We start from the raw sequence: 119,113 nt of genomic DNA on the forward strand, positions 1-119,113 counted from the left end.
CATCAGCTTAGGGACGTTTCGGGCTCGTGTGCCCATGTCGACGATGCCGATACACCGTCGCTGGGTTCCTAGGTACGGAATACATTTGTCACATATTTTAGTTGTTTCCTTAACCGTTTGTTCTAACTTGATTTTCATTGTCGCGATGCAGGTTACGCGATTGCGCGACTTGTGGAAGGAGATATGGCCGACCCTGCACGTCGACCTAGGGACAGGGCTCCACGGTTCCAGTTCGACATGTCCCTCCTCACGGCACTTCTTGACCGTTGGCGTCCGGAGACGCACACGTTTCACCTCCCGGTTGGTGAGATGACCCCTAATCTTCAGGACGTGGCGATGCTTCTAGGCTTGCCGTGTGCTGGACGAGCTGTGGGTGCAGAGGATGTGGGACTCTCGTGGCGCGACGACCTTTTGGCTCGGTTCGCTGGGGTTCAGCGCAACGAGCTAGCGTTGCCGTACCGGCCCTTGCCTGCGAACCACGCACACGGACCGACAAAGAGGTCTCAGCAGAGGAGCCCATTTTTGTTGGGTGTGCTCTACTGTTACAGCTCTGGTCTTACGAGCGCTTTCCCGTCGGTAGGCCAGAGATGAAATTCGAGCCGTACGTCCAGCTGTCCGCAGACCACGACGACGTCGACAGACCTACGATGGGTTCGTTGTGGTGCCTCAGGAGGGTACGTAACATCGTTTGTTTTACTTATTGTTACATGCTTGCACAAATGTACGATTTATTGGTTAACTTTTTTTTCATTGTGCAGCCTTCTTGGGTCGGCGTGCAGACGAGGAAGTCGTACCTCAACTTCGTTGGTCAGTTTGACGCTCTTGTGGACACGGATGTGAGGTGGACTCCGTACACTGCAGCCGACATTTACGCCCGGGCACCGAGCGGTCTTTCGTCCTTATGCTTGCGAGATCACGAGTACTGGATGACGAGGAAGCCGATCCTTTACGACATCCACGTCGAGGAGTACCACGTTGATCGGGTTATGAGGCAGTTCGGTCTCTACCAGCAGACCCCGGTCCCGATTGTGCACTCAGTGGAGGCCCATGTCCACAGGTACCGAATAAATAGTTTTGTTAATAATTATTCATTTTTAACCTACCATTTAGCATTGAATCGCTCAAACTTTCTATTATAGGTGGACACGGCAGGGTCAGCCACCAGGCTCGCGGTGGGCCTACAAGGTCCGTCCTTACGTCGACTCTTGGGCCGCGGCCCTCGACGACGTCGTTTTCGAGGATCGGCCGCACAGCGACGAGGCGTTCACGGACTACCTACGGTGGTACCTGCCGAGGACGCGCACACGTGTCGTGCACGTTCCACCAGAGGCTCCGATCGAGGCCGCAAGGGTGTCGGAGACGTACCCCGTAATTCGAGATCAGAACTTCGCCATAGCGGTACGTTTCTCTGATTGAATTTGCAGTAAAAAAACTGGTTGCATATGATGTTACTACTTTCTTGGTACAGTACGATGTCATACGAGCGATTGAGTCCGAGGCTTCGTCGAGTATGGGCCAGTACCATGACATGACGCCCGCCCAGCACCAGAGCACACTGCAGAAGATCGTCGATATGTGCAAGCGATTCCGACGAGCCGTGACCTGTCGTGACGACGACACCTTCCTCCCACCTCGCAGTTCGGGGCCGGTTCCTGTGACCGGTCCATCGTCACGACGGTCTGCACCCGCGGCACAGTCAGGTCCACCGCCACCGCCACCGCCACGTGAAACGATGACGACACCTTCGGGTTCTGCAGTTCGGCCCACGTACGTGCCGCGACCGGCACATTTGTACTCGGCAGGTAAATCGTACTCCAACCTCGTGTCACTTACAATACCGTATCATGTAAAACTTTATTTATTAATTTGTACTTCTTATTCGTGTAGCGCCCGGCTCGTCGCTGTTTCCGTCGATGGATCCCTACGGCGCTGGATCTTCGTCTCTTCGTCGTCCAATACACGATTTAGGTACGTCTAAGACCAGTTGTTAATAGGCGGTAACAAGTGCATTTTTAATTGAATATTGATGGATTGAAGTTTGTGAATCAGAGTACCGGCAGGTGGGAGGGACATACGACGATGAGGAGATTCAGGAGGTAGACGACCTCTCGCAGATGGAGTGGGTGAACACGTTCTTCTCTTCTGCACCGACGCAGGAGGTCGTCGGCACTTCACAGCTGGGGGGTGCCCCACTCGCGACGCAGGACTACAGTCAGGTGGAACAGACGCCTGTTCCTGAGCAGGGTCGTCGGTCCACTCGCCAGACCATCCCGCCGGAGCCACTGACGTACTCACAGCACCACACTAGGGCGGGCCAGGCTGCAGAGCGACGTGGCAGGAGGAGAGGGGGCAAGCACGGACGCATCTAGTTTACAGGTTGTAGCTTGTTAATTAATATGTTCCGACATACTATCTTATGTATGCATGTGCAGACTATGATTCGATGTGTCCATTGCGTACCATTATGATGAGTAGGCCGGTGCAATGATTCGGGCGATGGTATATGTCCGTGGAGTGAAATTATAACGATTAGGCCGGTGCCGTGCAGTGTTTCGGGCGATTGGAAATGTCGGGGCAGTGCAATAATCACGAGTGAGCGCTGTGGAACGTGAAAGTGCTGAAGTCATGAGCAGTGAGACGTCGTGTCGTTGTTTAAAGTGGGAGCAGTGAGCGGTGTTGAGCGTGCGAGGGTACAAATCAAGAGCAACGGGAGGTCGTGTCCGTGTTTAAAGTGGTACGAGTGAGCGCTGTGGAGCGTGCGAATACAGTAGGCTTTTCATGTGCATTTACACTCCACACTCCGGGTATCAGACCTTTTTGCGCCTATAAATACTCACAAGGTTGTGAGCTCCCAGCAGCACTCAAACACCAAAGCTCATTGTACACCCGATGTCTGGAGGTGGGTCTAGCGGGAAGAATTACTACGGTTTTGGCAAAGGAAAAGGGGGAAGAAAGGGAGACCCCATAATATGGGAGGGGCCTCTTGGACCCGATTCCTTTCCAGAACCAGTGTTTGAGTTTCCGCCACAACAGAAGAGTGAATTTACCAATAAAACTCCTCTTCGACAATACGATAACCGTAGAGAAACGTGGCCAAAATGCAGACATGGTGAGGACTGCTTAGTGCATATGTGCACCGACGGGATGGATGGCGGTCGGCGTTTCTTCAAATGCCCTCACGCATGGGTAATGCTCGGTTGTTTTATTTCTTTATTCATTGAGACATCTTACATGAAATTTGTTTTGCAGTCTTCAGATGCTCCAGAAAACTGTGGGTTTACCAGGTGGGTCGATCCTGCACCAATTGATTCTGTTCAGGAGTTCATCGAGTACCTGCAGATTAAGATATTTGATCTGGAGTGCAAGGTGAACCATTACGAGGAAGTAAGCGAGGGTAACAAAGACGGCGAAGATGATGATAACAGCAATGCTGCCGCTTCACAAGATGAACCATGCACTAATCCTTACTGCAACTGCCCTTGTCACAAGAACAAGGGCCCTGGCCCTCCGGCACCACCGCCTGCGCAACCTGCAATGGGTGGATACTGCGGAGAAGGCTCAACGCAGTTTGCTACGTGGGGGTACGGCTATTAGGACTACCTAGTCCAAGTGACATGTTGCATCGTTGTATTTGTTGTGTTTTTTTAAATTACCTAAGGCATGTTAGCTTAGATCAAAATCTGTTTACCGTAGTTGCAACGGGTTCTGCCATGCCACTGCATTTCTGCTGTGTGTTTCATTAACGTTGTATTATGATGTAATTCCTATGGTTAACATTGTGACGATTACGCCGGTACCATGTAGTGTTCCGGGCGATGGGATGTGTCAGGGCAGTGCAATAATCACGAGTAGGTCGATGCAGTGACAGTACGACGAGTTTAAAGTGGGCGATGCGATGAGTAGGTCGATGCAATAATCCGTGTTTAAAGCGGTAGCAGTGAACGCTGTGGAGCGTGCGAGTGCTGATGGTACGAGCAGTGAGAGGTCCTGTTGTTGTTTTTAGTGGAATGAGTGCGCACTGTGGAGCGTGCGAGTGCAGAACCATGGACGACTATGGAGCAGTGAGAGATAATATCTGTGTTCAAAGTGCTTGGACATGTAAGCAACCCTGCGTCTATAAAAGAGCACCTTGTGGTTCCTGAGAGCACAGACTTGCAATTCAGTTCCCACTTTTTTTAATTAGCCCAACCAAACAGCTATGAGCTCCTCATTCTCCCGGGCAGCTTTCCGTCGGGAAATGGAGGCTAATTTAGGACCCTCTCCTAACGATCCCAATAGATGTATTACAGATTGCAAGGTATGGCCGAAAGGTGTAGAGCCACCAGATTGCTATTGCCAAATGCGTTGTGTTCCGAACATATCTCGTGATTACGAGACTTTTGGCCAGAGATATTGGTGTTGCAAGAATATCGAGGAAGTCCAAAAAAGAGGTGCAACATCACATGTATAGATTAATTTGTAAATATGCTTTTATTATTTTTATTAATTTTGAATCGTTTCTTGTTTGCAAAAGTACGCTGGTGAAGACACGCATACTCATTGGTGTCATTTCCATGAGTGGATTGACACGTGGATCACCCATCGTGATCAGCGATATATGGAGTGGTTAAAGAAGGTGAATGAAGATTTACACAAAGGTGAGCGTGCAAAACCAGACATCGCGGGACGTGATAAGGGTACTGCCCGTGAATGATTGATGTTGTACTGCTACGTCTGAATAAATAATGTAACGTCTGTTCGAATTACCTAAGGCATGTTAGGTTTAGTATTGGACCTCGTTACCGTAGTTTGCAACAGGTCCGGACATGCCATGTCATGTGTTCTGTGCGTTGAATTGTGTGGACCACTATTTAATTTGTGTTCAATGTTTGAACGGTGATTGTTTTTATTGTCTGTACTGGCCGATATATGCCAACGGAGTTGTTATCGCGTCGGTCTGAAAAGTTTATTTGTAGGGCAATGCTTCTGAATAATTTAGTTGCAACTAGTACAAATTACACAATGCCGATTAATTTGAGATTGAAATTACAATAACAATTGCACTGGCATGTACATGGAACACGGTAACGTCGTGTTCCATCTAGACCTAACATGCCTTAGGGAATATGAAATTCGAACATTACATGATAGTCATCTACTGAGTGCACCGAGGATACTTCCCCTTCCTAATAGCCTCGGGTCCCGCCTCCTTCGCACGGCGGGCCCTCTCTCGCTTCCTCTCCCTATCAGCTTCACGCTCCTCCGCCTGCCGACGTTCAACTTCTGTGAACCTATTTTCGATCTCTTCTTTATCTTTCTTGCGCTTCTCCTCCATTTTTTCCTCTTGCAGCATTCGCTGCCACCTTTCCGCAGCCCACCTTGCTTGGCGCTCAACGTGTTCCTTAGCTTCGGTCGATTGCTCCGTGTCCAGCCACTATATGAAATCACAAAGAGGTGGTGGACTCTATTTCGAAGCCGAGTTAGAATTAACATACTTAACTCCGAAGGCGCAAACTAGATAGTGCGAGGTGATACATTCGCTTTGTCCTTGCCGTAGCGCTTTGGCGGATCGAACTCGTAGTTCTCACACATGAAGAACCTCCTGCCGAAGTCATCGCCCAAAACTTTGGACTCCATCAGCTTGCACAACGAACCGCAGAAGCACATTGGAACCTGCACTCCTTCAGGCACAGGTTCTCTAATTTTGTTCCACGGAATGTAGGTAGAACCAGAGGAAGACATGGTGGCCGTGCGTGGATGGCTAAAGACTCCGTATGAGATGGCTACTGACTTCATATGAGATGGGGCGATGTTTTATTTATAGATGGAGCTATTTGGTCTATAGGCATGATTCACGCATGTCTATCGCCGTTTGAAACGGCGGTAAGTACTCCCATATTTTTAATTATAGTGGGGGTGCAGAAGAATCTGATGCAAGATGACAAGACATCGAAATAGTAATTGAAACTCATGAATATCTCATGAAAATATATTTTCACAGATTATTAGAGTTAAATCTAATTTGTATAAATTTTTAAAAAATATTTCCCTAACCTCCGCTATCTCTATTATTTTCTGAAATATCTATAAATGTAAAGATAATAATTACAGTTCAGATAGTTTTTAAAATAATTATACAAATATTTAAAAATAAAAAAAAATATGGGACACATACCGCCGTTTCAAACGGCGGTAGGGCGCTGCCAGCTACAGCCGGCTGTAGCAGCCGGGCTACAGCGCGGCGGTAGTACTTACCGCCGGATCAATTGGCGGTAAGGAGCTACCGCCGTTTGATCCGGCGGTATCTTCCACGGCCCATAGAAGATACCGCCGGATCAAACGGCGGTAGCTCCTTACCGCCAATTGATCCGGCGGCAGGGTGACATTTTTGAAAAAAATTTATACCCACATATATTTTTGATAAATCGACGAAAAAAATATAAAAATAAAAAAACTCCAGATTCTCCACTGGGCGGTGTGCCTATTTCCGCTCTGCTGGTGGGCTCTGCCCTACCTATTGGCTATTATTGCCGCCGCCCCCGTGGGCTGTGGGCTGCGGCATGAGATGATACGTTGGCACCCACACGGCTCACCAGGTCGCCAGCCGGAGCCGCACGAAACCACGTGTGCTCGCGCGCGCGCAGGTGTGCTTGGCTTTTTTTTGTCAGCAACATTCTCTGCCATCCAGGGTTCACCATTTCGTTTTCCGGTGAAATCCCGGTGATCGGCGGAAACGGAATTCCGTTCCGGAATTTTGGTGAATTTCGGACGAAATTTGTTGAATTTTGAATTTTGAAACGAAATATATCGAAAAATACCGAAATTTCGGATCCCGGTAACTAGTGGAAACGAAAAAAAAATCGAAATTTCGGCGAAATTTCACCGAAAAGTTAAACCCTGCTGCCATCCCAACTCCCAAGCCCGACCTCCTCAAAAAAAAAAAAAACTCCCAAGCCCGACGACGGCGCGGCGAGCCACCAGCCAGCCGTGCGCGTGCCGATCCCGTGCCCGAACATTTCGCGCAAAATAAAATATAAAATATACTTACAGTACTGAAATAAAAAGTCGTCTCCCTTCGCGTTCCCGTCTGACTCGTGGGGCCAGGCTACTACCTCTGCTGGTGCGGTGCTGCCTTCTTCTCCCCGGCTCCGCCTCCGCCTCCGCCACCACCTCGCCGCCCTCTCTCTCTTCCAGACCCCAGCGCTCCGCGTCCGTCCAGGGAGGAGGGGGAGGCGCGGTCTCGCGCTCGCGCCATCGGCGAGGAGTGGCGAGGCGGGCGGGGATCCGCTCTCCGAGCATGCAGGCCGCCGCCCGGCGCTAGATGGTGAGCATGTCCGAACTCGTGAGCGACCCCTCTCTCCGTCCGATTCCGCTGCAGCCTTCTTCTCCTGCGTGGTTGTTACCTGCTGAAATAAATCCCCGCCCCCAATTCCTAGTGGCTCCAGGCTCCCGCCCCAGATCGTGCTTCCTCGAGTCCAATACTCTCGGATCCCAGCGCCTCCCTCCCCGGTCGATCCACAGCGCCTACCTCCCCGGTCGACCCCAGCGCCGCCAGCCCCGGCCGCCGGCGCCGCTCCCCTGATCCAGTGCCGTTTTGGCTTCCGTTTTCCTTGCAGCCGCTTCTTTCCTTCCGCGCAAAGTCGGGTCGGAAGATGCAGCGGTGCTTCTTCTTGCTTCAATACGTACTTCGCTTTTGTGAATAGAAGCGAGCGCCTTCTGGATTCCGGCTTGGCGTTGGGGAGGAAGCGGTTGCAGTTCCACGCTTCTAAACCCCCACGCTTGCCGCAAAGTCAAACAGTCTTCATCCCAGCTAAATTAAACCTTCTGCGCCAAGTATGGTCGGATGTGTTTCTTCGCATCCTCTCAGTTTGCGAAGCTGTGTGGCACGTTGTAGTGAGTTGTAGGCACGGTAAATTCTCTTCTGTCACGCGGAAATTATGAAGTAAAGCTTGGCATTCATTGCTGTACTTGTATTGTAGTAGAGATTCTTGGTTTCTCTCACTCTTAGTTTCTATTATAGTGTTTTGATGTGACCCTTAGGCCAATCCTATCAGGAGGTTTCGTATTTGTGTTTCCAAGAGTGCCACACAGGCATACATGCATTTGGCTGATTGTTGAAATTGTTCACTAGAATGCATTGTTTCATGGATAACACTTGGAAGATGGTAAATGTTGTTGCAAATAATGCCCATGTGGCTTCATCTAGATGAAACCCATCTCTTCTCCCTCTCTCTGCATTATCTCTTTGTCATATCATCACAAATGCTAACGTGGCACTATAAACAATGCGAATGAAACTCCCATACACAGTAGCTTTAATTTATGTGTGCAGGAAATTCTGTTTATATCCCAGAAATTTTACACATCAAGCGCCTTTTATTTCCAGTTATGGAACCCATAACAGAATCACGGGCTAATTTCTTGAGTGCGTGGCTGCGTGCACATTGTTTCAACTGACCTTTGGCCTTCAGGACATATCAAATTTGCTAGGATCCTTCGCCTCAACTATGCAACAGTGAGTCTAATATGATTGACACGATTTAATAATATCTCGACCAAGCCTGTTAATACTAGGCCAAATGAACCTCTTTACTTCGTAGAAATTCAAAAATAATATTTGTTTTTTGTGATCATTATTTCACTTAGATGTTTATTAGCAATGTTTATCTTTGATGGAATGTTGTGAGTGAGCATATTTTTCTGCAGTGTCCAAAATGGTATTTTGATTTTCTTAGGACTTACAGTCTGACTAGTACTAGACTACTAGTGCCCTGTTGTTCCCAGTGAACATACCATAAAAGCCTGATATTTCTGAGTATTGTATAATGTATAAATAAGAAAGTACTCGCATGGCGAATACAGAAATGAAATGCATCAATTTTTTCCATATATCATTACTTATGTTCATCATGTGCATCTTGCATGTTGGAACAAGCAACAACTTTATGCCTTGCATATTACTGATTGTCTGGCTTTCCGATTGCAGAAATTGAGGAACACAGCAATAACACGTGCAAATTCAGCCTGTCTTCCAATGGGGGATCATCTTGATTTCAAGTACAACAGTGTCAATGAAGGCGATGAACGCAAGGGAGGCCATGGCATTCCCAAGGTTTCCATGGTTCCCCTCATCTTCCTCATATTCTATGAGGTTTCAGGGGGGCCCTTTGGGATTGAGGATAGTGTCAAGGCTGCTGGGCCACTGCTAGCAATTGTGGGCTTTCTTGTGTTTGCGCTCATATGGAGCATTCCAGAAGCTCTAATCACTGCAGAGATGGGTACCATGTTCCCAGAGAATGGCGGCTATGTTGTCTGGGTCTCTTCTGCTCTTGGGCCCTTTTGGGGTTTTCAGCAAGGCTGGGCGAAGTGGCTCAGTGGTGTCATAGACAATGCTCTATACCCAGTCCTCTTTCTTGACTATGTTAAGTCCAGTGTTCCAGCTCTTGGAGGTGGGTTCCCAAGGACCTTGGCGGTGCTCATCCTCACAGTTGCACTTACATACATGAACTACAGAGGTCTGACCATAGTTGGCTGGGTGGCAGTCTTTCTTGGGGTGTTCTCTCTCCTTCCATTCTTTGTGATGGGAGTGATAGCTATTCCCCGGATTGAACCATCAAGGTGGCTTGAAATGGACTTGGGGAGTGTGAATTGGGGATTGTATCTGAACACACTGTTTTGGAACCTCAACTACTGGGATTCGATCAGTACATTGGCGGGAGAAGTCGAGAATCCAAAGAGAACCCTCCCAAGAGCTCTTTCGTATGCTCTGGTTCTAGTGGTGGGGGGATACCTCTACCCTCTGATCACCTGTACAGCAGCAATTCCAGTTGTTCGGGAGCAGTGGTCAGATGGGTACTTTTCAGACATTGCAAGAATTCTTGGTGGCATCTGGTTGCACTCGTGGATTCAAGGAGCTGCTGCATTGTCAAACATGGGAAACTTTCTCACTGAAATGAGCAGTGATTCTTACCAGCTCCTTGGGATGGCTGAGCGCGGCATGCTCCCTGAGTTCTTCGCCAGGAGATCACGCCACGGCACCCCGCTGATCGGCATCCTGTTCTCTGCCTTTGGCGTGATCTTGCTGTCCTGGATGAGCTTCCAGGAGATCATCGCTGCTGAAAACTACCTCTACTGCTTCGGCATGATCCTGGAGTTCATCGCCTTCATCAAGCTGAGGATGACCCATCTGAATGCCTCTCGGCCCTACAAGATCCCTCTGGGCACCATTGGTGCTGTCCTAATGATCATCCCTCCTGCTCTCCTGATCGTGGTGGTGATGGCCCTCGCATCCTTCAAGGTGATGGCAGTAAGCATCATGGCAATGATCGTCGGGTTCGTGCTGCAGCCGTGTCTGGTGTACGTGGAGAAGAAGCGGTGGCTAAGGTTCTCCATCAGTGGGGACCTGCCTGATCTGCCTGATTCGCAGGAAGCTGCTGAAGATGACACCGTCCCGCTCGCGTTCTGATTTGCTGGTGCCGTGCTCTGCAGGTGTAGTTCCCAATTGTAGGATGGGATGTACTGGGTTTCACGAGTTGTATCTACTGATGAGTTCCGAAGCAGATCTCGTGTCTAATGCTGCTTTCTGTTGCCACCATGCTGTTATTGAATAACATGTTGGCATCAGCAGAAGATGTAAAGCCAGTGTTGGTAAACGGAGCTCCTCAATATAGATGTGTCGTCAGTTGTCGACTGACCTTTATCCCTGCACTTCTCCTATGCTATTGATAGATGTGTCGTCAGTTGTCGACTGACCTTTATCCCTGCACTTCTCCTATGCTATTGATAGGCATGAGGATCTGGATCTGGATCTGGTGGGAGGGGGAGAAGATCGCCAACCCTTTTTGGGAACCGACAGCATCACAGCATGCCATGCTCTTGAAAATGCAGATAGGTTCCATGGTGATCCGGTCCCTCATCGTCATCGTTCGCCATTGGTTTGGCCTCCTCGTCCTCGAGCAGACCTGCCACGTTGATCGAGTGCACAAGCCTGACCCCATTTTTGCACTACAGTATACAAAGTTTCTGTGTTGCGCCTGAATTGCGTAATAGTTTCGTATAATGAAAGCGAGAGCTTTGACAGTATTACAAATCAGAAAATGAGCAAGACCTAAAAGATACTCCAACAGGGAAAAAAGGAAGATAAAAGCAATGTACAAATGTGGAACGATCAGCCAATGTCTGCTACCAAACGAACAAGATGCTGTTCACTGTGTCCGAGCAATGGTCAACAACGAACAATCTCGCATCTGAAACATATATCACCCCATATTACATTTAGATGCAGAGGTGTAATGGGCTAAAGGCATATGATGCGATTGACAAAGGAATAAACACACCTGAGCACTGAGAATAAGGAACCATAATTTCGCATCCAGTACATATCAAGGTAGCTTGTCTCGGCAAAACTTAGCTTAAACAAAAGTAACACAGAACCAATACATAGCCTCTGTCCACAAAGCTTTAGGTAACCAAGGTGTCTTCGGATTGCCCTTATCATAAGATAGAAACCTAGCTAGGACTGCTCAAACTGCCATTTCACAGACAACGTTGGGAGCTTAAAGCTCTGGGACCAGGACTGGAGGGCGCAGCTCATCCTCCTCCTTGGGGGCGTGGATGGTGACCAGGTCCGGTAGCGGGGTGACCGGGCCAAGCTTGCCCTTCGGGTCCCAGTCGAGCATGATCTTAACTTTGATGCCAAGAACACCCTGCACAACACATCAATGATACATTTTGAGAAACAACAGAACATTTATGCAGCTCCAGCCTGCTAAATTGCCTGACCAGAAACTAGAAACAGAGCACAAAGGTGGTACAGCACACAAACCTGTCTGAGAAGGACGTGTCTGACAGCAGAGTCAATGTACTCGTTCACAGGCTGACCAGAAGAGATCATGTAGCCATCCTTGAACTTCATGGACTTGGCTCTTTGGGCCCTGAGCTTTCCACTCACAATGACCTAAACGACAATGCATACAACTTTAGAGATACATACTTAATATAAAAAAATGAATGCATTTACATTGAGGTAAAACAAGAAAACTCACCTCACAACCCTTGGCACCACTCTCCATAACAAAGCGAAGAACACCATAGCAAGCCCTGTCAAGTAAACAAGTATGTTAGTACAAACAAAATTCCAAGTGCATTATAAACTCAGGAGAGAAACCTTGGCACATTTTACACACGGATTACGAATGACACCATAAATAGCATTAAAAACAACATTTCATAATCCAAAAGCACAGAACTAGCTACTCAGACTAACCGGTATATTATATAGCACAATTCATGTAACAAAAGAAACATGTGGTTTAACATTCACATCACAAGGAATGTGAGATAGAATTAGTAGACAAACAGCAGAAAGAATGTTCATCTGTGGATCTATCTCTCAATGGTTGTCTGGCCGCCGCTACTACAAGAGAAGCATTTCCTCTGTGCACCAGCATAACTTCCCACTATCATAAAAGAAGGCAGGACACAACAAATACAGGTGCAAATGAAAAGTTATACGCTATTATATATGCACCACATGCACTACTACCAGAACATGATAAATGATGCATCTGATTTTGTAACAAGGTCGGTACAAACTATGAACAATGAACTTACAGCACACTTCAGACTATTTAAGTCAAACAAGTTATGGCCTCAACTTCTCAACTCTTAGCTAAAGGGAACTGAAGAAATGTGAGACAGATTTAGTAGACAAACAACAGGAGAATAGTTGTTTATCTGTGGATCTGTCTCAACGGTTGTCTGGCCGCCGCCACTTCAAAGAGCAGCATTTCCTTTGTGCACCAGTACAATATCCCACCAACAAGGACTGAAGGCAGAACATAAATCGATGGTGCAATAATCCAACTCATCACAATTTTCACAACTAGCAATCCACTTAACTATAATACAAACCAATTAACAGTTCACCAAAATTAAGCATCTGCAGCTAAGATCTCGCTAGCAGAAGCACAAAATCTGTGCATCATCCATATACTATTCGGAGCACCATCTTACGCAAATTACATATCTACCAACTGCATACAAATCAGCAAATAACACAACCAGCAGGTAGCAAGAGGGAGGATTTCATCATGCTATACCTGCGGACGGCGAGGCCTCCAAGGAGCTTGTAGCGGAGGGACTCGGCCTGGGCGATGGCGCAGAGGCCGCGGTTGACGACCTTCTCGGCGTAGAGCTCGACGCCGTTCTCGGGGAAGTTGAACCGCTTCTGGACTACGGAGGTGAGCTCCCTGATCCTGCGGCCCTTCTCGCCGAGCACGTTCTGGGTGCGCGTGGCGCGGATGATGATCTCCGTGCGCATCGGGGTGACGCGAACCTCCACGCCGGAGTAGCCATCCTCCGCGAGCTCCCGCGTCAGCATCTCGTTCAGCTCCGCGTAGAACACACCATCGCTGACGAACTGCGAAGACAACCACCGCTGTCAGATCCATCGGTGCGGGGGCGCACGGGAGGATGGTGATAGGGTTGGGAGGAGCTCGCGTACCTTCTTCTTCTTGCTGATCTGGGTCGCCATGGTTGACGGAGGGAGAGGAGGCGCTCGCTGCGGCGGCGGCGAGCGGTGGGGAGCGCTAGGGTTTTGGGCGAGCGGAACGGGAGGGGAGTGGCGGCGCGAGAGGAGGCGGGGAAGGTGGAAGAGGGCTTTTATAGGTGCGCGCCCGTGTAGGGTTTGGTTGCGCTGGGGACTGGGGAGAGGAGTGGGTGGGCTGTTCAGGCCCATTTGTGAGTAATGGAGAGTGATTGTGGGCTTTCGGTTTTGGGCTTTTCAGGGTCATCTTTTCAACCGAATACAATTTAGTCTGTTTTTGAATTTCTAGCCCATGCAAGTGAAGCCTTTTCATTTTCTACTTCGGCCAAGACAAATTATGCTGTTGACAGCCAAAATTGGCATCGGTCTGACCAGTAGAGCGTTGTAGCCTGCCCGGCAGGAGACCGACCGGTCTGACTGGTCCAAGCAGAGTCCGAGTACAACTAGAGATTTTCATAGATTTAGATCTTGTAATAGGATTTCTTGCGGGACAAGTCCACCCACCCTATAAATATAAAGATCCACGGCCGATTGAGACATCCAATCGATCAAAAAACACATCAATACATTACTTTTCTTTATGTTTATTGTTTCTATTTTTATCTCCAAACCCTATCTCCTTCTAACCCTTTTCTGTTGTTCTTCCTTCGTCTCCGCGACGTCTGAAGGCGTTCTAGGTGGTCTGCCGATTCTAGAACAACCCTACGCGCGCTTGCACTGACGGGGTCCCTCCCGGGCGAACGTTCGTCGGATTTCGCCGTTCTGCACCGGCGACCCGGTCTGACCGGATACCCAGACCGGTCTGGGTATCGGCGCTGCAATTGTGCTGTCGCTCACCACGTGATCAAGCACATTCGTGTGTTGGCCCTAGATTGGCGCCAACATATTTTGGCGACTCCACTAGGGAAGAAAGATCATGGTTATTTAAACCGATCTAATCTACTCCACATACTACCGTGGTGAAGCTGTCAAGTAGTGATGTTGATGCCAGCAACATCGTTAGGCCGACTCCTGATCAACTGTCGGCTGAAGATCGTCAAGCTTATGAAGCCTTCATCAAGGAGTGCGAAGAGGAGAACACACGGCGCAAAGAGAAAGAAATCGAAGAGAAGCGTCAGTGGTTCTTGTCTCACTTCTCCAGGAACCGGAAGGGTGAAGTCTTAAAGGATAAGGATGTGGTCATTCTTTCGGATGAAGAAGAACAAGCCAAAACAAATAATAATATAAGTACTTCAGCATCTCTTGATATTTTAGAGCAATTTACTCAATTAATGGTTGATGGTTAAGAAAAGATGATTGCTACTGTTCAAAATATGATTGATAAGTCTTTAGGAAAGCAACCCTTAGCCAATGATAGTAGTGCTCCTATGTCTAGTGTTGCTGATACTTTTCAAAATCACTCTATGCCTCCTGAATCATCGGCGGTACCTGCACCACAGTAAGGCATGCCGATTAATTTTTATGATGGTCAGAAACCTCCAGAGCAGTACGCGAATGGAACGGTCAGACCGGTTGCACAAACCGGTCAGACCGGTCTCGGTGGACCGGTTCCAACTGGTCAGACCGGTTCCCCGACCGGTCAGACTGGACCTGGTGCTCCGGTGGCGTATCAGTCGTCTCCTGAACCTATTACTAGTATGCCTCCTGTTCAGGCCGATTTTAGCCGAACAAATGGGTTTACTGGTTATGGTGTTCCTCCATACGCCACTATGACTTATAATCCGTATACTATGCCTCCCCAAAGTTCGGGCTATTCATATGGTGCAATGCCAAACCATGGTTATTCGCAACAAACACCAAATACACAGCCGAATCATGCACCGCAAATGCCGAATAGTTCTAGCGCCAATATTCAGAGGCCAAATGATTCTTATTTTAATCAAATACTTGAGAAACATAAGAAAGATTTGGCTGTTATATTTAAAGAGTCTTTCGGCATAGAACTTAAGGATAAAACTCTTATTTGTCAAAAACCATATCCTGAGAGTTTTGATTCCATACCATATCCTCAGAATTTCAAGGTGCCTGAATTTATTAAATTCACTGGGGGATGGTAGTAGGACTACATGGGAGCATGTTAATCAGTTTAATGCACAAATGGGAATTTATGGGAGTCTTGATCATTTGAAAATTAGAATGTTCCCTTTGTCTTTATCTGGCACTGCTTTTTCATGGTTTTCGGCATTAGCTCCTAATTCTATCCAAACATGGTCTCAATTAGAACATAAATTTCATGAGTATTTTTTCAATGGTGATAATGAATTGAGGCTATGTCATTTAACATCGGTTAAGCAAAAACATGATAAATCTGTTGCTGAATTTATTAGAAGATTTAGAGATACAAAAAACCGATGTTATAGTTTGGTTATTTCTGAAAAGGATCTTGCCGAATTAGCTCTTAATGGTTTGAGATCTCATATTAAAGAAAAATTAGAAGGATATGAGTTTCTAACCGTTAATCAAGTGTTGCAAAGGACTTTGGATCAAGAAAGCCGAAGTAAAGATGCAAAATTTAAACCCGATTGTCTTAGTATGCATATGCTACAAGGAGAATCTTCAGACAATGAGGGTAATGAAGTATATGCTGCTGAATTTGTATGGTCATCTAGTGATAAGCCCAGCACTTGTACTTCTTTAAAGCCGATTTCTAAAAATCGGCAAGATGAGATTAAATTCACTTTTGATGTGACAAAGTGTGATTGAATTTTTGATGAATTGGCAAAACTTGGGAAGATTAAGTTCTCTCATACTATTCCATCAACGGAGGAATTGAAGCGGCGTGCATATTGTAAGTTACACAATACTTTTTCTCATGCCACTAATGATTGCAATGTTCTTCGTAAACAAATACAATCGGCTATAAATGAAGAACGATTGGTTATTCCTGCGATGCAAATTGATCAAAATCCTTTTGCCGTTCATACACTTGAGTTGTCAAATCCAAAAGTATTGATTCGGCCGCATCAAGCCGAATCGACTAAAGGGAAAAATGTGGTAGCTGGTGAGGAAAGGCATGAGAAAAAGGTGCTGCAAAGCAAGACTCCTCGAGTTGCAACAGAGGCTTCAACGCTCGGGGGGCAGGACAAGGAAAAAGGGGCCGATAGCGAGTAGACCGGTCTGACCGGTTCAAAATGCGGTCTGACCGGTACGCCTAGTAAGTCTGGGAATTCCTCCAAAAGCAAGACAATGCCGAGTTTCAAGGAAGTCTTGGCCAAATATGAGAAGGAGGGAACTGCTCAGAAGAGGCGATCAAGTAAAGTCAAATATATGAAGTCCTCAACAAAACATCAGGAGCAATCGGATTCTCATCCAAGACAAGTTGATACGCCATCCAATGAACCGGTTACTCTGTGGTATGGCTGGTTTCCATACTCTTATTTGCCTATGAATTATAGTAGGATTTATATGCAATCATATCATATTCTATATCATCCTATGTATCCAAATTATGCTTTACCACAAAGACCGGATGTTTCTAGCAACGATCTGGTCAAACAGGATATTGATTGCAGCAAAGCGGATGATAAAGGCTCAAAGCGAGACTCAAAATATTTACAGCCAAATTGGTGTCCTTCATGCTTGTCTCATACCCAGAAGAGAAAGTTGCAGCGTATGCGCAAGGAGACAATGGAGCAACAAGTAGAGGTTGAGCCAAAGACATCAACAATCATGAAGAAGGTATGGCGGTCGAAACAAGTTGGTTCAACATCAACTTAAGCAAGATATGGCCGATAATTGTTTATCGCCCTTAGCACAAAAAATGGCCGATGTGATGTTAATCATCGTTCTTAGACAATTTTGGCTCAGAAGAATGTTTTTTGGCAAGTAAGCTTTACCAAAAAATAGGGGGGCATATGTTGATAGCCAAAATTGGCATCGACCGGTCTGACCGGGCTATCCGAGCGGTCTGACCGGTAGGGCGCTGTAGCCTGCCCGGCAGAAGACCGACCGGTCTGACCGGTCCAAGCAGAGTCTGAGTACAACTAGAGATTTTCATAGATTTGGATCTTGTAATAGGATTTCTTGCGGGACAAGTCCACCCACCCTATAAATATAAAGGGCCACGTCCGATTGAGACATCCAATCGATCAAAAAACACATCAATACATTACTTTTCTTTATGTTTATTGTTTCTATTTTTATCTCCAAACCCTAGCTCCTTCCAACCCTTTTCTGTTGTTCTTCCTTCGTCTCTGCGACGTCTGAAGGCGTTCTAGGTGGCCTGCCGATCCTAGAACAACCCTACCCGCGCTTGCCCTGACGGGGTCCCTCCCGGGCAAGCGTTCGTCGGATTTCGCCGTTCTGCACCGGCGACCCGGTCTGACCGGTTACCCAGACCGGTCTGAGCATCGGCTCTGCAATTGTGTCGTCGCTCACCGCGCGATCAAGCGCATTCGTGTGTTGGCTCTAGATTGGCGCCAACATATGGCGAGACAAAATCTGGTGCCAAACAAACCTGGCTGAATTGAACATGGAGACCAAATAAGGTCGCTAAAATTTTAGGTTGGCGAGCTTGGATAAACTTTGGCGTCTAACTAAATAAAACTTTATGCAATGTGGAGAAGGATGGTTCTATATTCCGATCGTCAAATGGATGGTTCTGAAGCAAAAGACTCGCTACACTAGTGTCATTCCACACATACCCACCTTTTCAATAGCTACGTTTGGTTAGAGCATTTTTAGGTGTCTCTATTTCTTCAATACACTGATAGTATCGGAAAAAAAAAACTCGGCCAGTCCTAATACTTCTTCCTTTCTCCAATAATTACTAATTTGTCTTGATATTTCATCCCAGCTCCCCTAGAAAAGAAAATTTCTGCTCCTCCAATAATTTAGCTATATTGTGATGAGATTATTGACGGAAATGTAGAAATATCCTCCAATAATCCATGAAATTGGTATATTTTTTGAAAAGAATGAAATTGGTATATATGATAAATAATTTATTATGGAACTGCTGGAGATGCTCTTATAGGACACATGTCTAAACAATATAATCGATGTAATACATCAAAAGAAATGGTGTATAGAAAGTGAGATTGAGAATCTCGAACATGATCTTTTTGTAGCCCATATGGACGAGTCCATTCAGGAAGGGACTATATAAGCTTAGATATACAACTAGAAATGGTAGCGGCGTTGCCGCATAAGGCCAGTGTATGGGCTGGTTCCGCTGCAGATGGCTCCCTGATTTTCCGTCTGCTATGGTGAGTTGAGGTACCTATGGATCGGATGGGTACTGCAGCTTCTTATCTATTGAGTTTGAGATCTCTTGCATGTGTTATCAATTTTTTTAGTGAACTCTGACATTGTAATTATTACTTACAACTTTGATACTACATAAACTAATATATAGAGTAATAGTTATTTTATGTAGATAGCTCTATATTTTTTTAGGCAACATAGGTAAGGCAAATCCGTCGTTTTGTTGTTTTCACGTAGGTGTCATGTTTTGCTACCTGTTATTGCATTTGGTAAATATTTGGACTTCATATTGTCATGGTATATATTTGCATTTTAAATTTGATCTACAATTATGTTTCTAGAATTTTATTGTGGACAACTTTCGAGTTTAGTGCATTTTGGTGTTCAAATTGGACATATAATGTTGATTTTATGAAACATGTTGTGGTTTGTTTTAATTTAAATCTGAGCATTTTTTGTAAAGCAACTATTGAGTGAGGATCATGACTGCGGGTTGATTTTATAAAAATCTAAGATTTTCTTTACAAATTTCTATAAACCGGAAAGATTGGGCTGCGCGTTAATTTTAAAAATTATTTTGTTTTTTTAAATTATTTGGGATAGAAAGCCGTACTGCGTGTGGCGAGTGGACGGGCCATTTGAGTCGTACATGCATTATTTTTAGTATTAGATGCATTTATTTTGTTTCTTTTTTTTTGAGTATGCATTCTTGTTTGGGCATCTACGTATCCCCTTGGCACATGTCGTGTCGTTGGGGCTCTCTTTAACCGTAGAGACATTTAATGTTTAGCTTGAAATTGTCAAATAAAAATTAAGTATTTGTTGTTGTACTTTTTTTGCAACTCTTCTGCTGTTGTGCTTACATTTCAACTATTTCAACATTTATATAGCCTAATATAAGCCGTTAAATTGCTCATTTTTTGTGACTTGTAAAATTTGGACATTCTATTGCATATATATAATATTGATCTTGAAATTGTCAAATAAAAATTAAATAGTTGTTGTTGTACTTTTAAATTGAATAAAATAGTTTTCCCCCTATTTTTTCTTTTTTTCTCTTGTTTTCTCTTTTTCTGTTTTTTCTTTCCCCCTTTTCCTTTTCCTATTTCCCTCTCCACCAGTGTGGCAGAACCGCCTAAATTATCCCGGCTCAAGTGCGTAAACCATCACCATAAATGCAACATTAGCTTAAACGCACTTCAAACGGAACAATTTTTGATCTATCGGGTAACGTCCCGATACAACCACCGATTCTCGGATCGAACAAGCATACCCCGCACGAAGGCGAGTTCAGAGATATTACAACCACAATTTTACAACACAGGCATATTAAAGATTACAAACCAATTCAAAAGATTATTACAAAACCAACTTAAGTAATACAGTTATACAAAACATAAGAGTAAGTTCAGAGTTTAAACAGCGGAAGGTAAAACACGACGGCTACAACACGTCGCAAAATGGTACCAAGCCAGCCCAAGCAAGGTATCACTCGTCATAGTTATTGCCGGCCGAAGACGTATCCCACTCTACGGACCAGCCAGGAGGCAACGAGCAAGGATAGGTCAAGCTAGCGATCTGATCCTCAAAACTCATACCTGAAAAGGGTTTCAACAGCAAGGCTGAGTATTCTAATACTCAGCAAGACTTAACCGACAACGGGTATAAGCAGCCCACCTTAGCTAGACTATGCAAGGCTTTGTAAGGCTCTGGTTTTCCTTTGCTGAAAAGCAATAAAGAGTAGGTCCTTACTTTCAAGTTTTAGCTTCAAGATTCTAGTTGATTAACCATTCTATGTAAGCATCTACTAACCAAACATGGTGGAACTTCTAAGCAAACATCAAGATTAATAAGAATATTGTTGCTCTTATTACTCTGTGTGGCAAAGAGATCAAGCAGTCTCATTTCATCGTGAGAGGCGGACGATTCTGAATCGAAATTCAACCTTGCAAGGGTAACCTAGCACACACGTCTGGAATACCGTCGGGTCATTTCCAAACAACCGTTAACCTTTCTTTCCGGCTTGTGGATAGTGCCACTCTCCCCGACTACAGGGCTCCAAGGCCGAACCTTGTCCCTAGAAGTCGTAGTGTTGCGCAACATATAATAAAAACCTATCCCTACTGAGAGAGTGGGAGGTATATCCACTCCCCGGTCCAATCGGCTACTAGGCTTGCCGCGTACCATATTTACGGCATGTGACTAATACTTTCAAAAACTTAACCAGCACTACCACACACCGCGACCTTAGCAAGTTCATCAACACAGACGGGGTCTCACATAGGACATGATATCGAACACAACCCCGTCCGTCATCCTTATATTGATAACAGAAAGTAAACAAGCAATTCCTATAAAGCTCGCGAGTGACAGGCAATCACTCGACTTTTACCGTTCCTATAAGCTTAGCAATTATTCGAACTCAAGTCTAGTGTTCAGTACATAGGTTCCTAGGATCATGCATCTAGGGTTTCAATTCAAATCCTAAGAACTGTAAATGCACAAGTAAGTAATAACAGTAAATGATAATAATTTGAAATATAGGTTATGTCCGGGGCTTGCCTTCTCGGTAATTGCTAACTATTTCAGCGCTAGGCTCTTCCGAACTTTGGTTCGGGGCTTCAGTTAGTTCCGCAGTGTTCACTTGAGTTTCGAGATCACCTCCGTCAGACTCCGGAATCAACTCGTACGTCCCGTCCGACAAAGTAGTCGTATCTATATGTAATGCAAGAACAACATTGCAACCACACATGGGCAATCGTTTATAGAGTAGTTAAATAACAAATTTAACTACACAAGGCATCATGATCAACAGCACAAAAGAAGTTAACTAACTTCATTAACAAGTGGGGGTTGATTCCCATAGCACTTAACTCAAGTTTTGCTAAATAAATCAACAACTTAGATCACAAAGAGCAATAAATCTAGCAAAAATTACCCTAAACAGAACATGAACAGACTAAGCTACCCTACAAAAATCATGCCAAGACATGTAGCCATTTAGTCACAATAAATCATTTATGCAGGCAACACCTAGTACAAGCTTGAATTATACAGATCAAAATAGATCACAACAGAAGCTCAAAATTTAACAGGAGATCTACACAGGGATGATCTATCTACTGTGAATTTTTCATGATTTTGTCTACACCGAAATAATTCTGAGAAAATAAATAAAACAGACAACAGATTAGCAAGATTTATTTTTAGCCCCTGATCTAGCCATGAACTAAGGCTCAAACTTCCTGGACAAGCTAATATACTCCAGAAGATCACTCAGGAATATTTTCACGATTTATTAAGAACAGAAACTATTTACCATGAATAAAGTACACTAAACAAGGATTAAATCAAATAAAAAGCTACAACAAAGAACTGATCATGAAATTTTTATAGCAAAGCTAGTGTAACAAGAGTAAACTACCACCAAAATTTCAGAGCAATATCAGCTTTCAAGCATCAGATAAGAAAAAGATTAAATAACTAGTATTTATATACCTATTAACATAAAACCATTTATACAGCAAAAGTTTGCAACTAAAGCCTAACATATTATGGTTCTACTGCATAGAGCTCTTCAAGAGGATTCCAAAACATCAAGATTTGCTATTTTACGAATTTTCTACAAATTGATATTGAATTTCAAAGATCACAGCAAACTATTTCAAACAAGTCCTTAGAGCACTATTTCTCTGAGTCACTGACATCGCAGACAACCCCCTGGGCTTTCTCAAATTCAAGCACGCGGTCCTTGGGTCGGGTCAGAGAGGGGAGGCGAGGTTTGACCGGCCGTTTCTCGGCGAGGGGCTCACCGGCGGCGAGGGTGGAGGGGTGCGTGAGCCTCACGGGTTCAAGGCGCACCTCTGGGTGCTTGGAATCGAGGCTAGGGCGGTCGGAGGTGGGGTGTCGACGGCGAGCGGCGGCTTGCGGGCTCGGAGCACGGCGGCGAGGTGGCTCCGGTGGGGTTCGGGCGAGAGGAAAAGGTCTAGGAGCTGCGCGAGGTCGAGGCGGTGCTAATGGTGGGGGATGTAGGGGTGGAGCGGGTCTGGGTTGGCGGCTCCGCGGTGGGGTGGAGCTCGCCGGGGTTCAAGCAGGGCGGCGGCGGCGTTCTGCGGCGTGGGAGCGAGGAGAGCGAAGAAGGGCGATAGGAATTGATTTCTGGGGTATTTGTAGGGCCCGGGCGCTCGCTAGAAGGGGACGGCGTGCTCTGCAGCGGCCGTTCCACGGCGGCGTCGCGATGGCGGCCGTCGGGGAAGTTCTGGGCGCGGCGGGGGTGCGTGGCGAGGGGTGGAGGCTCCAGCGCGAGGCAACAGGAGGGGGAGGAGCTCGCCCGCGACGCGTGGGAGCCAGCGCACGGCGAAGTAATGGCCGGGAAAGCCGGGAAGGCGTCGGCGGGCGGCGCTGTCGGTGGCCGGCGGCGAGAAGCAGAGCAGGGAGGGGGAGATGGTCATAAGGGCGATTTTGCAATTTCCAAAAGTTCCAGGGACCTTTCTGTAAACAAGCAATAACTTTTAAACTAAAGCTCAAATGAAAAAGTGCCCAACATGAAAGTTGTTCAATTTTTCAAGAGCTACAACTTTGATGTTGTGCAAAAATTTATTTGACCAAAGGATAGAGAGCTAAATTTGAAAACACAAGAGGGATTTTAAATTCTAGGAATTTTGTCTTTTTCAAAGCAAAATCACTTCAAATGTAGACTTACAAGCAAAATGACTACCATGCATTAAAAGCACTGAAATTTTGCACAAACACCCTCCACTAAAACTATAATTACACAACCTATTCAACACAACTGCAAAAAGGACCTTGCATAAAATTATAATTACACATATAACCTTTCATAATTACAAAAAGATCCTTTTTAAGCATTTCAAGCACAAGATGCATATCAACAAACACAATTACTGTGTAGACACCTATTTAAATTACTGTGCAAACACCCGGGGTGTTACAACCAGCGTCCTCGCTCCCCATCCACACCTTTCCCTCTGGTGCGCCCCCCTCTCTCTCTCTCTCCACGGAGGACGTCGGCGCTGGCGCCGCCCTCGTCCCTCCCTGTCCCTCGCCTCCTCTACCTCCTTCCCCTCCGCCCTTGCCTCATCTTCAAGCTGAGCAGGGAGCGGGAAGAGAGGTCGAAATCCTAGCAATATGAATCCTTCTTGAGCCAAATCCATTTACCTTAGATGCACTGCTCCGTAGCGGAGACCTCCAGGGCCGACAATGTCGGGGACGTTGACCTCCGCCAGGAGGCAGATCGAATATGTGGAATATAACTTGGGAATTATTCTAGAAAATTGGTAAATGCAATGGTGGTGGAAATGCATGGATAGGATCTAGAGTGTACCTAGTTTATTTAGAATTTTTTTGGGAATTTTTTGATACATGGAAAATGGTTTTATTCTCCTCTGTGTGCACTTCTTCCCGTAGCTGACGCGTGGGTCAGGGTTGCAGTGAGCCAAGTTCCCATAGTCACAAACACCGATTGGTGGACTGCCTGCCTTTCTCTCTTTATTCCTCATGACCAACGTTCACGTAGAAAAGAAGGAGAAAAGTGGTGCCGTGGCTTGCTCTTATTGGGTTGGGTGAGGTGGCCAGCGTGTGCTCAGGATTGGGATGCTGATGTGCGTGCGTTCTCCTTCCCCATTCGTTCTTTCCTGGTCAACAGCAGAGGGAGAGGGAGCAGGCGAGTGGGAGGAAGCAGGGGAGCAAGCGGAGCTGAGGGAGGTGCGCTAGCGACAGTGCTGTGGTGCCGGCGTGCATTCGTCGTGAAGGGAAGAAGTGGAGCAGCGCGCGTGTGGCGGATTGGGGCGAGGCAAGGAGGGAGCACAGCGCGCGGCGGCAGGTTTTCGGCAGTGGTGCTGGTGGATCTGCCTCTCTCTCCACCCTAGCCTTCTCGGGCTCTGCCTCCCCCTCCGCCCTTGCCTCCTCTGCCTCGTCGCCGTGCTCTTCGGGAAGGGTAGAGGCGCCGCCGCACGTGCACGCTCGAGCTCGAGCGTAGCGGCGGATCTGCGGCGCCTGGGACTCCGCCCTCTCTTGCTCCTTCTTCCAGTGCCCTCCCATGGCGGATGCCTGCGCAGCGGGGAGACGGCGGGAGTGGCCAGATCCGGCGGCCTCGAGCTCGGCCCGTGGCGGCGGCAGCCGGATCTGGCGGCCTCGACGTCCAGCTAGGGAGGTGGTGGTGCCCTCCTAGAGCTCCGTCGCGGCCCGATTTAGCGCCCCCCTTCCTAGCCGGCGGCCGTGGCGGCTGCCCGCGCGGGGCCATGGCGGGGAGCAGATCCCCAGCAAGCGGCGCGGCAGCTCCTCCAGGCGCGGTGGCGAAGCAGGAGCTGGGGCGACCATGGCGACGAGGCAGAGGATGCGAGGGCGGAGGAGGAGGGACTGTGGGTTAATTTTCCATTAGTAGTGGGGGTTTTTTGCAAAAAAAAAACTAGGATTTGCACGATCTCAGCCGTCTGTGTGCCCGATCGGATGGCCGGAAAAAGCGGGTGACGTGGCCACGCTCATAGGCCGGGGAATTGGCCAGGAATCGTAGGTGGAGATATATTGTAGCCATGTGACCTCTATAGCATCTGTTTTCTTTAATTTTTTATCTATCCAATGGCCCAAGGGCGGATCCAGCATGAGCCCCTGCCCCCCCAATACATTGTATGGACATCCCTGGAGGTCCCTTAACATTTTTCAACCATGGATGAGGATAAGAAATAAGAAAAAGATAATGAAGATGTTGTGGCTCTAGAAGGAGGGCCACAGCCGGGTGGCGTAGTGTACCCGCTTAATCCTAGAGGGTGGTTACTCGGGGAAGTGCAAGCGATTCGTCAGATCTACTCCTGAGTCAAGAACACCAGAACACTCGAAGATTTAGAGTGGTTCGGGCCGCCGGAGCGTAATACCCTACGTCCAGTGAGAGTTGTATTGTCCTTGTGTTTGTGGATGAGTCTATCCTCCACCTCTAAGTCCCTTCCAGACCTGAGTCCTTCTCTAACGGGTGTCTCCCTTTTATAGCGCAAGGAGGACGTGTACACAGGCGTTGGACCCCGACAGGCGGGCCCAACAAGGATATATAGAATACCATGAAAAAGACATTAATGGTGCTACAGTGGTTGAGAATCTTTTGTCGAATACGCTTCATCGCATTGTAGACTCTCTGACCGAGGGGGCTCTTCACCTGTCCTATCGCCGAGGCACCCATTGAGGTGGTGTAGGTTGCGGCGTAGACTGTTGGGTCTACCGCGTAGGCGTTATGATGGGCAAAGCCGAGATGTCGTGTCTAACTGGCATAGCAGACTGACGCGCATGGCGTAGGCGGCGCCAACGGCTGCACTGTGTGCCTTGGTAACGTGTGATCAACAGGATAGCCTGGCAAAAGTCACCTCGGGCTCTGCCGTGGCAGAGCGCACTTACGTCTCCCGCATTTAATGTGGTTGGTGGGCGAGTCTTCCCGAGAAAGCTTCGCGGCCGCTCGCGTGTCTGCGCCTGCGGACGCGTGGCAGTTCCGGACCCCCCAGGCGGGGTGTCTGTTCCCTTCCCGCTGAGGGGTCCGGATAGCATATGGTGGTCCGGGACCCGGTGGTAGGTCCGGGGCCCAGACTGTTTGGGCTGAGCGCTCCCTACTCCGGGACACGCGGCGTCACCGGACCTTTCCCTAGCAAGGAATGGGTCTCGGGCCGCTGACCGGGTGAGAAGGCTTTCGGACCGCGTGGGTCCGGCTGCTCAGGCTGTCAGCGCGTAGTCATGGATAACTATGAGGCTCTCGCCTAGACACAGCAACACCTCTGGGACACGCGGTGACACCGGACCCGTCCCCGAGTGGGGAGCGGGTCCGGGACCGTTGGTCCGGTGAGATGGAGTCGGACCCCATGGGTCTGCTTGCTCAGCTTCTTAGGGTATAGTTACGGATAACTACACGAGTCTTGACACAGCAAGAGGGGGTACCCTAGTCCAGAGGTACCGACAGTGGCCCCCGGGCCCACCTCGGGGGAGGTACGAACCCGCAGGTGGGGCCATTATCGTGATGTGTTTCGACGCAATCCTGGTTGCGTTAGCGTGCTCATGTCGAGAGCGGGTGCTCCGGACCCCCTAAAGGTCGTAGCACTTGTTGCCAGGTTCAGGTACTAGAGCGCTCTCCGTAGGGCGGCGAAGGTGCAGGCTTAGGGTACGGAACCAAGCTAAGTGGCTGCACGGACCTCGAACCTCCCAGGGAGCGAGCACCACCTCCCCGGACCCGGCTCCAGGCGATCGTGGCGAGTGGTCTCTGCCGGAGCGGGCCACCGGAGTGGACTTCGAGCGACCGTGGCGGGCGGTCCCTGCCGGAGCGGGCCACCGGAGTGGACTTCGAGCGACCGTGGTGAGCGGTCCCGCCGGAGCGGGCCACCGGAGTGGACTTCGAGGGACCGTGGCGGGCGGTCTCCGCCGGAGCGGGCCACCGGAGTGGACTTCGAGCGACCGTGGCGGGCGGTCTCCGCCGGAGCGGGCCACCGGAGTGGACTTCGAGCGACTGTGGCGGGCGGTCTCCGCCGGAGCGGGCCACCGGAGTGGACTTCGAGCGACCGTGGCGGGCGGTCTCCGCCGGAGCGGGCCACCGGAGTGGACTTTGAGCGACCATCATTGATCCAACGAGATACGTCACCGGACCTTGTGGTAGGGCATAGGAAACCACACCTTATACTAGAAAAGGGGTCCAGACCTCTAGGCACGGCAGCCTCGAATACTAGGGGACTCATAACAGGGCAGTGAAGTGCGTAGGCTTAGGGTACATTACCAGGATAAGCGGCTACACAGAACTTCTCCACCCAGGATACAAGCACCACTTCCCCGGAGCAGGTTCCTAGGAGTTCGAGCCGCCTTCCAGCTAGAAGGGGTATCCCAGCCTGACCACAAGCCAGCAACTCAATGTGGATCGTTAGCAACAAAGGAAAAACTCCGCACGGGAGAAAGAAACAGTCAAGTCGAAACGGGTGAGCGCAATTAAATTAAGGTAAAGGTAAGACTGAGAAAGCAAATCCCCTTTATTACTTGATTCATATGTGGTGTACCTCAGAGGTCGGGATTACGAGGTCGGACCTCTACCGCTCTGGACCACTTGCTGGTGTCGCCTGTTGGTGCGATGAAGTCAGATGTCGGGTTTACAAGGGCGGACCTTTACCGCTCTGGACCGCACGTAGGCACCACGTTATTACAAAGGAGGAACTCTCTCAATCCTATCTAGGAGTAACCTTCAACTACCATTCGTAAGGCATGCACTTCCCGGCCGGAGCTGCCACCTCGGGGGTTCTTCTCGGTCGTCGGAGGCGAAGGCGTCCTGGATGTGCTTGTACAGCATCATCCAGCATCACCTCAGGAGCTTGCAGGGCTTTTTCCAGCACAAGAATTGTCCCACGCTCAGATAGCATGGGAACAAAATCTTTGGCTTTGAATGGGAGTGGCCCTGCTGTTGCCAGCTGCCAATGGAAGCCAGCCCGATGGCCGCTCTCGATGTGCTGAAGCTGGCTTGCCGCTCTGTCGCAGCAGGAGGACGGGTGCTCGTTTGGACGAGCACGGAGCGTGGAGAAGGGCGGTCGTTCGCCGGCTCCTCCTCGGCGCCGGCACAGGGCCCCCGCGCCTCGCAGCAGAGGTCGAGGCCTGTCTGCAGTAGCACCGAGAGAGGCCTGAGCCAGACCGGGGAGAAGGCGACCGTCAACTTCCCCCGAGCCATGGCCATCGGCTCCAGGCTCCATCTTGAGAGGAAGCCTTGAACCGACGCCATGCCGCCGCAGGGGAACCCTGGAGGTTGCTTGAGAGGAAATCTTGAGCCGACACTGGGGTGTCGCAGGGTGACGCACAGCAGGCGTCGCCCCTGCGCGCCACCGTGCCGGCTTTGAGGTGTCTTAGTGGCGACGCACAGCAGGCGTCGCTGCCGTGCGCCACCGCACCGAGGGCACTGTCACCTCGGTGTCGGGGCATGCGGCGTAGGTGACGCCGTGCCTCTCTTCATCTTCTCGTCATCGTTGCAGAGGATGAGCTCAACCTCAGAAACCAGGAGGTGAGCGGAGATCTGGCGAACGCTTCCACGCTCCCCACGAACGGCGCCAGATGTCGTGGCTCTAGAAGGAGGGCCACAGCCGGGTGGCGTAGTGCACCCGCCTAATCCCAGAGGGTGGTTACTCGGGGAAGTGCAAGCGATTCGTCGTGGCTCAGATCTACTCCGCACGGGCTCGCCGCCACCGCCCCTGGGGCTCACCACCGCCGCCACCGGGGCTCGCTATTGCCACCCCCGCTCGGGCTCGCCTCCACTGCCCATGGGGCGCACCACCTCTTGGAGCTCGCCGCCACAGCACGGAGTCCCGCCGCCCCGAAGTTCGTCTGCTGTAGGGTTGAGATGGCGGACTAGAGGGGGGGTGAATAGTTCTTTCTAAAAATAATCGCGCTGGCTAACCGAAACTTATGCGGAAATGAAACTATTCGCTTAGCCAAGACTTCGCCCCTATAACTATGACTCTAAGGCTCCTCCAAAAAGATCCTATACAAAGCAAATGGAGTGCCAAGCTTGCAAGAACTCTCCTGACAATTCTAATACCAAGCCACACAAGCCTAAGCACTAGTACTTCACAAACCGGGGGAGCTCCTACACAATTCTAATGAGCAAAAGCACAAAGCCAAACCTAAGCTCACTAGATGCTCAAGGACAAGGATACACAATCCAAATCCAAGAGCTCAACTTGCTTAACTACACAATCTAAGCAAGAGCAACTAATTAAGCTACACAAGCTAACTAGTTACACTAGAGAGCAACTACACAAGCACAAGATATAGATGAATGTAAATACAAGGATTGTGATTTGGAGAATGCAAACCACCGAGAAGAGTAGACAAAATTGACACGGTGATTTTTATCCCGAGCTTCACTTGATTGCCACCAAGCTAATCCCCGTTGAGACAAGCTCCAAGGTTGCCGCTGATCCTCTTGCTAGTGGTGACTCTCAAGTCACACTCTCCTACGTGGAGTGCTCACACCGAGCTCTAGCACATGATCCGGCCGAACCACTTGTTGCTCTTCACGTCTCGCTCAACTAGAGTTGCTCTTCGCGGCTCCCGCGGGGTGAGCACAATACCCCTCACAAACTCTTCTCCGGAGCACCGCACAATCTTCTTGCGGGCTTCAACGGAGCCTCTTGCCACCAAGCCGTCTAGGAGGTGGCAACCTCCAAGAGTAACAAGCACACCGACTTGCAACACGATCACCTAGTGCCACTCGATGCAATCTCTCAAAGCAATCGCACTAGAATCGCTCTCTCACTCGATCGGATGATTACTATCAAGTTAGAGTGAGTAGAGGGCTCTCAAGCACTCTCACACAAGGACACCAAGTCCCCAAAGTGCTCAGCAACCACAAAAGGCTGGCTACACCCTCTATTTATAGAGGGAGGCCCCAAACTAGCCGTTATACTCAAAACCCGTGAAAACAGAATTTTCGTGGACTGTGCGCCTCACAAAAACCGGACTGTCCGCCATTCAAACCCAACGGCTAGATCTGCAATGATTATGTGTCAAAGTCGACCGTTAAAGCCCTTCTCGGACTATCCGCGCCCTTTTGGCGGACCGTCCGCCGTTCAGACACTCCGAACACTCAGAGAGATAGTGTCTCTGGACAAACTTAAAGTTTGAGGGGCGGACCGTCCGCCCTTCACATCGTGCAACCCACCAGAAGCGAAATCGTCTCTGGTCATTTTCTCAACCGACCGGCGGACCGTCCACACCCCATGGGCGGACCGTTCGCCCTTCACTCTTAAAACCCACCAGAGACCCAACACGTCTCTGGTCAATTTGTTAAGTGACCTGCGGACCGTCCGCTCCCCTTGGCCGGACTGTCCGCAGTACAACCTTTCAGCCCAAGCCAGAGAAACAACCTCTCTGGACGAAAAATGAATTATACTTGCGGACTGTCCGCCCTACCGAGCCGAACCGTCCGTCTGTCAATTCTTTTTCCCACAAGTTGATCAACATCAACTCCAACACCTTCTCCTTTGCAAATGTGCCAACACCACCACGTGAACAACAGCATGTGCATGTGTGTTAGCATTTCACAAACATTTTCAAAGGATTTTCACTTGATCTCACCACACCACTTGATCCTAGCAACATCGCAATGTTAGATCGCTCAAGTGGCACTAGATGACCGATATGCAAACAAGTTTGCCCCTCTTGATAGTACGGCCATCTATTCTAAATCCGGTCATGCACTTCTCTACACAACCTTTGACCGGTGTAATGAAATGCCCTACAAGTCATACCTTTGCCTTGCGCATTCCATTTCATCTTCCCAAATATTGATGCCACACAAGCACCAAACTCCATCAAGTCTTTTAATCATCATCATGAATCAACACTTGGCTTGATCTTTCTTAAATGATATGATCCACTCCATATCATCACATGACCTCTTTGGTCCATCGATCTTGACCTTGCTCGCTCTTCACCGTTGCCTCGGTCCATCGGCGCCAAATCTTGCCCAAGCTTCACCGCCTCGCGGTCCCTCGCTTCAAAGCCTTGACTTGCCTTTCTCCATTGCAACCGGTCCATCAAGCCAAGCCTTGTCTTGATCTTCTCCACTTTGGTCACATAACTCCATGTCATGTCTCATATGCAATGAGTTCCTCCATCACACTATATAAGCATAGCATCTACCCTTAGCCATTTCTCCTACATGGCACATGTTGCTCATACTAGTGTCATTATGTGGACTAATCTCCTGTGTATCTCAACATAAACACTTATTAGTCCACCTAAGTTGTCACTCAATTACCAAAACCAAACAAGGGCCTTTCATCCGCGTCGTGGAGGTCCGGACGTGGAGCTCCGATCGCGCTCCGGAGTCCGGCCGCGGAGGTCCGGCCGCGCCCTCGTCCTCCCACGCCTTCGCCCTTCCTTCGGCTTCCTACGCAGGCCACGGCTCCCCTTGGGCCTCCCCGCCGCCGCCGCCTCAAAGCACGCCGGTGGTGGCCTCCACCGCCCCGAAGTAGCCGCTCCTCGTGCCTCCCCGCCGCCGCCGCCCCTCGCGGTCGCCGCCCCTCAGGCCTCCGCGCCGCCGGTCTGGCCCTCGTGCCGCCCCGCCGCATCCGCCCCGCCGCATCCGCCCCTGAGGCTCGCCACCGATCTGCCCTCCCGTGCACGCAGCGCCTGCTCACCCCTCGCGGTGCTCTTCCCCCGATCCGCCCTCCCACCGCCGGCGCCGAGGATGACGCAAACGTGGACTTCTTCTTCCCGTGCAGCGCTTCATGGGGCATGGACACCGTGCCGGCGTCCACGGACCTGGCCACGGGCGTTGCCTCCAGGGACGTGGCCGTCAACGCCTCCAGGGCGGCGCACCGGTGGGCGCTCGCGAGCGCGCGACGATCGCCCTGGCCAGGCAGCGACCCCTGTCTGTCGCGGCACGCAGACCCGGCACGGCTCTTCTTTACCGGCGACAGCGCCGGTGGCAAGGACTGGACGGCGGGGCGTGTGGGGAGCGGGAGCACAAGAGGGCGCTGACGTGTGGGGTCTCTCTCCTAGAGTTCAGTTTTTTGGAGCAGAGCTCTCCCAAACATATTGTATAAAAATGAGTGGAGTGGAGCTGCAAGGCTCCACCAAATTTGTGGAGTGTGCTATATTTTTAGGAGTTGATTGCTCCCAAACAGGCCCTAAGAAGGAGAAATAAATCCTATAGTTTACCTCTTGGATCGGCCACTGCAATAGCCTGCCACTTTTAATCTCAAGCTAAAAATTAAATTTAAATACGTAAAAAATTTCGAGTAAAAAATTTCGAGTCAATGTTATTCTTTGGATAGTTTTTTATTCAGTTAAACCGTGTCAATGTAATATTACATGATAGTGCGCGTGATCTTTTCTTAAACAATACTAATGGAAGCTTGAGCTACTTCCTCTGTTCGAAATTATTGGTTGTTTTGGCTTTACTGGATACATATCTTCTTGTATGCATCTAGATATACATCATGTCTATATACATAACAAAATTGATGTATCGAAAAAATCCAAAATAATTAATAATTTAGGATGGAAGGAGTAAATTGAAGAATATGCACAGATAAGCTCCTGAAACAATTACAGTCGATAGAGCAAAATTCGAAGCAGTAAAAAAAAAAAGTTGTCCATCCATGTGGTGCGCTGGTGCACCCGGGCACGATTGAGCTACAGTGGATCGCGTAGAGCACGTTGCCGCGGCCGCGGTTTGGGACGCAACGCAAACCTAGATAGATCTTGATCTGACCCGGGAATCTGTCTCGGGGGTCGGTGGGGCCGCCGATCATGGGTGCCAACCAGGCCGGGCCGCCTCCGCCCGCCGCCCCGCCGTCCGCTCACCCGATCCGACCGGCCCTCGTGCCGCCGCGCACCGCGCCGGCCCACGCGGCCTCTGACGGGCGGGGGAGCCCGAGCCACATCATTTCACCTGCCTGGCTGGCTCGCCGCCCCCGCAGGTCGCACTCCGCCTCGGCCTCTTCGTCCTCCCCCAGTCGCAGTAGCAGGCGTCGCCGTCTCCGCTGCTCGGCCCCGCGCCGGATCGAGGGAGGGGAGCGCCGCGGACCGGGAGGCGGGATGAGTCTCTTCGGGCTCGGACGGTGAGCGCGTGCGATCCCGACCGAATTCCCCCTCTCCTCCTGCTTTGGTTTGGTGCGGGCTGGGGAACTAGGGGGGTTCGCTGCTGATGAGTTGGGCAGGGTGAGATCCGGCGCCGCCGCTGCCGGAATCGGGATCCGGCGCGGGGTTTGTGGGGGGAGGGGGAATTCCCCTGCTTGATCCGTTGCTCCAGCTGGGTGCTGCTTCCTTCTGATGGCCCCCTAATCAGTATTGGAGCTCCTCCTGTCCTCAATTCCGTTTTCGCGGGCTTGATTTCTGTTTTTTACCGACAAAAATGCTCTGGAGCTTCAGATCGTGCTGAGTCCACTGGGCTCTGTCATCTGCTTCATCCATGTGGTGCTCCGAGATTCAGCTTTTTTTTTTTGCCTTCTGAGTTCCGATGCAATCGCTCTCAGTGGTTTCGTTGTTTTTGGCAGGAACCAGAAGACATTCCGCCCCAAGAAGAGCGCTCCGTCAGGCAGCAAGGTAAGAATCTCGATCTCCTAGTTTCTAAATTAGCTAGAGTACTAGCAACAACTACTTGTACCTTTGCCATTGTTTGGCGAGCCGCATCACATGCAAGGCGTGTTTCTTGGATTGTGGGAGTTGCCATCACTGCTCTGGGTCATCGATCAGAATTCGATGTCCCTGGATGATCAATTGATCACACGTGGTAGCTTGGTTAGGCAGTTAGGCACTGCTGTTGCAATTGGTAGGAGCTTGACTGAATATGTGATCACTGTGTGTCGGTGCCTGTCTCTCTGTTGTCATTTCTGGGCCGTTTCCTATAGTAATGCTAATGCTGCATCATCCAGGCTTTTGATCAGTTGTCACGAATTATTTAGGGGTCATGCAGGATCTGGTTGTCATTCAAAATGTATGCAATAGAGCTAACAGAATTAGGCTGTTTAGGATTTGAGGCTAACTTCAGAAACATGAGTTGCTGATGGATGTAATCAGAATCATCTGGAACTAGACAAGCTTTAAGGAATCCGTTCTACTTCAGTTCTTCTGTTTCCAGCCATGTCCATAACAAAAGGACATCTTGCTTGATTGACATCCTTGTTATCTTTAGCAGAGAGTTAACTTTTGCTGAACTTTTGTTCAGATGAGTGAAAAGTATTTTAGTGCATTCATCTATACCAAAACACTCAGTACTGAACATTTAGACACACTGCTACCAATAATCTTTTTTTTAATCATACCATATGCCAATTAAATCCATGACATTATATTTTCATTGAAAGGTCTAATACATTATGTTGTCCCACATCTATGGTTGTTTTGTTATAGCAAATGAATACCCGTGCTAACCCATGCAAGATTGGTTCTTGAATTTGCCAATTGAAGACTTTGAGTAGTTATTTCTAGCACATTCAATTTTCAGTACATGCCACTCGCTCTTAAATATTCTACGATGAGAAAGTTCTAGGCCTTTATCCACTCTTCTGCAGAGCTTGCATGTTATACCTGCCACTCAAAAAAGAATGTACAAATGCTAAGCCATAATTACACCTTGACATTTCCTTTCTGTCTGCAGGGAGCACAGCTCCGAAAGCACATAGATGCCACTCTTGGCAGTGGGAACCTTAGGGAAGCTGTGAGGCTGCCTCCTGGAGAGGACATTAATGAATGGCTTGCTGTGAATAGTAATGCCCTTCTCTTTCTTTTTCACCTTTACTTGCACTTGCCATGTTTCATTTTTTCCCTTCGGGAGTTGTTGAATGTAGCAGTGACCTGGGGCTTAGTTTTGAATCATGTAGGAATCTCTGATGTTTCTGAAACTCAATTATTTCATTGAACCTAACTAGTTTATTTTGCATTGCAGCTGTGGATTTCTTTAACCAGGTTAATCTGCTGTATGGTACACTCACGGAATTCTGCACACCTGAGAGCTGCCCAACAATGACTGCTGGCCCAAAGTAAATCTTTCTGTAAATTTATTCTTTTGAATTGTCAAAATTAGAAAATGTGAAGCAATTGTCCAAGAAGCTTAGCACTTACATAACTACGGAGTATTAGTTATCAGGAAGTTTTTACCTTAGGAATATGATATACTAGCTCCATAGTTCAAAAAGATTAATGTACTGAATAAATGTATGCCTCAGTTTTTTTTTTTTTTGGGGGGGGGGGGAGTGCGTTTGCATTTTCCTGTAATGCCACACCCATTTCACATTCATGCTATAATTATATTGAAACTTGATAATAGATAGTGAGTGTTATGCCTCCTTTTGAGAGAATTAAAATTTGCAAAAAAAAAAGACTTGTGACCCTGACGTTTTTTTTTGTGCTAAGCATTTGGCATGTAAAGTACTTTGTTCTGTAACTACACCAATTATAAATTGGTGCCCATAATCACTTGATGCAGTTTCTCCAGAATTAGTTGAGTGTTTTGGTTACATCATGACTGAATGAACATGGGTCTTATGCAGGTATGAGTACAGATGGGCTGATGGTGTACAGATAAAGAAACCCATAGAGGTATCAGCACCAAAATATGTGGAGTATCTAATGGATTGGATTGAAGGCCAACTTGATGATGAATCCATATTTCCTCAAAAACTTGGTATGCTACTTATTCTTGTGGATTTGTGGTGCACTCTCATTCTCTTATTAACACATGATGTTGGAGCAATCAAGAGTGCTATCTGATCTGGAGTTCGGTTTCCCTTTTGTCAAGGCACACAGTTCCCGCCAAACTTCAAGGAAGTAGTGAAGACAATATTCAAGCGCCTGTTTCGTGTTTATGCCCACATATATCACTCTCACTTTCAGAAGATTGTCAGCCTCAAGGAGGAGGCTCATCTTAACACCTGCTTCAAGCACTTCATTCTGTTCACAAATGTAGGTCTCCTCGTTACTCATGGTTGTGCTGTTGGCTCCCGGGTTGCATGCTTACTTTCTTGGCCAAGTAGAAAGGAAAGTGGCATAAAAACTGACATGCCTTCATCTCTGATGCAGGAGTTTGGCCTGATTGACAAAAAGGAGTTGGCTCCACTCCAGGAGCTCATCGAATCCATCATCGTTCCTTACTGAAGGAACGTTCGATGGTACTAAACTAATACGGATCTGGAGCCCTCGGTGCTGATGGCTGAGATATTAGTCTGTTTGTGACAATACTTCACTGGCATAGAGCTTGTTGTTCCAGTTATTAGACATAAAAAGGAGACTTGGCATTGCTAATGCTATATTTGCTTGTACCCGTGTGTTTCTCCCTGATTCTATATTGGCCATGTAAGTGTGCCTGTAAGAAAGATTGTATCAGCTGCGCGATGTGCTAAGAAAGAAAAACAGAAAACAGTTTGGTCCAATCAGTATGCAGTGTTTTTTTGCTGGTTCTGCAACCATCAGACTCATCTACCCTTCGTAGTGTCGAGCACACCTGTTCTCTTCATTTTCGGATGTTATTAACGTGAATAGAGATTGTTCCCAGGACAAACAATGAAAGCTCATTGCATTTCCATCCAATGAGCTGCTGCAACTGCATTAGAATTAGAACACAAGAAAGAGATGCCGTGCTGATGTGACAAGAACACATGGAAGACATTGCCATTTCTGCGCTGATCACAGATTCACAGTAAAACACAAGACAAGGATACAAGAGATACCAAATAACACATCACTTGCCATGTCATGGCACCATGCCACCACATATCCACAGGAGACAGAAGCTTTCGATTTGAAGCTGCAGAAGCAAACGGTTGGCACCAAGATCCAAGAGATAACACATTAGACTACAACTACTAGTGCTACCACGAGGTGCGGTAGATGGAAAGCAGAGAACGGTGAACGCGATTGCTGCTTAAAACACAATAACACACGCTGGTGGATGGCGTCGGAGCTTCTCCCCCCATCTGGCGTCTAGACGCGTCCCTCCCAGAGGCAGGGTTGGTCGTCGGCGCAGAGCGAGATGAGCGCCGGCGGCGGGGCGAGACCGAGCGCGGCGGCGCGGCGCAGGCGCTGGGCGCGGGTGAGGCCGAGGCAGGGCCCGTAGCGCATGTCCATGTCGAACTCCTGGGCCGCCCGCTCCCGCTCCTCCGCCTCCTGCTGGCGCCTCCTCTCGTCGGCGCCGGCGCCGTGGTCTGCGGCGAGGGGAGACGAATCATCAGACCGGATCGAATCAAATCAACTCGAATCTGACAGTGGCGGCGCCGCCAAAAGCGAACAGCGATTGGGTGGGGGATGGGGAATCCGTTACCTGAGGCCGGGTGGATCTGGAGCGCGGGCGAGGCCTTCTGGTGGTGGTTCGCCGCCGCCGCCTTCTTGGAGACGCCGCCGGTGGGCTTGGTGTGCGCCTTCTGCTGCCGGAAAAAGGACTTCATGTCGCCTCCGGCGCCGCCCCTCGTCATGGCTCCCCGGCGGAACGGAGACGGTGGCACGTCGGGAGGATTGGAGTGGGCTGGGGACGCGACGGCGGCGGAAGGGGGAGGAGGGGAGGCGGATCGGGGCGCCGGGGGGGGGGGGGGGGGGGGGGGGCAGGTTTATATGGCGGCGGCGGTGCGGCCGCTGTGGGTGACGCGATTCGAATTTTGAATTGGGGGCGTGGGCACGGCGCGGTCCAGTTGTCATCGAGCGGGAGGTGGCGGCGGAACGGGAACCGATGGACGATGCTGGTGGGTTCCTCCCGAGACTGACTCCAACAGCTCATGCAAATGGATAGGCAAAGGCAAAAATGCCTCTTCAGGCGATACTGTGCACAATGCATGGCTCTCCAACAGAAAAGGCAAAGCGTAAGCCATTTTGCCTTTGAGGAGAGAGGGGATGCAAAAATAGATTCTTTCTCTCCTCGAATGCATCTTGCCGGGTCCGCGGGCAGGGGAGCGATGGCGCACGGGAGGGAGGGCGACGCGGGAAAGGACGAGCTCGGCGAGCACGGAGGCGGGGCCGGTGCGTGAGAGAGGCGCGATCGCCGATCCAAGTCCCGGCGTCCTCTCGGCGTGGCCGCCGGTGGAGGGCGGACGGCGAGGCCGCCTGCGCGGGCCTCCCAGAGGCGGCGGCGGAGGCCGAGCCCTGCGATTGTGGGGCCTCCCAGTGGCGGAGGCGGAGGGCGAGGCCGCCTGCGCGGGCCTCCCGGAGGCGGCGGCGGAGGCCGAGCCCGCTAGCGGCGCGCAGGAGGCGGGGCCTCGAGCTCGCGGCAGTCGCGCGCGGACAGAGGCAGGGCCTCCTGCTCGCGGCAGGTGAGCGCGGACGGAGGCGGGCCGATACTCCGACCGCGTCAACGTCCCTCGCTCGCAGCCACACCAGCGAGGGCCACCCATCCAGGTCTCCCTCTTCGCCGCTACCCCGCCCGCCGTCTCGCACCTCTGTATCCACTGCCCCTGCAGAGTGACCCGCCAGTTCAGCGACAACCCCGCGGTCGTCTTCTCCCGGGACGATCTGATCTTGCTCGACGTCGCCTTCGTTTGCCGCGACATTAGCGACTACTTCATCTACAAAGCTGACCCCAAGACCCCCTGGCTGGTCCTGATTCCGGATCCAGGGCCCTGCACCTCGACATGGACAAGCTGTGGGAGACTGGTGTGTGGGAGACGAGGCTGCTGCCGCTGGAGCCATTGGAATCGCTCTGCGATCCCCTCGCGCTCGTGCTTTGGCCTAGCAAGGTGATTCCGCTGGAAGGTTCACTCCTGGGATGGGTCGATTTGCCTATCCGAAATGGCACTGCTGTTGGAGTCGTCTATAAAAATTGCCTCTTCTCGTCACTATTCACGGTAGGCAAACTCGTTTTGTCTCTCCAAAATGCCTCTTGGCTGTTGGAGACAGTCTGAGTCCTCGGAGAATCCACTCCCATCCGGCCGCCCGTCGTGGCTGGGTGGACAACCCGAGGCCTGATGCAGCGGGGTCGTGCTCTGCCGTGCGGGTTTGGTGCTTCGTGCAATCGTGCTCGGTTTGAACGGCCCGGGGTCTCTCCGAAAATGGGGTGAGTCCTCTCTATAGTTACTGCAGGAGACCCGCACGTCAACGGGAGAGTCCCCTACAGTAACTAACTGCAGAGGAACCACTTCCTGGATATGAGGGTTCGGTGCAGGTGATCAGAACCCAGCAGGCAAAGAGTGATAAGAGCAAGTATTATAATAGGATGCAAGCAGACTGAATTCCACGTGGAGAAGAGAGAAGAGAAGAAAGAGAAGAAAGATGCCGTTTCCCTTACCGCCGGCTGAATCGAGCAAATCAATCTCTGCGCATGGACCCAAACAGAACCAACCGCTCGCTCCCAGCCCGCAACGGGCGCAGAGCAGGCGCATGCGCGAGCTTGCAGCCGACCGCGCGGGCTGTGTTATTGCCCATGCTCTAACACGTGAGAGCATAGGAGATGGTAATCATCTCCCTCTCTCGTCCCTCCGTTACAAAATTAGATGATTTTAATGTAACCACGAGACAAATTTCGCGTCCTCTCAATTTAACGTAATAGGAGGATCTGTCCAAATATGAGTGACCAAACCTATTTTATGATTCTCGCAGTCCGCTAACCACTTCGACATAGGGTGTGCTTGGATCCGAGAGTTATATTTTTAGCTTAAAATAGTCCAAAATATCCAAACATGAGGGTTAATTCTTGGCTATTTGCAAATAGCCTACTTCAAAAAACTCTCACCTGATTATTTGTGTTATTTCAGGTGGAGCCCACCATAACAATAGAGGTAATAGGACTCCAATGATGAGAAAAGGTATTTTGAAGACCAAATAGCTTTTGGATCCAAACATATCAAGGGCTATTTTATTGAAAGACTATTTACTTGAACTAATTAGTTTTAACCCAAATAGCTCTAGCCCTTGGATCCAAACGCTACTATAGTCTTCTTGGATCCCGTCGATCTACGCTAATCGCTTGCAACCACTACCATACGGTACTTTGCCAACTTACCCCACCACCCGCAGTGCTTATTTATTGTCGATCACTGGCGGAACTAGAAATTTTGAGGAGCGACCGGATAGCTTATACTATACATGAGAAAATATATTAAGAAATGTATACGTGTCATCAGTATTTTAGATAGGGAAAATAATTCACATAGGACCTATTTGCACTTTATACGACTTTGTAGTATACAAGCCATGTGCTAACGTATTGCAAATTTGCAATCTCTTTCTTTTCTAAAATAATACTAGTCTATACTATGTGTATTTAAGGCAAAGAAAAATAAACATTAGCATTTGAGAATAAAAATCGCTTACTGTACCTAATGGCCTATATATGCGTGAATCATATGCATTGCCAGCTTTCCAAGGGCTAAATTGCATGACGGCATGCCATGCTCCGGTGCTGCCCTGTGCTGGGTTTGCTGGCTCATAGTCATAGCACTTCCCGCTGCAGCCTGTAGGAAGCCGAAGCAGAAGCTGTCATGCGCGCGAGCGCCTAGCGGTTTTCGAAACCTTAGTGGGCCAGGATGAAAATGATAGGAAACAGTAGGGAAAATTCCTTAATCATTCTCGTAACCATATTTTTTGGTCGGGAATGAGAATGGAAAAGTCAGACGGAAGAACGAAATCGTTATTACAAGATATCGAAAATAGAATATTTCAATCGGGAACATACCGATTATGATCAGGAATCGGGAACTTAGAACGGGAACGCCGCAATATATGGCTGCAATATATAAGTAAATAGCTCAAATTTTTCTTCTTTCTATAAATTGGCAAGTAAAAAATATTTACAAAAACAAGAAAACACAAGTTGGAAACAGGAAAGAAAGCCACTGCTCACGTCCAGATGCAGCAAACTTGCTCCCTCATCGTTGTGGGCCAACACAGAACCATTGGCCTTGTTTGATTTGTTCTAGGGTTCCTAGAATACGCAAATCGAGAAAGGTATTTTGCATGCATGTAGTACTAAATGAAGTCTATTTGCAAAACTTCTTCAGGAGTTGGTGTAACTTTTCGCGACGAATCTAATAACGGTAATTAATCGATGATTAGCTATAGCAATGTTACAGTAACCATCTTCTAATCACGCAGTTAAAGACCCCATTAGATTCATTAGATTCGTCAGGGTTCCTAGTGCAGGGGTTCTGAAGTTGATTTTGTAAACTGTCTTTGTTTAACACTTTTAGTAGGTGGTCAAACCCATTCTAAGATTTCTAGAATGGAAACCAAATAAGGCTATTAAATGGGCTGAAGACAAAGTTAGCAGGCGAGTAGGCCTACTTAGGGTTTGTTTAGTTGGTGAAAAAGTTTGAGTTTGGCTACTGTAATACATTTCGTTATTATTTGATAATTAATGTCTAATCATAGATTAATTAGATTTAAAAGATTTTTCTCATCTTGATCAGTTAAATTGTGCAATTAGTTATTTTTCCAACTATATTTAATATTTTATGCATGTGTCCGAAGATTCTATGTAACGGTTACTATAGAAAGTTTTTTTTGGAACTAAACGCACCCACACAGCGTCTTTCGCTGCAGACTGCTGGCCGGTCTGCTGCTGTGCGTCAGCCTTTTAGTCCCGTATCGCCAAGCCTACTCTGGGCTGCTGCTTATTAACGATTGTTTGTTAGCAAAACGGGAAAACCGGGTAAGAAATACGGGAAATTTCCAACAGAATACGGGATCCAACTAAATGGTCGGGAATATAGCCTACCTGTTTTCGTTCCTATTCCTGACTATTTTCATGTATTTTTTCTGTTTCTGTTTTTCCTAATAATATGGTATACGGTCGATATGTGCGGTTTACAACGTCGGTCGGTACGGGATTTTCCTGTTCTTGCTTTCGTCCCTATGTGGCCTTGAAAGGATCTTTGAATGTCGCCTAGAGAGGTGAATAGGCGTTCTAAAAATTTCTGCACAAATCAGCACTTAAAGTAGAGATTAATACACAGACCGGTCAGACCGGTTAGCGAGACCGGTCAGACCGGTCTTGTGCAGAGCCTGCACTAAATCAGAGTTTCTCTCCTCTTTGACTCTAGCACAAATGTAACTTGGTATAGTGTCTTTACAGGTGATATCAAATGTATTTCAAGTCCCTGCACACACAAGACATGAAAATGCACACACTAGCAAGACGAAGTGGCCTAGATGCACAAAGGTAAAAACATAAATTTAGAGAACATATATTTGCCATTTTGTTAAGCATTATACAATATTTATTATTAAATCCAATTTCCTTTGCTCTCAATGGATTTTACAGTTATTGCATCAAGGAAGTAGACAAAGTTAATTGCACAAGCTTCTAGTTTCGCTTTAGTGATCCTTTAAGTGTGGAAGGGATTTGGATCAATAAAGATGAAACCTCACAATATAGGCTAAATTCCTCAACTCTTAGTAAATATATAAAAATATGTGGTAGGCACGTCCATATGCACTAACTTGGTCACAAAAATCCAACTCAAGGAATTTAAACTATATTATGGAGAGTAGCTATGCAAGAGTTAGCAACAAACCAAATAACAAATATAGAAATGTTACCACTTTTCATTTTGAGCAAAAGATAGCATACTCTTTTTTGAGAGTTTTCTATTTCTCTTTTACGAGACTACAAGTTCACTAGAAGAAAGTGTTAGTCCCAAGAGTGACACAAATTTGAGAATGAGCTCCCCCTTAATAAGTGCCTAAGATTTTGAATATCTTAGCTAGGAGGTACTTTATTCAATAAAGAATATGATGCACTTTTTTTTTCGACTCCCAACTTCACTCGGAGCTCTAGCGCCGCCGTCGGCGTCTCCAGCCTCCAACACCACTTGGTCCCCCTCCCTTCCCCTTCAGCGTCTCGCCGAAGGCCGAAGGGAGTGGGGATCCATCGTTTTTCCTAGTTTCTCCAGTAGATCGAGTCATCTAGTGTTAAAGTCTTCTAGGTTTAGAGTCTCACCATGCCAAGTCTCTTGGTATTGTAGATTTATTTCCTCCTCCCCCTCTCCGGTGATGGCAAGGGGGCAGGGTAGATTCGTCTTCTCCATGGCGGATCTGTTGAAGATGAGGGCGACACCGACGTCAACAACTTCATCGATTTAACAACATGGAGATTTGGTTTTCCGGGTGCTGACATCAAGGTGGAGATGATGCCGCCGTCATGGAATAGTTTTCTCCGGTCTCTTCTCCGTTTTGTTGTGGTTAGATCTGACCACAATGAAGGACTAGAGAGAATATGGAGATCAGTCTTTCTTTTTCTTCGGTGGCAGAAAGAAGAAGACAGAAGACACAAGAAAGAAGAAGTTTCTCCACTTCGCCTGCAGGAGTGTTGGCCGCGATTCGTTGGGCTTCTATTCTCAAGTTTCTTGCCTGGTGTTTGCCTGTGCACGCCGAGTGTTTACCTGTGCAGCCTTCTATACGAAGCTTCATATAGGTCTGGAGTTGAGAAGTTAGACTATATAAGACATTAGATGATCAGGTTGTATTCCAGCGTGCTTGTAACCTGATGATGTACTCAACTATGGTCTAATATATTTCTTCTTTCGTCTCAAAAAAAAAGAGGGGGGGGTGAATAGGCGTTCTAAAAATTTCTGCACAAATCAGCACTTAAAACAGAGATTACTACACAGACCGGTCAGACCGGTCTATGACTTAGCCGCTGATGAAAATAGGTAACCGGTCAGACCGGTCCTGTGTAGAGCCTGCACTAAATTAGAGTTTCTCCCCTCTTTGACTCTAGCACAAATATAACTTGGTGTAGTGTCTTTATAGGTGATATCAAATGTATTTCAAGTCTCTGCACACACAGAAACAACACAACCAAGTAGATCGAAGCAGAGGAACAAAGTAATAGTTAGAGAAATGAGTAGTGACGCAAACCACAAGGAGACACAAGGATTTATTTCCCGAAGTTCAGATTCACCAAAGTGAATCCTACGTCTCCGTTGAGTAACTCGTTGGGCTTGAGTCTCTTGTAACTCGATCCCTTGAGTTGGGTCTTTTTCAACCACTCCTCCTTTCCACTATCTTGATCATTTCCACCAAGGGAGCAAGATCACGCCCACACAGACTTGCTGCTGCTCACCACACCGTCGGGAGCTAGCCGGCGACGCCTAGCCGTCTAGGAGGCTCACCTCCAAGAGTAACAAATGCAAATGTGAAACTTTGACGGAATCAAGAGTGGTCAAGCTATGGTTGCTCTCAGCTGCTCGAAATGCAGCTCTCACAACGGTCACTTTGCTCACACACACTCAATCTCTCAACCCAAACAAAGGATATGCAATCTATTTAACACAACTCACAAAGAGTGTTTGGGGAGAGCTAGCTGGTCAAGAAAATGCCTCAAGAAGCTTAGAAATATGCAAGGAACCAGCAGCCCCCGCAAGAGAGGGCCAAGGGGTATAAATACCCACAACTCAAAAACTAGCCGTTGAGACTGTCAGACTAGACCGGCCAGACTGGTCCTCCAGACCGGTCAGACCGATTTGGCTAAAACTAGCCGTTACTCTCCCTGACCGGTCGGGACAAGAGAACCCCAAACCCCTGTTTATAAGACCCTACTTGATCCATCAAGTCAAGACTTGATCATTCAAGTATTTCTAAGTTAGTTCTCAGAGGTTTTCTCTCAGGATCCTCACTTGGGTGACCTATGAGCACTTTTGACCGAGTCAAATAATCAATGTTGCATCCCTCTTGATAGTACGACATACCTACACTCAAAATTAAATATGAAACATAATTCAACCACTTGAGCCTTGAGTCACTTCAATCTTGCCATACTTTGACTTGTCAATCTTGGGATTTCAACATTACATTCGCTTATCATGAGCAAATCCATACTTGAGCTAGCGACCTAGGAATTCCAACTCTTAGTAAAATATGTCCATGAATCCAAGTCACTCTATAATATACTTGATGTATTGCATTGCTTCTCCCAACATAGTTTAGGTATGATACTTCGAAAAACCCCACGGATACTAGCAACTTCACCCTAACAATTCGCATATGGTAAGCCGTCGCTTCACCAAAGCTTGCTTAGTCCCTCGCACTAGTCATCTCAGTTGGCTTCTTCATCACTTACCCTTGCCACATTAAGTTAAACTTCGCACATCAACAATGGATTCCACTTGAACTTTCTATTTGATTGCTTGAGCTTGATCTCATATATAATACTCCATATCTCAAGCTTCCTCCAAATATCAATGATTTGAATAAGAAATAATCTCATACATGTGTCTTGCTTTGCAATCATTCTTTCAATCAAACACCTTTTAATCTATGCCAAGCCATATATAGAAACCACTTGATATCATTGCCTGAATACTTGTTTCTTGTTTCTCTTCACAACATGCTTGACTTTCAACAATATTTTCCTTTTGTTTGATTCTATATCACAGGAGCTAATGACAATAATTGATTTGTAAATAAATCCTTGCTCATGACAACTTCAATAATATTGTTAGTCCTTTAATCATGTTGTCAATCAACTCACCAAAACCCATTAGGGCCTAGATGCACTTACAATCTCCCCTTTTTGGTGATTGATGACAACCCTAATTAAAGCTTACAAAAAAATCAAATAAAAGCTTTTAAATTCTCAGATATATCATGATCTCCCCCTAAATGTGTGCTTTGAATTGAATTCAACAATCAAGGCCTCAAACGCCAATTTTCACATATTTAAAACAAGTAGGAGCTCCCCCTATATCTCATAATTCATGGGGTGCAAAGACTGCAAGTGTGTCTACAAAATATACACGTGATGCGTATGACAATTATGTTCACTTGATTTAAATTTTTTTTGGTTCTGTAAGGGCTGACCGATCAGACCGGTCCACCAGACCGGTCAGACCGGTCTGTCCTGGCAGACACAAAAAACAACAATCATCATCCACAAATGCATCATACTAACACAAAGCCACTTAGATAATTTTAAAAGGTTCATAACACAGAGTAGCACACATTACAATCCTCAAGTCCACAAATGAAATTAACATACGAATTATTACAGTTTCAGAGTACAGAAATAATAGATCAGTCGAATCGGTCTGACAGACCGGTCCGGCTAAAACAGACACTCTGAACTGGATTGTCTTCTACTCTTCTCCTTTTCTCCCTTGCCAAGCTAAAGCTTTAATTCATGTTCTTTTTCCCCTTTGTCATCTATCACCATAAAGGCCTTTGGGAGAAATAGCTTGGTGCCGATCACTGTCTGTTTCCCCCATTGCCATTGCTGTCGGAGGGAGTTCTATTTCTCCAATCATGAATATCTATCCAAAGGTTCGAGGCTATATAAGCATTTTCAGGTAGAGTTGTGGCCTCAAAAGAAGTGGTGGTAATGTCCAGCGAAGGATTTAGAGAAGAAGTTGAAATGCTTGACATACCATGATCAGTACCAAAAATGGAGGCAACTGTGGATTGAGCAAAGATCTCCGCTGCCGAGGGACGAGAAGCTTCTGACTGTGTACCATACAGAGGTGCCATTGTGGATGTCCCTAGAGCTCCAAGAGTGCCAAACCCATAATATGGAGGAGGAGGAAATGGGGCTGATTCTGAGGGTCCTGCTGCTCCATAAAATGTGTATGGACCAAAACACCTTCTCCAGGTGCAGGAGTAGAGGATGTGGCACCAACATCTAGATAGAATATGTGTCCATACTGCTCAAAATATCCAGAGTCCATATAGCCCTGTACTCTTCTTCTACTGAGGGAATCTCAACCTTAGGAGGTGGGGGAGAAATGGGTGAGCGAGGTGGTTGAAGATTCATTGCACTGTGCATCATCTTGATTGAATCTCTTTCTTTCTTGCCAGCCCTCCACGGCCTCTGCTGCTTAACCTCAATGCCTCTCTGGCTCTTTGTAACACCCTAATTTAAATCTCAGTATTTAATAATAAATTTAATTGGTTTAATAAAGTTTCTTAGGTTTTATTTGTTTAGCATTGCATTTAACTTTAATTTATTTCACAAGGAAATAAAATTTATCTTAGTTCAACATGTTTGTGCATTTCATGCTGGTGCATAAGTTTTAATTGTTTGAGTGCATAGGAGTTTGAATTCAAATTCGATTTGAATTCAAAAAGATTTGAGTGGTGTTTGAAATAGAAAAGAGGAAAGAAATAGGAAATAGGAAAACACAAACCAACCCAACCAGCCCGGCCGGCCCAACTCTCTTCTTCCCACGCTCGGCCCACTCCCTCTTTCCCTTCTCCCGCGCAGCCCACTCCCCTCTCTTCCCGGGCCTGCTCCCACGCTCCGGCCCGCGCTCTCCCGTGCTTAGCCCAAGCGCCGCAACGCCCTGCGCTCGGCCCAGCTCGCGCTCCCTCCCGTAGACCCCGCGTTGCTCGCTCCCCGCCGCTGACCAGCCTGGCCCACCTGTCAGCTCCGTCGTCCCCGCCGATATCGTCGCGCCGCGTCACCGCCGAGATCCTCGGCGAGCTTCCTTCTGGGGCACGCACGCCCAGATCTCGGCCCCGCCCTTCTTAACCACAGCCGCACCCCTGGACTTCCCCATCCTCCACGCCAGCTCCACCCCAAACCCTAGCTCCGCCCGCCTCGCCTTGGTCCGCCGCGCAGAGCCCTCTGCGCCGCCGCGGCCACGCCGCTCCGCCCCACCGCAGCCTCCCCCGAGTCGCGCCGTAGTTTCGCCTCGACTCCAGGAGTTTTCCTAAGCCTTAGCACTTGACCCAGACCCTCTGTGTTGCCAGGAATCGCACGACATGCAGCTCAGGTGAGCTCGGACCGCCATGGAGATTCCACGCCGCCGGAGCACTTCGGACCGTCCTGACCACCGTGGTTCCTTCGCAGGACCACCACGTGGAGACCAGGAGCCCGGAGAGCCCCCGCGTCGACCTGCCCGCGAGCACCGTGTCGAGCTCCGCCGCCGGTCCACGCCGCCGAACTCCTTGCGCTGCTTTCCTGCTCGAACCCGAGCCCCGGTGAGCTTCAGCACTCCCTCCTGTCCCTTGTGCTTGTGTTGGTAGGCCGTAGCCCAACCCCGGGCACCAGAACGCCGATCGCCGGTGATGCCCAGCGCATCCCCGCCATGGCGGATGTCCCTGCACCTCAGCACCGCCGCGCGCCGACCTTGCCCAGACTCGTGTTGGCCTTGTGCACGCACACGCATCCGTTTGCGCCCAGACCCGAGCCCAGTCCGGCACAAACACCGCACGCCGGCGAGCCTACGGCCGTGCAGAGCCGCCGCCGCCCTTGCACTCGCCACTCCAAGCCTTCCCGAGCCTAATTTTGGCCATGGGTGGATCACACATGGCGTGAAGAGCATCTCGTACCCACGCACGGGTCAGTTTGAGCCCTGGAACACCGGAAACGCCAAACTCCGGTGAACCCGCAACCGCGCCGCCGCGAGTTTGGTCGCCGGCGGCCGCGCGTCCCCGACCCCGCGCGCGGAACACGTCTGAGCCAACGGATCCAGATCGAACGGCCCAAAATAGTTCCAGCCCAAGTCAACTCAGGCAGATAACGGTCAGTGCCGTAGATTTTGCAAAAGCGACCCTTCCTTTCATAGAAATCAACCCGCGGTCCAGTTAGTTCAAAAATAATTCAATCCAGGCCCTGTTTTATTCACATAGACCCCTGAACTTTCCCAGTTTTGAACCCACAGTCCAGCCCGGTTGTTTTAGCGCTTTAGTCCTCGGATCTTTTCTGTTTTTATGTATAGGTCCCTGGTTTTTGCGTAGAAGCCCCTAGAAACCCTGTTTTCTTGCAGTTTAGCCCCTGAACCTTGTTTTTAGCGTAGTTTTCGCGTTCTAGCTCTGTTTTAAGCGTTCTTTATGTCCACGCGATCATTGTAACACGTAAAATAGTTCTAGCTTAGTTTAGTTTGTGGTTTTTTTATGTATTGTTATACTGTTTCTTAGTGTTTGCCTTTGTTTTCATGTATGTGTATGTGCTGGACTTGTTTTGGCGTTGCGATCGTGAGTAGACGTTGATCCTTCGGAGGAGTACCAGTACCCGGAGCAGCCACCGTCTTCACAGCAGTTTGAGCAGCAGGAGAACTTTGAGGAAGGCAAGTATAACATGAACAACACCTATCATTTTAAATACATTTTCATACTGCATTTTAATAATGTATGCCTATAAGGACTCTCCTAGCCACTTTATATCGTTTATATATCCCTTGGGTTGCATTTTGGTTAGTTGTGCTAGGTTGCTGCGCTCTCACACATGATGGTCCTTTTTAATTAATTTGATTAATGGTATAGGCAACTTAATTCTGGGAGTGGCCCGTTTGAGTGGCTCACGTCTCGTTAAAATGAGTTTTTCTAGAAACATGGTTTAGGGGGCCAGCACGGTGCTTTGTGCTGGGTTGGCCACTCTCCATAAGGACCGGTTCATAGAGCGACAACCTGGGACAACAGCGCTACCACAAGACTGGAATGGGACGGTCTTGGCTTACTAATTAGGTCATTTTGGTTCGGGAGTAACTTACCGACGGGGCAAGAGGGGGGTCGAGCTTCAATGGTTCCTGCGCTATGAGGCTTGGTCTGTGTTATCTTGTACCCCCTCGAGGTGGGCCCCATCGTTGCATTGCCTGAATCCTTAGCGGTTACCCCTTACCAACGTGGCCCTTTGTAACGGTCTCGTAGTGAGTTTGCTAGTCATCTCACCTAAGGAAGTGTGATGAACAACTAGTGTAGCTCACGACTTGTGGGTAATGATGTGCAACCTCTGCAGAGTGTAAAACTGGTATACTAGCCATGCTCACGGTCATGAGCGGCCTAGATCCTTCTTTTGATTAGTGGGGTTATCTTCCTTTGATTAGGGGGGTTCCCCGGGTGGTTTGGTTTGGTTCTCAGTAGTATCATAATTAATTTTGATTAATTACTATGTAACTGGGTTTATGGTAATTCATCCACTTGTAGTAATTAGCTTTAATAAAATTTTGCTTAGATTAAAAGCTAATGCAGTTGAGTCAGCCAACCTTAGAGCTCATAGTTTGTGTTATACTTGTTGAGTACAAGTTGTGTACTCACTCTTGCCTACTCTACTCTTTTTCCCTTGTTCTTTTTGGGGATACTCTACTGCTGCTCAGTTCCTGCCGATGCGAGGGAGTTAACCCGGAGCTACCAGGAGTACGAGGACTTCTAGGTGTTCGTCTCCCAGTTGACGTCCCTGTGGCGCCCTACTTCTGAGAGTTTCTCGTATATGTTTTTACGCTTCCGCTGTATCAGACATGTTGTCATTAATGTAATAAATAACATTCGTACTCGCTTTATTATATCTTTTTACGTGATACGTGCTGTGATATATTGTTCATTCTGTTGTATATACGTGTGACTTGATCCTGGCACGTATATGATTGCTCGGTTTATGTCCTTTTATAAACCGGGTGTTACACTCTTGCACATTCCCACAAACAAATTTATGAGTTTCTTGATCGGAGAGGTTGACTTGTGCCTGTGGCTGTGCTGTTCTGGCCGGTCAGACCGGTCAGGGTGACCGGTCGGACCAGTCCCACCCTGGGCAGCAGTCTCATGCTGCGTGTGCTGGTCATCCTCTCCAATTTCATGCGCCTCTTCTTCTGGTGCTTCTGGAGATGGCATTCTGGGATTCTTGCTCACCGGGGGCCTCAATGGTTTGTATTTCACATCATTTGGGAATCTAGTTCCCGTCACCTTCTTGATCATATACATGATATAGGGGCTATAGCTGCAGATCTTCTGAGGATTTTCAGAAAGGTTCTTGATCTCTTGCCAAATGAAATTACCCACATTGAACTGTGGTGCCCCTGGCCTCATAGCTGCCATCAAATTCCTCTGAAAGAGTGTCACATCAGAGGTGTTGTCATCCCTAGGTGTCAGAGTCTTTCTAAATAATCTGTTCAGCACTGCATAATATGTGTAAAGACCGGACACTTTGCCCCAACTGCCTCTTTTGTTCCTGGGATACATGAAATGCATCTCCTTTGTCTCTAGAACACCCACATCATGAAGCTTTGGAAGTTTTGCATCTGCATTCCCAAGGTGGAAAAGAGTAACAAAGTCTGGAAAGGAAATTTGATTCTTCTCTTCCTCTGTCATCCATAACATAGTCCTCTCACCATCATGGTGCCCAAAGAAGACTGTGGCATAGAACTGATCAATTATTTTCTTGTTCCAGCTGTGCTTGAAACCCATGAGTACCTTGATCCTCTTGTTCGCACACTCGGCCATCACCTCATTGAATATGACATTGTTCTTCCTAGCCATATATTCCCAATCCACATACTGGGCCTCATGAGTAATTTTGGACTTCTTCAGAATGACTGTGGTATAGAAGTCCTGCTGAAAAGAGCTCCAAAACCTAGGATCTCTGGCACTCCTAACCTCAGCATATGGATTCTCACCCCTCAGCCTTTTGACTATCCCAGTCATGCCATCCCCAAAATAGTTTGTCGGTGCACGACCAAAGGGATATCTTGGCTTAGTAATAACGGTGCATCACCACCAGCATCACCATCATCGTCACTCTCTTCCTCCTCATCCTCAGCATCCTCACTGCTGTCCTGCTGTACTGGGCCTTTCCCTGGCCTGTGCTCCACCCTATAAGTCTCGTCTTCAACTTTATCATTACTAGAAGCTCTCCCATCACTTTCCTCACGAAAGTCACCTGCTGCTGGCCTTTTCCTTGACCTCAATTCCCTGCCACTAACTACATTTAGATGGCTTGAGCCACCCTCATCAGCATCAGCCATGTGAACATCCGATGAATCATCTTTGTTTTATTAGAAAAAAGGAAAAAAAACAGTCTCCAATAGTACCCTATCCCAACTCCCCATCTCCTAACAATTGGCACATTGCCTATCATTGTGCTTAAAAATGTGCACGCTCTGTTGACTCCCGATCTTCTCCCACGGGTGTTTTTTTTCGGCGCCGCCTCGTTCGTGCCATCGTTCGCCGCCGTCTCAGGTACGATCCACACCCGCCATCGCCTCGCATGCGCCTGGCCGCCTGCTGTGACTGATCTACACCTCGCATGCGCCTGGCCGCCTACTGCTCCCTGCGCGGCCTCTCAATCTGCTGCTGACCCTGCGCACCTTGGCCCTAGCGCTATGCACTGCCCCTATGCACTGCTCCTGGACTGCCCCACCCCTAGCGCCCCTACCCAAAAACCCTGCGCCCTGGTGTCGGGTACCATAATTAGGGGCATCCTAATTAGGGGATTAAACCACCCGCAAAAACACAGAACACAATTAGGCAATCGGGCCCACAGTGCCTACCACCTTGTCAGACTCTACAGTCACACTGAACCAAGGTCAACAGTCTCCCTCTGATCCGAAGGAAAAGAAGGACCACTCGACGGCGATCTTGGAGAGGAAGAAGCTGCCAAATGATGACAACTCCGTCGTCACTCTGCACCCGGATACCATGGAGTTCATCCAACTCCTCCACAGCACCCAAACTCTCTCCAAGTCCCAAAGAGGCCCAATCCTCACTCAGCCTACAGCCTAGCTCCGCGGTACGGCCCATCTGAGGCCCCCCTCGAACCCGCAGAGTAATCTCTGCTTCGCTCGAGGCCTCGCCGCTGAGGCCCTCGACAGCGCACCACATCTCCGCCTCGCTTGAGGGTAGCGGACCTACCCTCGAAAGGCAGGCCAACTCCGCCTCGCTCGAGGCTACCCCCCGGCAGATGGAACTGGCAACCCTCTGCTCACCCGCCCGTTTGACAGAAGCATTAAAAGCCAACCACTCCACCGCGGAGTGTGGAGTCAGGCGGCGTCAGGCCACCATGCCGCATAGCAGCTATGATCGGAGTCCCGTCCGTCAACTCCGGTCACTGTACCGCCATCCCCAGCACTGTTGCGACACTTTGCGAACCTGCGGCACCCTGTGCAGACGTGCCTGGCGCTTTACTTGCCACTGTGTTGCCTACTCCTCATACTTTCTCCTCTACAGGACCCTCAACCGGCATGGGCACAACCCTCCAACGCGGTCTGGACGTTGACCAGAGCAAGACCCCTGCCAGCAGGACCCTCGGCGCTCCGCCACATCAAGCATGAAGGACGGTACCCTCCACAGGCACCACCATGACGCGCACAAGAGCCATCAAGACGCCGGCGCGATCCTCGCGAGGCTAAAGAGCTTCTCAGGATGACCACCACACCCGGTGCCATTCTCTCCAGTGGTCCACAGTGTACTTTCTACAGTGATCATCCACTGCTCACCCCCAAATCAGGGAGAAGACAATGACTTCTGATCTTCCCATACATGTACCCCGCCCCTCCTTGTGTCTATAAAAGGAGGAGGTAGACTTCTCCTCCGACAGGCCCAACTCATCTCTCTCGCTTTCCATCCGCACACTCACTCCCCAGAGTACGATATTGGCTCTCGCCTCAATCACTTAGCAGAGACTTGGGTGCTTCCCTCCCTCTCTCGCCACGCTTGTACCCCCTACTACAGGCACTTCGGTGCAAGATAATACAGTGCACTCGCACACCCTTGTTGGACGTACGGCCCCGCGGCCGGAGCTAGGATAAACCCTTGCGTTACTGTGTTACCTCTTGCATCAACCATCTAGGGTTAGGGACACGCAGCATCTTCATTAGTTGGTGCCAGGCCACCGGGTCAGGACACCGACACCTGGCCTGCAGAGGCAGCGCCCTGGCCCCTACGCCATGATTCTGCAAAGCTGCGCCCTGGCTTGCAGTGGCAGCGCCCTGGCCCCTGGTGCCGTGCGCCATGATACCCTGCCCTCTATTTTGTACTGTGACATAGTCTGCCTACTACACATTTGATACTTTCTGAAACTTTTATTCCCACATATACTGCAAAGAAAAAAAATATTGTATGAGTGATGAGAATTTTATTTTATCAATATAAACAGAACTTTTATTTGTTAAAAAGGATAATGGTTGCATGTATTTTGCATTGCACTGTACATAGGTTTTGACAATGCTGATTTAATGATTCTTTTGTAGGATGGATCAAATATCCAATGATTTGTATTGGACAACCATGGTCCAGGGAAATCAAGATGTTTCTGATTTGGAGGATCTAAAATTTTCCATACCCAATGAGACCAAGCAAATTGAGCAGACCACTACTGAAGTACAAGAAATTGATATGGAAGGCGGTGTTGTTGCTCCACGCCCTCGCAGTTCAAGGCCAAACCCGAAGAGGTCAAAAAATTTTGATTCGAAGGAGGATTTAGTGGTGGTCTCTGCTTGGCTTAATGTGAGCAAAGATCCTGTGCATGGAGCTATTCAATCTAAAGGAACTTTTTGGAGTAGGATTCATGTTTACTTTGAGGATAACAAGACCACTCCTTTTTCAAGATCCGAGAGTTCCATTATGCATCGTTGGATGAATATTTTGGCTCAAGTGAACAAGTTCTGTGCATGCTATGAAGCAATAGAGCGTAGGAATCAAAGTGGTGCAACCATTCAAGACAAGGTAATTGTATTTCTATTATTTTTTCCATTTCATTCGTATGATAAGATAATCACATTGACAAGTATTTATATTATTTTTAGATATCTGATGCAGCAGAGATGTACATGGGATTAGATCAAGATAACAAGTCGTTCACTCTAATCCACTGTTGGAACAAGTTGAAGGATGAAGACAAGTGGAAGACGAAGAGGAGGGAGCTGGCCGAGCAAGAAAAGAGGAACAAAAACAAGAAGCAGAAGGTGAACGCACAGTCCACTCCGAGGCAACAGACTGGAGCACAAGCAAATGACGATGCACCTGTGCAAGTACAAGCAGAAGGTGCACTTGTACAGGAAGATGCAAAAAAGAGGCCGCCCGGTCAGAAAAAGGCAAAAGAAGCTCTGAAGTGAGGAGGTGGTGAGGCTTGTATGGAGGCTTTGGACAAGATGTGGGCAAAGAAGGAGGCTTTTGACAGGGAGAAAGAAAAGAAGAAAGAGGAAAGATACTTGGCTGAGCTAGAGCTAGAGAAAAATCCTCTATCTTTAGAGGAGAAATAGGTGGAGGCAGACCTCATGGAGAAGAAAGACAAGATTATGTCAACGGACATGATCTCATCCTCACTGTCCCCGACGCAGCTGCAGTACTATGAGATTATGCAAGCGAAGATCGTTGCTCGTCGCTTATCCAATTAGAAATGGTTTGTTGCCATTTTATTTGAAAGAAATAATTAGTTTGATTTGGTGAACCATTTCCTTTATCATTCTGTTTGTAAACTCTCGCTTCACTAAACCTTTGCACCAAAATTTAGTACTCCTGCGCATGGTACTTTTTTAGATGGAATAAGTCCAAAATACCCCCCTCAACTTATGCCAGAGTCTAAAATACCCCCCTTAACTCTAAAACCAGAAATATTACCCCCCTCAACTTCTAAAACCGGATCAAATCAACCCCTTGGCTGGTTTTTAGGATGGTTTTGGCTGACATGGCGGTGGCCCCACATATCAGCTCTCTCTCCCCACTCCTCTCTCTTTATTTCTTTTTGTCACTGCCGCCCGCCCTAGCGCATCAAGCACAACGCCTCTCAATCATGCGCCGCCGCCGCCGCCTGCTCGCCCACCCATGCGCATGCTGAGCGCCGCTTCCTGCTCACCCGCCCGCACGCGTGCTGAGCGCTGCTGCCTCTTGCCCGAGTGCCGCTCCCGCGTCTCCCACACGCCGCCACCGCCGCCGGCCCTGATGGCGGGCGGCGGCGCAGCTCGGGCGCAAGTAGGGGAGGCCGGCGCGCACGGCCGCACGGCTCAAGGCCCTGTGCGCGCGGCCCGCAGCGAGTGAACGGCAGCGGCGGGCCAGCCAACGGCGGCGCAGCTGTGTTTCTAGCATGGTGGCGGCGAACGCGCCGAGTTAGCGCGAGCATGTGCATCGCGGGGGTATGGCGGTTCGGCTTTGCTGCTTATCTCGATCGAAGTGAGGCCGAAGCGAGCCGATGACGGTGAGGTGGCCATGGCGGGTGGTGGTGCTCCGGCGGGTGGGGAATCGTTGATTTCCAGCCGGCTGGTGGCCGGAGCTCAGCATGGAGGGATTAGGATGGAGCTAGGAGATGTGGCGGAGCTGTGGGCGCGAGTGATTGAAGGAAAAAGGCCGGAACAACGAGGATTTGGGTGGCAAACCGAGGGAACTCGGGCGAGCTCCACGCGGCCGGAGGAAGCGAGAGTGGGAGGGAGAAAGAGAGAGTGGGAGACAGAGGCTAGTTCATCAGTGCGGTGTTGGCGAGTGAGGAGAGGCCAGCCGGAGGGGACCGTCCTGAGCGGACGGCGCGTGGCACCGGTGAGCAGAGTTCGAGCGAGCAGAGGCAGAGCAGAGCAGTAATGGCGCGGCCGTCGTATGTGAGCGGCGTGCAGTGCTGGAGCTCGTCCTGACCTTGAATGCCTGTGTCCAGCTCGCGTCCTTGCTCGCCGCGCTGTGCTCGTGGTGACAAGGCTCGGCGGAGCAGCGGGCGGTCGGTCACTGGCGCGCGCGGCTGTTCCGCGAGCAGCGCGGGGCTAGCCGAGTCCAGCAAGCTTGCCCCTGGCGTCCTCCCTGTGCAGCTGCAGGCCTACAGCATCGCCTCCCGTCGTGCCGTGAGAAGAGTGGTGCAGTAACGAGGCCGGGCGGGAGCGTGACGCGGCAGGTGGCGCCGCCGGAGGAGATGGTGAGCGCATTGCTGATGAGGACGAGGCTGACGTGGACGTCACGTCAGATGGAAAAACAGATTTGGTGAGCTCTAGGGGGTCCAATATCCGGTTTGGATAGTTTAGGGGGGGTCAGCTACCCGGTTTCATAGATGGAGATTGAATTCTAGACTTTTAGAAGAGTTGAAGGGGGTAATCTGTACTTATTCCTTTTTAGATTACTGATCCAGATTGAATGCCGGCAACTGCTCCTGTTTTAAATGTTTCCTATGCATGTTACTTTGCTTGATAGATTAAATCGGTCACTACCAAATACAATAAAAAAGAGCCTGATCACAAATGAGCCAAGTGCGTGATCAATGATTAAAATAGGCAGAATCAAACTATTAGAAATATATACGTGGTTCTTACAAATAAAAGAGTCTTGATTACAGGAGCAATACATTGATTATTGAATCAAACTATTATAAATAAAATAGTATAGCTGCATATATGACTAATATTTATCCGGAAAATGTTGCCATAGGTGCTCGATGAGGTCTTCTTTTAATTGGTGATGGGTTTCATTGTCTCTGATCTTCTTATGTGCATCAATAAATTCCTCAATGGTTCTATTGCTCTCATGAGAAGGCTCCACATTTTGTCCACCATTCTCGAAGCGCTCATCGGGGTCAACGGCTCCCACATTCTCGATGATCATATTGTGCATAATAACACAAGCTTTCATGATGTTTCCTAGAGTCTCTGTGTCCCACACACGACCTGGCCCTCGAACAATGGCGAATCTTGATTGAAGAACTCCAAAAGATCTTTCTACAACCTTCCTTGCAGTTTCCTGTGCTTTTGCAAAATATTTTTTTCTTGTTTCCCATTGGCTGAGAGATGGACTTAACAAAAGTAGCCCATGATGGGTATATACCATCAGCTAAATAATATCCCATTGTGTAATCATGCCCATTAATGCTATAGTTCACCTCAGGAGCTATACCCTCTGCAAGCTTCGCAAACAGATGAGACCGATGCAGGACATTGATATCATTATGCGAACCAGGCAGACCGAAGAAGGCATGCCATATCCATAGATCTTGAGAAGCAACAACCTCTAAAATAATAGTGGGCTTCTCACATGCCCTTTGTACTGACCCTGCAAAGCTACTGGACAATTCTTTCATGTCCAGTGCATATAGTCAATGGATCCTAGCATACCAGGAAATCCTCTTTGTTCCCCGAGCGCAAGTAAGCATGCCGTGTCAGCCTCATTAGGAGATCTCAGGTATTCATCTTCAAAAATATCAACTACTGTAGCCACAAACCTCCATAGGCTCTCTAGTACTGTACTTTCTCCAATGCGAACATACTCATCTGCTGCATCTGCTGGAACTCCATAAGTAAGCATACGGAATGCTGAGGTAACTTTTTGGAAGCAACTCAGTCCAGCTACATTGGCGGCCATCCATTTTTGCACAAAGTACTCATCATATGATTCTACCGCATTCATTATGAGTAAGAAAAGCTCCCTATTCATCCTATACTTGCAGAAAACAAATCAAATTAAATAACACATACAGAAATTGGCTAGATATTTTCAACCAAATATAAGTGAATGTGCACGAACCTTCGACAGAATATATGTGGGGGGTACGTCGGATCATCAGCTAAATAATCTTGAAACATCCTTTTGTGACCACCTTCTCGATCTCTATACAGAACTTGGTGGCCATGGATAGAACCTCCCCATCTTTCTTTTTCATTGGCAAAAGTTTGAACAATTCGAGCTGCTGACAAGATGAAATAATCGTCATCATCATCATCGGAAGATGATGATTCTAATTCTTTTTGCAAAAGCGATTTCCTAGCAGTCATGGAAAAATAGCAGAATGCTCTAGCTCCTGGCTCTGGTCGAACCCGTCTGCTGCTGGCTCTGGTCGAACACCTGAAGGGCGACAAGACAACCCAATAGCGACAGGACCCTGCTGGCCGATAGGGAGGGGTGCGGTTTTTTTATTTTTATATTTTTTATTTTCATTTTTTATAAAAATATATTTTCAATTTGGAAATTTACAGGAATATACCCCGGCCGCCCCGCTGCTGGGCGGCCGGGACCTGGCCACCCAGCAGCGGGGCGGCAGGGGCATTTCTAAAAAAAATTTCGCGGAGAAAATTGCGCGCAGGTCCCTGGGGGCCGGTCGCCCGGCAGCGGGGCGGCCGGCCCTGGCCGCCCGGCTGCAGGGCGACTGGCTCTCCCACCCTTATATAAGGGTTGGCTGGTCCCCCACCCCTCATTTGCATCACTAAAATTCCAGAAAACAAGAAAAAAGAGGCAGGGAGGGAGAGAGGCAAAGCCCTGCCGGATTTTCGAGCCGGCGACTGCAGGTAACCAAAATTCTTCTACGCTTTACAAATAGATTATATTGTAATTATTTTTGTTGAAACAGTAGATTAGCAATCAATTTAATGTCATGATTGTGTGTCCAGATATGTTGAGCAAGCTTCGTTTTCAAGTTCATTATGGTGACTACTATATTTCTCATGATGCGTATGGAGTAGATCTATCAGCTTTTGAACAAAGAGAGTGCGGAATAGATAAACCCTTAGAGAGGAGTTTTGGTTCCACACGCAAATGGTTTCACGAGATATTCAATGTGAATCCAAAGACTCATTTCCTAACCGTTTAGACTGTGACGAATTGGGGAACTGAAGGGGATTTCTCGGAGTTGATGCTTATAGCAAACACCGAAGAATGGCGGACTTACATGCAAGCAGCTCTTGACCGCGGGTGGCCTCTTGCAATGCTAATTCAGATTCACCAGAAGGCAGCCCATTTCGGTGAAGGGTCAACAAGTACATCATCTCATATGAACCAAGCAGTGGAACAAGAAAATGAAGATCAGAACATGCATGTCACAGAACCTGAGCCGCAAGGTATAGCTGATCAAGTAGCAGAAAAAGAAGATCAGAACGTGCATGTCATTCAACCTAAGCCGCATGGTTTAGCTGATGAGGGGAGCAGATACCTGGAATAGTGGAAGCTGTACAGAATGAAGACCAAGAGGCTCGAATGATGGAAGAATGTGGGGACTCATCAGACGATGAGGACTACCCGTTGCTAGGTGAATGACGAGACAAGGGTTTGGAAATCCAGTGATACAGGATATTAGGAGTAATGTGTACGAATACAGAGAGAATGAGGTTGTGCAGGGGGCAAAGTATCCTAGCATTGAAGCTGTGAAGCTTTGGGCTATATCGTTGAGGAAGGAATTCAGAGTTGTGAAGTCTAGCAGCAAAGAATATGAGGTGAAGTGTGTCAATGGCGATTGTACATGGCGAGTACATGCCTATAAGGGCAAGTACAAGACACACTGGGAGTGTTCAATTGTTACACCACATACATGTAGATTAACTTCTGTTGCACAAACTCACCGTAACATCACATCCACTTTCGTGGCCAAGAAGATGTATGGGGTGATTCTGGACAAAATTGATTATGAGCCAAAATTGATAATTAGGGACATCGACGACCGTTTTCAATACAAAATCAGCTATGCAAAGGTTTGGCGGGCAAAACAAAAGGTGTTTGAGATGAGATTCGGAACATATGAGGCATCATATGATAACCTTCATCACATGCTGTCAGCAATTGTGCAGAGAAATCCTGGAAGCGCGGCTGATACCTACATTGTACCGAGTTTAGATGGGGGACCTGGGTTTCTACTTCGTGCTTTCTTCTGTCTTGGTGCATGTGTGGGGGCATTTATGTATTGTCTTCATGTTCTATGTATTGACGGCACATTCTTGACAGAAAGATATAAGGGGACAATACTGACAGCGATTGGAGTTGATTGCAACAAATAGGTGGTTCCCATCGCCTTTGGTTTTGTTGAGAATGAGAACACAGAGAGCTGGTACTGGTTCCTTGAACGTGTGAAGATTCACATTGTTGCTGGAAGGCCTGATGTTTGCCTCATCAGTGACAGACATGCAGGTCTTCTAGCAGCAATAAGGCAACTACATGAAGGAAGTCGAGGACAACCTCCTCTATGGCCAGATGATGTGAGTAGGTGGTACATAAGGCATATGGGTGCAATCTTTTATGAGCGCTTCAAGAATAAGGAACTTATGAATTTGTTCAAGAGGTTGTGCACTCAGAATCAGCAGCAGAAGTTTGATGCATTGTGGCAGGTGCTAGATAACATGTGAGCCGAGCTGCTAAAAGAATAGGCCTCAACCTCCAGCCGGAGACGTTCCGGCGGCGGACCTTTCACACAGTGGATTAAGAATGCACCTAAGGAGAAGTGGTCCATTCTATACGACACTGATGGTCGTCGATATGGGATCGAGACAACCAACCACGCAGAGTGTTACAATATGGTAATGCGTCATGTTCGTGGATTTCCTCTTGTTGGCATAGTTGAGCTCATCATGTACGGATGCACAAGGTACTTCAGAGAGCGGTACCAGGCAGCTGCTGTCTTACTTAATGATCCAGGAGTGATTTTTTGTAATAGGGTCACTAACTACATGAAAGAAAAGATTGAAAAGGCTCAATATCACAGAGTGGTCTCCATGGGCACAAAGGATCAAAGGTTTGAGGTTTCATGCAAGGACAGGACAGGGCAGGGTGTCCGCAGACAAAGGGTCATTCAAGATTGCTTGATAATGCCGGAAGGCAAGGTTTTTTGCAGATGCAAGAAGCCACAACTTCTTCACTTACCATGCTCCCATGTCATTATGGCATGTTCAGAATCTGGGTTGGATCCTGGGGTTTTTGTTTTAGAATATTACAGAAAAGAAACCGCTATGCACACTTGGGGCCATGAGATATATGGCATAGGCAGTCTGGGATCATTCACTACACCAAATATCTCTCCAATGTACATTCCCAATCCATATGCTAGGAGAGGGGTTGGTCGACGGCAGACACTTCGTATCTGTAACGGAATGGATGAGTCCGAGGCAGGAAAGAAGAAAAAACGATGCAACCTGTGTGGAGCAGATGGTCACACTTACAAGAAGTGCCCTAAAATACAAGAAGATAATGCTGGTGCTGAGGTTGGACCTTCTGGAAATCCCACCGATGGATTTCCTCCGGATTTTGGAGCCCGTCGCGTCTAGATTTCGTTATGTGTGCATATGTATTTGAACCAGATGTATGGATATGTATTCCGACCTGTATGTGATAATTACGTTTCGTTATGTATGGATATGTATTTGCACCAGATTGTAGCATGTAATATTACAAAGGTATTTGTGTAGTAAGATTTCTTGGTTGCAGTTCTAAATGTGTAGGTTGGTTCAATTAGATTGCTTACTGAATGTAGTGTACTGAAAATAGAAGGGTAGTTATGAATCATAAATTTTCGGTTTGCAATACAGTTTTGTAAACAATGCTACGATTACAAAACAGAGGCCTAAGACGTTCGTACTACTAGGTACTTGAACAATGAAAAGCATGGCATGTGCAACACGATAACCTCATGTTGTGAGTAAACCTAACATGCCTTAGGAAATGTAAAATGCCGGGATTACATGGTGGTGCTTTACTGAGTGCACCGGGGATATTTTCCCTTCCTAATAGCTTCAGACACTGCTTCCTTAGCACGGCGGGCCCTCTCTCGCTTTCTCTCCCTATCAGCTTCACGTTCCTCTGCCTTCTGACGTTCCACTTCTGCAATCCTCTTCTGAATCTCTTCCTATTTTTTCTTGCGCTTCTCCTCCATCTGTTCTTCGTGCAGCATTTGTTGCCACCTTTGTACAGCCCACCTTGCTTGACGCTCCACGTGGTCCTTATCCTGCTGAGATTGCTCGGTGTCTAACCACTGCACGAAATCACATAGAGGAGGTGGAGCCTTTCCCCCAAATCATGTTAGAAGTTATTACTAGATCTGAAAGTGACAAACTCTGATAGTGTTTTGTAGTACCTTTGCTCGGTCCTTGCCGTAATGCATGGGCGGGTCGTACTCATAATTCTCGCACATGAAGAACCTCTTGCCAAAGTCGTCCCCCAAAACCCTTGATTTCATTAGTTTGCACAAGGATCCGCAAAAACACATAGGCACATGGACTCCTTGGGGGATTATTTCCGTCACCTTACTCCATGGAATGTAGGTGGATCCTAAGGATGCCATGGTGTTGAGCCCTGGCAATCACAAGTGAGTAATCAGATTGCTAATATACTATATCAACGCTAATCATTATCAGTAACTACACCTAAATGTACCACTAATCACTCATAATAATTAAACTGATTGCTAAACTACTGTTTGAACAAAATACTTTCTACAATTTTCTAACATTTTCTAAAAATTTTTAATATTATCTTCCAATTTTTAAGACTTTCTAATACTTCTCTAACAATTTTCTAGTACTTTCTAATACTTAATCTAACACTAAATGTACCGTATCAACGCTAATCATTATAAGTAACTATACCTAAATGTACCACTAATCATTCCTAACAATAATTAAATTGATTGGTAATCTACTGTTTCAACAAAAATAATTACAACATAATCTATTTGTAAAGCGTAGAAGAATTTTGGTTACCTGCAGTCGCCTCTCTCCCTCCCTCCCTCTTTTTTCTTGGTTTCTGGAATTTTAGTGATGCAAATGAGGGGTGGGGAGACCAGCCAACCCTTATATAAGGGTGGGAGAGCCGGTCGCCCTACAGCCGGGTGACCGGCCCCTAGGGACCTACGCGCAATTTTCTCCACGAATGTTTTTTCAGAAATGCCCCTGCTGCCCCGCTGCCGGGCGGCAAGGTCCTGGTCGCCCGGCAGCGGGGCGGCCGGGGTATATTGTTGTAAATTTCCAAATCGAAAATATATTTTTGTAAAAAACAAAAATAAAAAATAAAAAAATAAAAAAACCGCGGGAGGGGCGGTGGGGGGCAGGCCTGCAGCAGCAAAGAAACAGGCAAGCGGCGGCAGGGGACAAAGCAGCAGGTGCGTGCGGCAGGGCTTCCGCGGCAAGGGCTCCATTTAGTTTGCATCGTGTTAGTGAATAGTGATAGTTTGATTGCTAATTACGGTGTCAAATAAAGTCAGTTTACAAAACCAACTTCAGAACCCCGCGCTAGTGACCCTGAAGAATCTAATGAGGTCTTTGACCACGCGATTAGAGGATGGTTACTGTAGCATCAATGTAGTAAATCATCGATTAATTACCATCATTAGATTCGTCACGAAAAGTTATACCCATCCCTGAAATTTTTTGCAAATATACTTCATTTGGTCTTTCATGCGGAGACTAGAAGAGGCACTCTAGAATCCTAGCACGCCTAACCAAACAAGGCCGTCAGCGGCGAGAGAGAGGTTGCAGGCAGCCCATGGGTGGCGGCAGATAAAACGCGGACAAATGATTTGCACAACGCTTTTTTCTTTTTTCTATTTTTTTAAAATAAAAATTTCAAAAATATATGTCCGTTTTGAAATATTTCAAAAATACCCCCCGGTCGCCCCCCCATAGGGCGACAGGCCTTAAGTGTAATTTTTTTCTTCAAATTCGCAATGAGGTCCCTGGAAAAAAAGGGCCCTGTCGCCCCCCAACGGGCGACAGGGGCCTGTCTCCCTCCCAACGGGCGACAGGGGCCTGTCGCCCACCCCTGGGGCGACAGGCCCTATATAAGCCCTGGCCGCCATATGCTGCCATTCTCTTTGTCATTTGAGCCTAAAAATTCAGGAAAAAAGAGAGGGTTGAGAAGAAGAAAAACGGCGAAGCTCTGCCGAATTGCGTACTTTTTGAAATGGTGGAAGGGCACTGCTATTGGGTCACGTATGTCTGGGCAAAGAATGCGACATTTGGGAAACCCGTGATCGCCGTGCGGAGCAGTGGCAACCTGTGATCTCGTACTCGCAGCTAGATACACTATGGTTCCTATTTTGAGCTATTCGAGCGTGTAGTCGTCATCATCGTCGGCAGGATCTCGGCCGCTAACTCCTACCGCACCTAACTTGTCCTTCATTAAATCACGGGAAAAAATCGCAAGAACTTCCCTTATTTCACGAGCATTATGGAACCCACAAACATACTAAGTTCACATCAATAGTATGTATAGAAACAAATGACAAGTAAACTAGCACAATTATAAACATTGGATACAAATAAGCGGTCCATAGCTATCTCATTACAAATAAACATCAGAGATACAAACATCAGATATATCTAACCAACCCTAGGGCATCAGACCCTCTTAGCCCTTTGCTGGGCACGGACATGGCCCTCGGAGTAGGTGAGAACATCCGGAGACCTCACCTATCGCTCAGGACGCGCAAGGGGCTGCGGTGTTTGCTGCTGAGAGATCCCAAGTGGTGCTCCTCCTAGCTGTGAATACCCCAAGACATCGGGGTCACCTTGCGCGGCAGGCTCTTCGGGACTCAAGCTATCGAAGTCGTCTAAGGTGAAGGCCTCGTTATCTGGTCGAAAGGAGGAAGAAGAAGGTCCGGCGCCCGCATGGGGGTAGAATCCTACGCAAAAAATGTGGATGTTAGCGTACGCTTGTATATTTTGTCATGACATGTAGAAACCGAAATACGAAACATAAACTAACCTATGTAGGCCGGTATCTGTGGCCCCGGTACCATCCCTGGATACGGTCCACCAACTGGTGCTGTCCCTCTAAACATTCCAGTATGGCCGAACGCAGTAGCTGGATCGTATCCTGTATGTGATATTAGTAAATATGTAGGAACACTTGATGTAATTTTAAAAAGATATGTACGTTACCTGCACTTGGGAAGAACTGCGACGTCGGCCCGTGCACGGTCGACGGACACGGGAACGACGACGAGGCCTGGGACGACCCGTGGCTGTCTTCGTACTGCACATGGCTTCCGAAGTTGTGCACTACCTGACGCAACTGATCACGCTGCCTCGACCATGCCTCTGTCTGCTCAAATTGGGTCATTGGGGATCCGGCACGTACCCTCGTCAAGTAAGTCGAGCAGTCCGTCTCCATCATGTTGCAAAGGCGAAGCTGCATCCATTCAGTAAAGGTACAGTTACAAACACATGAATTATCTTATGAATATGATTATATATATATATGCAAATATGATCAAGAGACTCACCGCGCCAGCTAGTGCCTCCACGTGGTGCCGGGCATAGCCATCCTGAGGCCTCGCCTGGTGTGGCTGCGGGTGAGTGTCAACAAAAACCAGACGAGCCCGAGTCCGGGGTAAGTACCAGGTGAGGTAAGCCCTAAAGGAGCTATCTGTGTGTGGTCCTGTTGGATGGACCAAGTGCTCGTCTGCCTGTTCTCATTGGTCCACCCACGGCTAGATCTTGGTGAGCCAATCATCAGAGCACGGCAAGCCACTCCTTGATAACCTACAAAGTGGACCACGAAGAATCGTTAGATTCGACACGAATGTATGAGCCAAGTTCATTCATAATTACCTGTGGTCCTGGCGACTGACACGCTCCAACGCGGTGGGCACCGAAAACTCCTGGCGCTGCCCAAACTGTCTCATGACTCTCCAGGGGCAATATGCCTCAACCGCGATGTCATAAACCAGGATGGCAGAAGTAAGCCACAGGCTCGCATTCGCAGAGCAGTGCGAAGACAGGCTTGCTGGTGCACGGGTAGCCACAGCCTCTGGGCTGTAAGGCTCCTAGACAACGTCCTCGGGTGTCAGCATGTCGAGCTCTGAAACAAACTCAGGATATGCACGTCTAACCTGCGCATGCACCCAGGACCTCTGCATTCGGAATATGTAACATTCAAAGTGCGCTAATGCATCATGTAACAATGAATAACAAAATTAGATGTATAAGAACGTACCTGACGCCAGATCCAGATAGTTCCCATAGTGGGCCTCTCGTCCTCCTCGTCGCCGTACATGCCCCCGTGGTAAGGCTCGTGGCTGACCATGGGCCGACCAACGGCTAGCCTCTCGTACGACCAAAGCTGTAGCAGTAGTGGGCACCCTGCCAGGATAGCATTCCCATGTGTCTTCATGCAGCCGTCGCAGAGTCCACGATAAGTGGCTGCAAGTATCGCCTCACCCCAGCTGTAGTGCGGTACGTCCTCGTCCCATCCGCAATCTCCCGTGCATACGGAAGGAGAATCCTATCGACCGAGTTGCCATGAGTGTTGTTGAACATGATGTAACCAAACAACCAAAGTAGGTACGCCTCCAACGATCTGGTCGCACTGTACTCGTCGGCATCCGCAGCCAACAGGGCAGGCTGCATAAATAATTAAGATTAATGGTTTCAACTGACTATGGAACATGTGAATTGTAATAATTAAATTTATATATGGAATAAATACGTACTGTAAACTGTAGGAACCAGGTCTTCGAAGGACCTGCTGCTCGCAGGTGCGGGTTGATCGGACCTGCTTCTTCCACGCGGTCAACCAGGGCAAAACGGGCCTCCAGGTCATCCTTCCACGAGGCCGCCACCACACGCGGACCTACAGCCTCCCCGACGATAGGGAGGCCGAGGAGGTAGGCCACGTCCTGCAGCGTAGGAGTCATCTCCCCACACGGGAGGTGGAACGTGTGTGTCTCTGGCCTCCATCTGTCAACGAGCGCCGTCAGGAGGGATCGGTCGAGCTGAATAGGCCCAACCTCGACAAGACGGCTCAGAGTCAGTAGACCGGCCTCACGTAACCTGCAATAAACAAATTGTCTAAATAAAGGAATACCGATGAATACATAAGTGATAAACAATAATATTTCATTACATACCTGTCACACCAATCGTGGTGTATAGAGATCGCCTCCCCGGGTGGACGAGGACGTAGCACCTCTAGGGCTCGGCGCTCAACAGCTGCAAAGTAAGACCTGTGGCTCGAGTCGATAACTGGGTCTAGCAAGGACTCCATCTCCATACCTGCATTTTTAAAAATATATGAGAACACATAGGTACATATATGTTTCATACAAACTGAACACATAGTTACAATAATATTTCATTACTACCTTCCAGTCAAAAATGTGCCATCAATGCAGATCACCGGAAGACAAAACTGAAATGCTCTAACATAAGCACCTATGCAAAAGAAGGCTCGTTGCATAATTCTTTGTCCCCTAGTCAAGGCTGGTACAAGGTTTGTGTCATAAAAGCTTCCAGGATTTCTAGCAGCAACCTAGGATAACATACGAGGTAGGTTATCATATGATGCCTCGTATGTGCTGAACCGCATCTCGAACACCCTTTGTTTAGCCCGCCATGCCTTCAAATAACTGATGGTGTACTGGTAAGTCTGCTCAATGTGTCGAACAATCATTTTTTGCTCATAATTTAGATTGTCCATAATAAACCCATACATTTGCTTTGCAACAAAGTCGCATGATATATTGCGATGCGAGAGAAGAACTTCTGACAGCAAACAAGTGTGCTCTGTGATAATGGAACATTTCCAGTTTGACTTCTATTTTCCCTTAAATGCATGTACTCTCCATGGACATCCAGCATTCACACACTTCACCTCATATTCTTTACTGTCAGACTTTACGACTCTGAATTCTCGTTTCAATGATATTGCCCATAGTCTCACAGCATCTTTTACAGCTTCAATATTTGGATATGTTGCACCTTGCACTACCTCATTCCCTCTGTACTCCCACTCCTGATTTCGTACATCTTCTGCGACATGACTGCCAAAACCATGCTCCTTCCACTCTTTTGGCAATGAGTACTGCTCGTCATCATATGAGCCCTCATATTCTTCCATCTCTATTGCGGTTTGGTCTTCTGCCTCCATCTCATCCACAATGCTATGTATCCTCTCTCCCTCATCAGCAAGGCTCTGTGGTCCCATGTTTTGGTTCTCTGTTTCTTCTGACTCATCTTGCTCAACATAATTGGTCTCTCTTCGAATACTCGGAGTTCCTTGATCTGCACATTGTTGGATTTCATTTTGTGTCTTCTCCCAGATTTGAACAAGAATGGTCAGAGGCCACCCACGCTCTAGAGCTGCTTGCATGTACTTCTGCCAGTCATCAGTGCTGTGTATCATCATCAATTCTCATAATTCACTTTCTACCTCCCAATTAATAAGAGACTGGACAGTGATCACATGTGTCAACGGATCAACACGGAACCCACGCTGCAGCCACTTACATATGGAACCAAAACTCCTTTCCAGAGGTTTATCTATGCCGCTAGATGTGCACTTAAAGATAGAAAGATCTACTCCATTTGGCCCATACATAACATTGTATTCACCATAAAATACTTGAAACTGCATCTTCCTCGACATATCTGTATATCACATAATACTTATCGAGTTATACTCTTTACTTCACTACCTTATTCAATAATCCGTAAAAACTAAGTATGAAATTCAACTACAACGTATAAGTATTCATAACTACGTGATGACACTCAAATTCTATTCTAAATCATAATTAATTTATAAATACGTCTCTAATAGTACTGCAATTGTAATAATAAATACGTAGTACTAATTTTCTAAACTAATTTACTACTACGTAACTACAAACTAAAGTATCATTAAACTCCTACTTAAATGGTTCTACTATAGCACTAATTAAATTAAATTACTCACCCCTACTTAAATTACTCCTACTTAAATGTGTAAAACTTAAATAAAAATTATATAAACTAAATGTACTAACCTGCAGATCACAAGTGCTGAATCCGGCAGGGCTTCGCCGCTTCCCTTCTCCTCACATCTCTCTTTTTTTCTGGATTTTTGGTGGAATTTTCGGGCTCAAATGAGGAGGGAAGGGGGGTTGGAGCTTATATAGGGGGTTACCCCGGTCGCCCGTGGGGGGTGGTGGGCGACAGGCCCCCCCTGCCGCGCCCGTGGGCCGGGCCCAGCGGTCGCCCGAGGGGGGGGGGGCGACAGGCCCCTCTGTCGCCCCCCTCCTTTTTTTTCCAGGGACATCGTTGCAAATTTGAAGAAAAAAAATTACACTTAGATCCTGTCGCCCTATGGGGGGCGACCGGGGGATATTTTTGAAATATTTCAAAACGGACATATATTTTTAAAATTTTTATTTTTAAAAAATATAAAAATGAAAAAGCGGCATTCGCACACTTCTCGCGCCATAATTTCTAGCGCGAGAGAGGTTGCAGGCAGCCCATGGGTGGCGGCAGATAAAAATGCGGACACATGATTCGCACACTTCTCGCGCCATAATTTCTATTTTAGAAATAAAAATTGAGAATCATTGGAGTTCAACTTTTTTTAAACTTCTCTATAGTTATTTTGGGAGTTCGCAAACAATACATATAGGAAAAGAAATTATAAGGAGTTTTTGGAGATGCTCGCCTATACAGTCAGAGGCTTCATTGGATTTGACTAGTATTAGCTAGGCCGTGTTTGGTTGCAAGCTGTAAATTTTTTGAAAAGGTATTTTTCTACATTTGAAGTACTAATTTAGCATCTAATTACAACCTAATTAGGTTCATTAGATTCGTCTCGCCATTTACAGACAGCAGTCGCAATGTGTTTTTTATTTCGTCTAGATTTAAATCTCCATGCAGGTGCCGGAAATTTTTTTTGGAATTTGGAATTATGTATCTAAACACGGCCCTAGCTGTCTAGCTACATGAGTATCGCATGCACAGTTACGAATCATTGCATTGATAACTTGCGTGTTGGGCTTTCGAATATTTAAATATTTTCACCTGTGTTGGACGGGGGGCCTGGTTCCACCGTTGTTGCTGATTGAGCTTTACGCTCTGTTTTGTTTCCGCTTATAATTTACTCATCTATACTATAAAAATTAAAATAATTGAAAACATCTCTTACTAAAACTAGGCCCACCGTACTCCTCAAAAGAGGCCCCACTTGTTAGGTCAAAAGACTTAGCGAAAGAGAGGGAAAGATTAGTTTTGTCAATATTTTCCACCAAAATCCTATTATTTTTTACACCAGCAATTTTCTATACCCACCTCTTGTACCCACATATTATTTTCTTGTAGCACATACATACATTTCTTTGCATATTCACTGACCCATAATTTACGTCATTTTTTCTTTTGGAAGGATAATAATTGACATCATTACTTATGGGCGGAAAAGAAAAACGTGTATTGTTTTTAGAAGAAAAATAAATGGCATTGTTGCTTGATGGTTTTGGAAGGATATTAATTGACATTATTGTTTTATGAAAGAAAAAAAAGTTGTGTATTATTTTTTAAAAAAAATAAATAATATTATTGTTTGATGAAAGAAAAATTAAATACGTGCCTGTGACATGTATGGAAATTAGCAAGAATTCCACCCAAATACTTTGATTATTTCTCATTTACCTGGAAAGCTGTTTACTTGGGAATTGAGAATACAACGTGAAGACCGATTTCTTCCGACGCGGGCTCGGGACCGCGTATCCGAGAATCCCGAGCCCGCGTCGGAAGAAATCGGTCTTCACGTTGTATTCTCGATTCTCCGCTTGCCCCTACCTCTCCCCGTCTGACCGACTGACCCTGCGCTTTCGAATATTTATTGAGCTTTAGGCTGTGTTTGTTTCCGCTTATAATTTATTTATAGGTGGAAATTAGCAAGAATTCCACCCAAACATTTTGATTATTTCTCATTTATCTGAAAAGCAGCTTACCTGGGAATCGAGAATACAACGTGAAGACCGATTTCTTCCAACGCGGGCTCGGGACCGCGTATCTGACAGCCCGTTCGGTTGGGTGGTTTTGGCTAGCTGGCACTGCAGCAGCTGATTTTTTGTGAAAGGATAGATACTATTACGGCTAGCAGCTGATTACTGTAGCACATATTTACGGTATGAACTCGACCACGTGGTACTGTGGCTACAGTACAGCCAGCCAGATCATCCATCGCAGCCGAACAGGGCCTGAGAATCGAGGTCGATTTCCTCCGCTTGCGCCTGCCTCTCCCCGTCTGACTGACCCTGCGCCCCCTCCCCGTTGCCCCTCTCCCTGCGCCGCCACACCTGCCCTCCCCACGCCTCTCGCGCACATCCGCTGCCATCCCTCCGCGAGCGGCGAGCGCGGAGGCCGCGGCGCAAGCGGCGGCGAGCATGGGCTGCGGGCGTAAGCGGCGGTGGCGCGGCAGCCTCTCCCCGCGCAAGGACAGGCGCGGAGGCCCGGGCAGCAGATGCGAGGGAGCGCGGCGACAATAGATGCGAGCGGTGGCGAGCACCGAAGCTGCGGGCGCGGAGGCCCGAGCAGCAGACGGTGTGAGCGGGAGCAAGCACGAAGGCTGCGGGTGCAGAGGCCCAAGCAGCATACGCAAGGAGATGCGGCGGCAAGCATGGCATGGAAGGCTGCTGGTGCAAGCGGGCCTCTGTACGATCCCATCGACGCCTGTGTATGATACTTTAGTCTACCTTTGCTTTGAGATCTCGAGGAAACTGATTTGTACCGCACAAAAAGTTTGGAATTTTGATGAATGAAGCGATGGATGGATTCTTCATGTCCTGTTGTTCGCTCTCTGGATGAATTTTGTTTCGTTCAGAAGATATGGTTCATCGGAGTAACGTCTTCAAGCACAATGAGTCCTAGGGGCATTTCAGCCATTTTACCACTCAACTCAGAGAATCGACATAAAATAATCAGGATTACCAAACACCCAGCTTATCCAGACAACCGATTTTCCAGATAGCTAGTTTATCTCAGAATTTTGATTCTCATATAAGCGAGATCTAGAAAAGCGGAAACAAACAGAACCTACGATGTTCTTGGTGGCTGGAGCGAAAAAAAAAACTTGCAGATGTAGATATCAAACCGGGAGAAGGGAGACATGTACTTCTCTATGGTTGAGAAAGCGAGGGAAAGTTATCATTTGATGCTATATGTTACACTATAGGAATGTGTGGTATTTATACACTTTGACTCGTATTGACCGTCTAAAATTGTATAGGCAAAGTTCGTAGTTTTAAAAGTTCATTTCTTGATACGAAAAAGTAACTGTTTTATACCGTTGAAACATTTATATCATGGAAGCGTCTACTATTACTACATGAGTAATATAGTTTGGCACTTGAGAGGACTCCATTTATCCAATCCGTTTGGCAACATGCGAGAGAGTGCGATCACAATATCAAAGTCATTGTTGCAACACGCTCATCTTTTACCCAACTAAATGGGAGGGGGCATTTGCACCTATTACATACATACCTAAGAATTAGAGATAATAAAGAAATGCAAGAGTTGCTGCTATTTTCGATACAGGTGATAAAGATGAGTTGGCTAGGCGAAGGAGTTTCAGGGGGTGGTGACCTATGTACTATAGCCAAATGGATCGCGGGAGTGGATAATGGATAGAATGAACATATAGCTGTAGTTGTTCGAAGGTGTGGTTACGATATTTTAACAACCGCAAAGTGATCTCTATAAATTGCAAAAGAAAGAAAACCATGTGTCTGTTTGAAACTAGTCAAGAAAACAAAAAGTACGCTGTTGGTATTTTTGAGCGTCACGAAAGAATCCGTAATCGCACGGATACCGTTGTAGTTTTCTCCCAGGAGTATTCTAAGGAATCGTATCCACTGAGAAACTTGAGTACGTTATCTAGGGTTTAGGTTCATCCAAGGACACAATATTGGTAGGATCAAAAGGTAGAGAGAATTTTCTAAGATTTAGAATTCAAGATAAGATAGACCTAGCTTAACTGTTTACTTTGGGCTATCAGCTTCTCCTGGATAAAACCAGCGGGCTCTGACAATAAAGCTACTATTGTATACCCGAACATGGAGGGTTTTGCTGGCACAAAACAGGGCTGTCACCACCTGCAGGCTACCTTTACAAACCGTGGGGTGATACAACAATCAAGGGGTAATGTTTAGTCTAGACCCCATGTCTACACCGTCTTTTACTAACTCTAGCCTTGGCCAAGAACATCCATCTCTATCAGGAGTCTTAGACTAGAGTCATCCACTAAAACTAGTGAACACTCGATCCAGTAAACAGCTAGGAATTAGAACTAAGCTTAAATTAAATTACTGAAACTCAAAGAAGGCCACAAATACTTAAGCATCCGTTGAGGTACAAGCGGGAGAAGAGTGCCGACAAACCCGGCACTTATCGACTCCTCCTCACTCTCTCCCTATTTTCCTACACTCCTAGGCAGCCTAAAGCTCCTAGAGAGAGCTCTCAAGCTCAAAGTGAGAGGAGAGGAATATGTTGTCACTACTACAGAATACATCATCGCAAACGCCCCATCACCGCCGGTTTGTTTCGAACCGGCGGTGATAGATATGACCCGGCGGTGATGCTCTCGAGAGCATCACCACCGGGTCGTATTACGAACCGGCGGTGATATATTAACATCACCGCCGGGTCGTATTACGAACCGGCGGTGATGTGTTCTCCACCTATTTTTTTTTCATTCTCCCCTCCCCCTCTCTCTCTCTCCGGTATTTTTTTCCTCCTCCCCCTGGCGTCCGCCCACAGCCCTCCCTCCCTCGTGGCGCCGCCCTCCTCCCCATTCCCCTTCCTCCTCCTGCGCCCTCCCATGGCGGCGGCTGGCCCTCCGCCTAATCCTCCCTCCTCCCACGCCCTCCCATGGCGGCAGCGCCCGGCCCTCCGCCCCCTCCTCCTCCCTCCACCCTCCTCCCGCCCCCTCCCGTGCACCGTGGGCGGCTGCCCTTTGGGCCGGGACAACGGCCGAATCCGGTCGCCCCTTTGCCGGATCCGCCCCCCCCCCTTGCCGGATCTGGTTGGGGCGCTCCTCTCTCGGCTGGCGTCGCCGGGGAGCCGGCCTTCCTTACCGGTGTGCGGTCGCCGGCAGCCAGTCACGTTCTGGTGCTCCGTCGGCCTTCCTTACCGGCAGTGCTCCGTCGGCTTCCTGGCTATTCCCCTCCCCCTCTAGTGCACGGCTGCCTCCGCCCCATTTTAGTGGCGGCCTTGCTGGCCTCTTGGCCGGCCATGCTGCCACCGCCGGAGGGGGAAGCCGTCGGCCGCCGGTGGCGTGCTGGTGCGGAGTCGGCGCCCGGCTCCCTCTGGTGCCGAGACGGCGGGGCCAGCGCGCGCGCTCGCCCAGCGGCCAACGCACACGGCGCTCGAGCGCGGCCAGGCGAGCGGGCGGCCAGTCACGGCGCCCAGCGCGGGGAACAGGCGTGCACGCTGCGTGCTCGCAGCTGAGCACGCAGCGCCGCAGCAGGCCTGGGCCAGCAACGGCACTCAGCCCAAGGCGGCCAGCAGCTTGGGGGTGCTGCGGCCAGGCCGGCGGTGCCGCAGTGCGAGCAGGAGCAGGTCGACAGCAGCAGCTGGGCCAATTCGGTTTGAATCCTCTCTTTGCACTTGCCATTTAATTCCTGCTCATTTATTTAAGCTAATTGATGGCCACAAGCTACAAGGTCTGCGCAATTTGTGGTTTGGAAAGTTACAGGACATAGATGGGAGAGGGCTTATGAAGGTATGCATACATGTCTTTCTCACGCGCAGGACATGATCCAAGAGTATAGAATTGGTGCAAGAGTATTGAAATGATGCAGGACATGATCTCTAATCTTGTCGTTCTTTATGCTTAATGCTCACTTTTTAACAGGACATGATGCAAGAGTATAGAAATAGATCATGGGATGAAACCTGCAAATTAACGGCATATAACACATACTATCTGACATTGTTGACATCTTATCATATAACACATACTGCATCAAGGTATCAAGAGAGGGAAATGTGTGTCGGCACATGTTTGGTAGCATATTGACACGAGAAGGTACGCTCTGGTTGACAACTATCCTATCCGGTAAAACATTAGAAGTTGCTAGCTGAAATGCTCTTGCTGCGTTCAGGGCTACTTGAAAAATATTAGTGCTGATATTAGGGCAGTTTTGTGCAAAGAAATGCACAGGCTTTGTAATGCTTGGTCCCAGCCTTTGGGACGTGTGGAATTCAATGGGGTAGGCGTAAGTGTCTTCCATTCTTTTTTCATGCTACTCTTTTGCCCTCATGTTTCGGTTTGCAGACTAAATGACTCAACATCTTGAACAGGATGTCTGCGAATATGGATGCCTGCATTGCCGTAGAGAGCATATCAATTCTTGAGAAGCTCCATTCTAAAGGGTGAGCTGAAATTATCTATACTCAACCGAACATCCTTAATAGATATATTCTACTCCATGCCGTAGAGAGCATAGTGATTTCTGTTGAACATTTTCAGCGACATTTCCTGTTCAATTGCAATATGATCAGTTCATACATTACGGTTTCTTAGATCGCCACTATGTCATGCGTGCTTGCTGATGGCTAAAAGGCTAATCCAATGTTTAATTTCAACCAGCTAATTGTAGTGCTCATGTAAGCTTCTCCGACTGAAGTTGCTCATTTTTTGTTAATCAGCGCAAAAGCACACATGATTAAGTTAAATTTAGGGGGCAGATGTTTGTTTTAGTTAAATTTAGGGGGTAGATGGCCACTATGATTGAGAATGGAGACCTTTTCATATGCGTCGCTTGGGTTCTTTTGAAACTTAATTGAAGTAGTTCTCTTGTGTTATACTGATAGGGCTTGAAGCTTATGATTTATCAAGGTCATGTAGCTTGTAGCATATGCGCGCCGTCTTAATTGCATGGAGATGCTGTGCTCATCCACTCACATACCATATAAATTGTATCACCTCAAATGCACGGCAGCTGCAAATGCAATATTTGAATGATGGGGTGTGTGATTGTGTGTTGTATGGTTCCCTTTCTACTAATGAGCTATCACGTGTGGGATTGAGGGAGTCTATTTGTTCATCAGTAGCTCTCTTAATTGTTTTCCTTGTGAACATCTGTGCTTGCAGTGAGGATGGAAGTTTCAATTGTGGGTATTCAAGCATTAGAGGTAGAAGAAGACCAGGCAGGGAAGACTTCTATGACATCAAATCAAATCATCAACATTTTATGATAAACAAATAAACTTGTTTACGTTTGAAATTTACCCGTTTGAAATTATTTACATTTTAAATTGGAAATATTTTTTTGATGGAAAAAGGTCTTCACCGCCGGTTCGTGTCTTCAACCGGCGGTGTTGATGTCTCCACCAACGGTTCCAGATACGAACCGGCGGTGATGGGTGCACATCACCAATGGTTCTGGAACCGGCGGTGATGGTCCCGCTATCACCAACGACTTAAATCCAACGGTACCCAAAACTGTTGGTGATGTACTTTTAGAACCGGCAGTGATAGTGGTGGCTGTAGTAGTGTGTTGTCTCATTCCAACCCCCTCTCATATTTATAGGAGGGGGCCATGGCCTCTTCGGCTGTGAATTGGAGGCCATGGCAGCTTGAATTGTAACACCCGGAATATTTTCGGAATGTTGAAAATTCGAAAACTATGGATTTCATAAAAAATTTGTGGTAGTGCTACAGTAAATTCATTTAAGCAGGATTTCCACCCACCTAACTTTCTAGTAAATTAAAATCTTGAGTTGAATTAAGGATATTATTGATAGAGTGAATAACTTTGGAGTTGTTTGGATTCTATTTGGCTCTACCTTATTTAATTGAATTCAATTTGGATTCATTTTCTTTATTTGAAATTGAGTGAAATTTAGTTTGAAATAAGCCATTGAAACTTGTCGGGTACCATGATTAGGGGCACCCTAATCAGGGGACTAAAATCGCCCAAAAAACACAAACACATGCTGGGCAACCGGGCCCACGAAGGCCTACAGCCTCCTTCCAATCTGGAAGAAAGGAAAGGACTCAAAGAAAGAAAAGGGCCCACGTACGCAATGCAGCCCATCCGCACCCCCTCGGACCCGCGGGGTGATCTCCGCCTCGCTCGAGGGCTCCCCGCCGAAGCCCTCGACCGCGCCCCGCGCCTCCACCTCGCTCGAGGGTAGCGAGCCCACCCTCGGGGAGGCGGATCGCCTCCGCCTCGCTTGAGGGTAGCGAGCCTGCCCTCGAGAAAGCATAACGTTTCCGCCTCGCTCGAGGCTACCCCTCGACGGAAGGGACAAACGGCCCTTCTACTCACCCGCCCGCCGTACGGAGGCATTAATGCCAACCACTCCTCCACAGCGCCCGGGTCAGACAGCGTCAGGCCGCCATTCCCCATAGTGGTTGGGACCGGAGTCTCGTCCGCCAACTCCGGTCACTGCTCCGCCATTCCGAACGCTGTGACGACACTGTGGAAACCTGCGACGCAGTGCAAGACGTGCTTGGCACTGCTCCAGCTACTATACTGCCAACTCCCCATACCTCCTTCGTACTTTCCCTTCCGCGGAGCCTTCGAATGACATGGGCACGACCCTTGGAAGCGGCTCCGGCCTTGACCAGGACAAGACCCTGGTCTGTAGGACCCTCGGAACGCCGCCACTCCATGCCTGGAGGACGGTACCCCCCACAGCAACGACCACGCCACCCGCTGGAGCTGCCAGGACGCCGGCGTGATCTCCGCAAGACCAAGGATGATGCCCATGACGACTGCCACGCCCGGCGCCATACCCCACAGTTCTCGACCACTGCACCCCCGCGATTCGGGGAGAAGACGACGACTTCCACGATCCCCTGTGCATGTACACCATCCCTCCTTGGGTCTATAAAAGAGGAGTCGGGCTTTCCCTTAAGGGGGTCAGCCCATTCGATAGAACACAATGCTTAGCACTACTCACAGAGCACATATGCTCTTCTGAGCCCCGATATTGGCACTCGCCTCAATCAACTCCCCCTCTAGCAGAGACTTGGGAGCTTCCCTCCCTCTCTCACCTCGCTTGTACCCCCTACTACAGGCATCCCCGGTGCAAGACAGTACAGTGCTCTCGCACACCCCTTTGCTGGACGTACGGCCCCACGGCCGAAACTAGGATAAACCCGCGCATTACTATGTTGCCTCTTGCATCAACATCTGCGATGAGGAACACGCAGCATCATCACTGGTTGGGTCCGGAACACCCGGTCTGGACACCGGCAATACTAAATTCAAAAGCTAACTAAACCCTAACCACTAACATGCCTAAACCCACCTAAACTCTAACACAGCCCAGCACCGCACGGCCCAAACCAGCCCAAAACACACCACCAGTCCAACCCAGCACCCTCTCCCTCACTTTCTGTCATCGACAGCCTGGCCCCACTCGCCAGGGAATCCTGTTTCCCTTTCCCCTCCGCTTCGCCTCGCCCCTATCCCGCCGCCTCTGCTCTGCTCGTGCGCGCGTTCGCCTGCCCCGCGCGCCACACCGTCCCCGCGCCACGACAAAGGGCCGCAACCGCCGCCTTGATTAGCGTTGCCCCGCCTAACCCCGTACCTCCCGCTATCGGCCTTGACCCCCTCACGTGCGCATCTGCTCTCCGCGCTGAGCGACAGGATGTCACCACCTAGCCCTGCGCGCTAGCCGAGCCTCCACCATCGTTCCTTGGCGTTCGTGCCACGCAAGACCCTAGCCGTGGCCGCCTATAAGAGCCCCCATTGGACGCCGAAAACCCTAGCGCCCCCTTGGGCACCTCCCTTGCCGCCGCCGCCAGAAGCAAAGATGAGGGGCCGGGGGAGAGGAGGAGCAGAGAAGGAGGAAGGAAAGAAGAAACGGAGGCGCGCCCGCTAGAGCTCGACGCCGCTGCCGCGCCGGAGGAGGAGGAGGACACCACGCCAAGAGCAGGAGACACCGCTGGTACCTTGACCCCGCGCTAGCGCCTGAACGATGACGTCAACGCTCCTGCGCTGCATGGCACGGCTGGACCCTCTTCGCTGCGTCACCTCACCGCCGCACCAAGCCTCATTTCCCGTCGAGCCACCTGGTAGGCCCTGCCCCAATCTGCTCCCGCCTCTGTCGTGCTGTCGGTGAGCCGTGAGCTCTGGGAGCAGATGAGCCCTCTCGTAGCAAGCCCATAGGCCGCACCATGAAGCGTCCCCTCATAGGAGAAGACTTAAATGTGATACAATATCAGTCTCAGGAGGCTGATAACACCTTTATTACATCATATGGTATATCACCGTACAACTCTATGCGGTAATGGGCAGTGAAGCGCCACTATCGCGAGGACAACAACTACAACCCAAACAAGAACGTGAAGCACGAAGAGGTCATCAGAGTCTTGCGCCATACGGAGCGTCCTGCAGGTGACCCTATCCACAGGCAAGGTCGGGTGCAGAACGGAACCCCTACTCAACATCCTCGGGAATAAAGTCTGGATCTTTCTTTGTAAAAATTAAGCTAGGGGTGAGTACAAACGTACTCAGCAAGTCCAACCACACCCACGGACGGGGCATAAATAGAATACATGCACAGGATAGATCAAAGATAAGGCTAGGGTTTTATTTGCGAAAAGCTAATTTTTCATGCATGGGTTTATTTGAAAGAAAAGGGTTTTCAAAGCAATTATCATGTACCTAGTAAAATGTAGGGTTTATCCACACAGGATCCCAGTTTATAAGTTGCTACCGGACTTCCCGTCCACCGTAGCACATGGCACAGCTGCCGGATACTTTCCAAAACAACTCACGTCAACCCATCCATTCCCCGAAAGTACTAGTTGTGTGACCAAACCATAATTCACCCAGTACCGTGGGCATGGCTATTCGAATAACTTTTAACTCTTCAGAGGCGTGCAACTTTACCCACAAGCAGGGTGTCACAGCACAATCACCTTAGTGTCAGTGCAGATCCAAACAAAGCCATTACCCACCTTAGCTAGACCTGACTAGCCAACACAAAATCCACCAAGGGGCCATTGACCTATCACCGAGGTTTAACCGGGGCATAAGTCACACAGAGCTTATCCCTTCTCCTTGGTCACCCGTTACTCTCAGCTCTCCTAATGGCTATCAGACTAACTAGTGGGATTTATGCTAAGCCGTTGCCACATACAACGGTCGAGTGGTTTGTACGATAGTTGAGTTAGACAAGATGACACATCAACTCGGTCCTTAATTGTGATAAGATGGATATCTCCCAACCTTGCTCAACCACACAGGTACGAGCACACCTTTTGGCAATTCACACAGAAGTGCCATCCATCTCATCTAAACTCATCTTTCTTTTAGTTTCCAAAAATTTCACATTCTCCCTTCCCACACACACTCACACATTTTCCTTTTATAAAACAAGTTGTACCATATTCAAGGTCTTAAGCGATCTAGCAGCGATTAACATCCAAATAGAACAGATCATATTTAGACATTAATCTAGGTGGTTAAGGAATGGTTATAACAAAATAAGGGGTGGCTATCCAATCGGGTTTTAGCAGCAAAACAATATGCAGTTTTGAAAACAGGCCAATAGATTGTGTTTATAAAACTGGGATAAAATATGCATCAAAAGATGAGATTGAACTTGCCGTTCACAAAGCCTTCCGGGAAGTCCTGATCGAGGTACTATCCTTCGGGTTCGGGGTCGCGGTATTGGTCCTCGCACGCTTAGGGATGGCACCCGCGGGTGTGGGTGCGGGTTTGGCGAAAACCCGCCCACAGTCAAACCCGCGGGATTGGAAAAAACCCGCCTGCGAGCAAACCCGCGGGTGCATTTCTGCACCCGCACCCGCGGATTTCGGGCGGGTTTCGGGTGCCCGCGGGTCTAAAAACAGATATAATAAAAATATACAATTCATCAATTTAAACAGTCAAATAACACATTTCTATAAGTAATAAGAGCAAATTAGCAACAAATCCATTAGTTCAAAGTAATAAGGACAAACTAACAATAAATTCATAAGTTATGTACTCATTTTGTAGTTAGGATAGTTGGGATGGACCTTATCTAAGTAGGTTGGGTTGTGGTTTTTTTCCGGACGGATGCGGGTCCACCCGCGGGTGGAATCTCAAATCCGCACCCGCACCCGCAATATGCGGGTGCGGGTGCGGGTCCACCCACGGGTGAAATATCAGACCCGCACCCGCATCCATCGGGTTTAAAATCCGCGGATACCCGCATCCGCGGGTGGAATTGCCATCCCTACGCACGCTTGCTCGCGGTACTGCTCGTCGACGGGTTCTCCCTCATTTACACCTTGATCTATGACGCACACAAAACAAACACACAATAAAGAAAAAGAAATAAAGATTTTATCGTCGAGCTCGAATCAGAAGTAATTAAGATATGGAGGTAGGTGTAATATTTTTGGGTGGTTTTCTAATGGCACGGCCGGAATTATGCTAGAAATGGCGTGGTAGAATTTCAGGGCAATCGGAGGATTTTTGGCGCATGAAATGATAGGTACAAGAGGCGTTTCAGGGTTAAATTGGGGTTCAAAAAGAGATGAAAATAGGATAAATAGATAGTATATGATTGTATAGGAATTTAGAAAGAAGAATCGGCTCAATCAGAGCTTGGATGGTCGAGATAATATAATTACAAGATTGATGGCTTAATTAATTTCGAAAATAAAAGAATTTGGATTCAGGCTTGCACGTGATTGGCTCGAGTGGGTTTTATTCTCTGCGTGTTGCTACTGGGCTGGTTGGGTTATTGTTTTTGTTGGGCCAGAAGTTCTGTACGGGACCGCAAGGCCCATAAGCTCTCATCAGTTCACGGAAAAGAGGACAGGGGAGGAGTATGGCGTCCAGCGGCGGCACCGCTGGCACTCACGGTGGCAGCTCACTGAAGCGTCGCCGGAATCGAGTTGTTGTCCACCGTTTCCAAATCTGAGGGCATAGGGAGAGAGAGGAGGATGAGGGGGTTCCGTTCCGGCGACTCCGGGCATGAGAGAGAGGCTGGAAGATGGTCCGCCCCGAGCAGCCATGGCCGCGGCCATGGGAGCTCGTGGGGAGCTCCCTGGTGGCATGGAGAGGGAAAGACGCGGCTTGGGGCAGGTTGAGGAGGGTTTGGGGGTGCTCACCACGAGAGGAATCCGCCCGAGATGGCTCGAGCGAGGAGATCAACGGGGAGGTCTATAAAACAGAGGAGGGCGAAGTTGGAGTAGGGGAAGGATGAGCGGCGGAGCTGGGCGGCTTGACGCGCTCTGGACGACGATGGGCAGCCGCTTGAGGTGCCTTTTATAGGCGAGCGGCGGTGAGCTGTGCCAATGCTCCACCGGCCGCTTTGAATGCCGGCGACTGTGGCCCGTACCCACTTGCCGCGGCGCGAGCCACGAGGCCGGCAACTTGCGTCCGTCATGGAGCGGCGCGAGTAACGAGGGCGGGCAGGCCGGCAAGCAAGGCTGCAACAAGGTGAGGGAGCAGCGCAAGTGGAGGAGGGTGGAGGGGGCCGGGTTGCTGTGCTCGTCATCGAGCTCTGCTCGCGAGCAGTGCGGCTCGGCCTCGCCGAGGCGGCACGAGTGGCGAGGTGGCCACAGGGCGATGACACGGGTCGGGCAACGGCGAGCGGCGCGGCGAGCATCCCAGCCGCGTGGAGCGCATGGGCGCACAGGGCGCAGCGCGTGCCGCGCGTGGGCTGGGCAGCGCACGAGCAGAGAGCAGGTGGGAGAAGAAGGAAGAAAGGAGAAGAAAAGGGAGAAAACAAAAATAGAAAAGGGAAAAAGAAAAAGGGGAGAAGAAAAAGAGAAGAGATGGGGCGTCGGTGCGATTCGCGGCGGCGGTCGGCCACACGCATGTTGCGGCGTCCGGTCGGACAGCGACGCATGCGGAACGAGGAGAAGAGGGAGACGAAATGGTAATTGGTACTGGTGTTGGGACAACGGATCGCCGGGAAAGGTTTCGGGGAATTTGGAGTTCGAACAGAAAGGAATTCGAAACGATTTGAGCTCAGCGACGAAACAAAATTTTGAAATGATTTTGAAATTCATTTTTAGCGAGTAGTTTATTTGGGTGATTTTTCGAGATGTTACACACCAGCCTCTTCGTTCTTCTTACAGGAGCCCGACGAAACCCTTATTCTGCAACTGTAACACTAGGGTGTTAAACTTGTGCTTAGCCAGCTAATCATCGGCCTGAGACTGCCACCAGACTTAATCAAGTCACAAGTGCCTCAAAAGAACAAGCAAGAGTAGAGAAATTGGAGAACAAGTTCTCCCTCTTTCATCTCTCGTGGTCTCACCTTTTTGTTGCGCCACCTTCGGGTCTCCTCCTAGTACTTGCCAAGGTTGATGGTTGCTTGTGCTTTAGTGGCTTTGATTGTATCGATTGTTTGCTTGATGTCTTCGTCAGGAGCTTCTGTTCTGTAAGACCTGTGCTGAAGTTCTTCTGGTGTCATTGCCTCTTCGCCGTAGAGGAGCTTGAAGGGTGTAAACTTAGTTGCCCTTGATTCTGTTGTGTTATGCGACCAGATTACGTTCAGTAGCTCGTCAACCCATTTGCCCTTCGGCTGCTCGGTGATGTTTTTCTTGATTCCGGAGAAGATGATACCATTTGCTCTTTCGACGGCTCCATTTGACTGCGGGTGGTATACTGAAGCAAAACACAACTTGGTGCCCAATTGATGGCAGAACTCTCTGAAAGTGGTACAATCAAACTGCTTGCCATTATCTACGGTAACTTCTCTAGGCACGCCGAAGCGGCATACGATGTTTTGTCAGAAAAATTTCTGCATGGTTGTGGCTGTGATGTCTTGAAGTGCCTTGGCTTTGATCCACTTTGAGAAGTACTCCACTGTGACTGCTGCATATTCGAAATTGCCCAGAGCGGTTGGCAGAGGACCCACGATGTCGATGCCCCATCGCGCGAGGGGCCAGACCGGGGGTATCAGGTCGACTTCTTCTAGCAGGAACTTGTTGTAGTGAGCATGCTTTTGACAATTGGAGCATGTGGGTACAATTTCATGAGCATCTGCCACAGCTGAAGGCCAATAAAACCCTTTGCGAAAAGCCTTTCCCACCAGAGCCCTCGTGCCAATGTGCGAAGAGCACATGCCTGCATGTATTTCTTGCAGCAGCTGTCTACCTTCAACTTGGGAGATGCATTTCAACAAAGGTGCGCAGACACCCCCTCGATATAATGTGTCATTGATGATTGAGTAGCTTTGTGCCCGAAGGGACATTCATTTTTCCTCTTTTTCACCCTCCAGGACGAAGTGTCCCCGAAGGTAAGCCATTATAGTGGATCTCCAGTCTTCGCTTGAAATGGCGTTGACAAATTTTGCTGGCTCTTCGGCGCAATTTACTGGGCCGCTCTTGAGTGTTTCAAAGAATACGTCCGGAGGCAGTGGGTTGTTTTCCATTGCAGCCTTGGCCAAGACATCTGCCTATTTGTTTTGCAATCTGGGGAAGCTTCGCACGCTAAAGCCTAAAAAATACTTTTCCACGCTTCGTACTACTGCCAGATACTTCGCCAGCTCGGGTTTTAGTGCTCTGTAAGTCTTGCCAATGTGGTTGGTGATGAGCTCAGAATCTGATTTGATGGATAGCCTCCTCACTCGGAGTGCCCATGCCTTTCGAAGGCCTAGAAGCAAGCCTTCATATTCAGCCACGTTGTTCGTGCATCCGGGGAATTCCAGCCTCGCTGCATACTTGAGCTGTGTCCCTGAAGGTGCTATGAGTACTGCCAAAGCCCCTGAGCCGTTTTTGCAGTAAGCTCCGTCACATTCCAGCTGCCTTATTGCTTCGATGACTAGTGGGTTCTGCAAAGGTGTTGCAGGTGTCCAGTCAGCCATGAAGTCTGTCAGGACCTGGGACTTGATTGCGTTTCGTGGGACGAAATCGATGGTGTGTGCCGCTAACTGTGTTGCCCATTTTCCAATATTTCCGGAGGCCTCCTTGTTCTCAAACATGTCCCGAAGGGGGAAAGATGTTCGGACCTTAATTATGAAGCTCTAAAAGTACTGCCGGAGCTTTCGCGCTGCCATCACCATTGCGTATGCCATCTTCTCCATTTCTGAATACAGCAACTTTGATCCGCTAAGGGCTTCGGATACGATGTAAATTGGGAACTGCTTCAGCGTCCCTTCGACCATCCTTTCTTCTACTAATGCTGCACTCACCGCAGAGCTTGAAGTCGCGATATAGAGCACCAGTTCTACTCCAGGCGAAGGGCTTGTCATGACTGCGAGATTCTCCAAGTATTGTTTGAGGTCTTCGAAGGCTTTGTCTTGCTCAGGCCCCTAATGGAAATTTTCGGAGCCCTTCAGTACCTTGAAGAAATGGAGTGACTTCTCTGCTGAGTGCGAAATGAACCTTGTTCAATGAAGCCAGACGGCCTGTCAACTTATGTACCCCCTCTTCGTCATGGGTGGCTGCATTCTTCTGATGGCTTCGATCTTTACTGGATGCGCCTTGATACCTCTCTCTGTGATCATGCATCCCAAAAGCTTTCCTCTTCTCACACCGAAGACACACTTATCTGGGTTCAATTTGAGCCCGTGTTTCTAGAGGTTGAGGAAGGTCTCTCGAAGATCTGAGATGTGATCTTCGCTCTTTTTGCTTTGCACAACGACATCATTGACGTACGCAGATATATTTCTGTCCAGCTGGGTGTCAAGTACCGCTGCAATGGTTCTGTTGAATGTGCATCCTGCATTGCGAAGCCCCTCAGGCATTCTTACATAATAGTACATGCCGAAGGGAGTTGTGAAGCTGGTCTTCTCTTTGTTGGATTTTTTCATGAAAATCTGATGGTAGCCGGAGAAGCAATCCAGCATGCTTAACATTTTCGACCCTGCTGCTGCATCTACCAAGGTATCGATGTGAGGCAAGGGAAATTCATCCTTCAGGCAGAACTTGTTGAGGGTGGTGAAGTCAATGCACATCCTCCAACTGCCATTCTTCTTCGGGACCATGACTATATTGGCCAGCCATTCTGGGTATTGCACTTCGCGTATGACGCCTGCATCGAGCAATTTCTAGACTTCGCTTTGTGCCGCTTTCTTGCGATCTTTGGACATTGTGCAAGGCGTTGTTTCCTCGGCTTGACCTTCGGGTCCACCCTTAGAGAATGTTCCACGATTTCTCTGCTGACGCCTCGCAGTTCCGAGGATAATCATGCGAAGACATCCTGGTTGTTCCTTAAAAACTGGATTAACCTGGCCTCTTCGGCTTCTTCAAGCCCCTTGCCGATTGTTACTATTCGATCGGGGACATCTTCACAGAGCGGAACTTTCTTTGTGTGTTCGCCAGGCATGACTCCCTCTTTGTTGGATTGCTCGAACTTAGGAAGCTTCGCTTCCTCTTCTTCTCCTTCGATGTTGGCAGCTTTGATTGCGTGTACATTTTTCATGGCACATGCCGCATTGTCTTCGCACCTTCGGCTATTGCCATTTTCATGCAGAGGTAAGCCTGACTTATCGCTGCCGTGAACTTGATGATGCTGTTGCGGCCGAAGATGGCGTTGTACGGGTATGCTATATCCACCACGTCGAAGGTTATGAGCTCTGTTCTCTGGGTGTTGCCTTCTCCGAAGGTCACATTCAACTCTATTTTGCCAAGGGCCTCAATCCTTTTCCCTCCGAAGCCGATGAGCGGGTACTGAGATTTGTGCAGGTTCTTCTCTGTGAACCCCATCTTGACGAAGCATTGCCAAGTGAGAATATCTGCGGAGCTGCCATTATCGACAAAGATTCGACCCACGTCATTTCCCGCGAAGTGTACAGAGTTTTGGCCAATGTTTGCGCGAATGACGAGGGGGTCATTGTGTGGGTAGTGCTGAAGCCTGAGGTGAGCTTCAGAAAATGTAATTGGGACATGGGACCAAGGGGTGCGGAAGTGTTTGCCTTCGCACACATGTGAGACTGTGCGGAGGTATTCTTTCCTCTGCCACTTTGTCTCGTGCATAGGCTCGCTTGACCCACTGGAGATGGCATTAATGGCATTTACCGTGCCTCCGACGGGATCATTGGCTCTTTCTGGGACTGTACCAGGTTCTAGGTTTGGTGGTGGCGGAAGATAGGTTGGAGCGTGCGTTGAGGGTGGTGGGTGCCACGCTTGTTGTGGCGCCGAAGGGGTCGGGATTTGTGGGAGTTGAGGTGCTGAAGGGGCCGAAAGAGCTGGGGGGTATATGTGGGGTTGTAGTGGAAGGTTGGGAAAGATGGGGATAATGTGGAGTATGCCGAAGTCCAATGGGATTGTTGCGAGGGTTGCCACTGGATTTGTGGTGGCGGGCCTCGCGACTGATTGGTGTGGGTATAGTTGACAGGCTTCGGTGGTTGTGTACTTGTGCTTCGATCGAACTCTTCTTTTTTCTCCTTGGCGAGGGGGCAATCACTCATCCAATGGCCTTTATCCCTGCCATGAATGCAGCAGTATGGAACTTTCTGCCTTCGACCGGAGTTATCTCTGCGGCCGCGGTTGGAGTTGCTTCGATCGCTCCTCCCTCCTCTGTTAGGATGAGGCCGGGAGTCGCGGGCTTCGTCACCGGAGACCGTGTTCACGGCCTTCGGCGTCCTTGTCTGTTTAGCCTGATGCGGCTTCGCTCGGTCGCGATTACGCGACCTCTTCTCGTTCATCTCTTCGATTCGTCGGCGCTTACCGTTGTTTGAAATGCAATATTCTTGCATTATCTCGAAGAGCTTGTTCAGGGTCTTCGGCTTGCGGCACTCGAGATATTCCCCACATGGGGCCAAGGCTAAAGCTAGTGATAGCGGCCTCGATGATGGTCTTCTCCGCTACGTCTGGTGCCCTCGCGCGAAGCTTGACGAGACGGTGAAGGTACTCTTGCAGGGTAGATCCTTCTTGCTTCAAGTTGTGGAAGTCACATGAGTTGACTTCGTCGGGCTTCGGCGCACGGAACGCAGCAGTTAACTCTGCTCGCAGCTGGTCCCAAGTGTGGATGTGACCACTTGGGAGATTGGAGTACCAGTGTTCAGCAAGGCCCTTCGGCGAAAGAACGAATGCTTTGACCTTGCAAGGTGGACCGCCTCCGGTTGCTTCGATTGCTGCTTCATACTTGAGGAGGAATTCTTAACCTTGTGGTCGTGGGTTCGAGCCCCACGGTGGGCGCCAAAACTGTTGGTGTAAGATATCATTCGGGACGAAAGGATATCACAACAGCCTGGTTCCACGAGGGCGTAGCCTGAGGAGAGAAGCGACAACCACAATAACAGCACGAATCTACGTACTAGCGTAACTGCCTTGTATTCAATGCCCATCACACACAATTACAGGGGGTATTTATAGCTCAATGGCTCACCTAACCGCTGGTCTAAAATCCCCAACACGCCCCCTAACTGCCAACATCTAGGAATATTCCAGGGCAATCTAGTAATATTACAAAACCGACAACGCGTAGTGGATTACAGCTGGACTCGTCATTCTATACAATTTCCTGACAGTGGGCCCGCTTCGCTTCACCCCCCTTCATCGCTATGGCCTTCGACAGCTTTACCCGACTCCATCGAAGGGAGGTCTGGAGAAAATGCTTCGATTCGCTTTCCGTCTTCGTCGAGAACTCCGTCCCTTCGACGGTCTTCGGCCGCCTTCACTCCGGGGTCTTCAGACGAGTCCCCCTTCGACTCCCTTCGACTTTGACGCTAACCTCGCCAGGCCGGATCCCTTAGTCTTGCCGGCAGTCGGCTATCTTCGGCGGCGGGCGAAGGTGGCTTCCCCAACAGGCTTGACCCCTAAGTGCGCCAGGTATTCTCATTATATAGGACCAATAGGTCGCTACAAGAAGTAGAGTCCGTGTAGGACATCTTGGAGTATTACACGCCTGGAATATAGAACTCTAGTCCTAATATACTTATACTTCTACACTGCCACCAACTGGCATTATTCTAAGTTCAGTGGCCTTTCTGGCTGCTTCAAGATTGGTGATCCTATATGCTAAAACATGCCGGTTCCTAGCTAAAGCAGGCCTCAAGTTGGCCTCTTGCCAATTTGCTTCAAGAGAAGGGCAAGGTTTTGGCACTTGATGGCAAAAATCATATCGGATTTTCTTCTAGACAATATACCACATCAATTGAACAATGAAACCATCAATGGAGATTGAGCAGTAGAAAAAATCGGCCCCTAACCTGGAACAAGGCAGTAAACGTCGGCCTGGGCACAGCTCACGGCGCTGCTGGTTTGCAGTGAATTGAAGACGTACGGCCCTTGACGCTGCGATCAGTAGAAGCAGCAGCTCCAAACAGCTGAAAAGTAGATTGGTACGTATTGCTGCAGATGGACCGACCCCAGTTGTTTGCTGCGTTGCAGTCTTGCAGATCAGGTGATGAGGCCTGGCCAGGTTAAAGTTAAATTACATGCACACGCTTCACCAAATAAGCACATGGGAGGGTTAATTATTTAGTCGCCAGCTTGCATGGAATCTCTATCAGGGGTTCCGGTCATCGAAGTGGGGATATTGTAAAAAAGTTCCCCTAAGAAAATAGTTTAATAAAAAGGAAAAAAGGCTTCTTACAGTGCTTGAGCTGCCGCCCAACACAGCCTCCGCACAAAGCCGCGGGGAAACTCGTGTTGTCAACACTATGTCTTCTTCACCTTGTATGGGCACCGGCACCTTGATGTCAAACTTTGTGGTCTCAGTCGACCACAGTGAGCTACCCTTCGCCGGGCGCATGTTCCAGGCGTTCCAGTTGTGCGCGTGCCTGCTTATACAAGGTCTCCATCTCGTCTCCCAGCTTTTCCCCTTGCTACAGGAAAGAGCAGCGGCGGCAGGCGATTTCCGTGCCCCCGGCTCCGATTCGACGCTTCCCCCTCCTCTCCGGCATCCTCGACGGCGCTGGAGAGGGTGGGGAAGCTCAATCGGCCGGTGGGCTGTATAGTTTCCTATTTTTAGCTTAGTTAGTTTCTAGGGTTAGGGTGGAGTGACGCCTGTGCGCTGCGCTGCTTCATTTGCTGCTCTGGGGCGCCGGCGGAGTTGAAGACAACGGTGGAGCTGGCGACGGCGGCAGCAACACCTGCTTCTTCTTCTTCGACGGCGGTCCATGGAGAATAACGTATCTCCGTTGCTGCGTCTCCGGTTCCAGCGACGACAACGTGAGTTTTTATCTCCTGTTCTTTTGCGAAAGGGTGGGAGCTCCAGACATCCTCGTTTTGTGTGGCTTGTCCTCGCTGCTGGGATCCTCGACGGCGGTGAACTTTTCTTCCGGTCGCGGGTTCTCCTACTGGCGACGGCGGATCTCTTGCTGCTCTTCCTCGCTCTCGACGATGATGGCCGATGTGCTTGGGAGGCCATTTACTCGGTTTCGGTGCCTAGCAGTAAGTTCTCTGCAGTCTCCTCCACAAGCTGGGGGTCTTGTCGAGTGTCTTGGGCGAGCTGCTCTCTGGGTGAAGATCCAAGGACTTTGCTTTCAAATTTGAGTGGGTTGAGGGTCTTGTACGCAAATTTGCACCTCTGGACGATGGGGATTATGGACTATATTGTAAAATTCTTTTCCTCCAGGGTGCTGGTTGTAAAAGCCCAGCTTTTATAAACGGGGATCCTTGCCCCTTCGCAAAAAACAAAAAAGTCGCTGGACGCCATTGGCATCGGACGTTGCGGACATGATCAGGAGCTGCGTAGTGAAAGAGGTATTGTGCCACCGCCATGCAATGGGTCGCCCTGCTAATGTTTTGGGTTGAAATGGGTTTAATGAATTGGGTTTTGATATAGATTGTGTTTGGTGGATTCAAATGGGCTGTATCAATTAATGAGATGGGGTGAAGTGGGTTCTATGTAAATATGAATTGGGGTGGTTTAGGGTAGGCTGAAATGGATTCTTTATGCAAAACAGTATGATTATATATAAATATCGGTCCGTAAGAGCCGGACCTTAGAAATAAAACCCCGCGTTTACATTATAAAATTTTATCGAAATTGACTGAAATTTGTTGGAGATGGCTCAGTATGACTAGCAGCTACTTTGCGCAAAACAGTGTGGTTAGAATTACACGTGGGTCCCACGTCAAGAGCCGGACCCTAGAAATAAAACTTCGCGTTCACATTATAAAATTTTATCGAAATTGACTAAAATTTGTTGGAGATGACTCGGTATGACTAGGAGCTACTCTGTGCAAAGCAGCGTGACTAGAATTACACGTGGGTCCCACGTTAAGGACTGGACCCTAAAAATAAAACCTCGCGTTCACACTATAAAATTTTATCGAAAATAACAGAAATTTGTTGGAGTTGATTTGGTATAACTAGCAGCTACTTTGTGCAAAGCAATGTTGCTAGAATTATACGTGGGTCCCACGTTAAGAGCCGGACCCTAGAAATAAAACCTCGTGTTCACACTATAAAATTTCATCAAAATTAACCGAAATTTGTTGGAGATGACTCAGTATAACTGGCAGATACTCTGTGCAAAACGGTGTGGCAAAATCTACACTATAATTTTTTTTTGATGAAACGAGTTTTTATTAGGTTGTAACCATAGTTTGGCTAATAGTTTATTACATCATAAGCTTAAATGTTTAGATTAGATTGGTTTATGATGGTGGTGGTTTGAAGTGGTGTGGATAATATTAATTTTTCTAATGAGAATGGATTGGTGTGGACATAATTTAGTTTTGAGCGCATTTGCAGTGCTAGCAGTGGGCGACAAACACGCCGCCCTGGCGGACAATATATGCTCGTATCCGCCAGGTTTAGCGGAGGCGTGTCATTGTTATCGTGCTCCTATATAACAACATACTAATATGGAGTACGGTACGAAATATTAGCTGAAACTGCCATTGAGGCATTCAATCGCTTACCATGTTGTTTACCAAACTTGCCCTAATAATGACAGTAAAGCTCGTCTCTTTAAGATCCATGGTTCAGAACAATGAAGTGCGGAGGAAACAGGCACTAACAATTTTCAAGGAAAAACGTTCAAATTTGTTCCTAAATGTGTGAACCAGCACATTTCGGCGCAGAGTCTCATCACTCTGAAGTCAACGGCTCAAAGAGACCAATCTGACGCTCAGGGAAACTCCACACGAAACCAAGTTTTCTCTGCAAAATATACATCGCATGTCAGCGCTAATAATATTTATTGATGGGCACAATTAAAGGGATAAATCGCATGCATCAATGGTTCCAAAGGGCATGTTGAACTTTACTCGCAGGCTAGCTGTAGTTGTCTTCAAAGTAATTTTTTTCAATTTACACAAAAACACTGGGCGCCAAGTTTGGTGGGGATTTGGGGGTACCAGAAGCACTGAGCTTTTAGGCTATGCAAGCCACTTTTGAAAGTGCCAGCCCAAGCAAAGATCGTATGCTATGGAATCACTTGTTTCACAAAATTAAATAATTATATTTCAGGAGACAAACCATGCTGAATGAACAACGAAGGAGCAGTTCCATTTTATATTTAATGTTGCACTTCTTTCAAGGATTGTGTTTAATTTCGAAGTGGAATATAAAATTTATTTATGACCCAGTGTCCAATATAAGTTAAGACAGTTCATAGCATGAGCAGTCCATCCTTCACTCGACTAGTAAGAGTCTCTCCTCTTAGTATTGCTGATGAGTGTTCTAAAAATTTGTAATCTAGATATGTAACTCTGCACTCTGCAAGTTCCAAGAACAAATACAAGTAACTACAGTACAAAATGCACAACAAATTGTAAACTATGCCATGACATGTTCCACATTAAGTCGGTACTTATTACTCCCAACTTATACTTTGACCATTCATTTATTTCATATTATATTGAGTATGATTATAAACTCACTACTGTTAGATAGTATATTCAAGATTGTATTATTTAACTTAAAAATTATTAATCAAATTAGTAATAAAATGCTGTAAAGTTCGACTATTTATATTCCTGCGTGCCTTATAAATTAAAACGGTGGGAGTAATAATCATTACGCTTCAGGAGCAACCAACATCCTTGGTATTTGAGTTTACCTTGCCATTGAACACCAATAGCTCACCATCCACCCATTCGGGATTTATGAATCCAGGAGACGCTATTCTACCCTGACCTTTGTAACTCTCAATCTGAAAGAAAAATAATGAAAGTATATTTAGAATGAGAATGTTGCATGTGACATGCTCACATGCAGCTCATAAGCACTAAGATGTGCTCGGAACATAACATGATGTGCATCTAAGGGATTGGTTTGTGCAAAGACGTGTCCATAGTCTCATTCCTCAAATTCTTGTTTTGGCTTGAAGAAACGAAATGTTATTTTTTGAGGGAAGGAAATGGAATGGGTTGATCATTCCTCGACTACATATAATTAGGATAACGTGAGCACGAAGCAATGTGGTCATCTCAAAAATTATGAGGTCTTTTACGGTGCATTATACTATTACTTAGTGGTATATAGTATAGAGAATATCTAACCTTCTATTAGTAAGGTTAATGTAGTAATTATTATTGGTTATTGATTTCCTCACGAATAGGTCAAAGTTCAGGGTTAAACATGCAAAATAGCGGAGTTTAGACTTAATTGCTGTATGTGGGACTTTTCTAAGGGGTTATATGAAAATTTTCCGGGCACATAAATTAGGGTTTTATTTAAGAGTATTTTGAAGGGTCTTTACGCAAAATATACGAAAACAAATCGTCTCCCTCCTCGTGCATCGTGACAGCGCCGCCGCTGGCCGTCGGCTGGGGTGCCCGGTCTCACCGATGCTCGGGCGAGCGAGGGTTTCGGTTAGGGCATGGAATGGAGAGAGGAGACCGCGGGGTTCGTTTATGGATCTTCAGGCATTTAATATGTGGTGTCAACACATCTACTAAGGACAACGGTCGAGCGAAGCTCGATCATGGCACACAGTGGAGTGCCAGCGTCAACAACTGTGCGACTGCATTGACAACAATGTCCTTATACGATCTATACTACTCTCATATACTACCTATATCATAGGTGAAAGTTTTGGTAGTATACAATCAATCTTAACCATTCGATGTTTTCATATATATTAGTCCTTTTCTAATAGTAGTATATGCTAGTATAAGGCACCATAAAACACCTCAAAATTATTGGGTGCAATTCATGATGGACCACCCTATCTAGCATAATAAGGCTGAATATCTAAAGTAGGTCATAGTTGAACATAATCATCCCAGAATAAATCTTCCATCCTTATATGTTATGAACAAGCACTATGGAAACATTATCCTACATGGGTCCTCCATGAATTTTGGTGAGATGTGGTGACATTTAAAATTTGGTTATCTATACTACAATCAAAGATGTTTCTCATCCAGGTCAGGCCCACCATACTTCTCGCGTTGGATCCACTTGAAGGAGATGGAAAAGGATGTAGAGCCATAAAATCTCTTTTGATAATGTTTGTGCCAAAAACAGAACTTTTTTCTCACTAGCTTCCTTTACCCGGACGCGGTACCCCCGAAGCCCTCCCTCCCTCCCTCCCTCCAACCGGTGGGGGCGGAGTCCCCTCCACCGCCGCCTCAAGGGTTTAGGGCCTCAAGGGCCAACAAGCCCACATCCACCCCGCGCACACCCAATGCCTACACTCGCGTGTAGCTACTCTCATCATCAGTATACCATATGTGTATGTCCGCATATTCATTTATCACTTTGAGTATGTTCATATATTTATTCTAAGATACTTCAAAGGTATATACATGAAAAATTTCAAAAGCAGCCCTTTTTTTTCAAATATACTATGATTATATCTTAGTATTAGTATATAAAATAAGTATGTCCATATAATCTATGTATGGTCACATACCCAACATATGTATCATCATATATATTCTAGTATGAACACATACTTCACATACATAGTCTTCGTTGGATCAGATACGTCCTATATCATGAGATACACATGAAAGTACAGGTTCTCTAATCATCAAGAGAACAAGAAAGGTAAAAAGGAAGAGAGGAGAGATACTTTCATGATGCAAGGAGGCAACACGGCAAAAGGTGCATTAGATGTGCAATATAGCACATTAACGAATGGGTTGTTCAACGCACACATGAAAGATTATTTTCATTTTATATGTTGGTTGAATCATTTTGTGCTAATTCGATCTTGTAAAGCTTCCGCGAATTATTTTTTTATGCTTACACCGGAACCCTACAAAACGAGCCCTATATTGACACCAACCCGTGAAAGGCTACTACTGCTGTGAGGGGCTTTTCTGAAGCCCCTCACCCAAAGCCCAAGGCAAAGCTTCAGGCGAAGGGCCCCCAAAGGTCCCCAAGCAAGCACCTCCCAGCTAAACCATCACAGGCAGAAAAAGAAAGTTACCACCCCAAGCACCTCCTAGCTAAACCATCACAGGCAGATAGAATGTTACCACACCAAATTCATCCGGGTATGCACCATGACTCTCATCGTACTTGGCCTTCCCAATCCTAGCACGGAATGTCGTCTGAAATTTTTTTATCAGTGTAAGACATGGAGGGAGTTCGATTGTCAAAAGGTAACAAAAACAAGCAGCAAACCTGCCCAGCAGGGACATGAGGATCACCAGTCAACTTTACTGCTTCGACGTACTCAAAGGACTCCACGTTATCGGTTGTGTTCCAGTGGCCAAACCTCCGACACAACTGCACGAGTTCTGGTCCATGTTGGCCATAGTCTCCCAAATAGAGACCTAGAAATAGCGATCCATCAGTCAGACAACAAAAATACTCTCTCAAGTCATAGACAAGTAATTAACATTTTGGGTAGTTTTAAGTCAACTATTTCAAATTTTGTATTAAAAAATACTTTTTACATGATGAGTTTGAATGTTTAAAATTGGTATGATTAGATTTGTCTTTGAAGATAATTTTATGGAAGTGCAAATTGCTATATCTTGTAGATAAATTATAATAAAGTTGTGGTGGATATTTAGAGTAGTTGACTTCAAACAACCTGGACAAATCAATTATTTATGACCGGAGGGAGTAGTCCATCAATTTAACTGAGCAAACTTTACCATGAAATGGATCTGTGCTTTTAATGTCTCTAACGATCCGATTGAAAATGATTTTCTCAATCATACTGTCTCGAGCCATGCGTAATGGCTGCCTTAAAACCTCCTGAACTTTGTTTATCTGCAGGTATTCTTCCGTCAATTACCTTGCTTGCAAGAATACAGACATGCTTTGAATAATTGATGGCAATAGACAGTACCATAGACGTCCTAAAATATCCAAAAATGGGATAAGATGAAATGGGTGTCTCAGAGGTGCTCTCGGAGAAATTATCAGCACATTTGGGCGGAATCTCAAGGATTGATCGAGTCAAAGAGAAGTAATCAAGAGGACTGCACACCAAACAGAGCTTACTCTGCAAAATATAATTTGCATGTCAAGGGCATAATCTTGACTAGATCAAATTCATTGATGGGCATAACTGAAGAGACAGGTTGCATATATGATTCAAAAGGGACTTTTTTGAACTCCGACTTGCATGTTAAAGTTGTCGTACAACAATGGAGAGCAGCACCCAAAAAAACACACACGAAAATACTGGGAACCAACTTGGGTAACCTGGAGCACTTACCTTTTAGACCTTACAGGCATCTTTAGAAGTACTAGCCTAAACAAAGATCAAGTGACATGGAATCACTTGTTTCAGTTCGAACTGAAGAGTGAGCTATTCCTTTTTAATGTTTGCACTTCTCTTATGAGTTGTATTTGATCGAGTGAAATCCAGAAAATTATGATCCAGCAGGGGTCCAATATAAATCAAGAAGGTTCATAGCGTGAGTGCATGAGTGGTGCACTGAAGACCAACATACCCTTCACTCGGCCAGTAATTAAGTGGTCTCCTCTTGGTATTACTCGGTGTCTTAAAAATTTGTTGTCTGATGATATAACTCCACATTCTAAAAGTTGCCAAAACGAACACAAGTAGTAGTTTCAGTGCAGAATGTAAGTTATGACTTATGACATGACAGGTTCCACATTATGCTTGTAGTTATTAATTACTTGGCCATCAGTTTCAGGGCCTGCACTGGATTGGTATTTCATTTTACCTTGTCATTGAACACCAATAGCTCACCAACCAGCCATTGGGGATTTGTGAATCCAGATCCTGCTACTCTTAACTGACCTCTATAACTCTCAATCTGCGAAAAAAATGAATTTATATTTAGAATTCCAAAATTGCATGGGACATACAATGCATACAATTTAGAACTAGATGTGTTCCGAACAGAACATGCGAATCTAAAGGGTTGCTTTGAGCAACAAGATGGTCTATAATCCCACTTATCAAATTCTTGTCTGGTTTGAAGAATAAAGCAAGTTTTCTATGGTAGGCTTTTCCAAAGCCCCTCGCCCCAAATCCCAAGGCAAGGCTTAGAATTGAACTGAATCATCGCATAATACAAATAAGATATATAAAAAAGCATTAGTAGAATCCTTAATTGGGTATTTTGGTTTGAGAGAAATCATTATCCTAGATGGGGTGGTCAATCTTGTGTGATCCACTGAATTATGGTGGGATGACTATATTCGCCATATTTATACTAACTACTCCCTATGTTTTTTCTAGTTTTTTCCAAAGATATTAGTGTTGTTGGGAAATTACCATACTACCCTTAGTAATTGTCTTAATCCCATTAATTTAGACATGGAGACTATTCAATTCTCACAGAATTAGTTACAACGTGTAGATAGTTAAGTCCTGCAAAATCTATTTGGAGGGATACGGCAGGTACACTTTTTGATGTTTTTTTAATCTCAGAATTGCACTTCTCATAGGATGGATGGAGTATGGGCCTATGAGAAGTGAGATGATGATGGATCACACCATCCCTTGAGCCAAACACCTCCTAATTAAGCAATCACATTGATCTGCACATAGAAATTACCACACCAAATTCGTTTAGGTATGCGCCAGGATTCTCAAGATGCTTAACCGTCTCAACCTTAGCACGGAATGTTATCTGTGAAAAGCTTATTATCAGTGGAAATACATGGAAACTCGATTGTCAAAATGTAACAAAGCAGCAAATAAACCTGGCCAGCAGGGACGTTAGAATCACCAGTCAACTTTACTCCTTCAATGTACTCAAAGGACTCCCCGTTATCGGTTGTGCTCCAGTGGCCAAACCTCCGACGAAACTGCACAAGTTCTGGTCCATGTTGGCCATATTCTCCCAAATAGAGACCTACACGTAGCCAGGAATCCAACTCACACTATATATAAAAGAATGGTTCATCAATTAAATTGAGCAAAACTCTACCATTTAATGGATCTGTGCTGTTATTGTCCATGATAATCTGATTGGAAACAGTGTTCTCAGTCAGTTTAACTCGGCCATTGCTTAATGCGTGCCTTAAAGGCTCCTGAACTTCCTTATTTATCTGCAAGTATGTTTCCATTTATCAATTAACCTGCTTGCAAGAAGAGACATGCTTTGTAGAATTGATGGCAATAGATACCATAGATGTGTTAAAATATCCTAAAATGGGATAAGATGAAATAGGGTGTCTCAAAGGTTCTCTCTCTGAGAAATTATCAGTACATAGGATGTGATAGTAACCACACTACCATATTGAGGAAATAGATGTTGAACACCAATTAGTGCCAATTCTTAAAGTCATACTAATATTGTCTCAAAGGTTCTCTCTCTGAGAAATTATCAGTACATAGGATCTGATAGTAACCACACTACCATATTGGGGAAATAGATGTTGAACACCAATTAGTGCCAATTCTTAAAGTCATACTAATATTATCAAGCATTTGTAAGTTCACTACTTTAAAAGTATGGCGTTGTTTTTATCTTCATATTGGTTTATGAAACTAAGGTCACTGGCCACCAACCATGGCTCTAACTGTTATGAATAGCACTTGTATTCATTATGTGCCAGTGCCAGTGCCAGTGCGCTCAAGAGCAGCAATCTCCTCTGCCATAGCATGCTGCCATTCCTGATGATGAATGGCATCACGGTAAGAAGTAGGTTCAGAAAGAACAGTTTCAGCAAAACCAAGCCTATCTGGAGGCCGAATCGATTGCCGATCACGAAGAGCACATCGTGGAGAACCCACAACAGAAGCTGTCTCATCAGGAAGAGATGATACATCAGAATAAGATGAATCATCAAGAGGAAAAGGTGCAATAGAGGAAGATGGATCATCAGAAGGAGATGGCACATCAGAAGATGGTTTCGCAACCCGCCGAGTACGTGTGTAAACACGTGTGATAGACGGTTTACTGTCATAAGCAATGCCCATAGGAACCGGTGGAATATCCTCCAAGAAAGAAGGGACCACAAGTGAAGAAGCCATAAAAGAAGGCTCCATAGGTGAAGAAACTATGGGAAACTCAACAGAAATCTCAGAGGAAGGCACTAGGTGTGGAAGGGCAATAGGAGTATCAAAAAACAGTAGGAAGGAGAGTGGCTCAATGACAAATGCATGAGAAGCATCAGGAGAAGGACGAGGATAAAGAGGACGAGACTCATCAAAAGTAACATCCCGTGAAATCCTCATTCGACGGCCAACAGGATCCCAACAACGATACCCCTTATGCTCAGCACTATATTCCAAGAAAACACACTCAACAGATTGAGCGGTCAGCTTAGTGCGCTCACGAGGTGCAAGAAGCACATAGCACACACATCCAAAAAGGCGAAGGCAAGAATAGTCAGGAAGCTTGCCACAAAGACGCTCATACGGAATCCCACCATGAAGAGAGGATGAGGGCTGAATATTAATCAGATAAGTGGCCGTACAAATAGCTTCAGCCCAAAAATGTGATGGAATAGAAGAAGCAATCATAAGAGCATGAGCAGTCTCAAGCAAATGACGATGCTTACGCTCAGCGACACCATTCTGAGCATGAGCACCAGGACGAGAATTGAGCAAGAGTGCCTTGCTCAGAAAGGAACTGACGAAGTGCTCCAGATAGATACTCTTCAACAGAATCAGCACGAAAGACCCTAATAGAAGTATGAAACTGAGTACGGATCGTGGTGACAAATTTTTTATAGATAGACAAAGCCTCACTAGGATTTTTCATAAAGTAAACCCATGTGTGGCGAGAAAAATTATTTATAAAAATGATATAATATCTATGGCCTCCTTTCGAAACGAAGGGAGCCGGACCCCATACATCAGAATGAACAAGATCAAAAGGATGTTTCGACACCGACTCACTAGAATAGTAAGGAAGCTGGAGCTGTTTTCCTAGACGACAACTCTGACACTGTTCTAGGGATACATCACCAGAGACTAACCCTAAAAGACCACGATGAACGAGCGTAGACAGACGCGAGCCACAGAGATGTCCCAAACGATGATGCCACTGAGCAAAAGATGATGTGGGTGACGTAGACGTAGCAAACCCAACAAGACTGGCAGAAGCAGCGGAAGGAAGACGAAGCCAGTCAAGCTGAGAATCACGTCGACGAGGGCCAGTATCAACCAGGAGACCCGTGCGGTCCTGAATACAACAAGAGTCAGAATCAAGGATCACACGACAACCATGATCAGTGAGCTGGCCAGCAGAGATAAGCTGCATGGTTAATTTGGGAACATAAAAAACAGCAGGGACATGAAAAGAGGGAGATGAAAGAGTTTTCTGCCCTGCAACAGAGAGACGATCCATCTGCAGTTTGAACAGTGATAGGAATAGATGGTGTACTAATGGAAGAAAGACTGGTGGGATCAGGAGTCATATGAAAAGAAGCACCAGAATCTAGAATCCATGAAAAAGTACTTGAAAAAGAAGACTGAGAAGTAGTAGCAGCATCTGACTGTGCAGAGGACTGAGTAATAGAACCAGCAACTCCAAAGGACGTAGAGGTTGCGAGGCGACGAAGCAACATGAGCATCTCCTGTCTCAGAACCAGCAGAACTCCGCTGAGAGCCTCCAGTATCAGAACCACCAGCACTACTTGTACCTTGTGAAGCACGACCACTACCACCTCGGCGAGACTGAGCTTTCTTCTTCTTGAAGCAATATGCCTCCACATGAGTGTTCTTACCACAATAGTCACAGTGAAGACGACCACCCCCTCCTCCCTCAGAAGAAGGTGCTGCTGGAAGAGGCGCCTTAGGTGGAGGGGCGACAGCTGTAGACGAAGAAGACCGAGCAACCAATACTGAAGAAGCCGAAGACTGCAATAGACTAGCACTACAAAGACGGAGCTCCTTATTACGAACAGCAGCAAGAGCCTCGATCAGAGAAACACAGGGCACACGGGAAACCAACTGAGCTCGAAGCTGCTCAAACTCATCACAAAGACGACTCAAAAAGTCATAAGTGCGCCTAGTCTCCAGAGCAACCTTCTGAGCCTTACACGAGTCGCAAGTGCTGAGTGATAGTAGAGGACCAATAGAATCAAGCTGACGCCACACTGCAGACATCTGAGCATAGAAACTATCAAATTTAGAATCACCCTTGCGCAATAGCTGCTCCTGACGTCGAGCAGCAATATGGGTAGACCAACCAGTAGGCTCATAACGCTCACGAAAAAGGCCCACATCTGATGTGCATACTCAAAACCAACAATATCTACAGAAAACTGCTCCTCCATACTAGCAGCAAGAACAGCACCAGCACAAAGCATCCTCATCCAATCATGTCCTATATGCAGCAAACTGAGGCATATGACTCCATACTAGCATCATAATCCTCAAGTATCTTTGTCTTCTCAGCATCAGTAGCCTTAGCAGGAATAGTGGGCTTGACAGGAACAACAGGAGGAGGTGGGCAGGGTATATCACCAGTAACGAACTCCCAAATACGAAGACCACACATGTGCCAGCGTAGACGAGGAACCCAGTCGCAATAGTTGGTGCCATTGAAAAGCACCGAACATCGCGTAATCTGCACATTACCGGATGACGGAACGGATGGAGACACCATCCCAAATAGCAACAGTCGTCGGCAAGAGCGCAAAAGAAAAGCGGCGGCAGGCGCATTTTTTTTGAGTACCCTACTGATAAGTCTGGGGCAAAAATGAACCGACAAACCAAGTCGCAAGAGCCACCAGATCAAAACAGTAGTTCTCTTTTTTTTTTCTTTTTTTTCACAGAGGGGTTACCTCTGTAGGCTCGATTCAATCGAGCGAACAGAACGGCGGCGACCTGATAGGGCCAAGGCCGGCTGAACAAAAATAGAGGACAGGACGGGCGGGTGAACGAGTCCGACGGCACGAGAATCCTGGCGTCCGCGGCGTGACCCGGGTGTCTGCGGCGTGACCCGACGGACGCGGGCAGGCGGCGGCCGGCGGCCGGCGGATCCCGGCGGGAAGACGAGGCCTGGCGGCGCCCGGCGGATCCTGACGGGCAGAGGAGACCCGGCGGCGGCGGAGGCGTGGGCCGGCGGTCGTGGGCAGGTGGCGCCCGGCGGATCCCGGCGGGAATCGAAGAACAAGGCCCCAGCGGGAATCATCAGCCAAGAAAGGATGATGTTTAGGCAATGCAAGGTTTGGACTTTAGACAAGCTGAAGCAAAAGAAAATTCAACAAGATGTATTGCTTGTCTAAAATGTCATGTTTACATTACAGGAGAAAGTATAAATGAACTCAACTTTATTCCACATAATGTATACATATGTTCCATCATGATCCATCCATCCATCCGAAAAAGATATAGGATGAATCCCATCTACTATCCCTCATAGAAAACAGAAAACATGGATTATCCAGTCATCCAACCAAACTGATAACTGGACCATCCCATCCCTAAGTACAAGGATGTCACCATCACATCCCACCTTATCCCCAAACTAACACATCGCCAAAATTTCGAATCTAATAGCATATCTACAAGTATGAATTTGGGGCCTTGGGTAGTTTGAGCTTCCAGCAAACCCATACAAAGTGTTAACCCGGGACACATAGGTGCACCTAAAGACCAGTGGACTATGAACCATATAAATAACATACATGAAGGAACAACATGATTATGTCTTTTGCTTAAATGATCATACCTGATATATTGAAGACCCTTGTTCTTTTGCTGTTTCCGTCTCATTCAGCTCACAAATTATCTGATCAATAGTAGGTCTACTATGTTGATCACAGTTCACACACATTTGTGCTATTTCAATGCATTTCTTCATTTGTGGGCAGTCTACATCTATAGATTGGTGCCACTGTGAGATTCAAACATATGACCAATATCATGCATATGTTGTAAACATATAGTAATAGACAATAAATATGATATTCGAAATACTCAATACACAATATTAAACACTGATAATTAGAATGGCAAATTATACTACAGTATCTATGCCATCCAAATCAGGTGAATCCAACGGATGGTGATCAATGTTTGTTCTGTCAACCACCCCAGTAGCCTCAAGCTATAAGCTAAGCCTTTTATCATCCCTTTTGTATAGAAAAATTATTTCAAAACCAACCCCCTGAAACCAAAGCATGTTGTTGGATATAGGGCTTGATAGCTGTTTGCAGGGGGAAAAAACCAAAATGTGAACCAAATTTGGGAGAAGGCAGACAAAGCAACCTGTGCTCTGGAGAAATATAGGATATTTATCACAAGATCACTGTACGGACTATGATTCTTGGTGGAATAGGTGATCAACAAATTTCAGATATATGGAAATGCAAAATCCCACTTAAAGACTTCAAATCTTCTTGCTTTGTGTATTGCTGAACATGACATGATGCAGACAGCATTTCAGCTGAAGAAGTTGAAAGGAAAAATACAATGTAAAAATGTGTCGACAGACTGAAACTACTGGTAATATTCTTTTACCTGTCCTATTGCAACCTTTGCTTGGGCCTTCTTCAAATATATCTTTGTTCAGACATGATTGCAATAGTATGTAGATTTTATTTTCTTTTTCCGAAGGGTAAATGTGCTAGGAATAGAAAGATAATTCTTGGTTGCGTAGGTGCTCTTTGGCTGCCGTGGAAAACAGAAATGATATGGTATTCAACGACAAGTAGGTTAGGGTCCCAGTGATAGATTTGCATAGGACAAGAGGGATGAAAAACATTGGGGAAAAGAAGTGGGCGGAGTGGATAAGGTGAGTTTCAGGGTTTCTAAAGCCCCAAAAGAAGGTTTGATAAGAGGCTGCATGATTTTGAGTGTGTTTTGATGCATGTGAGCTGGATCCGTGGGTAGGTCTTAGGTCTATAGTGGACTAGATGGATGGTGTGGCATGGGAATGAGGAGAGATGAGATGTGATCTGGTTTTGTGAGGCTGACTTGTGGGGCTAGCTTGTGGCTCCACTGTGGCTTTGGTCACTGCCACAGTGCCTGAAGGGCGGAGGACTAGGAATGTTGTGGCACCTGGCATGTAGGTGTTATGTGCACAAATTAAGTATCACCTTGCTAATTAAGCAAAGATGGGGCTACCTTAAAAGGCTTTGTCGCTCCAGCCATAACACCTTCGGGTTAACTCTTTTACACAAACGAGGATGAAAATGTAAGTAGGGTGTTATGTGTATGCGGCCAACCCCTCAGAAGGGCTAGGGCAGTGCGGCTTTGGGAGGCAGGGTGTTACAAATTGTATCAGAGACGACCCTCACGGTTGCATTTACGGATCACTAGTGGTCAAATCCTACAGCATCTCGGGACCGAAACCAGGTTGAGGGATAGAGAGCTTGTCGGATTGGTTGACCAAACAGAGCAAAAAAGAGGTTTTGGGCGACTTTTCTTGGTATTATTGGTCCAGGAAAGGACTCGGATGTGGATAGCGTACTCTTCTGCGACCCTATAGTGGGGTTGTGGGTTTGTGGCTTGTCGATGAATGGGTACAGGAGAATTGGCTAAAATGTCAAGATGAACCGCGTGTGTATCATATAGGTAGAGGATTTGTGGTTTTTGTGGTTTGGTTTGGAGCTCGAGATCGCTTGGCGGAGTTGGTTTCGGCTCCAATTGGAGCAACAATTAGCTGGCGGTAGGTTGCCATGATGCGACACGGCTGCGGGTAGGGCAGCTTTATTAATTAAGAGCAGCTCGGGTGGAACACGAATAAGAGAGAAGCAAGGAGTGGAGGAGGATGTCAAGGGGGTGTTCATTTGTCTCACAAGAGAGGAAGAAGGCACTTTGGCGGGCGCAAGCCTAGCACGACCCACCCAACGCATCCAATGCTTGGTCCTGGCCAAGTGAAAAAAGAGGAATAGAGTGCGAGGGTTCGACTTGGTGCAAGGAGAGAAAGTACGGGTAGAGTCCTTTTTATAGGAAGAGAAGGGCTTTTGGTTTACTTCAAGGTTCAGCCAGGGCAATGTGGTGGCGAGCGAGGGTAGCATTGTATGTTTCGATAGTGAGAAGGCGGGGGTGCATGTGCAGGTAGTCAGGGGTTAAGGTGGGCTGTCGGGAAGAGGAAGCTGCACAAGTGAGGTGAGGCGAGGCGTAGGCACGGTCAGGTAGAGACCAGTGGTTAATTTGGTGTGTGGCCTGGCGTGGGAGCAAGCATGCAGGGGCAAATGTGCTAGGGCGAGGGCGAGTATGGTGCTAGGCAAGGAGCTCAACTTTGGTGCTAGCGTGGCATGCAAAGCGTAGGGAAGGTGTAGGGGCCAGAAGCTTTTGCAGATACGCAACGTGCGGGGATCTAGTTTATCTTTGTGCATAATAGTGGAAAATATAGACTAAAGATTTTAAGTTGCTCTAGTTCATACTTTCCCTTTATAAGCAATTTAAGCACTGAATCCCTTTACCATTGATACCATGGGATAAATCCGTGCCACTGCCAATTTTGTGCCCCTCTTGCTAGTTTCATTATGTTTCTACATTTACTTATAATTTATGTGACTTTGCTTTTCCACAGTTGCAAGAGATGATATATATTATAAAACACGTTGTGAGAGGGGAGCAAACAATACAAACCTTAGTTGCACACTGAGAGAGACTTGTAAGAGGTTTATATTGTGCAATCTTTTAGTGAAACCTTAGCTAGGTATAGTTTTAAATTATCATAGTTTACCATCTTGCTGTCTTAGGATCGAACATCAATCCTTTTTAGGTGGAATAAGAACCGACGCTAACATCTTTCACAAATAAGAAAAATTTATAAGAAACCTTATGTTTAATGGCACACTACAAACCTTATGATTTATAAGAAAAAATTATAATGGTACAATATTACAATATCCTGTAAAAAATAATGCAAAAATATGGTAATTTTTTAATGGCAGGGCTTCGAACTTAAGACCTCATATTGTATTGCATAATACTCAACTTGCTAGCTAACTTAACCATATACCAATTGTTTTTTATATATTTAATATAATTATTATGAGTATTTCATTATGTGCCTCAACAATCTAAATAGTGTCTCAAGAATAACAAATGGATTGGCTCAAACTATGTTTCAATGGGGGTAAGGTCAAAATTTAAAGTATCTCAAAGATGTCTATAATAATTTGTATTAACGCAAGATTACTCAAAAAGATGTCTCTATGGTTTACAATAACTACAGTAGTTTCTGAATACGTATGACCTTCTTAAGTACCACAAAAAAGTGTCTTTACAATAGATTATGACATATTTATAATGATAAATCATAAAATATCCATACCGAAGTGTCACTATATTAGATTTGTGTTGTAGTGAGAAGGGATAGAACTAGATGTTGGACTGAGGATAAAAGCCCCCACCCCTCCCACTATAATACCTGGGTTTTATGGTCGGGTTGGCTAGGTGGGACGCTCTAACTTTGTATCAGAGCCAGGTCCCGGGTTCGAAACCCACCGGCCACGCATTTCCGCTGCGCGATTTCCCCTGCGTCTCTCGTGTGCTGAGACCTGCTGCGGGCTACGTCGGGCACTAGAACCTGCTGCGGGCTACGCCGGGCTCGCACGCCGTAGGGGGAATATTGGACTGAGGATAAAAGCCCCCACCCCTCCCACTATAACACATGGGTTTTATGGTCGGGTTGGCTAGGTGGGGCGCTCTAACTCTAGGTCATATTGTTTTGATGGCACAGGGTTCTAGTAGTTAAAAAGTTCTTCTGGAAGCACATCTTCAAACAAAGTGACTCAATGTTTGGCAAGTCACAGAAGACTGAAGGAGGGCAACAAAAATGACAAGGGGGAGACACAGTTCAATGTGATTGCTAAGAGTACTATTATAGTCTCTCTTGATGAAAAAGTGCTCAGTCGTGTGTTCGCTTGCGAGACTACCAATGAGCTATAAGGAAAACAATAAGTGAGAAACATGGAGGCACAAAGGATGTGTAAAATGAAAGATTTCATATTGTCATAAAAAAGCTCAATAGCTTAAAGAAAATCAATCATGAGGATGGTAATGCTATGTTCTAATATTTAGGTTTCCTTGTGACAGAAATGACTAGTGGACATGAATAACAAAGCAATATAGTGAAGCCATTCCTCATTGAGGAACAAATGTTCAACTGTTCAAGCAAGTTGCAAAATCCATTCTAGTATCCAAAATCTGGGGCCTTGTCCTAGAAAATACCAGTCCTATTTACTAGGTCTCACAAAAAGCACTTTTGCTAGATATTATAACTTTTGGATTTATTCTCTGGCTTCATTTTCCTCCCTTCACTCCCTCAGACCGGAGTAGGAGATGTGGAACATATAGAAACTCAAGGGGGTGAGCTCATAGAAAACCAACCAAAGAAAATCTTATCTACTCCATCCATTCCAAATTATAGGTCGTTTTGGCATATTTAGATACATAGTTGTTAGTATGTATGTAGACATATTGTATATATAAGTACATACTACTAACTATGTATCTAAGTATGCCAAAATGACCAACAATTAGGAACGGAGGGAGTAGATACTAAAATCAAATTCATTCTGTGTGATGATAGTAAATATTGATTTAAGATAAGGTACCAGAGACATTAGAAAGATTATCCTTACATTTTCAATATTAAACTTATTGCTCCCTGTTAATAGTTTTATCATTATAATGCCCAAACTGAATATATCTGATTTGTATGAAATTTCTCCCTTGTCTATGAATTCTGGTGCAATGTATCCCCTGCCAACAAAATATGATTCGAAGCATATCATGGCATAAACCTAATGTCATAGGTTTCATATCAATAAAAAGTTCAGGTACTAATGGAAATGCTGAGCTTACAGTGTTCCGTATAAGTTTTTTGTGAACATTCTGGACTGTTTTTCATCAAAGCACCTTGATATACCAAAATCTGCTATTTTTGGCTCCAAATGAGCATCCAGCAGGACATTTTCAGGTTTGAGATCCAAATGAGTAATGTGTTCTTTATGAAGATATTGCAGTCCCTGACAAATTCCGTTAATCATTTTATAACGCACATTCCATTCATCGCCTTGAGATTTTTCTGTGAAAAAAGAACAAACAAGAACTAAAATGATTTGTGTGTTCCATTATAAACTCACAAAAAGGTGTTCAGCATTAAGGGCGGCATGCTATGAATATTGCAGGTTGCAACACAAATTCAAATACTAGGTCTAATTAATTATTTGAGCGAATTATCAATCATTATACCAATTTATTGTTGCAAATTCAGAAATTAAGATCCTAAGTCTAATTAATAATTTGAGCGAATGCTCAACCATTATAACAATTTATTGTTGCAAACACTACAAGAAACTATTTATTCTGTGACAGAACAATTTCGTCATAGATCGTTGAAAATTCGTCATAAAATTTTGTTTATGACGTTTTCTGGCAGCGTCATGTATTGAGCGTCACAGATTAATTCGGATGACGTTTTTGCATAAACGTCACAAATTAGCACAATCTATGACGTTTTTAAACCGTCACAAAACAACCCAAAGCCCACTTAACCCAACCGAAGCCCAGTATCTATGACAAAAATAAACGTCATAGATATTGTCACTGATGATGCCACGTATTCAATCATCAATGACATGGCATCTGACATGGCAGCTAACGTGGCTAATGACACGGTAATTTTTCAGAGCATTGGGCCCACTTGTTATTGGGTGGATTTTGGAACTGGGCTGCTGCAACGTGGCGGGTGACCTCATCACAGCTCATTTGTAAAATCAGCCCATAACCTAATTCTTTGGGCCAGTTTTCAGCCCATTTATCATTACACACATTTGAGCCCATAATACATAGAATTACAACAGCTAATTTCACAGAAAATCATACAATAATACAGCTTTGTTCCAGCAACAGAAATGTCAGATCATCCGGGGTGAAAAGAGTTCACCACAGCATACAGATAGCACCAGAAAGAATAATAGTTAGATATCAGCATTCTTTGACCACACACTAGAAACAACAAAAACCACCAGTACAGCCGCAAAACTTTAGCAGCAGCAAAAAGTTCCTCCAGTATTGTATCCATCTCAGTTTAATTATTTGCATACCTGCACGTGGTATAGCACATAGTGAAATTAGCCATGGAATAAACAAAGCATGTTTTGATTATTTGCAAAAGGACAATGCTGGTTGCATCTCCAAATTACTTGGCACAATAATACACTAGCTTAAGTACAGTATTTACTAGCTAATTCTATCAAAGGAGGCTGCATCTTTAAGTCAACTATTTGCTTTGAAATGGTCAAGCTCTTATCCTTGTAGAGAAATGAACAATGACATCAGGACACAGAAGATACATACAAAAATACAAGATGACATGGTACCATTTATAAGCTTTTATTTAAGGCAAGGTTATTGTTTTTTTTCATGTTTATCATAATAAATAGGACGTCAAGCACTAGTTTCCAAAATCAGTTTAGAGAACATGGGATAATAAATTAACAACATAGCAGCAGGTATTATTTTTCCCGCACTCACCAAAGATGTCCAAAAACTAAATGAAGCCAAGATATCAAGTTCACACCAAACAGTAGTGCATTGATGCAGTTGCACCATGGAAAAGGAACCTACTACGTACCTGAATTTTGTTTAACTCTTGCATCTGCCTTGCTTTGCTTCGGGGAAGAGCATTAGCTGCACTTAGTGTATATCTGCCTGCACACAGTGGGAAAAGAACCTGTCATCACATAGTGGTCTGTAGCAATCCCATCAAGAAATGTCTGCACTTAGTAAAATTGATTGCAGTCTCAGATAGCTGCATGAGAAGTAATTACCCAATAGTAGTCTCAGACATGCAAGGCAACATTCAGTCATTTTTTTGCGAAACTCAAACACAAACTAAGCGCAGGAAGCAATTTAGCACACACAGATTTAAACACTGGATGCAAAATAACTAGTTCTTGGCAATTAGTCCCTGCAGCATAATCCACCAAAGAAAATAGTACTAAAGACAAGTAATGATTGCAAGATGGTTGGTCATGCAAGCACATAGTCAGATCATGTTTCATCTCATCTTTTTCTTGTTAGATGTTCTTGTTACTTGGATAAATATTATCTTTTTATGCAACACAATCTGACTCAGATATAGATCTATTTTGGTGAATGAAACTGAAATTTACTGATTCAATCATGTGTTGTAATTTGTAATAGGCATTACATCTATCTGATTTAATCCAGCGAATTGGCACAATGTGATTAACAGAAATTTCGAATACATCAAGTGCAAGATGTAAAAATCTAGCAGCGAACAATGACAAGCAGGCGCTTACCTTGGCACTAGAAAAGTAGCTCAACTGATAATACAATATAGTTTTCCAACGCACAAATGACAACAGTGTATAAAGTAGCTCAACTGATAATACAACATAGTTTTCCAACGCACAAATGTAGCTGTATACATCTTTCAGTCACAAGGCAGAAGGCAGCAGAATAGCATGAAAAATTTTTAGGTACCTTAAATCGACAGAGGAAGACATGTGAGGGTCGTGCGGGGATGGCCGCTCCATTCATCTCGCCGACGGCACCGCCGAGCTTGTGCGGCCTCCGCTTAAGGGGTTGATCCTAGCGCCTCTACCTATTTGGAAAAAAAATGCATCAACGCTCAGACGATGCAGCAGCCACAAGAAGCCAAAACCACAACAAATGGCTGCAGCGTGCACTCACTAACAAATGAAGGAATCAAGGTCTGCACATCTAGCCAGCCAATCCAGAGCTAGCTAGCTAGCTAGCCCCAGCGCATCTCCTCTCCTCTCTAATCCACTCAAAAGGTCTGCACCCCATGGAAGTCTACGGCGGGAGGGGCTGAGCGGAGGATCCAACAACAAGCGAGGAGCAGGGGAGGCACCTGATCTGGACGGAAGCGCTTGGAAGTCCGCGTGTTAGGAGAGCATGGGTCGGAGGTGCGGCGGGGAGGCTGCTGCCGCCGCTGCATCGCAAGCCATAGCTCGGGGGCTGGCCGCAGGACGCCGAGATCCACACGCTAGGAGAACTGGTCGCCGTGTCACACAACACTCAGTTGCCGCGCCCGTGCGTCTCCAGAGCCCATCACCACCGAGGTGACCGCAGCACACGAACGCCTGGGCGTGAGCCCGTGCTACCGGATCTGGGTTCGTGGTGGCCGGAGCTGCTGGCCTTGGGGACGATCTAGTGGCTGCGGGTCAGTGGGGGGCAGATGTGGTGGCTGGCGGCGGGTGATCTGTAGGGAGGGAGAGGGGCGGGGGAGATGAGAACGGGCGCGACAGGAGGTGGAGGCGGAGGCTGGCTGCCGGGTTTGGGGGAAGAGGAGAAGGGTTAGGGTTTGGAGCCGAGACAACAGATTATATACCATGAGAAAATGATGGCAGCCATTGGATCGAATATGGACGGTCAGAAATCGTTTAGCTGTTTGGGCTGAAATTGGGCTGAAATGGGCCTTCTCATTCTTTCTCTGCCAAATGTTTTTCTTCTTCTTTTTCTATTTTATTGGAACATTATAAAGTAACATACAAAAATAATTATCTTATATATACTTATATATTTTTGGTATATAGTAGAGTATATATAAGTTTTGTTTTATAAGTTTCAATAATGTTTAAGCTCATTTACTATTTTCAGTAGTTTAAATTAATTTCTGGATGTTTATTGAATATAATGAAAATTTGAATTGCATGTATCTAAAATAATATTAAAAAATTCCAAATAAATATATTAAGTAATTATATTATACTATAGCTCATATCCAAAAAGTAGGTATAAATTTCAAACGTTTGTTAGGGACAATTCAAACTTCTATATACAATCGTATTATAAAATAATATTGATAATACATAAAATTTCTCTAAAACTTCTGAAAATTGGCATAGAATCATTTTATGGATGTATAAGCTTGACAAAAAAGTTTCATAAGATTTATGATAATTGGAGGATACATTGTTCACAAAATGGATAGATCTCTCACATTGTTTCATACAACTCAAGTCAAACTTTAAAATTTGAATACATCATAACATTTTCGAACACGTATCCACCCTAAATTTGGATACAACCTTACGTTGGCTATAATATAAGAAAATATTAAGCTACATTAGCAATTGTTATGTAAAAAACATGTTTTTTCAATTCTCCATTTAGGTGGAAGAAAGCAAGCCATATGAAAAAATTCTGAAAATAACAATTAACATGCAAAAAAACACTATTAAATGAAAAATCATGACTTTAGAAAAATTTAGAAAAAAGAAACATCAAATTTGGAGTTCATACGAGGAAGAAATACTAGTTACAAATTTTAATTCCGGATCAAAAAGAGAAAATGAACTCTATATATGTTCTTCGTCTCACTCGGTATAAAAAAATAAGACTAGAAATGGATGCCTGTCACAAAAGGAAGGATGGTGCAGTGGTAAGTGCATTCATTTGTAGAGGAAAGTTCCAGGTTCGATTCCTGCATCCGCACTTTTTTTTTCTCTGGCTTTTCGGTCTTCATAAAATATTTATTGCCCGTGGCCTTCACAAGCCAAGGTTTGGCGCACTGGTAGGCGCGGTCTACTCTTGTCTTGGTGACCCCGGTTCGAGTCCTCAATTGCGCCTCTATTTTTTCGAATTAAAACATGGGATATATATGTATAAAAGAATTAATACCTGGCTTATAGTCGCAAGCATTCTTGTAGCGTAATGGAAAGGTTGGTGCCTCTTATGCTTGTGACCAGGGTTCGAACCCCCTACACCCTTGAGCTACTTTGTCCCCCCTTTTTAAGCCATACTAACTAAAAAAAATAATGCCTAACATCCCAAGAATGATAACATCCCAAGAATGAGAGCATAGCTTATTTATTTTCTTTTTAAGCCATACTGTTATGGTGCGGCGGCCTGGTTTTGGAGACCATGGTTCGAATGCTCCATTCTCTCTTTTTTTTCCCAATTTTTTATCATTATTTTTTTTGGTGAGCAGCTCTTTGTTTTTCTTATCACCAATTCTGCGGGAGAATTTTTTTCTTCCATCACAAGCAAATAAAGGCAACTTATTTTGTGACGATTTTAATTTTCAATCCATGACGGTTATCAAAGGTTCGTCATAGAAACTGGGCCCGAATTGGAGCCCAAATGGGCCATTTGCAAATCTGTGACGATCTCTGAAAACGTTACAAAAATTTCGTCAGAATTCGTCATAGATTAAATGGTTTCTTGTAGTGAAAAGCGAAAAAATAACATGTGAGTCTAATAACTTAGACATGCCCTTCACCCCCGGCTGTAATCCAGCAATTCACCTCAGTCCAACAAATGAACAAATTATTAACACGTTCCCTCGTCCATAAGGATTGGAGTAAGGAGTTCCGCCACCACCGGCCAAAAAACCGGTGACTGGAAACAAGATCCGCCGTTGTCGAGCAGGTCAGCAACCCGGAAAAGCAACCCAACACTGGGGATGTCAAGATCTCCCGCCCTTTTGCACAAAAGCAGGAGAATAAAACTCACGACGCCGCCGCCCGCGATGCTTGATAGGAGTGAGTCAGCAAAGCACTTCGCAACGCTACCAAGCACCAAGCCAACGGAAAGGAGGAGGAAGAACAAAAGCTTCACGCCGCCGTCATCTCTGCCGGCGGGGAAGGACCCTGGCTTATTCCCTAACCTCTTGCAGTCGTCGGCCGTAGAGACGGGGAAGCCGCCGTCGATAACCGAGGAAGGCACGCCGTCCTCACAGCATCCATGGCGTCACTCACCGGAGACGAAGGAGCAGATGAGAAAGGATCCACGCCTTACCGCCGATATCGATAAAACTACTCCTAATCTACCTAGATCCAGCCTAGGAAAGCAGGAACTGTACACCAGCCGCTCAATCCTGCAGGTCCCCCCATCCTCCAGCGACGACGAGGTCACCGGCGGTGAGGGGGCCGGCGGATGCGGCGCCGGATCGAAGATCGCCGACGGTTCGCCCTTGTGGAACTGTAGCAAGGGGAAAGTCTTTTTTTACCGGATCGAAGACCGCTGGTGTTTACCTTTTTCAAATATAATTTTTTGTGACCTTTTGCAAATATAAATTGTGCTTATACTTGTTAGCTACTCGAGAAATAAAGGGCAACTGAAGCAAGAGTTCATGAAGCTAGCTGTTGAGTTGCCCTCTCTGGAAGCCTCCCCTGCTACAGTACCAAGAGGCGGAAAGGGGGCGGTTCGTGCTTCCGCCGGCGAGGCCGCTGTTCTTCTTCGCCTCCGATGGCCTCTGTGGCCTCGGATGTGAGGGGAACGGCTGGCTCTCTCTTCGGCGGCGTAGCTTAGGTCCCTCTAGGTTTAGGGCTGTGTTTCCCGCTGGCGGTCGCATGGTGGAGGCGTCGTCGGTTCTATGGAATAAGGTCCTCCAGCCATTTCTCCGCCTCGTCGTCATTCGCTCCGATGCCGGCGATGGGCTTGTGAGGCTGGGGTTCGTCGGGTTCGAAGACCAAGTGGGAGCTCCGGATCTGGGCGGACCTTGTATAGGAGTTCGTCTTCTTTCTTCTTTGGTCTTGCTGCTTCACTTCCTGATGTTCCTGGAGGCGGGTCTTGCGGTATCTGGTCTCTGGAGGTTCACTCCCTGTGTAGTAGTGGAAGGTTGGGTTGGTGTTGCCAGATCGAAGGGACCGACGATTGATGATCTTTCATCGAGTTTCTCTTGCAGCTTTCCTATGCGTGGAGTCCGTTCCTTGTTCTGGTTTGGTCAGGTTGGTGGTTCGATGTTGCAGCTTGCCTCCTGCAGACGCGGATGGAAGAGATGGCAGTTCGATGGGAGGAGGAAGAAGCACAGTAAAGGTCTTGTTGTAATTTTCTTTTTACTCAGGGTCCTTTCTGTAAAAAAATAGAATGTACTGTGTTCCCACTTATCTAATGCGAGTTACATCACGTTTCGCAAAAAAAGAAGCAAGAGTTCATGCTGCTTTGGCAAGCACAAGGCCAGGATGAATCGAACAATAACAGAACCATAAAAACTGAACTATGTACCTGTGGCAGTTCGGAGGAAAAAAAAATCAACTTTGTTGCTTTTTTCCATCAAACTTGATGAACCTTTCCGATCAAAGTTGCTGTATCATATATTGAAACTAGTGACCGCGACCATGTGATTTATAGAACAAGGTCACCAGGTTAAGATTTGTCAGGAAATTAACACACGGACCCATCCTATGCTTTATTAAGCACGGATCAGCATGCAGGTTCCTAGCAAAAGGCACTACGGACGTACTTATTAGTCGTCGATGGAGCGAAATCAGTGACAGAATTCATCACTAACCTGAAAGAAGATGAAGGCTTGAAACGCAGGCTGCAACAGTGTTACATTCAAATCTGCATAAGGACGTGTTTTGCCTCGTCGTTGACTATCGCGGTGGCCGGTGGGTACGTATGGACTCGATGTAGTGATATATAGGCCTTGTTTGGATAGCTTCTAGAATTTTTAGAACACGTTTTTTTTAAAGAGAATCTTGCATGTATAAAGTATTAAATGAAGTTTATTTGCAAAATTTTTTCAGGCATGGGTGTAATTTTTCGCGACGAATCTAATGACGATAATTAATTAATGATTAGCTACAATGATACTACAGTAACTATTCTCTAATCACGCGATCAAAAATCTCATTAGATTCGTCAAGATTCTTAGTACAGAGGTTCTTTAGTTAGTTTTATAAACTATTATTATTTGACATTCTTATTAGTGGTCAAATCCCATTCTTAAATTTGTAGAACACAAACCAAACAAAACCATAACACCGAGCCGAGATCTCGATTCCTGTAGCTAAAGTGTAATCTACGGAGGTGAGGCCCGCGTGCACTGATGAGACGGGTCACCCCGAGCAGTGGACTCCAGTAGTACGTTTGATTGGTTCACATGTGCACCGAGTGAGGCTCGCACGACGCACCTGGCTGTGGTTGGCCAGGCCCAACGCGGGCACAGCTAAGCAGGGGCGGATCCACATGGGGGGCTAGTGAGGCTCGCACGCCGTAGCTGGCTGTGGTTGTCCAGGCCCAACGCGTGCACAGGCGGATCCACATGGGGGACTAGTGAGGCTCGTACGACGCAGCTGGTTGTGGTTGGTCAGGCCCAACGCGGTTAGACTATATAATTAGTTATTTTTTTAACTGTATTTAATATTTTATGTATATGTCCGAAAATTCGATGTGATGAGTACTACGTAAATTTTTTTGAAATTAAACGCAGCCTAAGGGTGTGTTTAGTTGGTGAAAAAGTTTGAATTTTGATACTGTAGCACATTTCGTTGTTACTTGACAAATAATGTTCAATCATGAAGTAATTAGATTTAAAAAATTCATCTCGTAGTAATCAGTTAGACTGTATAATTAATTATTTTTTTCAACTACAGTTACTATTTCATTTCTGTGTTTGAAGATTTGATGTGACAAGTACCAGAATTTTTTTGAATTAAACGAGGGAGCGCTGGTGGTGTGTGTGAAAGCGTGGACCGTGGAGTGTCGTGTCACGGGACGGGACGCGATTGGATGAGGGATGACGGCAGCAGTGGAATGGAATGGGGGATGGAATTGGGGGATGCGTGCCAGCTGGAGCGCACGGCGGTCCACTTGCGGCCTCGCTCGCTTTCCCGACAGCCTGGCGCGGACCGCGACCCGGCCGCTCGGGGCTCCGGCGACTCTTGCTCGGGCTATCCGCACCGGTGTGCTGTGAAGGCCTGATTGGTTTCTGCCCACGACAGCCTGGCCCGTACCAGCGATGCAGGCGGGAAAGTGCACCGGGGAACTTGGGATCCCCGGCTCCCATGTTTAGCTTCGCGACACGTGGACAGAGAGAGGGGGAGGTGGCCGGTACAGCTGCTATTAAAAAACTGAATTGCTGATGTACATTGCGACACGTGGACATAGAGAGGGAGGTGGCTGGTCCAGCTGCTATTAAAAAACTGAATTGCTGATGTAACACGTGGACAGACATAGAAGGTGTGTTTAGTTCGCGAAAAAGTTGATGTATCACGTTTCGGTTTTATTTGACAACTATTGTCCAATCATGGAGTAATTAGTCTCAAAAGATTCGTCTCGTCATTTACAATCAAACTGTGCAATTAATTATATTTTTTAACTACATTTAATACTTCATGCATGTATCGTAAGATTCGATGTGATGTGCGTTGTCGTGGTGTGGCAAACCACAGTCGGGTGGCGGAATGCACCCGCCTAAGTCCAGAGGGTGAGTACTCGGGGGTTAACTAGGACTAGTTCGATCTCGCTCAAAAACACGAAGAATACGATGAACACACCGGGTTTAGAGTGGTTCGGGCCGCCGGAGCGTAATACCCTACGTCCACTGTGTGCTGTATTGCCTTAGTCTCAAGGGAGTCTTGCGTGTCTGGTGCTGAGTCCAGAGTGAGCTTCTGTGTACAGCGGGCGCCTCCCTTTTATATCTCAAGGGGGGCGCGTATATGGCCGTTGGGTCCCCGACAGGTGGGACCAAACGGTGCGGTATAAAATAACGTACTGTTCATATATTATGGCGTTGCAGGCGAAGGAGATCTCTCTCCTGGATTTCCTTGCCTGCTCCTTGAATCCCCCGTTCAGCATGACCAGGCACTGTCTTGTCGAAACGGCGCCAGGCGTAGCTAGCGGCGTCGCCTGCCACGTAACTGAACGGGCCATGTAGCTTGCGGCGTAGGCGGCATGATGGAAAAGTGCCGTGCCGTCATATCCAATTAATGCGGCAGACGGGCTCTGCGCAGGTGCGGCGCAGGCGGCTGCACTGTGTACCTCGGTAATACGCGGTCTACAGTGAGGCCTGACAAAGGCTGCCCCGTGTGCCGCGGCGGCAGAGCACGCCTCAACAACCCGCATTGAATGCGGTGGGTGGGCGAGTCTTCCAGTGGAGGACTCGCGCCCACGCCCCGGGACACGTGGCGGCTCCGGACCCCCCGGTGGTATGTTGGTTCTACCGCGTGGGAGGTCTGAATGGACGCAGGAAGTCCCGGACCCCTACGGGGGGTCCGAGCCTTCGGCTGTTGTTTCAGAGCTCCCCTTCCTCAGGTTTACGTGGCGTCACCGGACCCGTCCCAGAGCGGGGAGCGGGTCCGGGGCTGTTGGCCCGGAGAGGTAAGAGCATGACCCGTGGGGCCCGGCTGTTCCGCACCTTATGGCGTAGTTACAGATGATTACGCACGCCCTGCCTTGTTGCAGTAAGAGTGGGTATCCCTACTACAGGGTACCGACAGTGGCCCCCGGGCCCACCTCGGGAGAGGTGACGAACCCGCAGGTGGGGCCACTACTGGGATTCGGCTTTGCATTACTTGAAGCCTCTTACTGCAGGAGTCTTGTCCAGACTCGACCACCCATCGGGTTTTTTGTTGCCTCATCACATCGCGACGGCTTACTGACTTGTGGCCTCCACGCATAGTGGTTCACCTAGTCACGCATACGACGCTCGGCATTGTTGCGGCCGGAGTAAACGGGATATTTTACCACTGGCACAATTCCGGAAAAGCTAGGTCATGCCTGCGCTTAATGTGCGCACGTCAGCTCAGCTTCCGCCTCGCTTCGCGCGCGGGCGACGGTTCAGATCCCGTCTTTTCACACCTTTGCTTGTTACCCGCCCTCCCTGACAAGCGGGCCTGGGCCCCCTTGTCATGGACCGGGTGGTTAACACCAGGCGTGAGCGTCGCTTGGGTTCCAGCGACGGTTCCGGGCCGCGCCGGTTGGGTTAGGCTTCATAAAGGGACGAACCGCGTACCGCGGTTACTTTCCCGTATTCGCCCTCTTCCTT

At 47.2% G+C, this 119,113-nt stretch overlaps 5 protein-coding genes, 2 long non-coding RNA genes and 2 other non-coding genes across 17 annotated transcripts; 3 read left to right on the forward strand and 6 right to left on the reverse strand.

Annotated features, from left to right (window-relative positions):
• The first annotated feature begins 7,048 nt into the window (after positions 1-7,048).
• Positions 7,049-10,686, forward strand: LOC120679887 (probable polyamine transporter At1g31830). Of its 4 annotated transcripts, XM_039961551.1 has the most exons (3): positions 7,059-7,303; positions 8,366-8,494; positions 8,966-10,686. In XM_039961551.1, exon 3 carries the CDS (start codon positions 9,014-9,016, stop codon positions 10,442-10,444), a length of 1,431 nt encoding a protein of 476 aa, XP_039817485.1. In that variant the 5' UTR covers positions 7,059-7,303; positions 8,366-8,494; positions 8,966-9,013; the 3' UTR covers positions 10,445-10,686. The 4 variants fall into 4 exon arrangements, with proteins under 4 accessions (XP_039817484.1, XP_039817483.1, XP_039817485.1 ...); XM_039961550.1 differs by lacking the exon at positions 8,366-8,494 and having other exon boundaries at positions 7,049-7,303; XM_039961549.1 differs by lacking the exon at positions 8,366-8,494 and having other exon boundaries at positions 7,058-7,321.
• Positions 10,687-11,271: 585 nt separating this feature from the next.
• Positions 11,272-13,664, reverse strand: LOC120679888 (40S ribosomal protein S3-3). The gene is made up of 5 exons (XM_039961553.1): positions 13,484-13,664; positions 13,080-13,399; positions 12,024-12,078; positions 11,804-11,935; positions 11,272-11,684 (listed from the first exon to the last, which is right to left on the reverse strand). The coding sequence occupies exons 1-5, from the start codon at positions 13,511-13,513 to the stop codon at positions 11,535-11,537; spliced, it is 687 nt and encodes a 228-aa protein (XP_039817487.1). The 5' UTR covers positions 13,514-13,664; the 3' UTR covers positions 11,272-11,534.
• On the reverse strand, positions 12,310-12,478 carry LOC120680354. Its single transcript, XR_005677623.1, has one exon. It is a non-coding gene; the product is annotated as a small nucleolar RNA snoR143 (small nucleolar RNA).
• On the reverse strand, positions 12,666-12,835 carry LOC120680353. The gene has a single exon (XR_005677622.1). It is a non-coding gene; the product is annotated as a small nucleolar RNA snoR143 (small nucleolar RNA).
• A 19,463-nt stretch (positions 13,665-33,127) lies between the features above and the next one.
• Positions 33,128-36,660, forward strand: LOC120678955 (MOB kinase activator-like 1A). Of its 3 annotated transcripts, none has more exons than XM_039960425.1 (7): positions 33,128-33,318; positions 33,754-33,802; positions 34,857-34,965; positions 35,145-35,238; positions 35,749-35,882; positions 35,997-36,160; positions 36,278-36,660. In XM_039960425.1, exons 1-7 carry the CDS (start codon positions 33,296-33,298, stop codon positions 36,350-36,352), a joined length of 648 nt encoding a protein of 215 aa, XP_039816359.1. In that variant the 5' UTR covers positions 33,128-33,295; the 3' UTR covers positions 36,353-36,660. The 3 variants fall into 3 exon arrangements, with proteins under 3 accessions (XP_039816359.1, XP_039816361.1, XP_039816360.1); XM_039960427.1 differs by having other exon boundaries at positions 33,199-33,326; XM_039960426.1 differs by lacking the exon at positions 33,128-33,318 and adding an exon at positions 33,650-33,673.
• A 180-nt stretch (positions 36,661-36,840) lies between these two features.
• LOC120678980 (DNA polymerase delta subunit 4-like) lies at positions 36,841-37,763 on the reverse strand. The gene is made up of 2 exons (XM_039960456.1): positions 37,515-37,763; positions 36,841-37,398 (listed from the first exon to the last, which is right to left on the reverse strand). The coding sequence occupies exons 1-2, from the start codon at positions 37,663-37,665 to the stop codon at positions 37,178-37,180; spliced, it is 372 nt and encodes a 123-aa protein (XP_039816390.1). The 5' UTR covers positions 37,666-37,763; the 3' UTR covers positions 36,841-37,177.
• A 37,198-nt stretch (positions 37,764-74,961) lies between these two features.
• LOC120677343 lies at positions 74,962-76,539 on the forward strand. 2 transcript variants are annotated; one of them, XR_005676275.1, is made up of 5 exons: positions 74,962-75,001; positions 75,134-75,307; positions 75,384-75,497; positions 75,583-75,654; positions 76,376-76,539. It is a non-coding gene; the product is annotated as an uncharacterized LOC120677343 (long non-coding RNA). The 2 variants fall into 2 exon arrangements; XR_005676274.1 differs by lacking the exon at positions 74,962-75,001 and having other exon boundaries at positions 75,046-75,307.
• A 15,433-nt stretch (positions 76,540-91,972) lies between these two features.
• On the reverse strand, positions 91,973-108,435 carry LOC120680081. Its single transcript, XM_039961722.1, has 13 exons — positions 108,208-108,435; positions 107,985-108,105; positions 103,112-103,276; positions 98,411-98,531; positions 98,184-98,335; positions 98,036-98,110; positions 97,196-97,288; positions 96,349-96,504; positions 96,152-96,269; positions 95,673-95,824; positions 95,525-95,599; positions 93,154-93,246; positions 91,973-92,252 (listed from the first exon to the last, which is right to left on the reverse strand). Exons 1-13 carry the CDS (start codon positions 108,390-108,392, stop codon positions 92,181-92,183), a joined length of 1,578 nt encoding a protein of 525 aa, XP_039817656.1. The 5' UTR covers positions 108,393-108,435; the 3' UTR covers positions 91,973-92,180.
• A 752-nt stretch (positions 108,436-109,187) lies between these two features.
• Positions 109,188-115,721, reverse strand: LOC120679411. Of its 3 annotated transcripts, none has more exons than XR_005677174.1 (4): positions 115,634-115,721; positions 110,857-110,977; positions 109,982-110,058; positions 109,188-109,451 (listed from the first exon to the last, which is right to left on the reverse strand). It is a non-coding gene; the product is annotated as an uncharacterized LOC120679411 (long non-coding RNA). The 3 variants fall into 3 exon arrangements; XR_005677173.1 differs by lacking the exon at positions 115,634-115,721 and adding an exon at positions 111,248-111,689; XR_005677172.1 differs by lacking the exon at positions 115,634-115,721 and adding an exon at positions 111,067-111,689.
• Positions 115,722-119,113: the final 3,392 nt, after the last annotated feature.

This window comes from Panicum virgatum, chromosome 6N (assembly GCF_016808335.1).
Source record: "Panicum virgatum strain AP13 chromosome 6N, P.virgatum_v5, whole genome shotgun sequence".
Classification (NCBI taxonomy): Eukaryota; Viridiplantae; Streptophyta; class Magnoliopsida; order Poales; family Poaceae; genus Panicum; species Panicum virgatum.

Excerpts from the sequence above, each read along its gene's own strand:
- LOC120680081 (XM_039961722.1), bottom strand. The coding sequence starts at position 108,392 with ATGATTAACGGAATTTGTCAGGGACTGCAATATCTTCATAAAGAACAC. Across the intron at positions 96,270-96,348 it reads GATATTTTAGGACGTCTATG|ATAAACAAAGTTCAGGAGGT; the intron begins GTACTGTCTATT and ends GAATACCTGCAG. Across the intron at positions 95,825-96,151 it reads AAGCACAGATCCATTTCATG|GTCTCTATTTGGGAGACTAT; the intron begins GTAAAGTTTGCT and ends CGCTATTTCTAG.
- LOC120679888 (XM_039961553.1), bottom strand. The coding sequence starts at position 13,513 with ATGGCGACCCAGATCAGCAAGAAGAAGAAG. Across the intron at positions 12,079-13,079 it reads GGAGGCCTCGCCGTCCGCAG|GGCTTGCTATGGTGTTCTTC; the intron begins GTATAGCATGAT and ends TTTACTTGACAG. Across the intron at positions 11,936-12,023 it reads GTGGTGCCAAGGGTTGTGAG|GTCATTGTGAGTGGAAAGCT; the intron begins GTGAGTTTTCTT and ends ATTGTCGTTTAG.
- LOC120679887 (XM_039961549.1), top strand. The coding sequence starts at position 7,301 with ATGGTGAGCATGTCCGAACTC. Across the intron at positions 7,322-8,965 it reads TGGTGAGCATGTCCGAACTC|AAATTGAGGAACACAGCAAT; the intron begins GTGAGCGACCCC and ends TTCCGATTGCAG.
- LOC120678980 (XM_039960456.1), bottom strand. The coding sequence starts at position 37,665 with ATGACGAGGGGCGGCGCCGGAGGCGACATGAAGTCCTTTTTCCGGCAG. Across the intron at positions 37,399-37,514 it reads CCAGATCCACCCGGCCTCAG|ACCACGGCGCCGGCGCCGAC; the intron begins GTAACGGATTCC and ends CCCTCGCCGCAG.
- LOC120678955 (XM_039960425.1), top strand. The coding sequence starts at position 33,296 with ATGAGTCTCTTCGGGCTCGGACG. Across the intron at positions 35,239-35,748 it reads ACAATGACTGCTGGCCCAAA|GTATGAGTACAGATGGGCTG; the intron begins GTAAATCTTTCT and ends GGTCTTATGCAG. Across the intron at positions 35,883-35,996 it reads CATATTTCCTCAAAAACTTG|GCACACAGTTCCCGCCAAAC; the intron begins GTATGCTACTTA and ends CCTTTTGTCAAG.